The following is a 144,179-nucleotide window of genomic DNA, read 5'->3' as shown; positions in this document are numbered from 1 at the left end:
AAGCATCAGAAATATATAAATAGTGTATATAAATAGGATATACGATGATTTGCAGGTGTCCCTTTTTTAGTAAATGTATGTCAGAACCAAAAGATAGCAAGATGCAGAAAAAAGGATCGACAACAGTGAGGAATATTTGTAAGTGGAACAGTTATTTAATTTCCTCACGATTGCAGCAGTTATTTAATGGGTTAATGACTTTTTTTTTAATTATAAACAAAAATGTATTATTACTATTTTGTCCATAAATTTGATTTGTAAAATAAATTATTTGAGGATAAATGGTGTCTATAAAAATTGGACACCAAACTCTGGTATTGGCTTTATATATTGGTATAAAAAAAATAATATTATCCAATGTAAAATAGATTAAAAATATGAAAGAGATTAACAAAATCAATTAACAAAGTTCTTATCAAGTTGCCAAATTATTTAAAAAATCAACTAACAAAGTTCGTATCTTACTATATTTATTATATTTATTGTGTTATATGTCAATCTAATAATTAATAAAAAATAATATTTTTTAATATAGAACATATTAAAAATAAAGAAAAAATTAACAAAATATACTTAGAGATTTTTCATTCTACCATTGGTAAGTATAATTTTTTTTACATCTTTTATATGCCAATCGTATGACAGATGAATAATATTAAATTAATTAATCTTTTTGCAATAATTTAAACAATTAGTAAATGTCAATTTTAGTACTCTTTATAAATAAATGTCAAATTCAATACTTTACATAATTAATAGTTTAGATAGTTTAGGAAATTATAAACATAGACTTTAATAATGCGTATCAAACAATGCAAAAAAATATTGATAAATTTTAATAAATATAGAATATATTTATAGATAAATTTTAGTATTATAGGATATATTTGAGTAGTAGTGCTCGATCTATAATTATACAAAAAAATACAAACTTTAGATGTAAAAATGGAATAAAATAAAGAGTACTTGTCCTTTGAATCTTTTTTTAAAAATAAAAAATTAGTACTCAAAAATAAAATAAACCATAAATATAAAATATCAATCACTTGTATTATCATGACGTCTATTATTATTTGTTAAAAGGCACCTGTATTTGGCAACGATGATTTGCAAGTGTCCCTTTCTTAGTAAATGTATGTCAGAACCAAAAGATAGCAAAAAAAGGATCGACAACAGTGAAGAATATTTGTAAGTGGAACAGTTATTTAATTTCCTCACGATTGCAGCAGTTATTTAATGGGTTAATGACTTTTTTTTTAATTATAAACAAAAATGTATTATTACTATTTTGTTCATAAATTTGATTTGTAAAATAAATTATTTAAGGGTAAATGGTGTCTATAAAAATTGGACACCAAATTCTGGTATTGGCTTTATATATTGGTATAGATTTATTAAAAATATTTTAACCTTTTTTGTGTATTAAATAAAACGTTTAAAAAAATTGTAGAATATTAAAAAAGATATGAAACGTTAAAATTCTATTAGATATTAATTGGACCACTATTATTATGAGCATCTGAATAATAGCAATCATATTATTGGAACGACAATAATGTATTTTAAATGATTTTATTTTACGGTGTTTAATTTTTTTTAAAGATAAATAATTCGTGAATATAAAAATTATATTAAACTAGTAGCATAATAATTATCTTTAAAATAGTAAATTTATCAATTTAAATTTATGTAGTGAAGAAATTAATACTTCTCATATATCTATTTTTGATAAGGAAAAGTATAAAAAAATATCGAAAATTTAATTATTTTTGTTATATAGTAAAAAAATTTAAGTTACAATTATATTATTAAACACATATATCTTCTAATATAATTTTTTTATAATGATGCGGTGCGAGAACATTTTATTTATTTATTCTTATAATAATATTATATAGGTCAATAATGGAAGGTTTATTGAATCAAAATTTATGAAAAAAGAAATTACTATTAATTAAATAAATATACAGGAGTTCTATCCATATTTATTACCATTTAGTCTATTACTTGAATCAGTTTTGTTTTTATTATGAGTATCTAAATATTTAAAAAATTTATTATTAACATGAAAATAATGTATGTTGACAATTTAAGAGTACATTCGATAGATAAATTACAAATAAATAGTACTAAGAGTACATTAACATAGAGATATTGTAGAAATAATTTAAATTAAATGGCAAATTAAATTGTAGAAAAAAATTTAAAAAATACCAGAATTATCTACTAAATTTTAATAATAAATATATTATTAAACATTGAACATATATATTTTTTTATAATAATACAATTATAAAAATTGTTTGGGAGTATAATATTATATTAAAAAATTATTAAACTATTTAATAATTGAGATTATAATTATATAAAGTACATTAAGACAATATAATAATATCTATAATAATATTATTTAGGCCAATAATAAAAGATTTATGGAATCAAAATTTAAGAAAAAATAAATAATTATTAATTAAATAGATATAAATATAAATATATAGGATTTCTTCCCATATTTGGACTGTTTGGGAACGACAATAATATATTTTAAATAATTATATTTTACGGTGTATAATTTTTTTTTAGAGATAAATAATTCGGGAATATAAAAATTATATTAAACTGGTAGCATCTTATAACTTATAATATTGAAATAGTAAATTTATCAATTTAAATTTATGTAGTGAAAAAATAATCACTTCTGATATATTTATTTTTTAGAAGGGAAATTATAAAAAAAATATTGAAATTATCAACTAATTTTTTTTGTTATACAGTGAAAAAATTTAAGCTACAATTATAATATTAAACATATATCTAATTTAATTTTTTTATAATGATACGGCGCGAGAAAATTTTAGGACAATAATGGAAGATCTATTGAATCAAAATTTATGAAAAAATAAATTACTATTAATTAAATAAATATACAGGAGTCCTATCCATATTTATTACCATTCGATTTATTACTTGAATCAGTTTCGCTTTTATTATGAGTATCTAAATTTTTAAAAAATTTATTCTTAAGATGAAAATAATGTAAGCTGAGAATTTAAAAATACATTCGGTAGATTACGGTAACATAGAGATACTGTAGAAATAATTCAAATTAAATGACGAACTAAATTGTAGAAAAAAAGTTAAAAAAATATACCAGAATTATCTATTAAGTTTTTTTTACAGAATAAGAAAATTTAATAACAAATATATTATTAAACAGTGAATATATATATTTTTCTTATAATAATACAGTTATAAAAATTTTATATTTGTATGATATTATGTTAAAAAATTATTAAACTATTTAATAATTGAAATTATAATGATGTAAATTACATTAAGATAATATAATAATATTATTTAGGCCAATAATAAAAGAGTTATTGAATCAAAATTTAAGGAAAAATAAATTATTATTAATTAAATAAATATAAATATAAGATTCCTACCCATATTTGGATCGTTTGGTATATTACTTGAACCAGCTCCGGTGTTATTGTGAGTATCTTTATATGTAAAAAATTCATTATTAAGATGAAAATAATGTAATTTGATAATTTAAGGGTACACTCAAGAAATATATTATACATAATTGGTACGTACTAAGAGTCTAGTAACATAGATATATCGTAAAAAATAAATCATATTAAATAATAAACTAACAATATAAATTTATTACTGAGAAGTATAATTTAGAGTACCTGATATAGTCTATATTGTTGAGGAGGTATATTTGTGATATCTTGTAATGGTGTTGCCATGTTAGTTGGTCCACTTGATGTATCGATTTGTTTTCCTCGTCTAATACTCTCTCGGTAACTGGCACGCCTTCTGGCAAGGTGTTGCTGCCTCTGTTCTTCACTCATATTTTGTCTTCGTTGTCTCGCATAGTGCCAGTCTTGCCAAGTTCGTTGACCACTCCCACGTGAATCTTCCATTGGTATGTTGTCAACTATAATTAATCAAAGAAACATATAAAAATAATTATACACTTTTATTTAATGGCAAAAAATAAATTACAGAAGATTTTACATTATATTTAGGCGAAGTGAGAAGAATGCAGGAGAAAACAGAGGGAAAATGAAAGAAATTTTTTCTATTACGGAGAGATATGGAGTAACCAGTGAAGTGAGAGAGATTAAGAAAAAAAAATGGGAATAATACAATTGATGGAGTAATTGATGTGAGAGGAATTAACTGATGCAGTAGTGGAGAATTAAGTAGTAGAATTTTGTAACTGATGCAGTAAAGAAATTAATGTGGAGAAGTTATATTGAGGTGAACGTGGATGGAAATGAAATAGCAGAATATTGTAACTGGAGGTAAGTTACTAAAAAGGATAAAAATGGAAAGAAAAATTGGACACCAAAAATGGGTTTTTCCATTATATATTGTTATAGATAAACAATAAGACAATAAATTATATCATTTTTCAAAAAAAAAAAATATATCAATTAGTTCATCTATTTTCTTACCTTACTTATTATTTATGAAATAATTTGACTATCTCAAAAATTATTTTTCTATGACATTTTTATAGCATACATTTAAGTATTTAACAGACAAATTTCGGGAGATGACAAATATTTAACATCAACCAAAATAATATTCATTATCACACTAATTCGTAAATACAATTTTTCCTATTGCTCTCTTAATCACCAGACATCTATTTTTTTGTCCTTTCGGACTAGTTTACCCTTTTTATACCAAATTTTCCACATAATGAAATTGTTACAAGGGCCGTTCATCCATTAAATCCCCAACAGGCCAACACAAACAAAAACTCATTCAATTAACTTCACAGTCGTATTACGGTTTTAAACTTCATTTCAACTAACGTACGTACGTAAACACCTCCCTTTTTCTCCACTAGGAGAGTATTTTTTCTCTATATAAGAGAGTACCACTACAGGATCATTTCAGTTGGGAGAAGCTTCAGCAGGGAGCAATGCAACCATAAACGTAATTATATTAAAAATCATATAAAATTTTAACCTTTTGTCACCTTTACCTTACTATTAGTTAAAATAATTACTTTCAAAAATTAAGCCAATTTGAAACATTGATAAAATTTTAAAATGGAAGCAGAGATCAAAAGAGATACACGTACGAACATTAAGTAGAAATTATTTCGCACAGATTTGATGAAAACGATAAATTGAGCAGTTACTCAAATGAATAATCGAGCTGTTACTCGAATGAAGAAGATCGAAGGCCTTCTTTGAGCTAAGGATTTGTTAGTAATAACACTTTTGGGCAAAAGAACGGGAATGGTTACCAAAATTTCGCACACAAGGGGCATCATGTCATTGATGGTCGATTATGGAAATGGGTTATAAATATTAAAAAGTCTTAGAAAATCGGGGTTTGAAATTTTGTTTTAAAAATACACTCAAGTACACTCATATCCCAGCGAATTCTTGAGTCTGCATTCGAGTTCAATTTCTGTAGGGTTCCTTCCATATTTTTATGTTTTCAATTTACAATTTTAGTAAACTTTACGTTTCCTATTTAATTTATCTTTTCAAGCAGTTTTAAATTTTCATTGTCAAATTTACATTCCAACACTTTTAATCTTCATGTCAAAAGTCCTTTGATTCAATCGAAAGCATTTTTATCGCTTTATTAAAATTCATTGCAAACCTTTTTATTTTCGGTTTCGGCCAGTTTATCTTTCGAAAATCTTATTTTACACCTTTTGAACCTTTTATTTTTCTAAATGCTCGTCTAATTCGATGACCTTTGATGCACTTATAGAAAAACTGGTACCTGCAAAAGAGGAGTAGGTTTCGCTGCTCCCAGATTATTAGAATTGAACCACCATCGATTTGCTAAAAATCGACAAAACACTTACAACAACATCTTTAATCACGCTTTCACCTTTTTTTCCAAACTAGTTTTCTACGCTAGCCATAAATCAATAACCACACATCCACCAGGGTCACTGCACCAAAAGAAGTTACATAAGATATCACAAAGCATGCACAACTTTGAAAAGGAGCCGATAGAAGAAAAAATAATCACTATCAAATAAAAAAGAATATAAAAAATAGCATCAATTTAGTCGGACAAATCATATTAAACAAAGAAGTCCCATTTAAAAGCAGCAAAAATGCCATTCTGGGAATTTGGGAGAACCCAAAGGAAGTTTTCATCTCTGAAGTGGGACGCAACAGATCTTTGATAAATTTCAAGGAGTGTGGAAAGGTCTGCAAATTTTGAAAGGGGACCATGGAGCATAAAAGATCATCTTCTAAACCTTCAACTATAGTCATAGTATGAATCAATATCGAAGGTCAGCCATCGATACATAGAATTTTTGGTCCAGATACATGGGCTACCCTTGGAGAACATGAACAGCGAAACCGGCATAATCATTGGAGACATAATGGGGATTGTTATAGATGTGAAAAATCCGATGAGAAACCATGTGCTCATGAGAATTTTCCTAAAGGTAAGGGTAGCCGTGGATATTCTCAAGCTTTTACCTACAGATTTCTATATGGTAAAGGGAGAACCCCCCCAAAGTATGGGTTCATTTTAAATATGAGCGCCTTCAAGATAGTTACTGTATGAACTGTGTGGGGTCATAGGACACAGTAAAAAAAATGCAACAAAAAGATAGACATGGCTTCGTGGAATCTAGAGGTACCCAGATATACTCTGGGCTAAGTGTAGACCAAGCCAAATCTCTGAATATAGGAGAGGGATGAAGATAGAAGCAGAGCAAATCACAAGACGGGGATGAAGAGACGGAGACGCAGACATTTAGAACAAGTATGAGAGACTAGAAGAACTATAGGAATATATAGTCAGCGGAATAGGTAGAAATCTAGAAGAGCGAAAGAAGAAAAAAGGAAAGAAAACATCAGTAGAAAATAAGGAGCAGTTAGGGCAAAAGAAACTCAGAGCTGCATAGCAGGTAAAAGAAATCCTTTGTAATCAGTTAGGGATGGCAGAAAATCAAGAATACTATAATAAAAGAGCTAAGAGGATACTAGAAAAAATTATGACTGATTTAAATGAGATCAGGGTCAGAAGAGGAAGGAAAACTAATAGGCCAAGCCCAATAGAAGAGAGAATAGAAGGTGGGAATTGGGCAAAAAAATAACAAGGAGAAGAGAAAAGCATTATCAAGAAGTAGGAAGGCCAAACAATATGGACCATACAAGCCTCATAGAAGTGAACCAACAAGATGCAAAAAAGGGTAGGAAAAAAGAGGAATGTAGAAGGCAATACAACAAAACCGAAGATGAATTGGACCAAAAAATAATAGAAAAGATTCTTAAGGCCAGTTTTGGTGCAAAAAATACAGCAAATGCAGCAGGAGGAGTGGAACAACAAAATAAAGGCAAGTCTTTAAAACTTAATGAGGAGCATAGCAGGAAAATTTGGGCACTCAGAAGAATGAAAAAAGAGAAGGATGGCATGACAAAAGAGAAAAAATTAATTATACAGAGAGCAACGGGGGAGGCACATATTTTGTGGAGCTAACTAAAGAGGAGGATGGAGATAAAAATAGGAGAATAGAGATACAAATTGTGTATGTTGAATGGAAAAAGAGGCTAACAATGGAGGTCATAAGTAAATTGAATATCAAAAGGAAGAGGGTTGAACAGGACACTCTAATGATAAAAGCTACAGCCTACAGGGGTGGAAGAAGAAGAAGAATTGCTTCAAGACAACACCGAGACCAAGAGGACCAAGAAGGAAGAGGTAATAGAGAGAGACATAATTGTGGGAAAAATGCAAACTGTTTTCAGCAGTATAATGGCTGAGGAGGCCGGCCCATACATGTCCCAACCCCAGCCATGAGTATAGTAAGTTGGAACTGTCGGGGTGTGGCGGCAACCACGACAGATTTCAAATTAAAATATCTTTGCAAAAAGATCAAGCTAGCCATAGTTTTCCTCATGGAAACAAGAGCTAAGGAATGCAAAATTAGAAAGTTAAAGAGCGAGCTCCATTTTGATAAATCATGTTGTGTAGAACTCCGGGGCTTGTCTGGAGGTCTGAATCTTTTATGGAATAAAAATATGAATCTTGAGATTTACTCTTGGTGTGATAATTTTATTAAAACTTATATTATAGATAGAAAAGAAAATAAGTGGGATTGTTGTTTTGTGTATGGAGACCCTAAATTTAGGCAAAGAAGGAAGCATTAGAGAAATTTAGTAGCTCAAAATCAGAATCAAAATGAACCACAGTTGTTTATTGGAAATTTTAATGATGTTTTGAATTAAGAAGAAAAAGTGGGCCTACACTCAAAGCCAAGAGAGCAGGTGAAAGAATTTAGGAACTTTGTGAATGGCAATAGATTAATGGATATTGATCTTAAAGGGAAAAAATTTACGTGGTTTAGCAATCCTAAGAATGACTTTGTTACAAGAGAGAGGCTAAACAGGGATCTTGTCAACTGGGAGTGGATGAGATTATATCAAAACGCAACCCTCACAGCCCTCCTGGTGATAGAATTTGATCATTGCCCATTGATATTAAGGCTGGAACCGAGAGAGAAATTCGAACGACATTTCAAGTTTGAAGCATATTGGGAAGATCATGAAGATTGTGAGAAGATCATTAAGCAGGGATGGGAGAAGCATGGGAATAAAAGAAATAAATAGAAAAAACTACAAGAAAAAATCAAGAGTTGCACGAAGGAGTTGGAGCAATGATGCAAAAAAAAAAACTTTTTCTAGAGCATATAAGAAATTAACCAACTTAAGGAAGAAATTTCAAAACTGCAGAATCAAGAATTTTCAGAACAACAGCAGAAAAGGATCAAGGATCTAAAAGTAGAAATATCACAGCTATGGAAGAAACAAAAAAAGTACTAAGGCTAAAGAGCAAGATTAACATAGCTGAATTTTGGGGACAAAAATACATCCTTCTTCCATGCAACAATAATTCAAAGGAGATATTTGAACAATATTGAGAGATTGAAGGACATAGAGAGAAATTGGATCACAGGGAGCAAGGACATCATGAAACTAGTGGGGAGACATTTCACTAATCTGTTTGCTACAACCACAAAGAGTAATGTAGAGGAATGTACTCAAATTTTCCCAAAAAGGTTACAACAGAAATGAATAGGGAGCTTCTTAAGGAAGTGCCAGATAAGGAAATAAAGGATGCAACCTTCAATATGGGAAGACTGAAAACGCCTGGCCCAAATAATCTTAACGATTTATTCTTTTAAAAGCACTGGGATATCATAAGTATAGAGGTCTGTCATGTTATTAAGGAAGTTTTTGCTAGTAGGAGAACACCAGAGGACATGAGAGAGACTACGACGGTCCTGATTTGCAAAGTTAAACAGATGGAATGTCTCAACCAATTAAGACCTATTAGCTACTGTAATTACATTTACAAGATCGTGACGAAAATCATTGTCTTCAGATTAAATTTTTTTTTATAGATTAATCTCACTTACCCAAAGCGCTTTTGTGGGAGGAAGACTCATACAAGATAACATTGTTATCATTCAAAAGTCCTTCCACAATTTAAACAAAAAAGACAGGTTCAGTTCTCAAAACTTAGCTTTAAAATTGGACATGAACAAGGCTTATAATAGGTTAGAGTGGGACTTTTTGAAAAATGTTTTGTATGCTTTTGGTTGCGAGCAGAGCTGGATAAAATTAGTAATAGAGTGTGTCAAAAGTGCAAGTTATAAATTGAAAATAAATGGTAAACTCTCTAAAAGGATAAAGTCTCAAAGAGGTTTGAGACAAGGTGATCCGTTACCACTATATCTTTTCATAATGGCAGCAGAGATTTTCACAGCACTCGTAGAGGAAGCATAAAGGGATGGATATATTTCAAACGTCAAACTTGCCCCAACGACACCAGTTATCGCCCATCTTCTGTTTGTAGATGATTGCATTCTTTTTGCAGAAGCCAAAGAATAGGAATTATATCAAAGTATCTTAATTCTGAGTAGATATACAGATGCATCGAGACAAAAGATAAATTTAGAAAAATTGGGAATAGTATTTGGACAGCAGGTACCTATTCATACAAGGATAAATATAGAAGAGATAATGGGCATGCAAACTTGAAAAAATTCAGGAAAATATCTCGAATTACCGGCAAATTAGGAAAGATCATAGAACAAAGTGTTGGCATGGCTAGAAGAAAGGATAAACAATAAAATTGAAGGGTGGAAAGAACGACTGCTTAATTAGGCAGGGAAAGAAACCTTGACTAAAGCAGTAATTCAAGCCATACCCAGCTATGTTATGAGTATTGTCTTGCTGCCCAAAAGCTTTTGCCAAAGAATAGGATAAAAAATTGTAATATTTTGGTGCGCAAATTCTGAGAGAAAAAATGGGATACAATGGAAGAGCTGGAACAAAATTTGCAAAAGCAAAAGGATGGCGATTTAGGTTTCAGGGACTTATAGTGTTAGAATTTATTTTATCTGGCCAAGCAAGTATGGAGAGTGATTGAAAATCCAAATGCAATATGGGTAAAAATTCTAAAAGCTATATATTTTGATGATAATGATTTTTGGGAAGCAAGCGTCAGGAGTGGGGGATCATGGGCTTGGAGGAGTCTTATTCGGCGCAGGAATTTATTGAAAAGGAATGGGAGATGGAGTATTGGAAAGGGCTCAAAAGTAACAGTATGGGAAGACAACTGGGTTATGGGTATGGATAAAATCCTTATGAGCATAAATTGTTCAATGGACAGAGTAAACGAGCTAATCATCGAGGGAGAATGGTGGAAACAAGAAAAAATAACAGACTTATTTCCTACGAACATAAGCAACAAAATTCTGCAAATGCCCATAAGCTTACTGAGGAGCGAAGACAGATTAATATGGCCATTCAGATGGGATGGGGGCTACACTGTTAAGGTAGGATATCATGTGGCAAAGAAGCAAAAAAAGGACAGCGAGAAAGCAGGACCTTCAACAAGCACAGATATGGCTGATCTTTGGAAAGAGATATGGGGAATGTATATTCTGTCGAAGATAAGAATATTTTTATGGAAAGTTGCACATGATATAATACCAGTATATAATAACTTATTTAAAAAGAAAATAACTAATACTCCTATCTGTCGAATTTTCAGGGAAAAAATAGAGACCACGGAACATGCAATTCTTTTATGCCTGTGGACCAGAGCAATGTGGTTTGGTGCACAGTGTCAGTGTTTACCAACACCAGAGACAGTCAAGTCATTTGCAGAATGATTACTTGAAATGTGCAGGAAAATTAGAGGATAATGGAAGGAAGATGCAGAGAATCTAATTAGAAGAATTGAAGTGCTAAGTTGGGAGATTTGAAAAATGAGAAACCAAACAATATTTCAAAACACTATTCCCAATCCTAATGCTACCATAATCAGACCTAAAATTCTAGAATCAGAAATCAGGGAAGCAATGCAAAAAAGGAGCAGCTCGGACAAAACTAGAACAGGAGTATAAGCAGAAGGAGCATTACATGGAGACCTCCACTGGGGGACTAGCTGAAGGCCAACATAGATGCTGCGTAGAAGATCGACGGCGGAGGAAGCAATTGCAGTTGTGATTTGGGATAACTCTGGGCGACTGTTAAGAAGAGAATCAATGAGAATTAGATCTCACTCCAGCCTAGCTACAGAAGCAGAAGCAATGAGAAGGGCATTAATTTTAACTACAAATCTTAATTTGGATGAAATCATAATAGAGTTTGATAATTTACCTTTCGTGCAAACAGCGAAATAAAAGACTTATATAGCAGAGGTAGAACCGATTCTTCGAGATATTCTTCTCCTGGCTGAGAGTCTTTCCAATTGTGGCTTCACATGGGTTCTTAGAGAAGGAAATAAAGTTGCAGATGGAGTGGCGAAATATTTTCTGATATGCCAATTGGAGATGGAAGCCCCCACGAGAGATAGCAGAACAACTGGGCAAACTCAAAACACAGTACATTCCAAAAGCCAGAGGCAAGGGAATCTGAACTTCGCGGAATCACTGTGGCAGAGAGACCTGATACCAAATTTGGGAACTCTAAACCCCCTCTCAGTCGTCAACGGTGCTGATGCGACTTTGCCGGAGAGGAGAAACGTCTCTGTAAATAACACCAACACACCCAGGCAAGGCAACCAAGTAGGGAAGGAGAAATTCGGCGTAGCTAGGGAGCCAACGATAGATTTGATGGCAACGAATATTACCGACGAAAATGCAGTGGACAGCGTTTCACCTGCGGACATGGGCATCAGATGGTGGCGGTAGAAGTCGGTTATAGCAGCAACGGAGATGGAGTAGAACAGAGCAAAACCGATGTTCTAAGGCAGAGGAGTAGGATGAAAGGGTGTCATCGCAGCCTCTGGGATTAACGGCGGACAGACGGTGGTGATGGCTGCGCAGCTGACGAAAGCCATGAGACTGAGAGTGAGAGAGACGAAGAGAGGGAGCGACTCTTAGAGGTTTAGTTTAGGATTCTGTTTTCCCGACCTGACCTAGGTTTCATGGGTTGTTACCAAAAAAGAAAAGAAAAAAAGAACTTCACAGTCCAACCATATTTCGGCTCGACTCACTATTCTAACCACTCTTTATACCAACTTCTCAATCTAGCCGGCTTGTGTGAGCTTTGTCAACAAAAGTACAAAACACACATTTAAATTTTTCCAGTAGGCACTAGGGGTAGGGCTGGCAATGGGTAAGGTAGAGTAGGGTTTGGACTCTACCCTAATCCTACCCGCAAGTTGAAAATTTTCTTGAAATTCTACCCTACCCTACTTGCGGGTTGAGAATCTCTCAACCCTAACCCTACCCGCACCATAAAGTTCTAAACTCTATTATACCCGACCTTACATGTAGAAAAATAAAAAGTTTTTAAACAAATATAAAATTCAACCATTTTAAATTTCATACATATTAATAAAATACCAAGTTCAAATTAAAATTAAAAACAATAAAATCTTTAAAAAATACAATATAAAATTATAAATAATATGATTATCAACTAACTTAGTGGTTATTTTAAGTTTTTATAAGAGAAAGATTGCGAGTTTAATACTCACTTTCTTCACTACATACATAACTTTTACATATATACATACATATATATATATATATATATATATATATATATATATATATATATATATATATATATATATATATATATATATATATATATATATATATGATAGAATAGGATATACCCTAAATCCGTATCTTACTTTATCTGCAGACAAATTTGATATATATATATATATATAGGATAGAATAGGATATACCCTAAATCCGTATCTTACTTTATCTGCAGACAAATTTGTACCGTATTTTACTCTATCCACAACAAATTAGACAAACAATTATATTTGAACGAATTGGTCCGAATTGAATATCACAAATAGAATATGTATTACTAGCCTTAATGAAGAGCGGATCGGTTCCTTACCCACCGTGCAGCTATTTGTCTAGCTGCTCACAACCCATTCGTTCCACCCCATCAACTTTATTCACATTTTTTATATTAAATTTGCAGGGCTAATTTGACTAGAACAAAAAATTTCCACATCCGTAAAATGAAACCGGTGATAACCTTCCATTTTGTTAATGGCACTCCGATGGCCCCCTTGGTTGGTGTTTTGTCATTTTGATATATATAATTTTACCATTTTAAAAAAATAATAATTCTTCTACACATATATTTAATTATATATCGTTATGTTAGAAAAAGACAAATATTTAAAAAACAATAAAAATCAATTTAAAATATTTTATTTATATTTATTAATTATTTTAAACTAAATACATAATATTAAATATAATAAATATATAATTTTAGATATTATATATATAAATTATATATATTAAATTAAAAAAAATATTTTTAGATAATTATTTTTTAATATTATTGAAAAAAAATTGCTTTATCTAATTAAATAATTTTATAAAATATTTTATACTGAGTGCATTAAAATTGACTCATATATAGATGATTTTAAATGATAAGTACAAGCATGAGGTTAAACAAATAATTCAAGATAATTATTTTTCCATATACTGCAAGAAACAGGTGTTTTTTTAAAATAGTTAATTAATATCTAATTTTTTACTTTTAATTATTTTTCATGTATATAATTTGTATATTATCCTGGTTAGTATAAATGGTGTGCAGGTGAACAGATTTGATTTTGACAGTTGAACGATGCAATCATTAATTAGAAGTATAATTTTAAATGGGTATAGTGAAATATCAAAGTTGATATCTTTACTTATGAAAATTGCTTAACCATTAATTGTTAGACTATATTTAATTTTATTTATTTGTTTTTTTTTTATCATATTAACATACTGAACAACAATGTTAAGAGAACAATAACATATTTTGTTATATTTGCCTTGAAATGCGATTAAGTAGAAATCCATTTTCAAAGTGGTGAAAGGAAGCTTAAAAAATGTGGATTGTTAAGGGAGTTATGATCCATGTCAAGTGGTTTGTGCTTATCCATTTGGAAGGCTTCGAGAATGGTTCTGTCGGTTCAAAATAATCACGATTCACGCATGCTCATGAACTGCTTCTCAATTCTATCGTGATTTTACTTTTGCTTGGCCCCGGTTGGCCCCGCTGTTGGTTTAATTTTGTGGAGCGAATCTTCATATCGGTTATATGGATGGCCACGTGCAAATTGATATAGGGTTATAGATACCAAACAAAATTTAGCTGCCACCTCATGATATAAGTAGAAATCACTTTGCTTCCCAGAATGGTTTTATATTACCTTTGTTATTAGTTACACGCATTGTTAATTTGGATGAACTTTCAACAAAAATATGTTTTTTTTTTCTATAAACATACATTAAATTGTAGAATTATGTAAACAGAATTACAAATTACATGGAAAACCTCTGAAAAAAAAAAGCAGAAAAGGTTTAATTCATTAATTTATTAAAACAATTGATATGAAATATTGGTGCAACCACACCTCACGGTTATACAATCGGTTGTTTATGTTACAACTTTAAATAAGTAAGGCTGCGTTTGTTTTTGAAAAACAGGATAGGATAGGATAAAATACTGAAAATAGGATATGATAAGATATTGATGGACAGAGATACAAAATTTTGTGTTCTTGTATTTTATTTGGTGATAAATTAGAACAAATTATGAAAATCTAATTTATTCTCATTTTTTTCATTCAAAAAATTTGAGATGAAAAATATAATAATAAAAAAATATAATTATGAATAATTAACAAAAATAATGAAAAAAAGAATAAAAAATAAGTTGTGTCCTTTGTTAGTGTCCATGTGTCCTTCCTGTCAGGATGGACACAAAATACATTAATTCAGTGTTTTTAGACATATTGCCTCTGTCTATATCTCTTCTACCAAATATGATTTTGTATCTCTGTATCCATGTCTCAGTGTCCTGTCTCTATAAACAAACGCAGCCTAGAGAACATTGCATATTTGGAGGTTTGAGATTTGGGGGGAATTGGCCCTGTTAGGTTGGGCATTTCAAAGAGTGGAGAGTGTCCAGATTAACTGGGCCGGGGAGGCCCAGCCCACTTTGTTGTATTTCGTTTGACACGGTAAGGCTAGTCCTGACCCAAAAAAAAAAAAAAAGACACGGTAAGGCTAGTCGGTGGTGCCTAAGATGCCTTCCCAGTCGTCGGTGCAGCAGTCGGTGGATGCGTTCCAGGAGGAGAGCATGGATGGGTTGCCGAATTCTTGCTTCACTTGGAGGAGGATTTTTTTTTTCTCGTGTGGGCTGCACTTCTCTGAGAGTACTGCAGGAGACACGCACATCAATAGAACTATGGGAAGGAAGAACATGGAGGTTGTACTGGTGCATGCTATTATTGTGTTAGTTTGGAATTATTGGTGTTATTGTTGTAGAAATGTTTGGGGCCGGAAAGGTGTTTATAAAGCAATGAGCATGGTCTGTTGGGGGAACTGGGGAAGGTGGTACGTTATTGTTTCGATAGAGGTGTGACCTACATGCATTCCTCCAGCATTAGATCAGTAGATCTAGTTCAGTCAAACATCATGCCGCCGTAAGGGAATAGACAGATATTCTGAAGTCTTAACCATGCTATTTTTCTTGTTAATGGCTCCATGATGGTACGGTCCGTTGCCCCTCCCTTAGACTTTGTTTGGATATATAAAAAAAAAAAGTATATACCCATTTTAGTCCTCAACAAATTTTAAACTAAACATTTTAGTCGCTAACTAAAATTAATTACTCGATTGGTCCCTAATAATTAATTTCGTCAGTCACTTAGGTTCTTGGTTCCATCAATTCTAATAGAAGACAAAATAGTCCCTGAAAACTTTAACATGAGACAAAATGACCACTGACAACTCTAACAAAGAACAACAATGATCTCTGACCCCTTTATTCGAAAACAACACTGTTTTTTCCGAATTTTTATCATATCTCGCATAACCCTAACATTCATGCTCTCCTTTTTCACCTTCACAGATCTTCTTTTCCATCTTTTCCTTCCTCCTATTTAGCTTCAAGATTAAGCCATGGTGTAATTGTCACACGTGTCGCACCTACCTCAACATGTCATGGACCACACACTTCCTAAATCTTCGTGACTGGTACATTTACCTCTTCTGTACTTCACCCACCAAAAGCATCCACTTCCACGTCTATGATAACATCACCTCCAATCCCGACAACGTCCACAACATTCTCAAGACCAAGTTCCACAACTATTCCAAGGCCACGCCTTTTTCCACTCTCCGACAAGCAATATAGATTGTTGGACATTAGGACATCATGAGAAAACTTTGCATCCAAGCTATTACAATGAGCAATGTCGTTGTTGCCGCTCATATAGAAACTAAAGCGATTACTGAACATTGGTTCGGAGAAGAAGCTGAAAGAAACGATTGGAGTGGTGGACAATGTGGTCATGGAGATGTTAGGGCAGAGGAGGAGGGATATGACAACGATGACAACGAGTCTTAACAAATGAGACTTGCTGTCTAGATTCATGAGATCCATCAAAGACGACAACTAGTTGAGAGACATAGGCATTAGTTTCCTGAGTATGAATTTGTTGAGAACAAGTTGAGGATTTTTTTCTTGTGAACATTAAATTTATAGAGTGTGCATTGTGTAGTTTGAAGTTACAGTGTTAGACTGTTAGTGTTATATAAGATATGATGAAAATTGGGAGAGAACAGTGTCGTTTCTGAACAGAAGAGATCATAGACCATTTTGTCTCTTGTTAGAGTTGTCAAGGACTATTTTGTCCTCCGTTAGAATTAACGGAGTAAAGGACCTAAGTGACTGACGGAGTTAATTGTTAGGGACCAATCGAGTAATTAATTTTAGTTGGGGACTAAAATGTCCAGTCTAAAATTATTTGAGGACCAAAATGGGTATATACTAAAAAAAATTGAAAGGGACCAATCGAGTAATTAATTTTAGTTGGAGACTAAAATGTCCAGTCTAAAATTATTTGAGGACCAAAATGGGTATATACTAAAAAAAATGAAAAGAAAGAAAAAAATAAAAAAATAAAATTATTTAATTATGTGTTATTTGGATGAAGAAAAAATGAAAAAAAATAATTTTTTGTTTTAAAAAAATCATAATAGTATAAAATTAAATTAATATTCTTAAAATAAAATAAAATATAAATATTTTTATTTATTTATATTTTATCGTATCTTATAAATATTTAAAATATTATAATTTTATATATTTAATTTAAATTATTTATTTAATACATATATAATATTTAAATATGAATTTTTATTATAATAATATATTAAAATTAAATTTATATTGATAATTATCAATAATAATATAATTATAGATAATATTGTAAATACACAAAAAATAACTTTTTTTCTTATTTTTTTTGTTTGTTATGGATGAAAATTTTTTTTGATAGGATCTATAAATTTTTTTTTGGTATTTAAACAAAAAAAATATTTTTTATTTATTTATTTTTATATATTTTTTTATTTTCTTTTAAACCAAACATAATGTTAATATTTTGTCACACATATAGAAAGAGTACTAAAAGATTAACATATTTTGTGATTTATAACTATTAATTAGTCATTATTAATATTTTTAATAATATAATATTATATTTAATAGTATAAAATTATTTATTTTTTTGTTGATTAAATACTGACTAAATTTTAATAAAAATACTAGTATTCTAAACTTTCTCCATATATATATATATATTCTCAAATGATAAGCACAAGCTTAAGCATGAGGTTAAACAAACGAAAAATATTCAAAGACTATTGTTTTAAATTAATTAATAAAAAATATTTAAAAATATGTACTAAAAATATATTATTAAATTATTTAATTAAAAAAATTAAATTGATGAATAAAAATATTAGACAAAAATAAAAAATTTTATTTTTTAAACTTTTATCTAAACCAAGATAATTACAGACAAAAAATAAAACTTATTCTTCCATATCGTAAGAAACATGTATTTGTTAAATTATTTTAAAGAATTTAAATTTAGTTACATGTTGTATTTTATCTATTAATAGAATTTATTAGTGTCACAAAAAAAAGTCAATTGTTTGAGTTTTCTCAGTATTAACGTTTATTGTTTTACGGTAAAAATTTAGATAAAGTTGACTTCACGTGGAGTTAATACTTGAGAGTTGTTGGATAAAAATTTTGTCAAATTAATTAAATTATCTAACGACTATCAATTATCAACTTCACATGAAATTGACTTCACTTGAGTTTTCACCTTATTTTATACGTCTATACAAATATATAAAAAGAGAATTATCTTTCTTAATCGTCACTTTTCTTCGATTTTTCATATATACCTAATTTATATTGTCCTAGTCATTATAAACCTTATAAGATTGAATGCGAGTGAACTAATTTTATTTTGTCGGTTGAAAACATCCGTGTAAATTTTTAGAAGAAATTGTGAAATTGGAAATTAAAATCAAAATTGGTACCTCTTTATTAGGGTATACAAATTTCTTATATATAATCCTTAATTCTTAGAATTTTGTTTTATTTATTACATTATTAATATATAAAAAATATTTAGTGATTAGTATTTTTCTGTATATACAAGTTGGTAAAAATGATATATATATATATATATAATTAAAATAATATTTTTTTATTGTTAAAAATAATTTTTTTTAAAAGTATATGTTATTTAAAAAAAATGTCATCACAATATAAAAAAAATATAATTTTAGTTTTAATAATATTTGTATAATCACCATAAAGTAATTATCATAACATAGTAAGACTAATATATATATATATATATATATATATATATATATATATATATTATTCAATTATTTTTAATATGTAGTTTATATTATTATATTAAGTAGGTATCCATTTTCAAAGTCGTGAAAGGAAGCTTAAAAATGTTGTTTCTTAAGGGAGTTATGATCCATGTCAAGTGGGTTGACTATTGTGGTTGTCCATTGGAAAGCTTGGAGAATGGTTCATGCATGCTGAGCTGCTTCTCACTTCTATCGTGAATTCTCATATCGTTATATGGCCACGTGCAAATTGATATACAGAGTATACACACCCTCCCAGTACACCCCACCCCAGGGCCAAACCAAATTTAGCTGTCACCCTCACAAGTAGAAATCACTTTCATTTGCTTCCCAGGTTAACTTAAATAGTGAATACCACTTTTTTTGGCGGTTAAGAATGGTTTTACCTTTGTTATTAATCACATGTAAACCTCATTCCAGCATTATTGTTACTTTGGATGAGCTTTCAGCAAAAGTAGTATAATATTTTTTTTTTCTATAAACCATACATTATATTATAGAATTATGTAAACAGAATTATGAATGACATGAAAGACCTCCGAAAATTAAAAGCAGAAAATATTTATTGGGGTGCAAAATACATCAGTTATGTTCATGTCACAACTTTAATATAAATTTTAACAAAGTTAAATAACATAGGTGGTTGTTGTTGTTGTTTCAAGAAAAAATATTTTTAAAGTAAAAAATTAATAAAATAGAAAAAATATTTTTTAAAATAAAAAATTAATAAAATAGAAAAAAATAGAGTTTTATTACTATTGAAATTGTAATATTTATTATGTATGAGTTTTAATGACTTTAATAAAAAAAAATTATTAGATTCTCACTTTCTCAATTTACTAAAATTCTCGTCTTATATTAGAAAATTTTGATCCATTACACTCGGATATCATGACATGTTTGGTTTTGAATCTCAGTATACGAGATTTAATATTAGGGTATTATTGTTCTGAGAATTTCTTATATATCTCGGTGCTTAGTCCTACGAAAGGTTTGAGATAAAAGAAAAAATCTAAAATTCGTAAGATTGTGAGTATTTAATTTGAATAATTTTTTAGTTTTAAGAAAAATTAAAAAATAATATCTAATATTTTAAGTTGGTGAGCAATTAACTTAAATCACTATACTACTTAATCTTGAAAATATATACTTGAAAATATCTAAGATTTTCAAGTTGAATTGCAGTCTACTCTAGTTAAGTCAAGATTTAACTCAAAAAAAAATTTAAAAAAATGTAGTTGTATTCATATTTTATTAATAAAATTCTCAATTTTTTTGAGAAATGCAGATAGGTATTTAAAGCAGAACTAATATATATCTCATCTATACATCTTCTAAACTCTTGTCTCTTTATATTTTTTATTTTATTCCTTCTGCTTAATTTAAAAATTTATTTTCAAATTAGGTATTCAACGTAAATACCTCAAAAATAGTTTACAAAGTTATCCGAAGTATGTCAAAAAGTTCTTTAACTAAAGAGTTGGTATCACAAAAGTTATTTAAAAACTTTAAACAAAACTTTTCAACTGTAAAACGTTTATTCTGATATATTTCTTTTCGTACGCTTTTACCGATTTCATATAGTGCAATTATGGTACATGCTAAGAAAAAGTATTTCAATATTTTGGTACCCAGTTGATAGTATAGTGTCGTATGCTTGGTCCAAATGTTTGAATCTTTTCTCATTCAACTTATCCTTCATCTTTCTTACTTTTCACTTTTAACGCGGAAGATAGAAAGAAGGATTTTCTGGTACTTATAAAATTTTTGTTTAATTTGTCAAAAAATAGTGTGACATCAGAATAGGATGTGATTGGGAATAAATTTTTTCAATTATTTTTTAATTATTTAATAAAATATGATCTTTTATCTTATATTCTTTAAGTGAGAGAAAAAAAATATATAAAAAGATATTAAATAATAAAACAATCACATTTTAACAAAAAAAATTGAGAGAATATATGATCCACTCTTTTATTTTTGAATCCAACAAGTGGATTTTAGGCATCATAAAGGAAACAAGGTAAAATAATCTTGTTCACATACACGCTTGAAAAGATGAGAGGGCTAGTTTAATTCCATGGTTTTGCCATCCCATAATACTAAAAAGATATAATAAAATACTATTTTAGTATTATATATATTTGAGCCAAATTTTAATTTAGTCTTTAACATTTTATATATTCTATTTATGTTCCAAACAATTTTAAACATATTTAATATAGTCTTATTATTAAATTTGACACTAAAAATTAAAATAAATGACGTAAACGTTAATAATATTATTAATTAAGTCATATCTTCTTTTATGTGTTAGAAAATATAACAAAATTTTTTTTGTAACATTTTTTTTCAATTTAATTTTTTTTGTAAAAATTTCAAATCCAAACGATCAATAATCAATGCGCTTCAAAATTAAAGGAAAAAACTTTTATATTAGCATAGTTGGTAAATCGATTTCACTTACATATTGAAATTGTCGAATGATATTAACTTTTTAATATGCAAATTGTTTATACCAAATTTAATTGTGGAACAATATTAAACCCACTTAATTTTTTTAAATTAAAATAGGACGTTTAAAAATTTTTTGGAGTGAAATAGAACATTTAAAATATTATTAGAGATCAAATTATGATTCGACCCAAATATTGTAGACTAAAATAATACTTTACCAAAAAGATAATATCTAAAATTATCTTATATAATATATTTATAATTTTATATACAGTAATTATGTATTTATTATATTTAAAATTATACCATTATTCTAATAATAAATATTGAATAAGATAATTTTATATTATTTAAATTAACTTTTTATTTCTTCCAAGCATTATTGATTGTCATTGAATCTACTTTTGGGAATAAGTAGCATGACTACAATCCAATCAATCATGTGTCAAATAATTTGTTATTGTTATTATATTAAAATGTTAATATAATAAGGTCGTTGATTAAATTTAGAGATTTATCATTGTGATAGTGATCATAATATTGAGAGATAAATTTTTTTATAATTTAATCTAAATTGTTCTTGGTCATAGGATTATTAAAAAGGACATTAATAATCCAGAAAGATCAATATATATATATATATATATATATATATAATGGTCTTTATTGGATAAAGATTAATAGATCTCATTTATTAAATTATATATATAAATGGTGCATACAGGGATATGACCATTGAACTGGCTCACTCTGAGAATTACTAATGGTTATAATTACCGCATATTTGTCAATAGGATATTCTCAAGATGAACATAGTAATAGAGTTTCCTTTGACCTGCGACTATCATAGTAATTAACAACGTATTTATTATACTTTGATTCCGGACACCTAATACCCTAGGGTGCTAGTTGAGTGGATATTGGGTATGATTTAAATACTTGTAGAATTAATGATCAGTCAATAAGAAATCCGTCAACTCTCGGTAAAGAATTTGAGCTCTATGATTATAATGAATGAGATGAATAAAACCTTGGCCAAGGGAATTGAATGAATGAAGAAATGAGTTTCTTAGGTCATTCACAGTTCATTATAATAATTGTAACATGTTAGAGTTTGACAATTAAACCATACTCTAAGGGTTAACCAAGAGCTGAAAAGATGGAAGGAATTATACTTTGTTCTTCTAAGGTTCTTAGTAAAAATATGTTACTTCATACTATCGGGTTGTTGAGGAGTGTTGCTAGACGTCAACCTTGATTAGTAAATTTAATACGACTAATTTACTACCCGCTTAGTATTGAACCTATGGGGTCACACACTAACGAGTATTCTAATTTTTGTTATAGAATTATTTAATTATTATTTTGATTTGATCAAATAAATAATTATATTAATTCAAATGGAATATTATTATATTCTTTGCTAGCACCAAGAATATAATAATAGTATGATAATTGAGAATATTAAATGAGATTTGAGAATAATTAGTTATTCTATTTCTAAATTTGGATGAGATCCTAACTGATTTTGTTTTAAATTAAGTTATGATATGATTCATAAATTTAAAGGATTCAGATTTAGAATTTGAAGATATGATTTAAATTTGAATTGAGAATCAAATTGAAAATTAGTAACAAATCTCATACTATATATATATTTGTGTCAAGAGTAAAAGAAATAAGTGAGAGTAAAACACAAGGGTTTTATTCCTTTACCTCTACACACATAAACATATGTGAGCCTGATTCTTGGAGAAGAATTTTATGACGTGCAAAGAGTTGCAAGAGGTTTCTCAATTTAGATCAGATGTCCATTGGTCAAGGAGTTGACAGCAAATGTTGGCCTCGGTGTGGATACTCATAGCGCCTTCGTACTATCGAAGGAGAAAGTGATTTTTACTAGCATACACAGGTATTTAGATCTGATCTACTATATATTTATTATTGGAATAAAGTTTAAACACGAAATAAATCTTTAAAAATTACTTTCTTTTCTTTCGCTGCGTGTTATGAAAACATGGTAATCCTTCGTCTACTACCAGTGAGACTCAAAATCACAATAATTATTGAGCACTATTGAATGGTTGTGAGGTTGTCTCTAGTGAATTGTTGTTTTAACTGTTAAAATCTTATGTGGCTCAGCTTTGTGTCCCATCCACCAATATTCCAAAGAAGGAATACGGGACTCTTCTTTGTGTTTGCTTGCTTGCTTCCAATCATGCAGCACTCCCATTCTCCCCACTTTTCACCCCACTATCTATACTCAACTATTATATCCCTCACTTTGTTTTCCCGTAAATCACAATAACTCAATGTAGATTAATTCAAAGTGCCATATATCTCAAACCTCATGATCATATCTCACCCACACGACATCTAAGAGACTAAGATAAAAAATACAAAAATGAAATTTCGGCATAACAATAAAGACTTAGATTATTTCACATATTTTTAAGTTACAAACTTCTAAAACAAAGTTATATAGATTTTTTTTTACAATTTTTTAATTAAAATTTAAAAGTTATCTAAGATACACAAGCGTTGACAACTTTTAGTAGTGATTGGTTATGTAATATTATTTCCTAATACAGAAATTTAGTGGAAGAGTAATTACTAATTAAGGTAACTAATCCAGAGGAAGATGTTGTGGCTGATTTTAGGTTATGATCATATATATATATATATATATATATGGTGAAAACTCACGTGCAGTTGTCTTTATGTAAAGTTGTTAGTTAAGAACCATCAAATTATTTGACATGTTTGACAAAATTATTATCTAATGATTCTTAACTAACAATTTCGCATGAAAATAACTGTACGTGAGTTTTCACCTATATATAACCTCCTGCCAGAGGGTCCTATATATCTTGGTCTATCTTCAAATAATGAGGTGCTATCTGGTGGTGTAATCATTCTCGTAATAATGATGATGATCATCAGCATATATAATCACGCTCCACTTGTCCCAATTCTGCAAACAAGTCCTCAAGATTGTTATTATTATGAATGTCTTCCTTCTTCACTGCGAGTAACGCAGTGTTGCTGTCAGTGTTGCTGTGTTGTTGCTCTTCTGGCTTTGTTGTTGTGATTGTGTTCTTATTGGATCGTGATGAACCAGCCAAAGCGTTTCTTTGAGTTGGCCATGAATGGTTGTGTTCGGAAGTATAAGTAATGACCAACATGTTTGGATCTGTTCTGCTCCTCTCCACTTGTTTCCTTGCAGGGCAACCCTTTGTGCTGCTGCATCTATAGTAACCCCTACAACACATACACAACAATAAAATAAAAAATCTCTCTAAAAACCAATAAAGTATTTGTACAATGTATACAATGAGCCAAATATTTCTCAATACGAAAAGTAATTGCTTGCTTAAGGTGTGTGAATTTCGTTCATTATTCGATATAAATATAAAATAAAATATTTAAAATTTTTTATTATTAACAACCTTAACTTGTGGTTAACTAAATCTATATAATAATGAAGTATTGACTAAAGAGAGATCAGATTTTTAATTATAAGTTAATTACCTTGGATATGGAGAACCTTTAATGGGTTTTTGACCGTATTTCCTCCAAGCCCACAGATCAGAGGGAACTACCTCTCCACCTTGTCTACTGCTTGGTGCTGCTGCTGCTGGAATACAAATTGACTTCTTTGCCTGACTTTTCCTGAACAAGTTTCACAACAACTTACAATAACTACTTTTTACTTTTTGATTAGTTATCTCATAAATCTAAATCTATTTCAAATAGATACAAGAGAATATTTCTTTTGGTATAGCTAGTGATTGATAGAATAGGAGTCTTCACTTGTGTGAAAAGTAGTACTAATTGAAAAGATAAGCTTACTTATTAATTAGTGTTGAAAGCTCCGTTAGTAATTATTGTTATAGTGACAGCCACAATATCTTACTAACTTTCTACTTTTCATGTGGGTTAAATCTCCATGACAAGCCTCCATCATCAACTCTTCAACCTCATTAATCCATTTATTAATCAATTATATCTCACGAGGGAAAAAAAAAACCCTATCTAACCGGGCAGTGCGATCCTGATCATGCATGAAAAGAATCAAAGTAAAATTAATTATTTAAAACAAGCGTATCTGACCTTCGCTTATTAACAGGAGCTGAGATCTGCACTACCATTGGTCCTGTGTTATTATCCACCAAGCAATAAGCAGAAGAAGGCTTGGTACTATTATTATTAACTGTCATTATTGTGGAGGAAGAATCTTGACACGTTGAGATGGTGGGTAATAATAAATTGGGGTTGGGATGAGAGATTTGATGATGAGTCATGATACAATCATCATCATCATCATCACAAGTAGCAGGTTCCAGTCCCCAAGATAAAGTGTTAAAGTAGGGCATATCATGTAGCAAGGGATCTCCTGCCGAGTTTGAGAAAGGATCACCGAAGTTTGCCATCATAGGAGGGTCTTCCACCATGTAAGAAGCTTCAGATGATGCTGAGTTGTAGCTCCCATAATAACCATAACTAGCACGGATTATGTCACTCAAATCACCTTGATAGTACTTCTCCTTGTTATTATTATTATTCTCCATAACGAGTAGATGTCCAATTTTGGAACATCTATATATATACACTTTTGGAAGCTTTAATTTGCAGGCAGGGGTGCAGGGCTAGGCTTTATTAAATGACGACGTATAAGGCATGCGATTCTAGGAATTCTGTTGGTTATTACAGGGTTGATATGTGCTGAGGAAATGGCTTGTTTGGGGGTATTAAGAAGCCAGAAAAAGCAAAGGAACAGGATTATGGGGGTTCAAAACTGGTTGTTCCCTTCCTTTACTACTCTAATAAATAACACAATAATATGTTTAATTAAAGAGAAAGAGAAAGAGAAAAAGACAAAGACGCTGACTTTTAACACAATGGCTCCATCCAACACGCAATATCACACAAGTGAGAGAAACAATTTTAAATTAGGGTGTTCAAATCTAAATCCATCAAAATAATCGATTAAAATTGTATTAATTTAAATTTGATTGAATTTATCAGATCGAATTTTATATTTATTTTTTATAACTAATCCAATTCAACTCAAACCGTAAAATGTACTATAATATTATCATTTTATTATTATATATACAATAATTATACTTATAACATATTTAATTTATTATATATTTTTATATTATTCATATATTATTATTATTTAATAAATATTTTATATTTAAAATGTAAATTATTTATTTATTTTAACTAATTTATAATTTTATTTTTATTGTTACGTTATTATTGATTTTTTAAGATATTGTTGATCAGATTTATTATCTTATTGTTGATTTTTTAAAATTTGATGTTAAAACTTGTTATATATATTTAATTTTTTTATTTACAAAACCACAAATTTAAATTCAATCTAAACTATTTAAAATTTGATTGGATCGAATTCTTTAAAAAAATCAATCCAAACCACACCACAAATAAAATTAATATTCAAATTAAATAAATTTTTAACTCAAATTATGCCTCATTTTTTTACTTTAAAGTTAGACGCAAGATAAAATAAAGATGGTCAATTCTGCTGTCCTAATATTTTTCGTGATTATAGTAGTTATAAAATATTATTAAAATTAAAATAATTTTTTTATATATATTTTAATAATATATTTTAAATATTATAGTTACTTTAGCATAAACATACTAGAATGACTAAAAAAAACTGTTATAAGCCACAGAAAAAAATACCCTCTCAAATCATTGTTAAATTAAAAAAAATGATAGAAAATTATTAAAATTTATTATTTTTTATTATCACTTTAGTTATTAATCTAATTTTTTTAATTTAGTAATTCAATAATATAAAACTATACTTTTAAATATTAATAATAAAAATAATAAATTTTAATAATTTTCTAACAACATTCCTCAAAAAAAAAAATCTAAGAATATTACTCCCAAATCTGAAAAATATTTTTTTGTTTGCACGATCATTAACCCCCTTTTTTAACTTCTCGATAAATCTATGCCATTTCCAACTTATTGTACCTCATTTTTAATAACTCTTTTCTAACTAACATCTGTTTAAAATAATGCCAATAAGTATTTTAATTATACTTTTTAAACATACATAAGTAAATTTTTTAATAAAATAGATAGATTTTAAATTTTTTTAATGTATTGAATGAATTATTATTACATTAAAAATAGAGTCAAAATGCTTTCTTTTAAATTTTTTTTTACCAATGCTCTTAAGTTTTATGACACTTTTTAGTTAATAATTAATTAAAGCAATTGTTGAAAAATAGTTTAAAATTAAAGATACTTTAATATATGAAGATTATTATTAAGCTATATTTTCTTATATTTATGCGAGTCTTGTCAATTTTTTTCTATTTTAACACACTATTTAGACTTCACGAAATTGCATGCCATCTTTACCAATTAAGTACATAATCTATATAAGAATAATCGCCATTAAACAAATCTTGAACCAGATTATATGATATGTATCTATCCATTGGTGAGTAAATGACAATGCAATGATGAAACAAACATTCAAGCCAATTAAGACCAATCAATGAATATTTATGATAATCATATGGAAGAAAAAAAAGTACGTGGTTGAGAAAATGCAAGTCCACTTGCTCTCCATTCAGATTCAAAATGAATTGACGACATGACAGGGTATATAGTATAATGCATTTTCTCGTGGTTGTGAATATCCATCTTTGCAAATCAACTATTTTAGAAGCCACTTTTGGAAATCGGGCTCACTTTTTTAAAAAATATTATATATTTATATATATTAATTTATATTTTTAATTAAATATTTTACTTATTATAATAATTAAATTTATTTATAATAATATAATATTTTTTTATAAAATATTAAATATATTTTTTATATATAATAATTAATTAATAATTAATTTTTAATGTATACATAACATTATTTTTACTTTTTCCTCCTGATCTTTTAAGGTTACAAACTCACAACACAAAAGTATATCCTCCGGCTTAACTAGCTAGCTATATATATCTAGGCAGGTATATATTAGGGTCGTAATATAACTTAATTTGGAGCCAAATATTCTTAACGGAGCTTTTTAACTTTTTAAGGATGATTAATGCCTTAAAGTGCTTTTGATGATTGTAGGATTCTGTAGTGTAATGAAATTGACTATAAAATAAAATGTCGGAAGGATTATAAAAGAAATTTTTAAATAAATAAAATAAATATAATATTTACCAAATATATGTAATATAGAAGTATTTATACTTTTGCCTTACATTACATATTTTGTTTAATAAATTTTCTCAATTTATTTTAATTAATTTATTAAGTGTGGTCTTTTATCATTTAATTTTTTATATATTTTTTCTTAATTTTATTAAAAAGTATATGATAAAAAATTACACTTTGTACCAATAAATGAAAAAAAATTGAAAACATTTATTCCCTACTACAAAATAAATAATTAAATAACAAAATTACATTATTTATTTCTTTACAAACGAGATAAACTTTTATAAAAAATTATATATATTTCATTTGTAAATGAGATAAATAATAAAAGTTTATTATGTATCTTGTCAATGCATGTAAACTATATATGTAATAATATAATATACAATATAAATTTTTCATGTTTATATATTTCGGTAAATATTATGTTATTTTATTTATATTAAAAAAATCCTAAAAGACAATTATCATTAGAAAAATAATATGATACATGGCTTTATATTAGCATCATGAAAATGTTATATAAGCATAATCATCACTTATTACATGCACATGCATTATTATTTTATTATGTCTATAATAAGTCCAAAAAATAAGTATATATATATATATATATATATAATTTTTTAATATTTTAAAATTGTGAGGACAAGAGGTGGATATAGTTTAATCTTGTTTATAATTTGGAGAATGAAAAGGTTAATCTTCAATGGGCCATTGATCATGGAGAGAAAAGAACCGACAAGTTGTGTTTGATGAGACATTTTGAGAATCTGCTATGTATATAGTTAACACAACTAACACCACATACATATCTTTCTCCCTGTTCTTGAGAACCTTTGTCACACTGGATTTGGATTTTGATATCATACGCTCCAAAAGAGTCACTGTTACCCCAACTATACAAATGCCACTGTGTTCAATAATTCATGGACTCTAAGTTCGATATAATTGGGCGTCAAATCACTCAGTGTGTTGCTCGAGTCAGAATAATTAACCATATATATGAGATTATGTAATAACCTTTGTAATTTGGACCATAATGTTTAGGTTTTATTTGGTCTATACATAGAGACACCCAAGGAATAATGGAGAAGAGGGTTTACACGTTTTGAACATGTGACCGCAATAATATATACATATTTCAAAGACTACCTAAGGTATCATCATTCCACTAAGCCTTACAAATTACAATAGATTGGCTGGGTTGGTTAGAGTTGGTATAATTTAACCAACTTGGATTAGTCGAGTGGTTAGCTCACTCGTCCACTTAAGCAAGTGTCAGGGGTTCGAATCCCACCTTATGCATGCAGTAATTTATTGGCCAACGACAGACCCTTAAATAGAGTTTTGATTCGCGACAGATTAATTTTTGACCTGTCGAGTTGGGGGATACCGTGGACAACCAAAAAAGAGTTAGTCTAATTCATCTCGGTCTCATTCATCATATATATAATTCTTAAAACCTATATTTTTTTAAAATTAATTATGAATTATAAGATCTTTATTATACATCTCGACTCATGAATATATGCCACTAATTATAAAAACTGTTAGGAAATTATTTGATTTCCTAATTTATTTTTCGATAATACATATATTAATTATAATTACAAATTATGTTATTTCAAATTAAATAACTTATATAATGATGATCTCATTTATTATTTTAAATGCTAATTGAATAAGTCATTGTTACTTTTGATTTGGAATTAAATGAGAATAAAACTAGATATTATCTTTTGTTCCTTAGATAATTATCTTTTTGGATTTTAGATATATTATCTTTTGGGCTTTAGATACTATTTTATTTGTGTTTAAGGGTTTAATGGGTGTCATACTCAAATATAAATAGACCTACAGGGTTTCGGTCCCCAGTATACCAAAGCCGCCTTTGTTACTCTTTTTCCATCAAAAGAGTTACGGTTCAGCCTCCTAGGAATACAGAAGGCTTTGGTTGAGAAAGATCGAAAACCACAAAATCTAAATTCTTCCATTAATTTCTAACTCTTACAAGTAAAGGTACGCTTCCGCATTATATTATATTTTTTATGATTCAATATGGATGATCTAGGTTAATAAAATTAATTTATTCCAACAAGTAATATCAGAGTCATCCATAATTTAATCATTGAAAATATTCAATTTTATTTTTACTTACTGAGTTGATATATGGATCAATGTATATATGTTTCTTATTACGTTACGATGTTATATATATATATATATATATGTGCGACTGTGTGTGTTAGTGTATATGTATTTAGTATTGTTCCACATATACAACGTAACATATCGCCGTTTTGGTTGCTTTTGAATATATACGTGTATATATACTGTTCATCATTCATATATCATCATTTGGTTATACTTCGAGGATATATATGGTTACGTATATATATTTTATGAGACGGTCTGTTTTTTATTAGTTTGGCAGATTTTTTTTTTTAATTTTATTTATAATAAGTAATAAATTGATTTTTTTTAAAATATTAATAAAGTATTGCTAATCTTTGATAGTCTTTAGATTTGTTTTTTGTGTACCATTAATCGGAATAAAATTGATTAATAATTCTTTTTGGGATATAAGGATTATTATGTGTATGTCACTTATACGAATATTAATCTATCCAAAAAAAGATTTATATTATGTACATATTAATAATATTTGAATAATAATAAAAAAATAGTATTTAATTGTTACATAAGGAAATTAGTAACGATTTGGATTAGTATACCCACTTATTTTATAAAGATTTGGTTTTGAAATAAATTGATTGAACATTATGCTGTCAAAGTAGTCTTTTTTGTGAAAATTAATTTATTCAAAACATTAGGAATATAGTGATATGTAATTCATGCGAATATTGGTCAGCTCAAAGAAATGTTTATATTTGGCCGAATTATATACACATATTGATAGTAAATACATGTTTGGGTAACTAATTAAGAATAAAGTAATGCTTATTATTTATACGGATAATAATCGACCCAAAGGAAGTTTATTGTTTGGCCAAATAATAAGCATTGCACACTTTTGTTTATTTTCTATTAATTATGCGGTCAATAATCGGCTCAAAGGAAGGTTATTGATTGACCAATTAATAGAAAATATATGTGGTAATAAATAGGTTGCGAAGTTTAAGTCTCCATGTGCACATTAAGTCGGTCCAAAGAAAGGCTTAATGTGTGACAGGAATTTTGACAATATTTGATTACTGCAATGAGAGTATCACTTACAGTTAATTTTTCTATCCAAAGATTGAAAATTAATGTTGTTTTAGATATCTCAATATGGATTTTTTCCATTATTTAACTAATATTTACTGCATGTTTATTTGTTCTAATCCAGAAACTATGCCTTTAGCTACCAATGTTTCTACACAAATCAGCAGTGCTGAATGGTTCAAACTTTAAAGTTTGGAAGGATACCGTGGAGATTGTTCTCGGTTGTATGGATCTAGATATAGCTCTTCGAGAGGAGAAACCCACTTCCACTCCGGAAAACCTCAATGAGGTTAAAATAGAGAAGTGGGAGAAATCCAATCGAATGAGTATTATGATCATGAAACGCTCAATTCCTGAGGCATTTCGGGGCTCAATTACTAAGGATAAAGATGCAAACAATTCCTAAAGGATGTTGAAAAATTCTTTACTAAGAATGAAAAGGCGGAGGCAAGTAGTCTTTTGGGCAAACTTGTCTCCGTGAGGTATAAAGGTATAGGGAACATAAGGGAGTACATTATGAAAATGTCTCATCTTGCTTCAAAATTGAAAGCACTAAAGTTAGAGTTGTCTGAAGATTTACTCGTGCATTTCATTTTGATTTCTCTTCCTGCACACTTTGGGAAATTCAAAGTGAGTTATAACACTCTGAAGGACACTTGGTCCTTAAATGAGCTTATATCTCACTGTGTGCAAGAAGAAGAGAGGCTACAGCAAGATAAGACTGAAAGTGCTCACATGGCTTCATCTTCTCAGTATAAAAGAAAGCGTGATACTACTGCGGATGTGCCTTCTCAGCAGAAAAAGGCTAAGAAACAAGATCAAGTTTCAACTTGTTTCTTCTGTAAGAAGGTGGGACACATGAAGAAGGATTGTACCAAATATGCCACCTGACGTGTAAAGAACGGTATAATTCTTACTTTTGTTTGTTCTGAGACTAGTTTAAGTTATGCACCTGTTGATACTTGGTGGGTAGATTCTGCTGCTACTACTCATGTAAGTGTTACTATGCAAGGTTGCCTGTGGAGCCGACCGCCAAATGATGCTGAAAGATATATCTATGTGGCAGACGGCAATATAGTTGCAGTTGAAGTTATAGGAACCTTTAGATTATGTTCCACGAGTGGATTTTACTTGGATTTATTAGAGACATTTTATGTACCGTCATTTGACGAAATTTGGTTTCTGTTTCTCGTTTGGACAAATCAGGTTATTTTTGTTCGTTCAAAGACAATAAAGTCAGTCTCTTCTATAATTCGAATAATATTTGTTCTGGTCATTTGGTGGATAATCTATATAGGCTTGACTTAAATTCCTATAATAATGAAATATTGCAAACGGGTACAAAACGAAAACTAAACGAGAATTCGACATCATTATGGAACAAACGCCTAGGTCACATCTCTAAACAGAGAATTCAGAGGCTCGTGTCGGATAAAATTCTTGGACCCCTAAATTTGGCAGATTTTGAAGTTTGCATTGAGTGCATAAAAGGAAAAAGGACAAACAGAAGGAAATTAGGTTCCAAAAGAGCTAAATATGTCTTAGAACTGATACATACCGATATATGTGGCTCATTTCCTACTGTCTCTTGGAATGGACAACGATACTTTATTACGTTCATAGTTGATTACTCTCGTTACGAGTATATATATTTAATTCATGAAAAGTCCCAAACCTTGGATGTTTTCAAGTCTTTCAAAGCTGAAATTAAACTTTAACTTGAAAAAAAAATTAAAACTGTCAAATCTGATCGTGGTGATAAATATTACGAAAGATATGATGGTTCAAATAGGCGATCACTTGATCATATTTGCAGTCATGTCACGGAATAGAAGAAACATTTGATTTATGTATGTAATCTTCTACAGGACCGTATCCTGGTTTTATAATATGATATGATGATGAGTGGCACAAGCGAGCTTTAATATGTGATTTGTTATTGTGAAATTACATCTATTAGTTAAGTGCTGATCCAGACTTTCTCTTTTTGCACCACCTCTCTCGAATCTTGATCGCATCTCTCATCCTACGTCATCACGGTTAATGTTTAACAATTAAAAAAAAGAAAAATAATTAAATTTGGACTTAAATATAAGACAAAGGCAGCTACTCCCGTGAAGATGCCAAAAACATCTTTTCGTGATGATCCTTGTTTAAAAAGTGTAACTTATTTATTTTGTAACACTTTAAATAAAGGTAACACTTTTACTTCAAATAAAATCAAGTCCTACAATCTATCATCCAATGGTCAAAATGATATATCTTCACATGATGACAATCATTAAATCTTCATTGGAGTAACCACCTAAGACAAATATTGTTATTACACGTTGTTTCTCAATCAAATTATATCCTGATCTCTTGAGAGAATAGAATTTACTCTTTCTGTCCAAACTCCAAAGTGTAGTACATATACTTAGATTTTTTTTTTTTTGGAATACTCACAGGATATCTGTAAAAGACAATACGACACTTAGTATGTATTAAGAATATCTCTTTTTTGAAATCTCAGAAAGGAAGTTTAGGCTATACTTCAATCTTTTCTCTAAGTTTATTTTATAATAATATTATCATTTTAGAATTGTCGGTTATTGATGTAGACATTATTAATAACCGTCAGCTTACAGCTATAAAAAAAAATGTTACCTATTTATATTCGTTATCGAATTATATCAATAAATTGACCGTTTCAAGCGAGATATATATTAGATTTAGTTGAATTATAATGATATATATATATCACTTTGATAGTGGCACTATTATCGTCATGTCCACAAAACCCCATTTTGGTGGTATTTATTTTCATTATGGCTTAAAAGCAAAGCAAAAACTAGCATACTCCACATTTATGCATGACATGACAATAAGACAACAAAATTGAACTAAGTAACTGGGATTCTTCTAGTTTCTGAGCTAGCTATGGTGACTCTAATAACTGTAATTTATATTTCTCAATAAGAATAATCGAATCCTAGCTACCATGTGAAGCAGGCCCTCTAATTTATACCAACTATTTATTCTAATATAATTAAACCATCAACACTGACTTGTGAAATTGTCAACCTTCGTGTATACAGTTCTTAAATAGGAATTGCTTGAGCTACTTAGCAGCAAAATAATATTGTTGCACGCGGGTCACGGAGGACACTTGCCATGCTCATGTGACTGGTAGTGGAGATCGGAGACGTCATATCCCTACCTCTTACAATATATGCCACCTTCAAATTCAAACTCTATTCTATATATTGGCGGCTATAATTATTGAGCATATGATGATCTGATCTGTTTGTTTTTTAATTATTAAGTGACCAGCACAACCTAATGACCAAAGTAAACAAGCTATGGTCAACTTAAAATATGTGAGACTATATATCATTTTAAATAGAAAAATGATAGATACTTAGTAGAATTTATTATTTTTTATTAGTATTAGCCAGCAATATTTAAAATATTATTTAAAATATTAGTATCAGAAAAATATTTATTGAATTGCTAAATTAAAATAATTAGACTAATAATTAAAAATACAAATAAAAATAATAAATTCTACTGGTCTGTAATTTTTTTTTAAAATATTCTTCTACTATATACTAATATAACTAATACAAGAAAAGTTTTAAAATTTTAAGATAGTAACAACCTAAAAATACCTATGAATTGGTTTTGCTACATTTATTTAATAGAGTAAAATATTATTTTTGTCTTCAATGTTTAGAATAGGTCTTATTTTTATCCTATTCCTAACATTTGTGTCTCTAACGTTAAAAATGACTTCAATGTTATTCTGTCGTCAATTACATTAAGAACAATGACGGAATTGACTACATGGACATTAGTTTCCATCGTGGCAAACCATCCCCTTGTTACCGTTAGGGAAAAAATGGATAAAAAAATAAATATATCATAACAATCAATTTTTTGAAAGGATAAAAAACTCTAAATTGCAAAATGTTCCCCTGATTCGATCTCTTCTCTACATTCCATCTTCTCCTCCTCCTCTCTTATTTTTATCGTCGATTCCATGGCTTCACAGTAAGGCTCCCAAGGCACGAGCAGTAGTAGCTCAATAGGTTGAAGTTGCAATCAGGCCCATCGAACAAAAACAATATGTTATTGTGGTCAGAGGCCCGTGCTTGCTACTTCGTCGAATCTTAGATACAGATTTTGGGACTGTGTCAACTATAGGGTAAGTATAAAATATTGGATTTCTGCTGATAGTTATATCTTGAAGATAATTATTTATATGACTGGTTTGTGTTGTCTTTTTGTATTAGATTGGAAAAGAATGTGAGTACTTTTGTGGGCTAAGCCACAAGATAACCTAGAAATTACAAAATTGAGAAGAAAAGTCAATACTTTAAAGAATAAATTGGCAACAATTTAATTGATGCTTATTTTTGCAGTATGATCAGTTGCTCTAGTAGAATGGACAGTTGAACTATACTTACTACGTGAAAGGATGACTTTCTCTAGAAATGGGAGGTTTTTATTACAATGAAACTAGAGAATTTAGGATAGAAGAATGTGATTATAATTTTATTACAATGAAACTAGAGAATTTTATAATGTTTTTATTGGTAAAGATAATTTAGTAATAAAGTAAAAAATTTTAATAAAAATGACGATTTTAATATGAAAAAAACGTTAAGGATAATTTTAAATCTAAAATTACAATGGGACAGTTTTGATTTGATTTTGATCTTCAATGTTAGAGACCGAAACAATACTTATTTCTAAATAGAATTTATTTCAAACGTTGGGATAAAAATGATATTTTATTCTATTTAATATTTACAAATTATTTGAAACGTAATTTTGTAATTCTATACCTATAATTGTTATAACTTAATTATTATAGCTTTTTCCTGCTACACGCACGCTGTCTTATGAAAAATATTATTTTTTATAAAAATATTATTTATACACTAAAATTAATTATTAAAATTAATTATTATGTATTTATATATAAATATGTTATAGTTTAACTTATTTTTAATATGTATTTTATATTTTAATGTATATTTTATTTTAGTAGCTAATTTTAATAATTGATTTTAGTATAATTTAACATCGTTGTATTTTTAATCTTTCTTTTTCTGAAAAAAAAAATTGAAGTTGATTAACTAAATTAATGTGCGTAATTCTTCTTTATTATTATGAGATTAGAAATATATATATGATTTTGTCATTTTGTGATGGACCAATATTTTAACCACTTGCCCTTCACCAAATCCCAGTTGGTACCTAGCTAGATCAATACTTAAATATACGTGTGTGTGTGTTTTTGCTTCGTCCTAAATTGGACTCCAGATTCCATAATTGGTAAGCCGGACTTTTTTTAATGGGAAAAGAGGATAAATTGGCTTTATATGAGAATGATCTAGAGTGAAGTGGCTACTCAGTAGGCTTAGCTGTAGAATTATATGACCAACTTTACCATCATGCCCCTATGCATCAATGTTGGCATTTATTGATGAAGAGAAGACGCAATATATATGGCTTAACTCACTACCGCAGAGGCGGAGAGTAGCGGCAGGGGGTTGGCGGCCGTTACCATAATCGCTGCTAATCAAGAAGGATCCTGGCAGAGATGTGTGGCGGTCAGGTAAAAGCCACAAAACTCCCCTGAATAGCGGCTGGGGAGTGAACACCGCTGCTAAATTAGGAAGTATATCTTCGGGCTTACTCGTTTCACTTCCTGGTGCGAACAAAGCGGGAGAAGAGGCGCCAAACAAAACCACCCCACCCGGCGACTTCTTCAATAAACGCCACTAGGTGAGTTTCAAATCAGTGTTCCAATTCCACTTTTATTTTACAACTCGAAATTACTTCCCTCCAATTCTGCAGAAACCCGCGAGTTGAGTTTGGTAGCGCGCCAACCAAGAACGGGAGCACAGCCGAGAAATATCAAGGAAGAACCCACCCAGGTGAGGATTTTATCATGATTCAACTTGTCAATTCCCCCTTTTCATGTTACAACCGTTAATCGAGAACCCCAATTTTGCAGAAACCCCCAATTTTTCAAGCTTTCCCCTATCATCCACAATTCCTGAAGCTCATACCCTCCCCTGTCGAGTTGCGCAGCTGCCTTCACGACCAGTCCCCTGGCACTGGTTAGTCCTGACACTCTGATCTTTTCTTATTGATTTCTTTGTTGGTTAGAATTTTGTAAAAATATTTATCTATATCTGTCTTTAACTGGGGTTAATTGCCGCTGTTCATAGACTGGAATTTGAAGGTACCCCTTTTTTTGATTTAATGGGTGCTCTGTATTGAAAGTGATAGTTAGAGTATAAGGCTTTAACAAAGGCTCATTATCAATGTTAGAGGGTTGAGTTTCTTTGGTTTGCATCTCTCTTGCATCTACTTCCTGTTTTTTTAATTACCCAAGAATGTGTTTCTTTGGTTTGCATCTCCCTTGCACAGGAGAAATTGAGAAACTTTGCACGCACTAATCTGAAAAATTTGTTTGTTAATAAATTTATCATGTAAAGTACAAGACATTAGTAACTGCTGTTTCATAGCTGTTTGTGTTCTTTGCCACTTCCCATTGGTTCAGCTCTGTTATCATTTTCCCTTGTTTTTTATGACAAAAGCTTGATATTTATCATCTGTGTATTGTTTATAATAGTATTCTGAGTCAGGTTGGTTGTTGTGTGTTGGGGTGTGTGTTTGCACAGTTGGGCTTGTTGGTTTTGGCTTAGTTTCCTTTATCTTCATTATGATTCTTCTATTCTCGTCTCCCAAATCTGTCATTTTCATGCCTATTTGAGTGTTTTAAAAAAGTAACTTTTGTCTTTATTTTCATTCTATTTTTTACTTCTTTGTTTTACAACACTTGAGTTGTACATTGTATCCTCTTTCAATTTCATACTTTTTTATTTAAATGCTTTGCTTCCTTTTGATGTTTTGGTGATACATTGCATGTAGATCTGGGATTTTAGTTTTCATATTCAGACATGGAGTGCTTAAAGTTTGTGTCTTTCCCCTATTCTTCAAATGAGCTAGTTTTTCACTTTCCACATGTGTAGAGAGTAATGGCTAAAACTTGAAAGGGACCATTGCCACTTCATTGAGCTTCACTTAAGTTATACTATTCTCAGGGAAAAAAATAAAATAAAATGATAAAATAAAAGGAGCACACTTTAATCCTGAACATTAATGAGTTTGGAATTATGGTTGTTAGCAATTCTGTACAGCATAGCACACTCAATCATTTCTAGTTATAATATGCTTTCGTTGACCGCATCATGGGCTTAGAAGATTACATTAAGTGGGATGCTAATGTAGCTGTCATTGTAGTTTATTGATGGTCCACGGAGGGTTCAAGTGCTCCTTGGTGCTTTGGAGAAAAAGGGAGGACTTGTCATTAAAGAAAATTTTGAAAAAAGGTGGAAGATAGTTTTCCGTTAATGATAGTTTACTTATTATGTTGGTGCAAGGTTTTATTATGTTTAGTGTGTTCCATTTATTTCTATTTTGTTTGGTGGTAGTGGAGTTAGTTTACATGGAGTTTCTTTGAAGGGATTATATGTAGCTTTGTTTGTTTGTTGGGTTTTTTATTTTCTGTTGAATACCATTGTCATTTGCTGCAAAGTGCAATCAAATGCGTCTCTTTCATTCTTATAAATTAAAATCCTTATTGGCTTTATTTCTTTCTCAGATTACTATTGCCTCCCTATCGACTTTGATTCTTATAAACCAAATTGCATTGCATGTGTAAAAAACACTACTTTTTGTTCAGTTCTTCACATCACGTTCCCATTTTGGTTCATGCAATCTTGCTCTCTTAGCCTGCCTATATTCATTGATCACTCATTATTAATTCATATCAGCATTACTACGGCCTGAAGCAAATCTAATTATAACATGCTTATCTAATGAGAGAGATTACTTTTTACCATTTACGAACTGTTGAGGAACAAAAGATATACAAGAATCTCCAATATCTAATTTTGAATCACAATGCCGAGGTGTTAATGACGTGTTGCTTACTAATTCTTGTGCTGCTGTCATTGTGGTGTTATTCTTCTCCTCACCAATTTGGTTCATTTCAAGATAATAGCTGCTGTTATTATGCTACTATGCTTACCGTGACAATGGACTGATTGGTCATGATTCTCTTGATGTCATTCATGCTTATCTAATGCTGAATTGGTATTTGCATTTTTCAGTCCATTATTTTTTTTGACTTACTCTTCCTGAGCTATTTTTTTATTCTTATTTTATGTTCTTTTTCAGTCCCTAACTAATGCATTTTTAATTTTGACATTGCTAGCTTTTTGTATGCATCATCATCATCGTGTTCACTTTAATTTTGCAATTTATTTCAATATAATTAAGCCATATTATTGCGGGGCAAACACATTTTCTGCGAGGAGTGTGTGTTAGAATGGTTGGTTCATGCTTATATTCCTTATTTAGATATTCTGTTGTTTTTTAGCATTAATTTATAGCCTTTTTTTGTTAGTCTTGTTAATAGTTGCTTTAATAGTTGCTGATCTAGTTATTTGTGTTAGGGAAATTATCCTGGTCATTTTGACGCTGAATGCTCCCATTTTAGTATCTTTATGCTTATTATACTATTGCTTATTTGCTATTGCTATTAGACTACTTCTTATGGTGCTGATTTCTTATCTATGGTGTTCATATATTAAGTGCACAACTATGCTTCTGCTGCCATTATGGTTTTACACTTCTCTTAACCAATTTTTTGTGCAATTCATGCTAAGTCATGCTGTTTGGTTGCTACTATACTTACTATGACACTGGACTAATTGGTCATGATTCTCTTGATGTCATTCATGCTACTCTAGTTCTAAATTGCTATTTGATTTTTTCAGACCCTTTTCTTGTGTGTCACTCTTTTTGAGCTGCTCGTGTTGTTATTATTTTTTTATGTTCTTTTTCGCTGAACCAATTATTTGTACCTCTATGGTAGACGACAAGATAGAGAAACTATACTCAAATATTTTGCATAAACATACCTACGAAATTTATGTCTACAATTTCAAGATTTTATTCTCTATCCATTAGGACTGTTTAGTTATATTTATTTTTTATTATTTTTTACATCTAACTTTCAGTCCTATTTTCTTTTTCTTTTTTTAAGGAAGCTTTTATTTTCTTTTCACTTTTTGGACTTGGAACCAGCAATTCTTTCACCCAGTAATTATTTAGAAAGCACAGAATTTTGCAATGAGTAAGCCTCCTCCCCAATACCTATCGTGTGCTACATGTTACCTGGGAAGCAAGTAACCTTTATAAATTTATTTCCGTTTTGAGTTATTCCGTCGCTCTTTACATGGTTTTACTTGTAATATATTATCAAGTTTATTACGTATGGCACTCTCCCATCTCATAATTGTGATAAACTGTTGTTGGTTCTCTTGACACACTCCCCATTTTTTCATTTATTTTATTACAAGTGCTATGTATTTTGATACTATTTTTTTATTTATTTCTGCTATTTCATTCATTTAGACATTGATAAGAGTTGGATTACAAAGCCTAGAGGGAGTGTAGAATATAAGGATGGTCTAAATAGATTCCTTGATTTCGCATTTGCCAATGCATCATCCGATGGGATGATACATTGCCCATGCCCTTTGTGTGGGTTCCGGTGCTACCAAACTAGAGAGGACGCGTACGATCACCTTCTGATGAAACCCTTTCCCCCTAACTATACCTTTTGGTTACATCACGGTGAGAAGATCGTAGACGAGGGATCCAGCGCTAGGGAAGAACTAGAACCAAATGTAAATTTAGGAGATCAAATGCGGGACATGGTCCAGGACGCATTCAACTTCACGGGACTGCAAAGTGAAGATGAAGACTCGATGAATGGGCATGTCGGAGACGTTGCGGAGGGGTTGCCGTACTTATCTGATGAACCTAGCTGCGAGGCTCGTGCCTTTCACGACTTGCTTGAGGACGGCGAGCAGGCATTATATCCAGGATGCTCAAAATTCTCGAAGCTGTCTTTCTTGGTTAGGCTGTACCATATAAAGTGCATGTGCGGAGTGAGCGACAAGGCTTTCGGATTGATTCTAGAGCTACTGGGGGATGCCTTTGAGCATGCAAGGATTCCGAAGACCTTGCACGATGCCAAGAGGATCATAAGGAAGCTCGGCATTGGGTACAAGAAGATAGATGCATGTCCAAATGACTGCATGCTATACCAGGGTACAGACCAAGACTTGTCTAGATGCAAACGGTGTGGGGCATCTAGGTGGAAGCAAAAGACCAGGAAGAATTCTTTAGTCAGAATCAACACCGTTGTCAAGAAGAATGGGAAACCTCTACCGGCGAAGATTCTCCGTTACTTTCCTTTAATTCCACGGTTGCAGCGATTATTCATGTCCAGCAAGACATCCGTTGACATGTTGTGGCACAAGAGAGGAACCAACTCTGACGGTTTCTTGAGGCATCCCAGGGACGGCGAGGGTTGGAAAGCATTTGACAGGAGATATACTAACTTTTCTGGTGATCCGCGCAATGTTCGCTTAGCCCTGGCTAGTGATGGCTTCAATCCTTATGGAAACTTCAGTTCAAAATATTCAATATGGCCAGTGATTCTTATACCGTACAACCTACCCCCATGGATTTGCATGAAACAAACCAACTTTATTCTCTCTATGATTATTCCTGGTCCTAAAATGCCTGGCAATGACATAGATGTCTATCTACAGCCCCTGATCGATGAGCTGAAGGAGTTGTGGGCTGGTGTTGATACCTACGACGCGAGTGAGAAGAAAATGTTCAAGATGTGAGCTGCACTGATGTGGACTATCAGTGATTTTCCTGGCTTGGGCAATTTATCTGGTTGGAATACTTACGGCGGGAGAGCTTGCCCCACGTGTAATTTGGATGCCGAGGCTATGCGACTCACCTTCAGTCAGAAATGGTGTTATATGGGTCATCGTCGCTTCTTGAATCGCGATCACAAATATAGACAGGACCGGAGTAGATTTGATGGCAAGGTAGATGATAGATCCCCACCTACCAAATTGACTGGTAGGGATGTCTTGAGACAATTGGAGGGTGTTCCTGTCTCACAAGGCAAGGTGCAAGCAGTTGCTGGTAAAAGAAGGCGTGGACAGCAGACCGTGGTGCAAGACGAGTCTCCATGGAAAAAGAGGAGTGTATTCTTTGATTTGCCGTACTGGGAGAACAACGAGTTACGTCACAACCTTGATGTGATGCACATAGAGAAGAATGTATGCGACAACATTGTTTTCACCATGTTGAACGAAAGCGGTAAGTCCAAAGACCACCTAAAAGCTCGAAAAGATCTCCAATTGATGGGCATCCGGCAGGATATGTGGCCAATTGAAGGTGGAAAGTATCTTGCTGCAGTCTTTACTATGCGGAATCCAGAGAAGGATGTCTTTCTTAGGACAATCAAGAATGTGGTCTTTCCAGACGGGTACTCTAGCAACATCTCTCGCTGTGTTGATTTAAAACAGCGCAAGTTATTCGGCTTGAAGAGTCATGACTGCCATATCCTAATGGAACATCTACTTCCAATTGCGTCAAAACACGTGTTGCCCACCCCAGTGTCTGCCGTCGTGGCTGAGTTATCAGCCTTTTTCCGAGCAATATGCAGTAAATCCATTGATCCTCAACAACTTCCTCTCCTTCAGGATCGTGTGGTCCATACTTTGTGCCACATGGAGATGATATTTCCACCTTCCTTCTTCACAGTTATGGTTCATCTAACGGTGCATTTGGTCGAGGAGGTCCGTATTGGTGGCCCAGTGCATTACCGATGGATGTACCCAATTGAGAGGTAAAGATCTACTTAAGTTTTCTCGACCTCTATAACTAGGATTGTTATCACCTATTAATTTATGTTATTTACTCGAAGGTACCTAGGTCGTCTCAAGCAGTACGTGCGTAACAGGGCACAACCAGAAGGATCGATTGCAGAGGGCTACTTATCCGAGGAGATTCTCACGTTCTGTTCAAGATACTTAGATAATGTCGAGACTAGGATCAACCGACCGACGCGCGTTGACGACCGACCGAGCGATGCTCCAGAGAGCGAGATTGCCGACATGATCCCAGAGGTTGGAAAGTCGGTCGGGGCAGCTTCATATTTTACTCTAACAGCAACCGAACAGCTTCAAGCACATCGTCATGTACTGGTGAATTGCAGTGCTGTAGAGAAATTCTTGGAGTAAGTACAACAGCCTAAGTTCTAAAATTATACAGTTAGCCAATTTGGGTATTGATAGAAATGAACTTGAACAAACTTTGTCTATGCACAGTGAGTACAGAGCCTTCACAAAGAGAAAGCTGCGAGGTAAAACAAGGTCGCAGTCTCACATAGATACTGTTGTGCACAGAGAATTTTCGAACTGGTTCAGGCATAAGGTAATCTATAATATCTCAGGATCCTACAACCCTTTGATGCCTTCTTGTCTCTAATGGTTCAATGTCAGGTCCAATTTGGAAGCACGGATCATTCGAACGAGTTACAGTGGCTCGCCTGCGGTCCCCGTGCTCAGGCCAGTCGCTATCAGGCTTACAACGTCAATGGATTTAAATTCAGGACCATGTCGAGGGAGGAAGGGATGAAAACACAGAATAGTGGGGTCTATGTCACTTCGGATACTAGAAGTTATGCAAGTAAACGGGATGCCAATGTTGCTGTTGGCGGTGTCTCGTATTACGGGAGATTAGTAGACATCATCGAGCTAAATTACAGCGGTCAATTCACTGTAGTATTGTTCAAGTGCCTTTGGGCGGACACTACGTCGGGCAGAGGCATCCGGCAAGACGTTTTGGGCCACACCTGTGTCAATTTTGCCAATCCTATCCACACCGGTGATCGAGAAGACGATGAGCCGTATATCTTGGCATCTGAGGCGCGTCTTGTGTTCTACGTGGAGGATGAGGTGGAGAACGGATGGAGTGTAGTGGTTCATGTGAAGCCAAGAGATTTGTTTGACATGGGCGAAGATTATGAACATTGTGAGGTCGACCTTCATCCACAATCCTGTTTGAGTAGCCTCCCTGAATTTGATGTCGAAGGCCTGCGGTTGACGAGAGACGGCGATTTAGAAGAGTCCACCATCGAAAGGGTTGAAGATTGTGAAGAGGCCGCCGAATCCTAAAATGCTATTCTCCATCATGCATGTAGTTCATATTTCAGTAGATTGTATTTTAGTCATATTCTCCGACAATAGGTTGATTTGATTGAGTTATTTTAGATTTTTCAAAACGCATCGTCTCATATAAAGCTCTTTTGTTTATCCGGGTTTTGACAACGCTGTTTTCTATCCTTTAAGACTTCCTATAGTCACATTTTTATATTGTCTTTGTACATTCTTTCTATTTTTGGTGGATTATCAGGGAAATTGGAGACCAGAGACTTCTTTCTCATTACCAGAAGCCATTGGTTCGCAGAGAAGATGATAGAAGCGTCTCCGTTCTCTTCGTTGGACCACGCAACGTCCTTTGCAAGGCAATTGTGGTTCAAAGAGTCCCGCATACAATCATGGTTGGATGCGTTCTCTGGACAAAGTCACCTTTTTCGAGCCATTAGTTATGCACCTGGTTCAATGATGAAGGTTTGTTTGCCGCTGCACAGTTTAATTTTTTAAACCATTTTCTTATTTGTCAAAAGAAACCATATTCATCTGGTTATTCTAAAATTTTAGGAAATGCTTCATTGGGACCGAAAGTACCGGGCTAAATTTGGGTTTGAGTTTATAACAAGTACGGAAAAGTGGTGCTCACAGGAAATACTTGACGAGGTGAAGGTAAATATTCATGTTTTACCATCCTTTGCCTTGGCATGATGTGCGCTGGCTCAATTTGGGTTTCATATTCTACTTATTGCTCAATATTTTACTTTTGGAAAATGAAATTTACTTTTTTTTCATAGCTGCAGTACTTATACATTAATTATGCTTGTTTGTGCAGTCACGCTATTTGAGATTCGGTGCTTACATGTCATTTTCTGGTTGACATTATTGTTGAGATGCACAGAAACTTGCTACTTGTGTAGTTGAAGATAAACAATGTTAGTTAACTCAAATAAGTTTCAAGATATATAGGTGTTAAAACTTGAGAAGTGCATAGTGCAATATAAAGAGAGCATTGCCTCATGACACAAGTATAACTTTCTATTAATTGCTATCTTTTCTTTCTCCAATATCCTCTCTACTTACTTATTTCTATCGTAATATGCATATCAAGTTATTATCTGGCATGTCACTTCGTGTACTTGTGGATGGATAAAAAGGAAATTGGGTTTAATGTAATACTATTTGCATAAATCCACCTAACTGTATAATGTCTTAAGCAGAAAGCAAATCCTCAAACCTGCAATGATTGGGTATCAAAAACTTTAAACCCATTATGGTCCTAGTTTAGTATACTCTTATCGGATATTACTTATGTATTTCTATAGGTTCTAGTGCTGCAATTATAACTGGGCATGATTTGATTCACTAGAAAAACCATACCTACTCCACATACTGATTTTTAGGTTCAAAAAATCGAACCAAACCAGTTGAGAATAAATGTAGCCCGCAACAATTCAGGAGTCACTTATATCTTGTATCAATTTGAGACATTAATCTGTGTGCATGAGGCATATTCTTTGTTCTGATTTAAGCAGAAAGAGCACTCCAAAAGATTCATTCTGTTTCTGGTGTTACTGGTGTTCTCTTTATTTGATGCCATAGTCTTCTTGCTATCTAATCTAAAATTCTATCTCAAATAATAAAATGTAATGATTCTACTACTGAGTCACCTGATTTTTTATGTTTTAGGTTCCGAATCATTTGAATGTTTTTACATTGTCCCAGGTTTTTACAAACAGTATTTCTACATTATTTTTGTGATGTGTTGTGCAGGCACGATATGAAAATACTCTTGTTGTTGAACTGGATATTGCAGCACAAGAGGAATTCAAAAACATAGAACACGGACTTGAACGTCTATGGGAACGTAAGATAGACAACTTTACTTGTTGTTGATGTAATTTGATTATGTTCATACACTAATTCTTGAAATTCTGCGCCTATTTTGTGCTATGATGTACCTCTCAGGGTTAACATTTTCCCAGATTCAGGAAGCATCTGAAGCTGCTGGAGAGGTGGTTCCGGATTCAGAGGAGAAAGAGGACGTTGTCCCCTCCGGTGGCTCTGAAGAGGCTGATTCTGCTGCTCAAAATGTTTCGATGCTGTCGTATGACCTCAATAAAACGCCGGAAGAGAATGATTATCCTTATAGTGGAATGTCACCTGAGGAGAAAAAGGCCTGGCACCTAGCTATGTGGGCGACTAGATACTTGAACCCTTGAAGATTTTGCAGTAGTTTAATTGAAGAATTAGGATGTTGATTTATAGGATGTCCAAGACTTGTTTTTTGAAGTTGTCGTGAGTTTATAATTCAGTAGATTGTTATTAGGGATCGTTACTATGCGGCATTGAAGGTCCTTGGTCTACTGCTTTACGTATTTCTGCACTTTATTGAAAGACTATCGCAAGATTCTGATTGATAAAGAATTTTTGGCACAATGATGAGCGAAATGTTTTGCTATGATATTTTTCGAACAAACTAACAAATAACAATCTATCTTTTTTTTTTACTTTCTTTTGACGTCTGAAAAAAGTACCTAGAAATATGCTAGTAATTATTATTATTATTGTTATTAATAATATTATTAATATTATTATTATTATTATTATTATTGATAGTTATTATTATTTTAATAACTACTCACATTATTATTATATTCACGTCCTTCTTATTTTATTAATTATTAATATTATTTAATATTGGTATTTATTATTGTTATTATTATTATAATTATTATTACTATTATTATTATTATAATTTTTTTTTGTTCTCATATATTATTTATTTTTCAACTTAACATTCACAAATATCAACACAAATACATCTCTATCATATATTAGATATGACTTTCTATCTATTTATATTATTTTTCATAAGCTACTTTAAAAAAATAAAATTATACGAAATCAAACCTATTCTTATCACAGCTTAATATTATTACCCAGTTATTATTGTTTATTTTATCCTATTATTATTATTATTATTATTATTATTATTATTATTATTATTATTATTATTATTATTATTATTATTATTATTATTATTATTATTTTATGATTATTATTATTATGCTTACTGTTATAAAATGTTAAAATAAAAACATAGATTGCTAATCTTAAAGGAATCAATAGCTAGTGAGGGCTAAATTTAATAGTTAAATTTAAAGTTAATTGAAAAAAAAATGAAAAAAGCTGTTGATAAAGTGTAACATTTTATATTATAATTATTATTATGTTTAACCCACATACCGTATTATTATTATTACTATTATTATTATTATGTTAAAATTTAAAATATCAAAAGCAAATTTACGTTGTGCAATATTTATTGGTTTTAAAATTTTTCAAATTATATTCCTCCCAGTTAGTGTTCTGTTTTTTGGCGAAATATTTTCATGGTTCAAATTATTATTATTAGAATTAATATTATTAATTCCCTCTAACAATTAAAATTAGGGATTTTGTTTAATATCAAATATTTCAAACACCCGCCAAATTTGATTACTCCCCATATGAAATACCAATCGGCCGTGACCCACCCCTTATTCTTAATCCTAATACACCCCAGCTCTACTTCACACTTAGCCCTGAATACAGTGAACGAAGCCCCACCCCAAAGAGGAGCTCTCAACTCTCGCGCTCTGACACCTCATTGTCTTTGATTCCTTAGTTAGGTCGTCCTCTCCGCTGTTAGCTCGTCCATTCGGCCCAGCTGTTACATCGTTCCCTCACTACTGCGGTAATCACCAGTTATCTATTCTTTAATGATGGTCTAATATTTCTTTGAATGGTGTTCTTAGTGCATACGAAGGTTGTGCATGTTTAGATAATGGTACGATTCTGGCTTTCCTAATTACTGAGGTCTCATTTTTTGAGGAAATCCCATTTCATTATTTGAATCTAGGTAAGTGATTATATCCCAATAGGTGGTATTTACTTAGATGGTTAGAGATCAATTTGAGTGTATTGCTAGTTTAGATTTGAAAAAAAAGTTCATCTATGATTTGTGAAGTGTGAAACTATACGTTCGTGCTGTGGTTTGGTTTTCTGAGAATCAATCAATAATCATCTCACTAATTAATGTGGTATAAAAACTAGTAAATATGGTTAGTACAATTAGTGTGGTATAAAATTGGGTAATTAATTTTTTTTACTGTGCAGCTCTCAGGCTGTGGTAAAGTTCATGCGCAGGATTTAGGTAGTAATTGGATTGGTGTGAATGAATGTTATGTATAATTTGAATATCCAACTTTTAATCCAAATCACTGCTACTTGTAGTATATAAAGACCTTAAACATATATGTATATCCAGCTCACTCTTTATAAGTTATTGTATTAGTTTTGATGTTGTCTCCTAAGATTGGACACTAATCAAAATTAGTTCAACAACATTAATTTTAATATTATTAATGTGAGTATATATCTTGTTGGCTGGGACCATGATCCATATACACAACATTGTGTAAGAAAATTTTGAATACCTGGTCAGAATACACATATTACTTTTATTTGGTGCACCGCTGAAACCAAACATTATCTAATCACTTTGCTTCATTATTGAATAGATTTCACTTTGAGATGGTTAATCGAGCTTCAGATGTCATCGTCACTTTGTTCATTACTGTCATGAACCAAGTGTTCCACTTGATTACTTAGTAATGTTCTAAGTTATAATTTACTAACACCTTATGAGGCTTACCTTGAAGGTTACTATTCAATTAGTATGTAATTTTTTAATAGGAGCCTATTTGCTATGATTTCTTGCATGTGTGTTTACAAGGGGCATTCTTCCAAGCCCACTTGGTTATCCTGTTAACTAATTCATGTGTTATGGTCCATGACTATATTTATTAACTTTTGGGTGTTTGTTGGCGTCAGGAGTTTACGAATGGCTCGAAAAGGTCGATTCACGAAAAAATCGCAATTGGGACCAAGATCTCACCAACCTCAAACGGGAGCGAATGTGACTTTGGACTCCCACCACGATGGCTCTCAAATTCTTCCGACCAATGGCGAAAGTGTCCCCGCAAGTGGTGATAGTGTCCCAGCTACTTCACGTCCTTTCCGTCCCCCGCGAAGTGAACCAAGGTCTGTTCCACAGACGAGCACAAATAGTACCCAAAACTCGCTGACAGGCCAACTATACTTGGACGCTAATGCTAATGAGGAATCTCTTGTTGAAGAAGAAGTTGACGAGCTCCATGATGCTCCTGTGGTTCAGAGTCGCAGAGGACGCAAGACTACAGAGTTTTGGACTGTTAAGATCATAGGTCATTTTTCCTGCTTATTTTTCTTCCATCAACATCATTTACGCTCCACCTATTATTAATTTACACAATACTTTAATTCGTTCATCCTAAATGCTTTCAGTTGCAAAACACATTTGATCTTCTCCATTTGTTTGCAAAGTGGTTTTTTAATTTATTGTATCATAATCTTTAATTAAATAAAATGTATTCTGTGACCTGTCAAAATAATTATAAAAGATTTTGATTTATTATATTTATTTTATTTTTGCCTACATTTCATATAAAGTAGTAAATTTGTTCTTGTTATTAGTTTTTTAAGTTAAAAGTCGGTAATTTTTTTTAAAACTTTTTTTCAGGTGTTGCAAATCTACACCATTTTATGCATGTTATATGCTAAATTGATCCATCGTAATTCTTTTGTTAGGTGTATACTAAGGCAGTATTTTAATATTATTATGTTATATATAAATTTTATCGCATGCTGTGCACAACGCAAATGTTATATTTGGCTTATAGATTCTGAGGGCAATTTCAAGCCGGCAAAACTAAGCGTGAGAGATGCTATGGCACGACCTAACGGTAGGAAGATCATGCTCAGGTTCAACAACGCAAAACAAGCAATTGGAGACGAAGCTGGACTGTTGAGTGGCGTGCTTGGTCTGCTGGGATCTGATTATGGAAAATTTCCCATCTGTAGGAAAAGTTGGCATCAGATTACCACTAAAGACAAAGTTTATAACGAATGTGTCAAGGTAAAAGTTTATATCCCGAGTAAATTAAATTTGCTTATTTTTACAATTATTGACAACTCGTATTATCTGTGTAGCAAATTTTCCACTTCGACGAGGACAGCGAAGGAATTATTAAGAAAAATATTTTGAAAAGTATGGGGAAGGCTTGGAAGGAAACAAGGCTGAGGTTGTATGACCGTTTTTATGAGCCAACATTCACTACTGATCAAAATCTTGAGAATCGACCACCGGGAATTGATCGAGAGCATTGGAGATGGTTCCTTGACTATCGCGCCGAACCTGAGACGAAGGTAATATACTGTATCGTTGTTACACAGGAATACCAATTATGCTGCATTGAGAGGTTTTCTATTAGATTCTAATCGCCCTTTGTCTCTGATGGACCAATAGGAGAAGTGCAGAAAAAACGCGGAGAATCGATCAAAACAACAATATACCCACACTGGCGGTTCGAAAAGCTTCGCACGGCGGATGGAAGAGGAGGTATATTGCTATTTGATTTAGTTATGCTAGTATCTCTGTGACTAAATTTTCATTGATTTTGTGGAAAACATTAACGCAAAAACTTTGTTGTTACAGTCGGAAGAACAAGGAAGGATAGTCGGTAGAGGAGAGTTATGGATTAAGGTGCACAAAAAGAAGGATGGCTCATATATGAATGATGAAGCAAGAGCAATTGGTGTAAGTAGTACTTGTTAATTGATAGAGGTTAACACAAGTCAGTTTAGGAGAATTACCGTTTTTTTTTGGATTTTGGTTGATAGTGCATATCTTTCCATGTTACTTTGATATTGCATGCTCCAAGCTTAAAAAATGCTGCACCATGCGTTGCGTATATGGAGTTTATGTGTAATATTAACTTTTATGCTTCTATATTTGTGTGTTTCGTATCGTGATGTAAGTGATACAGTTAATTGAGGAGATTACTAATTTGTGTATGTAGGAAAGAATTGAGGAAATTGAGCAACAGGATGAGTCTGCCAGAATGTTGTCTCAAAATGACTCCATTGCTCAGATTTTCGGAAAAGAAAAACCGGGTAGAGTACGTGGTATGGGTTTTGGACCGACTCCTAGTCAACTATTCGGTCCGAATTCACATGCGCCTGTCAACGGAGTCCAACTAGAGGAGACCCAGAGGAGGCTGCTTGAACTGCAGGCAGAGCTGGAAGGTGAGAAGTTGAAGAGGAAGGCGATGGAGGACGAGGCAGCAGCAGGGAAGAAAAAGATGAAAGTAATGGAGGACGAGGCAGCAGCAGAGAAGAAAAAGATGAATGCGATGGAGAGTGCTCTGGTTTATCTGTTTCAAAGGCAGGGTGTGGAGCTACCACCAGACATCGCTGCAGGGATGAGTTTCATGGAATGATAGAGTTAAAATAGAATATTAGGATTGGAGTGATTTTACATTAAAGTAAACATTTTATTGAATTAGAGGGAGCAACTCTACGAAAGCGATTTATTTACTTCGTATTTTGATGGATATATTAATTTGTTTTGCTTATATTTCAATTTTGTTTTTGCTACAAGTTTAGATTCTATTTTTGTTGAAAATTTTCACTCTTATAATAATGGAAAATAAAAAAATAGTTAAAAAGAATAATTCAATAATATTTTAAATAAAATATGGGTGTTTTATTTAAAAAACGAAAATTTCTTTTTTTTATTTTTATTAAATTAGCGGCGGTTTAAAACCGCCGCTGTTTGGGTTCAAATATAACAAAAACCGTTACATATGGCGGCGGTTGCAAACCGCCGGTAACTTTTAACATAAACTGATGTCCCATTTGGCGGCGGTTTAAAACCGCCTCTAAACTTGTCGAAACTTGGACTCATCATGCCAACTTGTGGCGGTTTGAAAACCGCCTGTAAATATGAAGGAAACCGTGAAATACTCATTTGGCGGTGGTTTTTAATTTTGTGCCGCAAAATTTTGATTTAGCGGCGGCTATACCAGCGGTTTATGAAAAGCGCCGCCAAACCCAATCCCGACGCCCATATCCATGGCGTTTCTATCAACCGCCGGCATTTGATTTTGCGGCGGTTTAAAACCGCCGCTAAGCAAGAAAAAAACCGCCGCCAATTGGCGGCTACCTTGTAGTGACTTCATTTATTATTCCATGACATGCAAGATGACCAATAATTTTAATTCATTATTCAAGCAATAATATTGGGCGTCACAATATTGATACCATCATAATTATAATCGAAAATATTTAGTAACTAAAACAAATTAATTAAAAAAATTAAAATTTATTTTATTTAATATTTATTAATTATTAATATTAAATAAGATAAATTTTAACTATTATTTTTTATTTGGTTTTCTTAACATTAGCATATTATAATCGTATTTTACTTCACGAATCCCCTTGTTAAATAGCCTCCTCTATTGCTCCTTTTTAGATTGAGCCTCGACTTTTTCTTTTTTGTAATTTTATATACCTTTTAATTCTATCTAACAAATACTTGTATTTTTGGTAAAAAATTATTATTACAGGTGATTTTGACCAGAAAAAAATGGTTTGGGTTTTGAATTTTTTTTATCATTGGTTCAATAAGAAATAATATTGACCCCACACTAAATCATGACGAGTAAATTTTTATAATAATTTTTGAGATTTATGAGATTATTTAATTTAATTTTTGAAGTTCTAATTTCACTATAATGGTATTTCATATTGAATTTTGGGCATTATAATGATTCTTGAACTCATTTCTGGTGATAATTCAGCGATTCAGCACTAAAATGGCAATCATGTGCCATGCTGGATCTATTTTGGTCCCTCCTTAACCCCACACCTTACTCCTACGCTACCCTCCTCTCCTTCTCCTCTCTCTTCATCGCATTTTGCTCTTCTTGTCATCCCTCTCCCCTCTTCTCTCATCCTCAACTCTCTTCATCCTTCTCTCCCTCTCCTTCGCCCTACCTTACCCTATCTTTCGCTACCTCTCCTACACCCTCTTATCTCTCGTCTCACGGTCCACCCTGCACAGCTGCATAGGTTCGTCACCACTTTTTACCGATCCCATTCTGCTCGAATCGGAACAGTTCCGGCCGAATGAATACGATATATCTGAGACAGTGTTCTCATTTGGCACCACTTTTACATCAAATGAAGACAAAAAAAATCTGTTGTGCATAACAAAATTTAAATTGCAACTAGCAAAATTCAAATTTTTCTCTACAATTTTACAATGAGCTTGTTATGTTTGAGTACTTACGCTTTGGCTAATAGACTGTGATGCATAATTAAAGGAGGAAAGCTTTGATATACAAAACTCGATATCCAAGCAACTACATTTGGCATGGTGATTCATCATGGGACCAAATTTGGATTGAATTGGAATGACAATGTCGTTTTTGGCGCTGTTGTTTTGGAAGGAGTTGGAGTAATTGAAATCGAGGAAGGAATCAATTTCTGAGAAGAATATCTCCCTTGATTTCATGTCTAAGGCGTCCATGAACTTTAATTTGAGCCGTAGTTTGGGTTGGAGATGAGTCAGGCGGCGCCATTGTTGAAAAATCTGTCGGTGGGAAGGCCATTGTTGGCGGCGTTAGTTGGGATAATAAAGCTAAAAGAGGTGGCAGAGGCCTTGACAATGGAGAGGCGGGCGAGGGGAAGGAGAGGAGGATGGTGGAGGAGAAGAGTGCGGTGGAGAGGGAGGGAAAGACGAAAAGGAGGAGTGTGAGATCAAAGTGGGTCCAACCAAAGACATGATAGTCACATTAGTACTGAATTGACGAGTCATTACCGGAAATGAGATTGGGGACCACCATATGGTGAAGTTTAATCTAAAAGATCACTATAGTAAAATTGAAATTTTAAAAATTAAATTAAATAATTTTGTAAATTTCAAGAACTATTACATAGATTTACTCGAATCATGACTAATATACAGTGGTACACCAATACGAGTAAACTTGCGAAAGAAAAAGTAAACGAAACTAATCCATCGTCATGCATTTGGATCTTTTAAATTTTGAATTTTCACTTTAAAAAATAAGGTATAATTTTTCGTTTCTAAATAATTTTTTTTCATATTTTCTTTTGCTCTCGCGTATAAAATAAATAATAAAAAATCACATTTTATTTTCTAAAATAAAATTTAAAATTTAAAAAATTTAAATTCTTCTATCACACACCAAATGGATCAAGAAGTTTGTACTGGGAACACTTTTGATGGTAAAACGCATCGGGAGCTGCGACTTAAGATCAATATATGGATGTTGCATGCGTGGTGGGTAAACCGTCACGTACCATTGTAAACCAGTAATAATTTGGTTTTGGGACACGTGATCCTTTGCTTTTCCATGTGATCTAATTAAACTTCTTTATTTACTTCTAGCGCTAAGGGCTTAGTGAACTAGAATATATCCCATATCCTCCATGGCCTTTGGAGATACTGCATATCCGCTAAACTATCTTTAAGTACATTTCAAGTTCAAGAAGGCCGTGTGTAGATGTGTGTTCATAATATTGCCTTTTGCCCTTTTGTCGTTTTCAAACCACTCACAATAGTAGAATAAATTAAGAATCCAGACCTCATTATTTATGCTTTTAAATTGAATAGTATGCATATATGCGTACATTGCTTATACCAATTAAATAAATTATCCTTAAAGTGATTCCGTAAAACTCAAATGAATTAAAATCTTAGTATATTAGACAGAAGAATAAGCACGATAGCAACTACTAAAGAAACCTTGGCGTATTTTGAAAATAACCAATAAAGAAATGGGTACATATTAATTAGATGGTTTAGTGTTTAAATTTACCTGATAAGTGGCGGTGTTAAATATTTGCCATGTATGTTTGCTTAGTCTCATGCTACCAAAAGAAACATTCTTGGTCTGATATCATCAGAAACATTGAGAGTTTCGGTCGACAATTATATCTATGTGCGCAAATTTTATATATCATAACTATACTATTCGTTTTACTTCCTTTATATATTATTGTTTCCTCCATTTTCTCCTTTCAAAAAATCTGTGAGATATATTATTAAAGAAAAAGTTTAAGAACCAATTACAATATAAATTAACTACACCAACTCTTTTTTATTTCTGATTTTAAAATTTAAAAAAATTAGGATAGTAAATTTTTTTTTTGTAACAGGCCTATTTTTCAATTATTTAATTAGAGTTGACTTCATCTCTAGTTAATTTTTTTAAAATAGGTAAAAAGTTATATTTGAAAAGTTACATCTCTTTATAAAGTTGTAATTATTCAAAAGTTATAACTTGTTAAAAACTTGTAACTCATTGAATAATTATATCTTGTGAAATAAATTTTCTTATTTATGAGTACATAGTTGCATGTTGTATGTATTTAATGCCTATAAATTATATTCTTTATTTTATTATTTTAGTACAATATATCAAAATACTTTTTTTTAATAAGTAAAAGAAAGAATAGAGAATATTATTCTGTAAATTATCATTTAGGGTAAGATTTAACTGTATAAGTAAAAAAATAAGTAAGTAATTTTTATTATATTTTGCAGAAAATTCACTAATAATCTATTTTACATACTATAATAAATTAGTGAGGACGAATTAAATAAAAAAAAATATGTGTAACACCCCCTTTAAAGAGTTACACTATTCTATTCTCTAATCTTTTTTATTTTTAGTGCAGTTTGTGTTTTATTATTCTCATATCTCAACTTTCAAGCATTTTAAGTATTAGAGAGCTCACAAAATCGATGTCCTCTGTAGTTTCCAACTTCCCTTCATAATTCCTAAAGCACATTGGACGCGTAATATTGCTAACATTTTTTCCCCATTTAAAACACATTGTCAAGGGACCAAAGTCACCAAACTTAATGTTTTAAGTTCAAGGAGGAAGTTGGATTATTAGCCCAATCTCATTTAGGTTTGACCCATCCTGCCTGTCTAAAAAGGACAGTCATAGACTCATAGCATGATTAATTAATTAATAAAGACTCCGTCCAAATAAACCAACTTGGGTTGGTCGAGTGGTCAGCTCACTCATCCGCTTAAGCAAGTGTCGGGAGTTCGAACCCCGCCTTGTGCATGTAGCAACTCATTGGCCAACGACAGACTCTTAAATGAAGCTCAGATCCGCCACGGATTAGTCCTTAACCTGTCGGGTTGGGGGATACCGTTTGGATAAACAAAAAAAAAGACTTTTATAATTAATTTAATTAATTTTTAATAATTTTAAATTTTAAATTTTAAAAAATAAGAATTTGATTATGAAAAAATTACATAATCTTCTATTTTACACGTGCGAAAAACGTGCTGCAGTTTCTTCTTCTAGAGTAGTCTCTTCCACTCTTTCCGTACTGACGTCGCAAAAATCACCATCGTCCACTGTCCAGAACGCAACCCGACGCCGTTTAGCTGTCCGAGAACGTCCGACAAAGACGTCCCTTTGTGTATATTGCGTCCGTCTTGTAGCCCACTAACGCGACAGTCGTACAAACCCTGGCAGCCGCTGGGTTTTACCGTCCCAGTGTCTTTCATTTGGGACATACAGCAAGTGGGGATGGTGCCACGTGTACAGTGATTTAGAGTTCGATAGGTTGCCTCCGGTAGATGTGATGCATGGATTGAAGATATTAAAAAGGCGAGTGCTTTGTTTCATAGTGTTGCGGAGGTTTCTGACCAACTTGGCTTTTTTGGATTTCGCTCCCCTTACATCTTCAAGGTGTATACATTAACGGATGAATTTAGATGTTGGATGTTCAATTCATTAGGTATGTAGATGGTTATTTTAATTCTTAATTTGATGGTTATTTTGTTTGATTCAGTTTAAATTTATACAATTAAAAATGTTGGATGGTCATTTCACTAAGTAATCAGATGATTATTTTATTAACTACGTGGATGGTTGTTTGATGGCCGGTGAGGGAACTTCTAACGCTGGAGAGGTGAGATAATTGATGAGGGTAGGGTAGCAGACGGTTCGGAAGGGGGAAAGAGGGTGTTGATAAATTCTTTTGGTAAATTAGGGTTGGGATAGTTAATTTTTGAAATATCTATTTGGGTTTCTTTTTTTTTCTTGTATTTAGCCAAATTCAAAATTTATTATACACATTGTTAAAATTTCTCATTGTATCCTTAACGGAATTCATTAAAAAATCACAAATAAACAGAGTAATCGATTGGTTTTATCATCGAATTTGTGTAAATTATTTCTTAATCTATCGAACTGAAGATATGTAAAAAATAGAAAATGATATTATTTAAAAAAGAGTAAACTACTATTTCTATCAACGAAAGTTGAAAATGCTGACATATCTACCCATAAAAAAAGGAAATTACCATTTGTACCCATAAACCATGAGTTCTATATAACAAAATTATCTAAACACCAAAAAATCACATTAAAACCCCAAATTACCCTTATCATCATCTGCAACATCTTTTCCCCACCACCACTACCACTAACCCTAACCCCAACATCTCTCTCTCTTCTTCCATTTTCTGAGCTCGTCGCCGCCGCCAGAGTTCATCAACTCTGCCAACTCCTTTCTCTCTCTCTCTTCATCTCTCTTTCCTTCTATATTTTGCTTCTCTCTCTTCTACTTCTTTTAATGGTTGCGTGATGCAGGTTCAGTGGTCTCTGAGTTTGTAAATTGGAGAAGAACGGGTGGAACCGCAGACTGGATAGGGACTGGAGCTCTGTGTCAGCGAGAGATGGAGGGCTAGCTGGAACGGGTTGGAGGCAGCGGTAGTAATCAGGCAGCGGCAGTGGCTCTAGGGTTGTAAAAGGCGGCGAAAACAGAAGGTGATGGTGGTCCTGGGCTCGCGGAGGTGAGACAAGGGGAAGAAGAAGAAGAAAGAGAGAGGGAAAGGGTGGAGGAGGAAAGAAAGGAGGAAAGGACGCGGCGGCGGCGAGTGGAGGTTGGGTGGGACTTGACGGCGCCAGCGACTGTTGAGTGCCGCGGCGGTGGTTACGCAGAGGAGCTAAGAAGGGGCGAGAGCGAGGAAGAAGAGTGGAAATCGGGTGAGGGGGGACAACTTGGTGTTCGCCGGTGGTGGTGCAGTGGTCTCAGAGAATTTGTTTTTTCTATTATTGTTGTTGTTGTTGTTGCTTTATGTGAAGAATATGATAATGAAGGTATAGTGGTAGTGGTGGTGATAGTAGTGATGAAGGAAATGATGTGGTGGTGTCTTTGAATTGAGTGACGGTGGTAATTAGGATTTAGGATGGTGGTGAGGAAGAATTTTGGTGGTGGGTTTGGGATTGGAAAAGTGGTGGCGGTAGGGTAATTTGAAAATTTCAAATAATTTTTTTGGATTTGAATAGTTTTGTTAGCAAAAGTTTATATTTCATGGATACAAATAGTAATTTTTTTTCTATGGGTAGATATGTTAGCGTTTTCAACTTTTGTAAGTACAAATGGTAGTTTACTCTTTAAAAAATAAATTAAAATAAAATTAAATACTATCAGTCAAAAATAAATAAGTTCTAAGTTTCGAAATAGAAACTTGTTTTATGGGGCTTATTGAGGATGGCATATCAATAGGAGAGTGAATTTTGATTGATAAGGACTCATAAAAAAAGATTGAAGTAATTGAAGAGATGAAGAAGTTGATAAGTGAAGCTAATTGATGGCAGTTACCTACATAGTGTAAAAGAGCAGGAACGACTACTTAATGATTAATGTATGTGGAAGTTATATTTAAATTTGATTGGTCGAAAACTCTTATAAATAGGTGAAGGTTCGAAGAAAAAAGGATTGAAATCTCATGTTAGAAAATACTTTCGTACACTCATATCCCCAGCAAATTCTTGAGTCTGCTAAGAAATTTCTTTTCTGTAGAATTCCTTCCATATTTTTTACTTTCAATTTAAATTTTCTATCATTTTTATTTTTTATTTTTTTACAAATTTATCTTTCCAATAAATTTACTTTTCCATTTTCTTTTAAGATTTAGCATTTTGTTTTTTATTTTAAAAGTCTTTCAATCTTATCGAAAGTAGTTTACTGTTTTATTTAAATTTAATATTATTCATTTTAATTTTAGTTATTTTATTTTTAAATTTATTTGCTTTTCTTTTGTTCTTTTAATCGATTGAAATAATTTTTAATGCACTTTCAATAATTGATATTCATAAAAAGGAGTAAATTTTGCTCACAAAATTTAAATATTGAACCACTTCAATTTACTAAAAATTGGTAAAACAAATACTAAAACTAATTTTTTTGGGAGAAAATAAAAAAAATTGGGTAAGCAACATCCCATTGTGGTCAAAATAAGGGGAGGAATCTCACACGATTATGTTTTGTTTTAATTTTTTTGTTTGTGTGGTTTTTTTATTTTTGTTGTTTAAACAACAATAAAAAATATAAAATAAAATACCTATCCTAAATCAGATATAATAATTTTTTGGACAGCTTCACAAGATTCAAATCAAATAGCATAATTGAGATTAGTTCAATTTTATTTGCTTCTCTACATATTCAATTAAATTATACGTATCAGAGTCTTGTTAATGTTGGGAATAAGGAATATGACCACAATTTAATCAATTATGTGTCAAATAATTTGTTATTGTTGTTATATTAAAATGTCAATATAATAAGGTCCTTAATTAAATTTAGGAATTTATCATTATGATAGTGATCATAATATTGAGAGATAAATCTTTTATAATTTAATCTAAATTATTCTTTGTCATAGGATTATTAAAAAGGATATTAATAATCCGGAAAAATCAATATATATCAATATATATAATGGTTTTCATTGGATGAAAATTAATAGATCTCATTTATTAAATTATATATATAGATGGTGCCTAAGGATATGACCATTGAATTGACTTACTTTGAGAGTTCATAATGGTTATAATTACGGTATATTTGTCAATAGGATATTCTCAAGATGAATATGGTAATAGAGTTTCCTTTAACTTGCGACTGTCATGGTAATTAACAATGTATTTATTATACTTTGATTTCGGACATCTAATACCCTAGGGTGCTAGTTGAATGGATATTGGGTATGATTTAAATACTTATAGAATTAATTATTAGTCAATAAGGAATCCGTCAACTCTCATTAAAGAATTTGAGCTCTATAATTATAATGACTAAGACAAATAAAACCTTGGCCAAGGGGATTAAATGAATGAAGAAATGAGTTTCTTAAGTCATTCACAATTTATTATAATAATGGTAACAAGTTGAGTTTGACAATTAAACCATACTTTAAGAGTTAATCAAGAGTTGTAAAGATGGAAGGAATTATACTTTGTTCTTCTAATGTTCTTAGTAAAAATATATTACTTCATACTATCGGGTCATTGAGGAGTGTTACTAGACACCAACCTTAATTAGTAAATTTAGTATGACTAATTTACTACCCACTTAGTATTGAACCTATGGGGTCACACACTAACGAGTGTTCTAATCTTTGCTATATAATTATTTAATTATTTATTTGATTTGATCAAATAAATAATTATATTAATTCAAATGGAATATTATTATATTCTTTACTAGCACCAAGAATATAATAATAGTATGATAATTGAGAATATTAAATGAAATTTGAGAATAATTAGTTATTCTATTTCTAAATTTGGATGAGATCCTACCTGGATTCTTTTTCAAATTGAGTTATAATATGATTCATAAATTTGAAGAATTCAGATTTAGAATTTCAAGATATAATTTAACTTTGAATTGAGATTCAAATTTAAAATCAATAACAACTTGACAGGAAAGTGAGAAGAATTTTATGGCATGCAAAGAGTTGCAAGTAGATGTGGCAAAACGGGTCGAACCGCTAAACCCGCTAAAAAAAAGGCGGGTCGGGTTAGGATTTGAAATCCGCCAAATCCACACCGCCAAATTGGCGGGTTTTGGCAGGACGAGACGGGCTGGTCCGTCGGGTCGAAGATTTTTTTTATTAAATAAAAGAGTTATTACTATTATAAAATTAAAAATTATAGAATTTTTAATTTTTTTTTCATTTTTTGTTTTTATTCTTCTTATAGTTATTAACTTTATTTATTTTATTTTACAATTTCGTATATATGCTCAAATTATGTGACTTATTTTTTAAAATAAAGATGATTCTATTGACAAATATTATTTTGAATAATTTTATTGAAGTTAAAAATAAAAAAAATAATTAAAAAATTATATTATAATTTGACTTTTTTTATTGTATTTGATTTTTTAATTATTATTTTTGATTAATTTTAATGAATTTTATTTTTCAAAAAAAAAAGTCAAGCGGGTTAGTCCGCCAATCTGCCATAAAAGTGGGGCGGGCTAACATTTTGAACCCATTTTAGTTGGAAGGGCCGGCCGATCCGCCCCGTTTATGGAGCGGGCCTAGGCGGGACGGGCCGGCCCGCTTTGCCACCCCTAGTTGCAAGAGGTTTCTCAATTTAGATCATCAGATATCTATTGGTCAAGGATTTGACAACAAATGTTGGTCTCGATGTGGATACGCATAGCGCCTTCGTACCACCGAAGGAGAAAGTGATTTTTACTAAAGCGTCTAAAGGTATTTAGATATGATCTATGTATTATTTATAGAATAAAGTTTAAGCACAAAAATAAATCTTTAGGATTACCTTCTTTTCTTCTGTTGCGTATTATGAACATATGGTAATCCTCCGGTTAACAGCTTCTAAATTTTATTAACTAAATTAACAACTTCAGATTTACATCCATCAATAAAATCATGCAAAAAATATAAAATGTTCAAACAATTTGTTACACAAATTATGTCTCTCAATTCGCAATTCTAAACTAAAACAAGCCCTTCCAAATTGCAAAAAACTTATGTTAGATGATAGATTTAGGAGGAGAGCTACCAAAACAACCCGAAATTTAACTTCCATTAGAATTTTTAATAAAACAACTAAATCCAACCAAACTCAAATCAATAAACAAACTAACATCACGGTTAACTTTAAAATTAATTATTTGTATCTTTATTTGTAATATTTTATATTATTTTTAATAATAAATCATTTATAACAAGTAGTATGTATATACTAAAAAAATCCACCATGCAAAATATATATATATTATTATTTTACGTAATTTTAATATATATTTTATATATGCAAGCATGTGATTAATTCTTTTTATATATACTTATTATCATTATTTCATTTTTATGTTGACAAACTAAATTCAACACAAAATTAGTTTAATGTAGTTTGATTAATTATAAAGTTGGTAAATAATCTAATTTTTTATAATATAATTTACAAACTATAAAAGTTTAACATGTTATGTTTATATATAAAAAATTGACCATCTATATAATATATATATTAAAATACATAATATAAATTAGAAATATATAACACAACATATATATACAAAGACACGATGTTTAATTTTTTATGTAAATATAATATTTTTTTTTAAAATATACCGTTAAAAACTAAAATAAATACAAATGTAGAAAGAAAAAATAATCAGTTGGGATAGATTCACCCCTTTTTGACCATCATCAATGAGCTCCACTCGATTTTTCTAAAAAAATATTTTAATATTTATTTTTGTTTTAATTTATTATTATAAATAATAACTTTTATAGTTTATTTAAAAGAAATGTTCACATTTATTGAAATTATGAAATTTATTTTGACCACAAGAAAATTATAAAAATTATTGCCTATTTTGTTAATTTTTTTTGGTAAATTTTCCTTCTTAATTAAATATACCTAATATTAATACAATTTACATTAAATATCTATTATGCATAGACATAGACATAGATACAGAATATAACACGTACACATGAGATATATAAATATTAAATATTAAATTTTAAATTTTTATAAAATATATATAATATAAAATATTTTTAAAATAATTGTAATGATATTTTGATATATTATTAATATTAAAATATAAATTAATTTTTTAATTATTTTAATATTTTATTTTAATTATATAAAATATTTAAAATATTTTTTATTTTAATAAATAATAATATATATTATTATTAAATTTATTTTAAAAATATATGTTAAGTATAAATTTAAATGACATATATTATTGTTTAGATGTGTTCAAAATTTTTGTTTTTATTAAAACATAATGGACATGCAGACACCCCCTTAAATCGGGACGAGGGATATTTAGGCAAAAAAAAAAAAATGTTCCTGCAGGTTAGATTTTAAACGAATACTCAGGCGAGACAAAATATTTTACAAAAACAAAAAAAGAAAAGAAAAACAAAGAATTATATATTAATAAAAAGAATAATTGAAGAAAAAGGGATGACTAGGAACGAAGAGAGGAGAGAGCAGTTGTAGTCTCTCTCTGGCCAGAGAAGAGAGGGCTAAGACTGAAAAAGAGGCGCTGCCTGTAACCGTCGCGCCAAGCTTTCTCCACCGGTAACTAACTACCCTACACCGGATCTTCTTCTTTCTCTTCGATCCTCCTCCTTTACCTTCTTAAGCTCTCATTCTCTTCTTTCAGAACTTCGCCTTCAGCTTCCGCCTTCTTTCATGGAGCAGGTCAGTGTCGTAATGCCCTGCGTTTTGAGCTTCTCCATCATATATTAATTCCACTGATTCTCTTTATCTTATGATTTTTTTTTGTTAATTTTTTTTTGGCAGTACGAGAAGGTGGAGAAGATAGGTGAGGGAACATACGGTGTCGTTTACAAGGCTCGTGACCGCGTCACCAACGAGACCATCGCCTTGAAGAAGATTCGTCTCGAGCAGGAAGATGAGGGCGTTCCTAGCACCGCCATTCGAGAGATTTCCCTCTTGAAAGAAATGCAGCACAGAAACATAGTTAGGTATACATCTGCCAACTGTTTCTTAGTAATTGGTTATCTTATCATCAATGAAGTTGATTTCCTCAACGCTAATTCAAAGGCTATAGAACATAGAGAATTGTAAGGTTAACTGGTTATCTTATCATTATTTGGTGTATTTGATACGTTGATTTTTCTGTAACTTGGAATTGAGCTGGTAGTCTGGCACATGTATAATAACAGATCTGCACAGAATACCAGTGCGAAGCATTTCAGCTATACTAAATGTGTGAAGCTGGTTGATTGCTTTGACATGTCTTTGTAGGGATTAATAGCCGATTATTTCAGCATTCTAAGCTCGCACTGATGATGTTGCTGATAGTTTGTTCCTGTATTGATTAAGCAATTATGTGTATTTTCCTAGGTACATTCCGGTGCTACACTTAGACAATGGTAACATTGTTTTACTATCATCACTTTTCTAATTTTGTCTGCATGTTTTTATCTTTAATTCCAGCCAGTGTATGTTTAATTGGTGAAGCTGTCTGATGATATTGTTGGATAGACCCTGTCAATGAATTTATCTGCGTCTTTATTTAGTCTTTTTATTGAGTTATGCCTGCTGATTGTGTGGATGGCAGGTTGCAGGATGTAGTGCACAGTGAGAAGCGATTGTATTTGGTTTTTGAGTACCTTGACTTAGATCTAAAGAAGCATATGGATTCATCCCCAGAATTCGCAAAAGATCCACGACAAGTAAAAGTGAGTGTATCAGCTTTTCTAATGGCTGTTTAATAGTTTGTTGTAACTAAAATTATAATTGAAAGAGTGAGCATGGAGCATGGAATATAATCATATATCCTGTCTTTCCATGAATCAAATGAAGCATATATAAGAGTCAATGTCATATATAATTATAGTTAGTTGCATAAGTTTAGCTTATCAAAATGCAGGTCCATATATATTTTTCTTCTCTCATCAAGCCATCATGTTCATGTTAGCTTCCCTTCCCATTCTTTGTTTGCCTGAATGTGATAGCAACAGGTTTGGCTTAGTTTACAAGAGGAGAGGTAAGTAGTTGACTGGCTGATTTTAACTGTTTAGTCCCTATTTGCTTCTAGTTGGCTGTCTGTCTGTTCTTTTTGAGCAGTTGTTCTAGTCCTAGCTGCTGCCTATAAATACTAGTGGTTAGTTAGTTTTTCAGTTTTAGTCAAATTTCTGTAAAGTCTGTTAGTTCAGGAGAGGAAGAATTCTCTCCACATTTGGTAGTTCCAACCGTGTATTCCAATCAGGGATTGTGATTTGCAATCTCTAGTTCATCAATAAAGCCTACTGATTCTGCTAATTTCTGATCCTATCAGAATGTTTACTCAAGACCTAAATTTCCACCTTAGCATGTGTCAATATTCATTAAAAATATTATGCTTTATCATTGATTGACAAAGAGATGTGCTAAATTTGCAAAAGAGGACTGGATAATTTGGAATTTGAATTGTGTGACTGTGATGATCCTTTCTGCAGGTGTTTCTTTATCAAATTCTCTGTGGCATTGCTTACTGTCATTCGCACAGAGTTCTTCATCGTGACTTGAAACCTCAGAATTTGTTGATAGACCGAAGCAGTAATGCTCTAAAGCTTGCAGATTTTGGACTGGCCAGGGCATTTGGAATTCCTGTTAGGACTTTTACACATGAGGTTTGTGTGCCAACTTATGTTGGCTTCTTATCATTCATGGAGATAATAAAATTTTGGAATTTATGGGCCTTGGTACAGGAAAGAAATGTGTAAAGTTGAATCTTTTGGAAGTCCGGACATAATTGAAAAACTTACTTTTGTATAATGATAAAACAGCACCACAGATCTCTTAGACACCTTTTGTACTTTTTGTTATTTATACACTTCTGATCCAGAATTATGAGCTGGATGGCCTTCCGTAAAACTAAATAAACAATTACTGAGAAGATGATGGAAACTTGTGTGAGGATGTTTGGCGGTTGCTTGTAGGTGGTGACACTCTGGTATAGAGCTCCAGAAATTTTGCTTGGATCTCATCATTATTCTACTCCAGTGGATGTTTGGTCAGTGGGATGTATCTTTGCAGAGATGGTAAACCAGCGACCTTTGTTCCCTGGGGACTCTGAAATTGATGAATTATTTAAAATATTCAGGTTAGTGTTGAATGACTTTTTTGATGTATGAACTTAGATATTTGAATATCTGAGTATCCATGAAGGGAATATAATAATAGAATTTTCCCTTTTTAGATGAAATTGGCAGGATGTATGACATATTTATGTCATAACTCATAAGGCTACAGTTGTTATCCATATGTCTGTCCTACATTTTTCGACATCTGATTTTTAGTTTTCCTTATGCTTAGCATTATTGCATAGTTTGCTTTACTTCAAAGTTTGAACTGGACCATCAATTTACCGTCTGGAATGTAGTGTCAAAAATATGTTCATAGCTGTTCCTCCCCATGATTTATTGAAGTTCCTTTAAATTCCTTATTCATTTCTGTAAAAAGTCAAGTCAACCAAATATCCATGCGTGAAGCTTTATAATATAGAGATCTTTGTAGGTATTGCAATCAGTATGATGCAACGGATGTATGCTTGTTTGCAATAAATAAAAATAAACAATGCTACATATTATATATGCTTATGTTTTTACATCTTGTTTCGTACATGAAGAATCTTGGGCACACCAAATGAAGATACGTGGCCTGGAGTAACTTCGCTGCCTGATTTTAAATCAGCCTTTCCCAAGTGGGCACCTAAGGTAATTAAGTGGGACTTTGTCTTTGGCTTGAATCAACTATGTTGGGTTGCCACTGCTTAAGAATTATCTTATAATTTGCAGGACCTTGCAACTGTGGTTCCAACTCTTGAGCCAGCTGGGCTTGATCTTCTTTCTGTAAGCGCAACATCGCATATTCGCATTTAATATATAATTATAGAAATGTAATAATCATCAGTTTACTGTGGTGATAAAATGAAATCAAAGGTTATATGCTATCCATCATTAATGAGAAGAAATTCCTTTCTGTTGAGAAATAAGCATAAAAGAAAAATACATCTCAATGCAGTAAATAGAAAGCTAAATATTAGATCTCACAAGGTTATAGATCAGAAATATTTGGTGCAATACTGATTGAACACAAATTTGGTGTGCTTAAATCATCATACACAAATATTCCTTGTCTCAGCTGTTTATAAGGAATTTTGATAGTCATAATTGATAATTCTTTGAATTTATAATATTCACTGTTTCAGAAAATAGGGGAACAGGGAGATACATTGCTAACCTTTTTCTATTATCGAACTGGTGAATGACCCTTGAATGCCAGCTTGCTTTTCCTAAAGATAGTTGTTCCCTTGTCAGTTTTTCACCTGTTTGGTGGTGGGATTATTTGGTGATGATTTCCAGAATTTGACATATCATATAATGAAGGATCCCATTATATTTTTGAAGTTACTTCATCCAATGACATTTGAATTTCGTTCATTCATATTATTGTTTAAATACTCATACAAATTCTTATTGGCTTTATGAGTTTTCTTTATTGTAGATATTATAGACGGAAGATTTATGTGCTTCCTCAATTAGTATTGTTGATTTTCTCTGATTCTTGCATTAACGTGTACTCCAGAGTATGCTTCGCTTGGATCCCAGCAAAAGAATTACTGCCAGGAGCGCTCTTGAGCATGAATACTTCAAAGACATTAAATTAGTGCCCTGATCTCTTATCTTAACCGCACAAAAGTGTCTATAGTAATGTGTGTAGCTTTTATGGGTTTTGACTGTCAGAAAATTGTGTACTATCCTTGTTTTCTTTAATGCTTTCGACCAAGCAATATTTCATTTATTTGTTTTTACAGATATACTTGTAGATTAGGATTGGGTGTGATTATGTTACTATCTATTACCCGTTTCATGTTTTATTTCTCAGTGCAATGCACCAGGCAAATTCGGTTTGCTTGGAGTGTTATATACAGTACTGAATGCTTCTTGTAGAGCAAATGGATATTCCTACTGGCGTGGAGCATGTAAATTTGACATGTATACTCCTGTTAGATGCTCTTCTCTGCACTCTCAATTTGCCGATGAACCATATAGTGAACGGATGCATGAGTTTTTTTAATCATATTATTACTAGGAAAATAATATTATCCTCCTATTTTGATAGTCATTTTTTTATAAATTCATGCAAACATACAATAAAAAAAAATGATGTGTAGAGTGGTTTTATAAAAAATAAGTGACTAACAGTTTGATCTATTAATAGTTTTCAAATTGAAACTAAGTTTTACATTCTGAACTATTCCACAAAGAATTCCTTTGGATATTATTTAGTAGAGACTTCCTTAAAACACCCCCCCCCCTTTTCTCTCCGCGGTTTCTCCTCTGTAAGTGAGAGATAAAGAGAGAAATGATGGTACGGTAAACTATCAGTCGGGTTTGTTAAATGGAAGAATTTCTATTTATTATAGAGAGGGTTTAAATTGTTGAAGCATTTAACAAGAAATTGAAATTAACTTGTCTTCTTAAGTTGTGGTGTTACAGTTGCAAATGTTAAACTTTATCACTTTCAGAAACACTGGTTGCAGTAGTTAACAATGATAAGTATAAAGGTTGAAAAGTGCTTTAATTCGTCTACTGTTAATAGATTCATTATTCATTAACATAGGCTTGGCAACAACCAATATTCGCTTCTCAACAAGAGCGTATCCTACAAAAAGGATATCAAATATTTGTAGTATGCTTACTTTATCCTCTAATCATGCACTTTATATTTTATCAAGTGGATGTTTTACTGGCTAACGTTGAGCAATGGGTCAAGTCACTCTTGATCGGATCAAGATCCGCTAGTTACAAAACTGAAGATGATCTATTTTGTATATTAGATAATATTTAAGGAGGGAGTAGCTTTTCTTAAACTAAATAGTCATTAGAAGTGGCTTTAAATAGGCTCTTGCGTAATCTTACGAGAGAGTTGCAGTTAATATATATCACTTCATACAACAGTAACACATGTTGCCCTAGGAACTTCACACCAGCTTTTCCATGATGCAGCGGAATCTTTTTAAGTTGTTAGTGGGGGTCATTCAATTCAAGTTTTGATTAGATTCTGCTGCGCATAAATAGCATAAACTAAAGGGACAGACACAGGAGTAGTCTATTAATCAGATATATCTCTCTCTCTCCCACCAATTTCAACACATATGGGAATGGGACCGATTCTCTAACACCACACATACTACAAATTAAACTTGCCTCTTGTTCTTCTTGATTGCTAAATGCTATCCATCCATGAACATAACAAAATGGGGGAATTTTAAGACTTTCCCATCGATCTTTATATGTCGCATTTTAACTGGCTACAAAACCATCACGTGTGTATTCATCATTTCAAGATACTAATAAGCCCATTAATATTTTTAGAAAAGTGCTCCTCTTTTTTATATAAAAAAAATATAGATATACAATAAAAATATTAAATAATATAAACAATAAATATGTCAGATGTTCAATTTAATAGGTATGCAGATGATTATGTTTATTATTTTTAATTAGATGGTTATTTATTTTGATTCGATTTACTTATACACAATTAACATTTACTGGATGTTCAATTCACTAGGTTTGCAGTAATATTAAAGTTTATAAGATAATTTGGAGGTAGAGTAATTTTTTACTTTATTTGGTCAATTCTATAATCTATTATTCATATTGTTTACAAAAGTCATTGTCTATCTAACAAAATCTATATATAATTTTTTTAAAATATTATTTGTATATCAAAATCACCTACTAAAATAATCTATTATATATATATATATATATATATATATATATATATATATATATATATATATATATATATTTCAATTCATTTTTTGATATATACTTTGTATTTTAATATTTATTTTATATTAGTGGCTAATTTTTGTATACACCTAACATAATAAATTTTTTGTGTGCACCTATCATTTTTATTTAACTAATTTGAAGATAAGTGTAAATTTTAAACAAGTTGAAAACTATAGTAAAATAACTGGATCCACATTTAATTAAAATTTTCTATTAAGAAAAAGGAGAATGGGAATAAGCAAAACAAAATACTATTAGATTCACATTTATTCAATGATAATAATTATTTTAAAAGATACTTATGAGTAGAAAAGTCTAGGACCATCAATTTTTGTGTTTTTTGGCCTGCACTTAATTATTAAAAGAAAAGTGAGTAATTTATCATCATTGGATATAATCTCATACCATTAAAAACATTATTAATGGTCAATTAATAATTACAATATACCAAAATTGTTACCCCCTAACATTCCTCAATTTTAAAATTGCATTTAACCACATCCAATAAAATGTTTCACGTATATTTGTTTATAAATCCTATCCATTTTATATGAATGCATCTAAACATGGGATATTAGATATGTGTCGCTGGAATAAATCCTTACCGTATAGATCAAGTCTAAAGAACGAAGAATTCACTGTTAATTTGACAATTGACTGATAATAATGACCACATTTAGTGCACCTATGACTTTTGATGAGCCCTACGCATTACTTTCGCAATAGCATAACCTGATGAATAATGCAACCGAAATCATTCATCACTTTAATTTGCCTCCTTCCTCATGAAGATATACTTGAAATGTGTTAAAAATGATAAAGAAAATACTTAATTTAGAAAACTACTACTTTCCTACTATTAATTTATAAATGAAAATTAAAGTTGCATATTCATGTAACATAGTATCTCATCATCCAACACAAGCTCACTCGATGAACACATGCACAATAGTTATATTTGATAAATTCTTGACAAATGATACATATCAGTTATCACCATGGATTATTACAATATGTTTTTGTTGAGTCATGAATCTCTCCATTAATAATCAAACATTCAAAGTTCAAACTCACACACTAAAACTAATGAACTAGGATAAGAAATATGAAAGAGGAGGAGCTGTCCCATCCGAACTTGACAAGTGATGAAAAACTCCACCACCACCATTAATATGATACCCTGATGAACGATGCACCCCACTAGAACTCACATCATCATGAACATAATGACCATGGTTATTATTAGTATTGTTGTTGTTATCATCCATCATCATCATCATCGACCCATTCTGATTCTGATTCTGATTCTGGCTATGATTACTATTCTTTCTGCGTTTCTTCTTCTCATAAGCAATACCTCTAGCCTTGGCTTGCACATCCCGAACTTCACGGAGGTAAAGCCTGACGGCGCGTGCACCGAAAGGGTTCATCTCAGGGTTTCCTCCGTTTTCTTCAAACGCCGCACGCAGCCGCCCAATCAGTGCATCAAGGCTTCCCCATGCTTGCTTCAACGGACACGGGCATGGCCCCGGAGGCTGAGAGTTCCCAAAGTACGCACACGTGTCGCTGTGCACCTTCGTCTTCCCAAACTGGTCCAAGTACCGCAGGAATTCCAGCACGTGCGCGCCGCTGCACCGGGACAGTGTTAACGGTGGACGGTGGTTCTTCAGGTACTGCCCGAACGTGTTCCAGTCACGCCTCTTTTGAGACTCGTACCTGCTAAGAGGGACGGAGACTTGTTGCCCGTGTTCTGGTTGCGTAAACGGGTGGTGGTTCCTGGTGTCGGCGCCAGAGGAGTTGTGGTAGCCGGAGATTGCGGCGGAAGCGGCTGCTGCGGCCACTGCGGCAGACATGTTATTAATAAGTACTCAGTATTCAATACTAATTGTGTTTGTTATAATAAATTGGGTTGGGACTTTGGAACATAAATATGTACAAGATAGTTTGCTGTTGAGTACTGTTTTTCAGGTGGGTTTGGTTGGGATTTGTCTAAAGCTATAAGTAGCTGGATTGGAAGTCGGTGATTTTGAAGTAGAGTTAGGAGTTTGGTGTGATTTGGATCATGACATGGGGGGATGGATCCATCAAATTAAAGATGAAGTTGGTTGAAATTTCTTGGTCTTGTTAACCAGGGCTTCACTCAATCTAGCTATATAGTAGTGCAAGACAGAACAGAATTGATGACAAGTAATAATGTATAGCCGTATTTAGAGAAAGAGAAGGGCATGGAGAGTGATAAAATTGTGAAAAAATAAGAAAAGAAAAGAAAAAATGAAAAAGATTTGATGAATTGAATTGAATTATATTATGAAGATAAAATTAAATATATATAGAATATTGTTTACGAAAAATAAAAGTAAAAATAAAATAAGATAAAATAATAAAGACTAAAATTATAATTGAATTTATGTATTTTGTTAGGTTAAATTTTTAAATTATAAAATTTTTTTTATTATTTTTATAGATTAAAATGGAAGAGTAGTTTAATAAAGAATTTAGAGAAGAAATTTGGCAAAGATTTACAAGATTGGAATTTGAGGCTGAGGATTATGAGGGTAGTAGTAGGGTAGGCAAGTTTTGTAGGTATAGGTGTAGGGAGACAAAAGAGGGGTCCATGCATTAGGGGGAGCAAGTGATAGCTGTTTGAATATCACTTCAACAGACGTCATCTCAATATCATTCATCACCATCACCCTTCTTTTTTTTTATTCATCCTTCTTCCTCAATGATTTTAAACAATAATAATAATAATAAGTGGAGGAAAGAAACAAAAGTAGGGGAACTTTCTCTGCCCTACTACATACCTCTTTTAGTAAAGAAAATTGAGTATCATTTAGAAATTTGGACAAAATCAAGTAATGCTGAATTAGGAGTAGTTTTAAGGCTAACGAAATTGTAATAGAAATGCTCCTTGTTTTAAGAAATAATCTAGATTAGTTTAGAGTATAGAAGAGGGTGACATGCTGGTTATGGTTGGAAACAATGAGGAATGAGGAGTGAGGAAGGAACAAGGAAGATGGGCTTGGACTTGTACCGGGGATTCGGCGCCGCAATAGTCTCCAAGTTTCAAACTCTATGGTCTTCTCTCTCACCGTATGAAAAGGGTGGGTTTTCCATGCAGTCCAAAAAAGGTCTTCATCATTTGGGGTCTAATCGTGACAAGAACGATGATACTTAATTATTGAGATGAAATAGATTCAATTATTCAAATCTCCTATCCCTTCCCTTGCATGAAGAAAAATATGACCACTCAATTTAACTACGACTCAAATTTACATTTTATAAAAAAGTTAGTAAAAATTTATAATTAAACCCTTACTAGTGATTAGTTTAAAAAGAATATAATAATTCTATAATATTTATTTTTAGAAAAATGCTACACACAAATTTTTTGTGAATCAACTCTAGCTAAATTTATTAATAAAGTTTAGATAAGTGGATGAGTAAAAATGATGAAAATAATTTTTATTATTGTTAGATCAATTTAATTAGATTTGGTTTATAAAAAGACGTGTATGTATATTATTATTTTTATTTTAAAAATATTTTAAAAAATAATATTTTAAAAAAAATAATTAAAATATATTTAATTAAAAAAATTTTAATATAAAATTTAAATTATAAATCTATATACTATAAGAATTTAATTAAAAATTTGATAAAATTATAAAAAAAAAAACAAGTAGCCTATATTATATTTGTGTGCTTTGGACTGGTGTACACTTGGGATAGGTTAAAGCTAGTGACATTATAGTATTATACCGCAATCCAAAACAAGCTTTTTCATAATTTTTGTTTAACCCATTTTAGAAAGGCCAAAACGGACCTATTCTTTATATACATTTGGAAATAGTATTTTTTTATAGATAGACTCAAACTCACACACGCTACACAACTCACACAGGCTAAACCTCTTAACAGAAAAAAAAAATGGAGATTAGGTTGATCCAGTTGTGGTAACAAGACTTTGTTCAAATCTAGTTACCTAATTCTTATTGGGCTTCAAGAAAGACATGCCTATCTACAATTGTTTCTGTACCATATGATTAAACGTCCAATCATATAATTATTGGTAAAGGCTCCTTTTTAAATGGGCTTATATAAAAAGTATCCTTTTTAAAATACTAAAAAAATTTAAAAACTTCTGACAAAAAACCAAAATAATTAATAAAAAAGAGAGATCCTAGGGCATCAACTTTTATTGTTTTTATTATTGTTTGACAAATACAAACACTAAATTATTTTTAATAAATAAATTTTATTTATTTGAGTATAAATTCTAAAAAACATAAATATAAATTATATATTTTTTATATACAAAATAGCACTAAATATTTATTAGTTATGTAGTATTATTCAATAAAAAAAAAAAAAAAAATTAAAGAGATTAAATGTCTTTGACATAATACGACGAAATAGACACACAAAAATAGTACGAAGAAAAAACCAATGGCTGCACAATTTCTTTATGACCAGTTTAAAATGAGGTAATCAGATTCAGAGGTTTTTTTTAGTACAATTTTATAATGGTTCCTGAAATTTATACAATTATCTGAATTAGTCTTTGAGATCGAAATTTTTTTATAATAGTCTCTAGATAGAGCTCCGAGAACTAGAATAATTCTTGTGTTATTTCTGGTGTTGAGTTAGTTACCGAAGTGTCGATGTAGTCATCTTTTATCACGTTGAACAGTTCCAATAATTACGTGTGACGTAAATTCATTCCAATTTAGATTCAATTTCTGATCCTCTCTCAATTTATAACCCTAATCTCATTGTGCAGTGCACTTCTCCTGTGTTTTTCTTCATCATCTTCTCCATCTTTTTTTTTTCTTTGATTTTGATAGTTTTGATGATTCTCTAAAGCCAACCAATTGTACTTTCTTTAATTGCTCTTCAAGTGTGCCAGCAAATTTTTTCGAACACTACTACGAGAAACTAGATCAGTTATCTTGTCCGACTCATATTACTTTAGATGATGACTATATCATTGAGTCCGACATTATATTCTGCACAAAATTAATTCGTCATGTCTTGCCATTTTCAATATGTATTAAAATATGGCAGAAACCTATATATTTGATATGGTCGACAAAAACTTTTAAGAATGGATTATTTCTTGGTTGCAACATCTCCAACAAGGGGACTGAACTCTATAAATTCATTTTTTTATCCGTTACAGGTCACAAACTTGAACTAAACACCATTATTTTGCCTTCTTTTAAATTGGCTTTTAAATAAATCTTTATCTTTTTTTTATAGTTACAAAAAATGTTATTCTATTTTTATTTGGATAGACAAATTTAAGCAAGTTGGATATTTCTAAAAAATACTTATCTTATGTATAGGTATGTATAAATATTTCTATTTTGATAGTTTTATAAATTTATGGGACAAGTTGATATGATGAAGGGAAAAAAAGAGATGATGAAGATGAACACAGGAGAAGCACTCTCCACAATAAGATAAGGGTTATAAATTGGGTGAGAGATCAAATTAAGTCTAAATTGGAATGAATCCACGTTACCTAGCCATTAAAACCATTCAACGTGGTAATAGATGGCTACATTAGTACTCTGAATGCTGACTCAACACCGAAAATGACACAGGAACTATTATGGTGTCTAGTGTTTTATGACTACTGCAGAAAAATTTGGATATTAAAGACTATTTTAGGTAATTACGTGAATTTCATGAATCATTATAGGAATTTACTCAAGATTCCTCTATTGCGTCTAAATTTCCTCCGTCATGACACCAATGGTGGTATTAGTGGAGAGATGAAAGAATGTTATGACTCTGGTCATTTGATGAAAATAGCGATAAAATTGAAAAAAAAATTTCCTAACTTAAAATTAGGTAAGGATGTAATTGAAATTTAATTATTTTAAATGTTTAAAAAAAGGTTCAAATTAAAATATTAGAAATATTTTAAAATTAAAAAAATGTTATCAACAAAAATTAATAAATTGGAGGTCGGACTTAAATTGATCCCTAAAATTACAATGGACTCAATTTGATTCTCAAAATTTACAATAGTAATTCATGTTAGTTCCTTAGCTAATTTTTGTGACCGACATGTTGATTTTCCACGTTAACTTGCTAAGACATAGACTTCTCACCTAGATTTATACGATTGAGACGTATTAGGCCTCCTAAAACTTAATTGGCTCTTCAATATCCTCATGAAAACGACAGTGACAAGTTCAATTTGAAAATTTTGAGTTCTTGGCTTGATACATGGAAATTGGGCGAGAAATCTAAATCATAAGTTAATGTATAAAATAAGCACGTCATTAACATAGATTAACTCAAGGGCTAATGTGAGTTACAATAATAAATTTTAGGATTTAATTTGAGTCCATTAAAATTTTAAGAATCAAAATAAATTCGACTTCAAATTTCAGAGATCAAATTGAGTATTAAGTATTAACTAATAAAAAAATGAACTTTACCAAAAATATAGTTAAAACTTAAAAGAAACATGTATGAAGATTTTAGAAAAATATTATTATAGGTAAGGTTCAAATTAAAATATTAGAAATATTTTAAAATTAAAAAAATGTTATCAACAAAAATAAACAAATTGGAGGTCGGACTTAAATTGATCCCTAAAATTACAATGGACTCAATTTGATTCCCAAAATTTACAATAGTAATTCATGTTAGTTTCTTAGCTGATTTCTGTGACCGACATGTTGATTTTCCACGTTAACTTGCTAAAACTTAGACTTCTCACCTAGATTTATACGACTGAGACGTATTAGACCTCCTAAAACTTAATTGGCTCTTCAATATCCTCATGAAGACGACAGTGACAAGTTCAATTTGAAAATTTTGGGTTCTTGGCTTGATACATGAAAATTGGGCGAGAAATCTAAATCATAAGTTAATGTATAAAATAAGCACGTCATTAACATAGATTAACTCAAGGGCTAATGTGAGTTACAATAATAAATTTTAGGATTTAATTTGAGTCCATTAAAATTTTAAAAATCAAATTAAATTTGACTTCAAATTTCAGAGATCAAATTGAGTATTAAGTATTAACTAATAAAAAAATAAACTTTACCAAAAATATAGTTAAAACTTAAAAGAAACAAGTATGAAGATTTTAGAAAAATATTATAAATATATTTTTTTACATCTTTTTTATATATTTTTATGAGAAATGTTAAAGAGCCAGCAGAATTTATTGAATTACTGGAAAAAAAATTGAGTTAGTGGCTAAAAATGATAACAAAAAATAATAAATTCTGATAAAATAATTGTAAACAAAAAAATATACATATTATAATTATATATATTATTAACTATATATATATATATTATATTTTTTATAATTAAGATTAAATACGAGTGTATCATACACTTAAAAATTTTTCAACAATTATAATACATTTACGACCTCTTGTGCTTTATAAAAAGAAATGTGTTTTTAAAATGGCTGAAATAAGTCTGTATAGATTTCCAAGCAAAAAGGAGGCGATAGCACGCAGCCAACGCTAACTTCGGAGATTTGTCAATCATGTCTATTTCTAAGACACGGCCATTGCATGCAGAGTTAGTATTCTTCTGACATGTTTTTGATAAAACCAGACATAATAATTGATTTCCTTGCTGGGAGCGATTCAGAATTCCTATGTTCTATAGATAGTAGTTCAAGTGATGAGTTAGCACCTGTTCAAACATGTATAGGATCCTTCACATGACAATCAACTCGTCAAAAGATTTTATAAAATCGAATGATTACACAAGTGAAATTGAGAATGTGCAAAAGCGATAGGAGGAAGGTAGGAATGTACATGTGAAAGGAATTACAACGAAAAAGCAAAATAATAATGCCCATCTTCTGATTTTCTTGTTTCAGGGAAAGAAACCCTTCAAATGTTATTAACTCACCACTTCCATGGTGCTAATTGCTAAATTTCTGCTCTAAATATATACCTACCAAACTCTCCTTTTCCAACCTCCCTGCTACTAGGACAATCTTTCAACTATCCCCAATCCTTGCTTGTGCATCTCTCCGTCTTCGCCTTCTACCTGAGCGACTCAATAGAACTCTTCCACCACCATGGCGTTGGAGCCGGCTAACCAGAGATACACCATCATCGTTGTCTTCATTGTATGCACCATTATCATTCTCTTCATCTGATAAATCTAGCTCAATGGCCCTATCCTGACCTGCTACATGATTGGGGGAAAGCTCAGACCTCAATCGTCTACTAAGGTTGTTAAGGTCATTCCCTTGCCGAACAGCATGCAACAGGAGGAAGAAATTCATTGCCTCTATACCCATTTGGAATCTTCCATTTCTTTCCGGATTAAAACCACCCTCCTCCTCATCTGAATCAAGTCCATTCTGCCGTCCTTCTATAACATAATCTCCAAAAACCACTGCCCCAGGCATGGTTGATGTCACTGTGCTGATAACATCTTCCCGTTCACGCTCCCACTCAAGCCATCTCCATTTCCGTTCATGAGCAGGATCCACTGCACGTGGTCGTGCCAAGGGATGTTCTGCCCGCACATGCTTCCGCAACTCTTTATAGGTCCCAAGAAACGAGCAGTCATCCTGCATGCAGTTTCTTTTCTTTCCATTAAAGTAGTCACGCACAGGTTCCACAACAGTCCAACCTTTAACCTGACCCCTGCATAGTGGGCAAGCAAGTTCTGTGACTTCACTTGTTTCGAGAGGAGAGTTAGAATCCTGTATCACAACGGGAGTATTAATGGAGCCTTGCCCCAGCTGCTGTCCATTCTCTGATGAGAGAACTTTTGTGTAAGCTTTCTTGTATTGATCAAGGCAGTTGGAATGACGAAAGCTAGTTCCACACATGTAGGCACGGCAACCCTTGTCATGAGAGGAACAAAGGAGAAGAACAGCATTATGTGGATACTCCATGCACACAGAACAAGTCACATCTTCAAGCTCTTTCTTATCCAAGACTTTTGAGCATTTCTTCTGGCACATCTCCTCACAAATATCCCTTTTGCAAGAGGCCAATGGGTATGGAGTAAGTCTGTACTGACGAGAAGCAATCCTTTGGCGTCCCTTGCTTCCTTTTGCCATATCCAAAATAACAACAGAACCTGAAATTCGAACTGAAAAAGTTAAAAGGATATCAATTATTTTAGGGATACAAAATAAAAAAATATATATATTTTTTAATTATCAGAAGACTTTTGTAAAAAAATATTATTTTAATTATGAAAAAACAAAACGTCACTGACGTTTTGTAAAAGCACACAACAACGTATAACACATAGTTTAGGTCATCTTTGAAGAATTCACCACTCATAATCCAATATATAAAAAAAAGTTCGCTAACATACATACTATCATATGTTATTCACCCAAACTGTGAAAGGAATCAGTTACTAGAGTGTTATGGATTATTAAAGAATGAAAATTATCTAGATTACACAAGCATTCCAACATGTCGACCAAATATTAAAAGTTCCACAATTGTTGAATGTGGCAAGATAATACAGGTTTTTACAACAGCTTATGTAAAATATCTCCTCAACAAAACCCAGATTAAGAGACAGAAATCAAGATTCCACCATAAAAGCAAAACAAGAATGAACCAGACACATCACTTATCGACACATTCTACAAATATGTACTTATCACTTATCGACACATCCTACAAATATGGGGAGGGTTTGGACAGAAGAATAAATTATATTCAAATGTGGCACGAGAGTACAAGATATGTTCATTGCAGAAGATAACTGTCAGCTTCAATTGTAGATCCAATTCCATAATATAAAAAGTATTAATTTCATTGCAGATCCAATTCCTTAATATAAAAATTGAGCTGGACTTCACTGATCCATGATCTAAAAGATTTATACCAAGAATACTGCAAAAGAAAATAGTACACCGGAGCAACATTTTTTAGTTAACACATCATTACAAACACAAGAGGAGGAGGAGGAGGGGGGGGGGGGACATTCTGTCCTGGGATCACAAAACATAAGCATCGTTGCCTGCCAACATCAGAACCATTAAGTAGCATATCAGCCCTCAACAAATGGTGGTAGATATATGCAAGGAAGATACGGATTGAACACAAGTTGTCTGATCTATAAGAGGTTTTATGCTCTAACAAATTCTAAGGATAAAACCACACCAAGCACCTTCCCTCAATTGTGCCTAAAAGGGAGACAATACATGAACCTCCAATGAGTACAGTTCAATTTACTAAAAAATAAAGAAGAAAGGGCTTAACTCAAATGTGAAACTACATCAGAAGAGTTTTTTTAGCCATGGCAAAATACAACATGAACCTATAAATTAACAATATTTGTTTCTATAGAAGTAGAACAATCTATCAATTACTTTGGATAAAAGGACCCACTCGACAGGGAAGAGAATATAGATATAGCAGATGAGGTATCCTCTAAGAAGAAGCATGGAAGAATGCATTTTTCTAATCCCACTAACATAGACCCTACGTTAGTTCCCTACTTTGGCAGTATTCTTAGCCTAACTTTAGGTAGCACAGGTCAGCTGAGAGAGATTCATCCATGTGCCATGTGGGTGCATGGTGCCACATTATATGACTGCCAGGATAACTAAAAGAACTATCTTTATCATTGTGATGGCTGTCTAAAACATGACTTGTGTAGCACATAGTTAACACAATTGGATAGTACGCTCTTGAATAATAATCAAGTGACATTATCAAATCACAAAATCCATGTTGACAAAACTTCCCTTACTACAAAAATAAAGAACATTTGACAAGCTCATGTAATGGAATAGACCATGATACATAAACTGAAAGAGAAACAAACCAACGCAACAAGGTAAAAAAAACTTTCACGAAAAGATCACATTTATAGCATTTGTAAGAGCACTTAAGGAAACAAGATTACTATCTTAATTTCCAAAATCAAGCTAAATGCAAGATAAATACTAAAAATAAAGAATAGATTGTAGCAACAGTGAAGTAAGCATTCAATTCCAACACTTGAAGAAGCAAACCAAAGACAACTGCTGGAAATAGCCACATTTTGCCAACTCAGACCATAAAGAGGAGAGTAAACTTACCAGCTCGCAATTGAGGTAAATGAATCCCACCGATTAGTTTGAGAGACCAAAGTGCATCTGTTTATATACAAATGGAACAGCAACAACGAGAACAAACAAAGTGAGATGTTCGTATAATTGAGTAAAGGAAACAAGGTGGCAAGATGCAAAGGCAAGGAGAGCAAGCAAAGACAACTAAGAAAGATTAATTAATATAATATTAAACAGAACATGGCGGTTAAATAACAAGCACACGGTTATCAATTCATCCATCCGTCTTAGATCCAATCTTAAACGCTGATAACAATAGTTTTTAAATAAAAAAAAAAACAATTTAATCTAAAAAAAATAAAAAAGGGGAATGCCCATTTGTATGGAGGAGGAGGAAACCAAAGGAAATTGGAGAAAAATCGAAAATTTAAGTTGGGGCAACGAAATAAAGGCCAACTGGGTAATTTGCTTCGTTGGTTACCAGCGAAGGAAATAGATTCGCAAAAATTAAGAATGTTAGATATACGAATGAAAAATTGAAAAAAAAAATCTTAAAAACCAGAGAGAAGATTGAGATGCAAAAGTGAAAAGAAGAGAGGGAGGTTCGTACCAGGCGGCTAAGAAAAAATTGGGGTAAGTAGAAATGGATGAAAAGGAAGCGAATTTGAAGGGAGTTTAAGAGAGAGAAATAATGAGAGAGAAGGGAATAGGGTTCTCCAAGAAAGCAAGGATCGAAAGCAAAGGCGAAGAAACCGATAGAAAGAGGGGAATTGGGGAACGGAGAGAGAAGTGGGGGAAGTTTTTTAATTTTCTCTCTCTCCTAAATCCTAATCGGTTAATCCACTGAGAAAGAAACTGAAAATGGAGTTATTTCTACGCTACTCTTGAGTATGTTAATCACAGTGTGGCAGCACACGCTCTTTCATGGAGAATATGCAACACGCGCTGGCCGATGTAAGTGGCTGAGGCGCTGAGCAGGAAGTGCGGGTTCACGTGCTCTGTTTCCCTCAACCCACGTACCCACCCAGTATAATTCGCAGCACAGTCGAGCATATTCCGTCCCTACGGTTTGGTTTACTCACCACAAATGATTTAATCTGTTTCCTTATTATTTATGACAAAACTGTAAAGTATTGATTTTGGGTTAAAACTTGTCAAAAAAAATTTAATTACTTAATTAAATTATTTAAATAAAAAATATAATTTTTTCACGTGACATGACCATGGGACGGCTCCTACCCGGTTTACGGTGATTATGGGTGTTCAGGATCCGTTCTAGTCTGAAATTTGGTCTAGATCCGAGATAAATTTTATTGGATTCGGATTTTTATTTTTAACCGATATTATTTTGGATTGGATTTAAGTTTTGTTTTGGATCGTCCAGCTCGAAGTTATTTTTTTACAATAAAAAATATATATTTTAATTAATTAGTCATGTTATATTATATTTTTATAATTTAATTAATATTTTTTATATTATACGGTATTATTTTTGTTGATATAACACTTTTTAAGTTTATTTTTAAAAGTAAAATTTTATTATTTTAATATATAAAATTTATTAATTTGCATATACTAATGTTTTGTCGGATTGACTCGATTTAATCCGAATTATTTTTTAGGTCACTTTAGGTCAAGTCAAAGCAGACTCGTTATTCTTTTAAGATCAGGTTTGTGTCTACTTAAACCTGGTCCGATCCATTCCATAAACACCCCTAATAGCGACCCTTTAGAATATTTGTTCCACATCCTTCATAATTATAAAATTGCAAAGAATGTAAAAGAATATTGATATCATGTTAGCACCAGGATTCTTTGACGGATCCTGTTCTAAATAGATTAGAGATCAAATTGACACAAATGTCCTCAATAGAAATTAGTTGCATCTTTATTATAAATAGTTCTATATAAATCGAATTAGGCTAACTCGATTTTACAAGCATCTAAGTAAATTGAATTAGACCAATTTAATTTACTAGAGCAGTAAAGAGAAAAAGTTTGTTCCATAGTAAATCAAACTACGTAATTTCGATTTATAAAAGCAGAAAATTGAATGATAAATCGAATCACCTAAATTTAATTTACTTAGAAGGTTTCTCAACATAATTCGCCTCTTATTCTATTTATTTTTTATTTTTTTATATAAGAATTCAGAGGGCACAAAATGACAAAGTTTAAAACTGCGGTTATAGAGGACAACTCGGACCGTATCTACTGACAAGATAAAGTTACCTATACTGCTAGCAACATTAATGGGGAGGTGAGTACACAAAATTTATTTTCATGTTAGATTAGAAATGTTAGCGATCATTAGTAAATTAGAATTATTATATTATTATATTATAAATGTTAGTTAGAGTAGTCGTACACAATTGTTGACTAGAATTTTTAAATTATAAATGTTGGTGATAATACTGATTTAGAATAGTTGATCATAACTAAATTTAGATAGATAGTAATTATAGTTGAATGTAAAATTGTAGGAATTTTAGTTCTATATATGGTGGGACACCACGATTGAATTTTGCATATATGATATAATTGGACTTTAACTTTGTAGGATAAGAATGTGATCACCTTTTAGCATATATGATAAGATTGTTTCAAACTCATCACGGATGCTATAAGTTTGGATACTTAGCACGACTGTTGATCAACTTAAAACTCAATTAGAGTTAATGTATCTTGTGAATGTCTATTGTCAAATTCGGATTCTAAGTCTAGAAAGTCCTATTGTGCCATGACCTCCAAATTTAATGTTTGAAAAGTACAATGGATATTATTGAATTCCAAAAGTCAAAGAGCCACCACGACTAACTGAAATACTTTTTTCTAAATTGTCATCACTATCTTTAGCTATTATAGGAGACTCCACGTTATCATCATTCCGTAGTACATCTTTTATGGAATCTGGTTTTCTAACCCCGCTGAAGATCATATGATCCCAGGAGAAGTAGCCATCACAATTGCAATCTCACCAAAAGAATGATTATTACCAATTTCTCCATTATGAACGTAGTTTAGATCAATTATAAAGGACAAAGATGCTACCGACACTGTTTTAGGTGCAACTATAGCCATAGACGTAGAGGCAATAACAGGAGCTCCTGACAGTGTTACAGATTGAGGATTCCGATTAGATTCTCCTGAACTGGTGACCACATCTCTAAACTTAGTCAATAATTCATGGGTTCTTATTTTGGAAAACTGATGACGACATAAAACAAAACTTGCAAATCTTCATTACTCTCTATTAGTCGTACTTCACAAAAACACTCATAACAAAAATTGGAATCCTATAAAATAATTTTTTCACATATTTAATACCACAGACTCTTAGTTTCTATATTATAGTACTTTGCAACTCAACAAAACTCATCGATTATCTAATAAAACCACTTATTGAATTCGTATTAATAAATTTTATTTTTTTCACATTTTTTTCTTAATCGTTACTCTCCAGTATACAATAACTAAAAAATTATTATTAATATCCATTATGAATACAACTCTAAGAGGAGCAAATGTTTTGGTTGTATTTATAAGATATAACAAACTACAATAAACCGATTTATTGTAATTTTTTTGTATAAGCAAATCAAATTAAGCTGAACAGATTTACTAAAAGATTAAAAAATGACGTAATTTCTATCCTGTTATAGCAAATCAAATTGGTCTAATTCAATTTACTTGAATGCTTACTAAATCAAATTTATATGTAAATACTTGAAGCAAGTTAGCCATATTTAATTTATATATGATTGTTTAGGAGGTCACGTGTAACTAATTTTTATTTAGGACATGTGTATAAATTTAATTTTCAATTAATTTATTGATGTAAATTACCTTAAGATATATATTTAAAATATATAAACCAACACATATATATCCTGATATACATAAAACATATTTCGTAATTAAGTGCGGCGTCCCGCTACACTTTCCTCCTACCTCACGATTTTTTTAAATATAATCTATTTATTATATAAAAGAAGAGTTGCAAAACAGTGACACCCGTTCACATATTTCAACACCTGTCCATTTTTCAACTGTTTTTGGCATTTCTCCAATTGACACGTATCTTTATTTCTATTGAAATTACAATCCTATTCTATATATACATTAGTAATTACGTATCCTGCCCTTTTTCCACTGTTGCAAGGTTCTTTTGCTTTTGGCTTTTTGCTGGAACAAAGACAAGAGTGGCATCAGCAATCCCATCCTCAGCAAGAACTTCTTACCTGGTGTAAGGTTCTCAGGGGAATCGTTTGTCCAGTGGATTGAAGGGAGTGAATCGAGCAGCAATCCCAAAACCACCATTTAGCTGGAGAAAGTGAAAATACTAGCTTTTTGATTGGATGATTGCGCGCCTTCAGATTGATTTCAAAAATTTTCAATTTTCCATTCAAATTCTAAAACTGTTCTACACTCAAACCCTCTCTTTCACTTGAAAGAAGATATTGCAGCAATCCCAATTAAAATTTCCGCCCAAATTTGATTTTAAAGGAAGTGGTTGTACAGCTGATTGAGCGGGAATTTTTCCGCTCAAATTTGGCCCAATAAAACAAATTTCCTAATTCATCTATCTCCTCATGCTCCCATTCACTCTCATAACTACCCTCTTTTTTTCGAACCCCCCTGACATTCTAAAACTCTCATTCTCATCCTCTGAAATCTTTTTCCATTGAAAATCTTGAGCGGGAAAACAGGAGATTGCGTTCCCAATAAGAAGAAGGTGTGTCACCGGCGATTCTCTCTCATCCGTTGCTGCCGGAATGTCTCAGACGGTGTCGATCCCCCGTGACAACACCTCCACAGATGACATCACCAAAAACGCCCAAGCATCGTCGAATGGGGTGGCTGCCGCTGCTACGAGGCTGAGGATCTTCATTAAGTTTTACTCAATGTATGGGCACGTGGAAGGCCTAGCAAGGAGGCTGAAGAAGGGCGTGGACGGCGTTGAGGGAGTGGAAGTGGTTCTCTACAGGGTGCTGGAGTTGCTCCCGGCAGAGATTCAGAATATGGATACCATTTTTATAGTTTATTTTTTTAATTAAAAGTTGAAATCAAGATGATGAAATTGTTTAATTTTTTAATTTAATGATTCCGTACAAAAGAAGATTTGCCATTAGTCCAGCTTAGTTCATGACTTCATTCTCCATATGCCAATGAAATGGAGTAATTTGTCAGTGTTGAATTGTTTAACGAGTATATGATAATCCATGCTTCAGTAAAAACATTAAAGAAGATGAAGTTCGTGTTGCTGCTGAAACCTGAGGTTATTTTGTTGGAGAAATATTTTTTTTTTGTGGTGGTGTTGTGTATTCATTGTGTCATCTTTGCTTAGCATTTGCCTGCAATTTAATGATACCTGCTTGCTTTATGATCAGTTGGCGGGAATGAAGGGGAGTTTGATGGATGGAAGTGGTCGAGGCCTAATGGAGGGCATGGAAGACTAACATCAGCACTGAAGACATAAAAGATTTAAACAAAAGGTATTTCCTAAATAAAACTATATTTTATTTTTTTTAAAATATTTTATACAAAACACTTTCCTTATGGGTGTTAATCATAGTCCAAAATGGATTGAGTTGAATTTGTCATTTTCCTGTGAATGTTATGGATTGAGTTCTACTAATATTTGGAGCAAAATTTACATAAAATTTTGTAGGTTACAGATTATGATTGGTTAAAAAAATATATACATGTGCTTTTATTAAAACTTGGCCCAAATTTGGTTTTGTTTATGGGTGTTAATTTTATTTTCAAAGTGTTTTATACACCTTCATGTACTGATTGATTATCCATATTATATCCAATATATACTCATAATTTGTGGACATTCCTGAATTATTTAATACTGTATAATTTTCACTTGGATTTTTAGATGTTCCTATTAAGACATTAAAGATATATGGGGCCGAGCCGCCGAGCAACCCTACCTATGCATTAGAAGAACCAATTGTTTCAGTTGGTGACAATGAGATTCATGCCTGTATTTATATGTGATCTTATATTAACGACTATTACTCTAAAGGGCCTCGACGGTTTTTATGTTGATGAAGATTGGTAATGGGTTGTTTAATTAAACTTAAATGATGATCAGTTATTTTTTTTTGTTTTATTGACTAATTATATTTTTCTTTCCTTTTTTAACTGTAATAAATGTTTGATATCTACATTTTAAAGCAAATGTTGCTGCCTCTCATACTTTACCACGTGTTTTGCAGATTTTTCATGTTTAGTGGACAGAGTGATGGAAAAGAATGACGTTTCTTTGGTTTCATCCGGTGATAAATTAAGTTACTATATTGAGTGATTAGAGGTAAGTGTAATGGCGTCTGTTGCATAGATTTTTTGAGTTTTTATATATTTGCATGTGTTATGCTCCCTTTTTTCTTTTAAAGAAAATCTAACTTTTTACTGATTACTTTTCTACTGCTTATTGAAGGAGCTCGAGTCTTTTGCAGGTAGACAAGATAGAATCATTTACAACGAAAAGCACATTGACAATTTTGGTATTGTTCACCCAAAGGTATAGGTGATTTCCTGAAATTTCGTTATCTTGATTGTAATACCTCTCCTGTTTTTTATGCAATTTTATATCATTGCCAACGTGATTGATTTCTTTCACACTTTACCACTATGCTCACGTTAGAGGATTACCAAATCCATGTTATAGTATTAATTACCCAAGTGTGTGTTTGTCTGAGTAACATTTACTTACTACATATGATTTTTTGTGGCCAAGTTTAGCCATTTCCCTCTATCAATTTTTTATGTTTTTTTTATTTTTAATTTAAAATCATTTTATTGTGTTGTGATGACTCTAATTCTTTTATTACTTATTAGTTCTTCTCACGCTTAGTATTTTTTCTTCTTTCTTTTGCTTAGTGTTTTATTTTTATTTTTTTAATATATAAATTGGATGCGCATGAAAAGCTATGTTGGTATATAATTGTTTTACGTATACAAGAAATTTTATTTTACTCTGTGTTACACAAGATAAATGAGGTGAAACCGAATTTAAAAGAGCAGAATCATGTTATTCGCAAAAAGTTCAGTTACCATCTCATCTAAATTATGTTATTATATAAGACTATAAGTAAAGAATCGTCTTTAGTTCAAGAAATGGTCCCTCAATTTGGATATAGTAAGCTACTTAGAATATGCAAACTTTTATAAACACGAGATTGGACAAATTTAAAATATTAGTCTAAAGATCAATTTTGTCATGTTGATTTTGCACTTTGCTAAAGTGTATGCATTCTTTCTTTTTCCTCCTAATGTTTTCATTCATTTGCAACAAAAGAACCTTTCTACTTTCTTATGCTATATTAGTCTTTCTTTGTTATCTTTAACATTATTGGGCTTTGTGTTTCAACATTAGTGTTGTCTTCTTTTTCTTTTTCCCTCAAGTTTTTAATTTTTTTGTTGTTGATTTTGTTTTGCTGTTTTTTATTTCAGGCATATATGAATGAGTTGTCATAGATGTCACCCCTATTTTTTAGAGCAAGAATTAGTTCATAGAATACAAAGTGTGTCATACCTTTAAGGTATATATTTGTTTTTATTTTTTTTTGAAGTGTTTTTTTTGTTGGTTCTGTGAATATGATGTTTCATGAACATAAATAAGTAATCCTGATTCATATCTCTGATCTGAGTCTTATTGCCCTGTATAATGGAGAGTCGCAAAGAAAAATTACACAATTTGGTTTTGCAGAGCAAGATTAATGAAACAAAGGATGTTATGAAGCGTAAAGCTTATGAGATTGATAATAATAATGTGGTAGGGTGGAGGTTTTTCGTTTTCATTTTGTTCTGTTAAGTAAATAAATAAATTATTTATTTAAATTTTGGAGGTGCATGTCATTTAACTAAATACTCTCCATGTACTCTAACTAAGTAGCCTTACTTCTTTTTTATGTTCTAAAATAATTAACATCAGTCACACTCATGGATCATCATTCTAATAGATATAACAACTTGGAATTTCACTGGTGAAATCCTGAAAGAGCAGCAAGAAACTGCTGCATAGATAGTGTTTGTTGATAGTCCATATAATTTAGGAAACCATCTTAATTCAATGAATTTAGTTCATCTAGGTTTGGTAGTAAACTAGCAAGTGATTCACTCCTAACTTCCAGCAAACTAATGAGAGGTGCACCAACATAGCTTGATAGCAAAAATGATTTTGAAAGTGGTTGTAATATGATGTCATATATTTCTTGGCTTCTGTTATACATGTATTCACTTTTTATTTGAAAAAGTTAGGTTTGCTCCATGTCCATAATAGATGTTATTGTTACTTTTGAATCATGGACAGGGAGGAAACAACTTTTGTTATCCAAATACAGACGGATAAAAACATAAATTAGGACCTAAGAGGAGCCTTTTAACATTATTTTAATTATTACTCCGATGCATGTTGGCATGTGTGGTTTAGATTGGAAAAATGGAGATATTGTAATGGGGAAAATGGTAAACCCATAAGTCCATAACCATTTATAAGTTTGTCAACTGAAGGTTAGTTCTTTATTTTGGAAAATAGTGTATAGAGTTGTCAAAGATGTCACCCTCTGCTCCAATTTGTTTTGTTTTTTTGATCCACATGTTAATGAATTTGAATTCTGAAACAATTTAAAGCATACAAAATGCTATCTTTTATGAGCAGCAAGAGGAACATTTACTGTGCAACTTGAACTATTTGTAGTTGCCAAGTCAAATAGAGATAGAACTTCTTTGATTACTTGCTTTTGGTGTTACTTTTAGTGCTAATGTTTCACATGTATTAAGGACTACATTAGCTGTTTCCTTACTCATTTACTCTCTAAAATGTTGTGCAATTATAGTGGTTCATTATTTTTCATTTTTGATTGAGGAGTTGTTTTTGTGATGTAGATGGAGCATGAAAAATGTGATTTTGATGTCAATGATTTTGGTGAGGAGGATGAGGAGGAACAAGAAGAGGAAGAAAATGGAGAGGAGAGAACACTTGAGGAAGACCAAAGTGGATGAAATAATGATGAGATGGAATAACTTGAGAAAGTGTATAAAGATCTTTATCACCAGGAGCTATAGCAATTATTAACCTTTTATTCTTAACATTGATTCATGTACTTTAGTTTTAATAATATTTGATTCCATCATATTTTCAGTTGTTTTAATAGGTACATGTGTAAGGACATTAAGAAGAGTATTTATAATTTGTGATCAAGACATGGCTGGTAGCCTCATTGATGAACTAAATGAATACCAGATTTTTGATCTGAGTCCTCCCTTCCTCCTTTTATTCCTTGCTTTTTTAATTGCATACCATGAATATACCTGTCTTTAGTTTTGGAATTCACAGATCCACAAGTTAGATGCTTCAGTGCATTGTTGCAGCCATCAAGAGGCTTATATAGCAAGATTCAAGAGACTTGGATTCTTCATTTTTTACTATCTTGAAGTTCCAATTTTTCTTCTATGTGGTATTTTCATTTAATTGTTTTTTGATTCATACAATTTCATAAGAAAAAATGTGTCTAATTACTAAAATAGAATAGTAAATGTTAGACATACTAGCAAAATTAGCTGTAATCTCTATTAATTTGAGCTACAGACATATGTAGCAGAGTTTTGTTGGTAATGCACCATGAGTTTTGACAAAATGGTAATCTTGCTTTCCATAAAATACTTGCTTCAATTTAAACTTTTTTGAGTCAAAGTACATAATTTATTTTGGTAGTATTAAAAATTTAAAAGGGATTATTTTCATTGCAAATAAAATATTTTTGTGATAACATTTGTTAGGTGTATAATTAACTTAAAAAGCGAACCTTACTTTATTAAAAATTTAGCAGTTTTTGGCACGAAATTTAATTTTGGCTAGGTATTGTTTTCCTCAAGATTTTTAGTTCATATGAAAGATTGATGCATTAGCACATAGATTTATTTTTATAATTTTATACATCAAGTGATAAGTTTGAGGCTATATAGTTTTATTCATTCATTCACTATTGATAGAGGGGATGAGATCCCTTTGATCGAGTCCATTTTAACTAATTAAGCATAAATTGAATGCTCTATAAAATTAATAAATAATTTGATTTAAGTTTTTAAATGATATAATTTTTAACTCTAGGATATCCTTTGCCGTTGATTTTAAATTAAAAAGATGATATTGACTTGAAATAATATGATATCTTTTTACAGCTGAACAAAAAAGGTTTAGAATTTAAGGTTTAGAAAAAATTTATACACGATTTTATGAGAAATTTTTAAAATAATAATTAGCATTATTAAATTTTGAGTAACTCCATACTTTATAGATGCTGTTTGTATTTGTTTGTTTAGAAAGATGTTGGATAAGAAATTTTAAATTTAGAACTAATTAGGATTTACAATATTTATTGTGAAATTTAGTAAAAAGTAGTATTAGTCCTTGCTTTTAGCAAAGATTAAAAAAGGTTTTTGGCTGATTTTTTTTTGTTACTAAACATTTCCGTTAAAAAAATTGAACATATTCTTAATCTTTGGTGTGCTTTGTTATATTTATTGTACTTAAAGCATCATTGTAAAGTTAAAAGATGAATGTGAGCAAAAATGCAACATATCTTAAAAACCATTTACACCTTCCTATTAAAAGCAAATTTTGTAATTACTAAGCTTCTTTTTGCAATGCCATTCCATTTTAGAAATCTATATTTATGTCACTTTGGGTGGTACAATTATTAAAAAGTTAAAAAATAAAAAAAATTTAAAAATATTATCTTAAAGTTTGCATAAGTTTTATTTTATGACTAACATTTGAAATTGGATGCATAAAGTTTGATAAGATGAACTTAAATTTAAATTGCATGATTGACAAGGCCGTATTAGGTAAGTATTCTTTAACTCATGATTGACAGTAATATTTTCATGTTCTTTTTGAATATCTTTTTTCAAGTTTTTTAATATTAATTTTTTGGATAATTTTTTTTTCTCTTCCTTCTTTAAGTTTATGTTTTTTTGAAGCATTAAAAGATAGAGACTAATAGTGCAAATGAAGATTGAGAATGTATAACTTTAGAACTAAAATTTAAATGAAGATTTATCAATATTTTTACTTGAGGTAGAAATATTAGGTATAGAATGCAATATGTTGTATTAAGGACCAAAAATCTTCGGCAACAGTAGTGTAGTGTGGCCATGCCAATTCTAGAGCTAAGATGCCATTTTTTTTATTAATATTTTTAACTAAAGCCGATATTTTTAAGATCTTTTAAAAGGGATGCACATAATTGAAAAGTTTTTAGATCCTTTGTGCATACAATTTTATTGATGACATAATGAGGGTCATGAACAATTTGTTAAAGCAATTTCGAATTTTTTTTTATTTTACTATAAAATGCAAATTATTTGTTAAAGTATAAAAGAAATTTAAGTAATTACAATAATTTATTATAAATTATAATTAAAAATACATATACAAAATTCTATCTTTAATTAGCTAAATCTACAAAAAAAAAGAAAGAAACAATTAGCATTTTATTTTTGACTTCTAGCATTTATTTTAAATTATAATTCTTTAAACATATTAGTAGGGTGGGTTTAGGTTGCAAGTCATACTATCTTCACATCACTTATGATAGTATTTGTCAATTTTAAAAATTTTAAAAAATATTACAATAGATTTAGATTTAAACTTGATAGGAGAGATTAATTCGATAGTTTACTTAGAATCACGTAAAATCTTGATTGATTTTTTTTTTTTAATGTTTGACCAAAAAAAAGTTTGATTTAAGTACATGATTGTTTACAAATTGCAACTATGAACTATAGATTATTTCCATGACTAAATTTATTGATAGAAAGTTATTGATGAACTAAATCCTTTTAAAGTTAGGACTTAAGTGATAGTTACGAATTCTTTTTTTATGTGAATTATGTACATGAACCAATTCTTTAATATACTTTAATTAATGAAATCATTATTTTACTGTCTTTTTTATTTTTGAAGTTTGTGATACTATTATTCGAATTAACATTCACATCATGAAAAGACATATCGCTAAACCCATCTCAATTCACTTTAACCATGGTTGGTTTTTCTAATTTTGATTATTTTATACAGGAGAGATTGGTGAAGGAGAATGCTTGGCTTCATTTAGCAATTTTATTAAAAGATTTAGGATAAATATCTACTTCTAATTGTTTCTCACTAAATTTTAAAGATTTTACTATTTGTTTTAACAATGTTTGCCATAGATATATTCTTATTAAACTGTGAATTTGTATTCTTATTAAACTCCATTCTTTGCTGTTTGTGATAATAAATGAGACATATAGCACAGTTGGAAGAAATTGTATTTTTGAACATCTAAATTTACCTATATTTCTTAAAAAGCTAAATAATTTTTTTTTCTGATTTATCACATTACATGCATAGGTTTGATGTACTGATTTTAAGTTATCGTATACTTTCTATTTTAAAACAAAATTTTTTAATAACAATATAACATATTATTTTTAAATTGGTCACTTTTATTATTAATGATACTTTTTTAATGTATTACTCTTTTCCTATCTACATTGGCAATTTATTCGTGCGTTTGTACGAGTAAAACAAATAATACCATTACGAGATCAATGTCAACTATATTTAAATTATTAATTGGTGTGAAAAATAAATGAACACTATTAGTATTTGAAAAAGTAATGTACTCTAATTTAAATATTTAATACATAATAAAGTACTATTTTAATTTTTAATTCGCAGAGAATTTAGAACATTATTTATATTTTGACAGAATCACTTATGAATAGTAACATAACATAATATTTCGTAGCTTTTCTTTTTTTTAAAAAAAATAAATAAGTCCTTGACCTTTTGAACCACGGACATTTAATTCTGTGAGAATTTAAAAATGCATTTAAATTCTTAACATTTTTAAAATTTGGACATATCGATCTCTCATGTTTACTTACGAAAAAATTAAACGTGACTCCCGTTATACTGACCTGATTGATATGGATACACACGTGAAAGAATTTTTAAAATGAGATAAATTAGACCCAAAGATGGATGTGTTCAGATTTTAAAGAAGTTAGAAATTTAAATATATTTTTAAATCTTCAAAACTTAAATGTCAGCGAACTAAAAAATTAGGGATTAATTTGTCATTTTCTTTTTTTTAATAACAATTTTTTTCTATTTGCTTAAAATTTTTTATATATTTTTCAAACAATATCAATATTCCTTTATTTTTAACACCAAATAATATCTCAAATATGTTTTACATTCACGTTATTATAGTCTTTATTTATCTTGCCCGCGCATTGCGCGGGGATCTTGCTAGTATAATATAATATAACAGTATTTTTTTAGGGTGTATTAAAGCTAATATTGCATGATTAAATGAAAACTTTGGAGTGCATTTGTATCCGTTTAGTAGACGTATAAGAAGCTGTAGTATCTGAAAATCGAGAAGATCACATAAAATTTCAATATTAATGAACTACTCATGAACATATACATACAGCTTACAGGTATAATAAGCTTACTCTGCAGCTTCACCAAAATTGTTAGCAAATGACCATTGCAGTTTCCTAAAACAAAGTACTGCAGAACTCGCAAGTCAATGTTAGTATGTTACAACCTTTGTTGGCAACTACCTTACCTATTTACATGTTAGGAAGTCATACTTCATTAATCATTACCCAACAATTTCCATGCAATTAGCGAGCAAAGGGCAGAGGCAACACCTTAAGCAACAAGCAACCCCCACCACTCACCACAACACAAGTTGCCAACAAAGATGCAACAAAGAACCAACTCCATTGCCATTGCAACATCAGTACTTTGTTATACCCTCATTCCGCATAAAAGGCGCTTCGGCGCATGGAGTCTGGATGTATTTGTAAGCTGAATGATGGCTATTTCCATTGCCTCTCAGCTTCTTTGAATTCAGCATAAGGTCGAACATTTATATCTGAAACTCTGGATAATAAATGCAAGCTCCCAGATGGTGAAATGACCTCCCTTCAGTCCTTTATAAGTTTATAACCAAACCAACTGAGGACTGTGAGGTCCAACTCCAACAGCCATCTCCAATGCTATTAACCAGTCAAGACCCGACGTACGTATCACGGCAGGGATCAACTGTACAGAAAAGGAAGGATGAATTTGACCTCCTTACTGTCAACTATAAGCTCTTAAAGGTTTTAATATGTGGCGACGCAGCGGAAAAGGAAGAAAGAAATGGTCTCCTTAGAAATGGATGTTCCAATAACTGAGCTGCAGTTGGCCGTTTACTTGGGTTAACTTGTAAGCACTCAAGGATAAAATCCCTGGCATCCTTGGACAATGTTTCAGGAATAGGCGGAGGTTCTCCTCTCCCAATCCGAAATAATGCTTGCATCTATCATTATAAAACAAATAAAGAAAATAAAATATTGATATAGGAAAAAATATAAACTTAAAAACAAAAGAAAATACTGAGAAATGTTACATACTCCTTCCAAATCAGAGTAAGGAGGTTTCCCTATCAACATCTCCAAGACTGTACAACCTAAGCTCCATATATCAGCTGCTAGTCCATACCCATCATTCTTCAAGTTAACAACCTATAATGGAACAACTCAAGGTCAAACTCACTAACTCACAAAAAGCTCATATAGTACAATATAACTCATTCATCAGTTTATCCAAACATCTTCATTCTCCAATAAATTACAAATGAGCAGCAAACTACTTTTCTAAGATTTTTAATTTGAAACAAGAAAATCCATCCAAGAAGATGGTTTGTCCAGTCACCAGGAGAATGGCTTATCGAAACATCAACTTAATGTTTGTAGAGAAATGCTGAACACACAGGATATATACTATACAATATAAACTAGACAGCCATATCTCATTCTAGTTTATCCCTTTGAAGGAAATTATTCCAGCAAATGACACAAGAACAAAGACAAACCTCTGGGGCCATCCAGTATGGGGATCCTTTGCTTGATTTAACATCATTAAATTTAGTTGCCTGCAAAGAAAAAAGACCAAATCATTATAATTTAAGCAGCAGCATTTGGAATTCGCATCAGGGCGACAGCAAACAGGGAAACTCAGTATTATATTGTTGAAGAAGGTTACCTTTGCCAACCCAAAATCCGCAAGCTTGACTGACCCGCTTACATCAACCAGGATATTGGCACACTTGATATCCCTATAAAATTTAATATTAAAAGAAAAGAGATGCAATTAGTTGCAGACTGATGAAAAAGAGGCTTCTATCGTAGTTGTCGCATCAAATAGTACAACACAACATACTTCACATACATTTATACTCTGAAAAGTTGATCATGATAGACGATACACTTAAGAAGCTAAAAAGAGGAAGTATAGTCATACGACTTAAAATGCCTTAGTCATACAGCTAGAAAGATATCCTCATATCCATTATCATCCAGCTTCTACCATGTAGAAAAATCTAGTTCAATACATAAATGCACAATCACTCATAACCCGTACATTCTAACGTCACTAAACCATGAAGTCTTGTAACATAACTATGCCAGAAAATTCCATCACCCAAATAAATGACTGCTGTTATCATAGGCATAGTCAATAAACCGAATCACAAAAGGACAATCACTCATGATACCTGTGAACCACATTTTGATTGTGAAGATATTTCAAGCCATGCAAAATCTGCCTTGTGTATGCAGAAACGTGAGAATCATTTAAGCTATACTTCTGATAGAGACTTAACAATGACCCTTTAGGCACAAGTTCAAGGAAGATATAAAGTGAACTTTGGTCCTGGAGAAGACAAAATATAAGGCAATTAATTACTGCAGTCAATTAGTATTAAAATAGAAATGAAGGGAATAAATTAAGGCTTCCATTAAGAGCATACTTGTGATTCTACCAAAAAGAAAGAATTCAAATTTGCAATGCACTTATTTTGGTTGCGTATTCAATTCCTAAAAGTGAAGTTGGTCTCCCTATAATATCATATTCTGGGAGCACATAAGAAACTTGTCTATTGCCACCTAGATGTTGCATACCTCTTGAGTGCCAAAATATCGAACTATATTCTCGTGTTGAAACCGACTCAAAAGAGATATTTCCTGAGACAAAGAGCACAAATAATTAATGGTGTCATTATCATATAAGATGGAATTGACAAATGAACATTGAACAATAAGTAATAAGCTCTAACAAGAAGGCTAATGAGTTCCTACCTGCCGAAGTTGGAATACGCTCTGTTTACCCTGGTTACTACCTTCATCCAGCAAAGATGCCTCCTTCACCGCAAAAAAGAATCCATCACTGCAAGGAAAGAAAATGTGCATGTGACTTAAGAAACAAGGAAAACATTTTGCAAATCAAAGCTCACTAATACTTTAGAGAGTTTAACGTTAGCAAATTTTCCCTCTTGTCATCATTAATACCTCTTAACTGTCCTTAATGCTAATTTCCCCTTTATTTATCAAAGTAAAACTCACATAAACATGGAAACACCACCAACTTAAATAATGTCCTCAAGTGTAACGACAAACAGATAACCAGGGTTTTCCCCAAACTACAAGTTAGCTCGAACAACAAACACAATCTCTTAATAGGTCAGGTTAGAGAGCATGTGTAATGAATACGCATGTTTGCAACTCTACTCATTAAAGTAACTAACCAACCAACTAACCAAATGAATAAATAAAAGTAATTAAATGAGGAAAAAGGAAACACTCACTCTGTAAAACCTTCATAGACGGTTCCAAACGACCCCTTTCCCAAAACGTCACCTTTTTGCCACGACGAGAAAGTTCGGTTAAACCACTCAATTAAGGAACCATCAACCGCGCCAGAACCAGAACAGGCTCTTTCCCCGCCAATATCACTATCATCATCATGGGACGTAGTAAAGGAACCTGAATCCGTAAAAAGCATGCTTCTTTCCCCATTTCTCACCCTACCAACAACGCCGATTTCACCAGAAGACGAAGGCGAATCACCAACAAAATTATCTTGGAGACCAAAGGACCTCTTTAAATCCCAATTCGAACCAACCGCATCAACAACAATTGGCCTCAAGAGCGGAGGCCTGGCACCCTTGATCCCTCCCCCGCCAGCCCCATCTCCATTTTTACCACCCAAAACCTTCACATCTGAAGAAACACCAAACTTGGAGCCTCCCACTTCAACGGGTCTCGAAAAGTTGTCATTTTTAAGCTGGGAATCCGAATCAAGCAAAACCCCAGATTTCACTTCAGCTGAATTTCGATCCTCCTTGGGCTCAGCGGCAGCATTAGAAGTATGAGAAGCAAAGCGAACCTTCCTGGCTTCCCAATCTGCAGTTGGAATGGAAAAATCTTCGGGGCCAGAAAGGCCCAGGCTTTGGAAGATTAGGTCGAAATCGCCGTCGGTGACCCTAAAGCTAGTTTGGTGGTGGAGAGAAGAGGAAGAGGAGGAGGAAGAAGGTGGCGAATGAGGAGTTGCGGGTGGATTGTAATTGATGTTCTTTCTGGCGTTGAGGCGCTCTAGCCTGGGCTTCCTGTTGCTGCTGGTCTTGGTTCTGATCTTCCAGATGGACTCCATTGATGATGGCGATTGCTGCCAATAATTCGAGGCTTTCTGTGCTTCTCTGAAGCTCCCTTCTCTCTCTCTCTCTCTCTCTCTCTCTAGTGTGTTTCCCTCTGCACAGTTGGCTTCTGCGAAAGTGCAGAGGAATGTGCTTGGCTGTTTCTCTTTGTTTTCATTCTAATATTATTCTTTCATTAATTACTTCATTTAATTTCCTACTAATTTCTTAGCCAATGAGATTTTTTTTTGTTTTAACTATATTTCATTTGTATTGTTTAAGTATAAATTTTATCTATTTTATTAACTATTATATAATATTTATATATTTAAATATTTTTTAATTAATAAATTTAAAAATTAATGATTTAATTAATTATTTATACAATTGCATTCTTCTTTTTATTTAAACTAATGGATTGACAAGGAGGCCATTTTTATTTATCAATTCCACATTTTTTTAAAAAAAAGTTATAAGCAAAGAAAATAAGAAATTATTAAATATAAAAAAATAAAAGCTTTTTCATTTTCCAAAAATATTTTGATAAATTTACTGAGGTTTTTATGGTTTTATTACTTCTTATCTTAGTTGTCTTCTGTAATCTTTATTCATCGCATTGATTGGTTGGTTTCGTCAGTATATTTATTAAAAAAGATTCCCTAAATAAGTGCAAGTCTTTACCATTAGAATGAGATCATTTTATTGTAGCGAACACTTTTTCATTATTAATTTTGGAAAGTTATTTAATTTATCAAGTAATTAATTTATTCGTCGAAACAAATATCATGATTTTAAATTTGGCTTTATTAATATAATAATTAATAATAATTTTTTTAAATAAAATTTAAATTTAAATGATAAATTAATTATAAAAAATATCATTAAAAAATATAAAATATTAAATTAGTTCTTTACGTTTAGACATAATCCTGTTTTGATACATAAGGTTTAAAGTGTTTTATTTAAATAAAAAAATATTTATTTAACTTTAATGTAGTATTACCATAATATTAAAATTAAATAAATAATAAAATATCTTACATAACAGTGTGGTATAAAAACAAGGTCAATATTATAGAGAATAAGTACAAGTTTCATAGGCGTAAAATTAATCGTGGATGTATTAATATATTTATTTAGAGTAAATGCCTAAAATGGTTCTTGAATTTTAAATTGCTATTCAATTTAGTCCTCAACTTTTAAAAATGACCAATTAAATCCATGAAATTCGAAAAAGTGCATCTCCGTCAGTTCCTCACAGAAGTATTATCTAAACGTTGATGACGTGGTGTTCCAACTGTATGCTGATGTGTACCAAACTTGAATTTGATTCAAATTGATACTTGAAATTGCTTAATAATACCCAAATTAATCTATTTTCAATTATAAAACACTAATCTCCAAATTATTGTCTTCTCTTCTTCGACCTCTCTGCTGTCTTCTTCTCTTCTTGACCTCCCCGCTATCTTTCAATTCATCTTGTTTTCTTGTCTGAATGAGTGATGATGGGTGGTGGGGGAGAAGCCAAAGTAGCTCAAGTAGGAACAACTCTGGAGGGAAACCTTATGGCAGCAAAGGAATGTGCAATAGGGGAGGTAAGAACATCATTCTTTGTAATTGCGGACTTCGGACGGTGATGAAGTACTCAACGACGACAGAGAATCCTGATAGACTATTTTATAGTTGTCCAAACTATGAGGTAAGGTTGTGACTCTAAAAAAAATGTTAAGATGGTTTTACTTTGAGTTTGAATTCACCTGCGCATTTTTTACTTTGCAATATGGAATCCATTGTAATTTTATCTGTTGGACTGATGAAGGTGAAGAATCAGTTTGTGCAACACCCATTTTACAATAAATTTTGCTTGAGTTCAATTGGAGAATGACAAACTTGAAAAGTGATGTTAAGACTTTGAAGATGATGACAATGATTACCTTCTTAAAAGTAAAAGATATATTTTAGCTTAATGGACGAACCCGTAAGGATACATATAATTTAAATATATGTTGAAGTTAAAATTAATAATCCAACCACATTAACTTGCAATTAAAATAGTTTTTAGATAAGTGTACTTGTAGTTTAGGATGAATATGAACCGGAAGATAGCTGAGAGGTCGAAGAATAGAAGAAGACAACAGAGATATCAAAGAAGATAAGACAATAATTTAGAAATTAGGGTTTTATAATTGAAAATGGACTAATTTGGGTATTATTAAGCAATTTAAGATACTAATTTGAATCAAATTCAAGTTTGGTACATATCAGTATACAGCTAGAATGCCACATCATCAACGTTTAGACGACACTTCTATGAGGGACTAATGGAGATGCACTTTTTTGAATTTCAGATATTTAATTGGTTACTTTTAAAAGTAGAGGACTAAATTGAATAGCGATTTGAAATTCAAGAACTATTTTAGACGTTTACTCTATTTATTTATCATTCTTCTTACAATTTAAATGAAATATTTTTTATATAACTAAAAAAATGATAAAAAAATATATTGATACATTCATGGTTAATTTTATGTTTCTAAAACTTATATTTATTCTCCAGATTATTGATCTTATTCTTATAATACTGTTATATAAGACATTCAATTAATTATTTAATTTCGATCTCATACTAGACTATATTAAAATTAAATAAATTTTTAAAAAAATTTTAAATAGAACATTTTAAAATTTAAAAATTAAAATAAAGCATCTAAATGTAAGACTAATTTAATACTTTACTTATAAAAAAAAATAATAATTAGGGTAATGCGGTTCACTCGTTTTGTAATTTACCTGTTGGATGTATTAGGAAGTGGAAAGATAAGGAGAAAGGAGATACCGCCACCCGGCATCAGGTTGGTAGGGCACAGCCACCAGGTAGCCATGATCCATGATTTTCATACTTCTCCATCCAATCGATCTCTCTTTTCTTTTCTTTTTTTTAATTATGATTATTATTTATTTACTAATCCTTTGCTTTTGGACATCAACCATTCACTTTACTACCTTATTCAGTGTAATTGTGTTTATATTTTCTACTACTTTTCCAAAGCAATAAAGCTTTTTTTTTTCGTGTAAAAGTGTAACGAAATTATTTTAGTATACTATTAAAGTATTAATAGAATTGTTAGTAATACCTAATTATCACATATATTATCTAGTATTCAAATTCTTTTAGATAAAAATAATAATGTCAGAAAATTTTCACTCTATAGTTGAGCTCACTCGGCCCCGCTAACAAAAGAAAATTAGTACGAGTGATTTGTTTTGAATAATATCTTATAATCGGTCAATTAATGTTAAGAATCTAAATCACTAAGGTCCAACAAAAGAATCACAATTGTCAACCCACAGTTGAAAACATGCTGATGGTTCTTCTTTTCTCTGCATATTTTACGTATTCTTAATTAATTTGTTATGTACTGAAAGTGCCTTTTATCAACATTTTTAGCTGATTTTTTTTCCTTTCGGAAAATTTCATTCACATATATTCGTTGTTGGTTTCTGCGTATATGTATTACACTTTCTTACAATATTTGAGTTGTAGCATTATATTAATAGTTTTAGTAAAAAAGTTTGTTAATATTGACTTAAACATATGACGATGCAAACAGGGGTGGCAATACTATTTAAATTCGTAGGTATTCAATTATCCACTTTTGTATCGAAACGGATTTTAACGGAACGATTTTTTAGACGGGACAGGACAGAGTCAGATTTAGGTTAAATCCGTCTCTATCGGCCTAAATATAATATATATATATATATAAAATAATTAGTAAAATAATTAATAATATTATATCATATTTAAATTTGTACTTTAATTTATATTATGTATATAAATGATAATTATATAATTTTTAAAATTTAATTTTATTTGTTGGATTTAATAATTATAGGAGTGGGTAGGGGCGAGGCAGATACTCGTAGGGGCGGGTTAGGGTTTAACATTTTACTACCTACGGATAGAAGTATGACGGATTCGATGTTGGTTTTTGTAGGACAAGGCGGGTCGGGTAGAGCAAAAATCCTCCCCTACCCGCCCCGTTGCCATCTCTAGATGCAAAGTAAAACTATTAGTCACTTAACGCTGTATTTATTTATTGGAAATAAAATTTATTTAACAGATAAGACATAAATAAAAATATTATATCTAAAAGTAATGTATTTTATATTTATTTTAACAAAAAATATAAAAATATTAATAAAAATATAATTTAATTTATTTTTTTATTATTTTTATTAATTTTTAAATTATTTTTTATTTTTTTCAAATTTAAAAAAAATATTAAACTTTCATAATTTATTTTAATTTATCACCAAATTAAATATAAAAAAATTAATCTTTATATTTCTGTTGTTTATATAACTTTTATTATTTTGTCTTATTCTAGTTTCAGATCAAATGCAGTCTAAGAATATTTTTTTTGTACTCTTATTTTTAAATAAAAATAAAAACGTAAGCCAAAGCTTTTTTGTTCTTGGATTGGGCCGGATAAACCGACCCGCTTCAGAAGGATCCAACAGGAGCCGACAGAACCCAACACATTTTTTTTTGGTCATGGAACCCAACACATTTGAATCGATAATGGCTCCCACGTAAAACAATTCAACCTGTAATTACCCCCCTTTTCCAGAGATGAAGAACGACATCGCTGATGGATGAGCTATTAACCAAGGTCGCCGGCGTTGATGGCTACTGATGCTGCCGTTTAGTTTCCGCCGCCTCTGATGCTCGTTCCTCTTCCCGCGGCGTTGCCGGCTGCAATGAGGTACTGTGGTTGAGGCTGGGCCCATTTTAGCCATTCCTTTTTTTTGAGGCTGGGCCCAAACTTCATTTTTATTTGTGCTAGACCCAACTAACAAATTAGGCTGTGCCCTGTGTTGATTTATCTATCTATATTTTATTTTGAATAAACTAATCCATAAATTTTGTGAATACTGACAAAAGTATCTATCAAACAGAAAATTAACATTATACTCATGAAAGATAAATTTCGTGTAACAATAGTATTCAAATCCTGATTTTTTATTGATTTTTTAATAAAATTTTCAAATTATCCCTTTTATCTTCTTTCTCAAATTTCAAACATTCACCACTCTCGCCCTTCGTCTTTCTCTACTGCTGCCAACCACCAAAAAATTAAAAAACTTAAAACTGTAAATTATTAATTATCTGAAGTTATTATTTAAATATTATGAATTTGTAGATCTAGCATAGAAAAAAAAGAAGTTTGAAATTAACAAAAAAAACTTAAATTTTGGCTTCTTGGTATCACTGTGAGAATAAGAGGGGCAGAACCAAGAGCCTTTGAGAATGGAAGGAAGGATAGGTCGGAAACAAAAGATGTGATAGCCTTGGTCGCAGCAGAGGAGAAGCTTCGCTGGGAACATACCGGAAGAGCAGCATTTGCTGATGATGTCGTCGTCGAAGACGGGCTTGGGAGTCCTGTTCCCCTGGTCATGTCTTCGATCATATTCGGCATGTTCAGAAGGTCATCCTCATCAATATACTCCGCCACCATCATCCCTCCTTATTCACCAATACTCAAAGTGAAACAAGATCCTTCAACAATAACATTACTACCACCACAACCTTCTAGAGGGTTTTGCGGTGGTCTCGGAAGCCTAGCCTGAGCGGTAGTAGCCGCTGCAGTGCGAATATCAATCCACCAAATGGCATGAAGATACTCTAACAGCAGCCCTTTTTTCTCAGCCTCGGAAGCCTAGCCTAAGCTGTGTTTGGAGCCACCGTTGGAAAGAGACCATGGGCACCGGCCTCTTGTTGGCTCTGGTTGCTAAATTTTGCTACTTATTGCTTTGGAATAAGAAGAACAACAATATTCAGGTTGAAGAGGTTGAAAAGGGTGTGCTTTCTGAGTGTTGTTGTTGCATTCGAAAAAGAAAGAAACAACAAGGGTAATGATATTAAAGTTAATTTAGATTTAGATTTGAAGAACAAATTAGGATTGGAATAAAGAGAGATAGAGGTTGAGGATAAAGGTTGGAAGAAGACATTAGGTGCCAGGGTTTCAAGGGAATAGTAATGACTACCGGTGGCAAAGGAAGACGAAGGGTGAGAGTTGTGAAATTTGCAATTTAGAGAAAAAGATAGAAGAGGTAATTTAAAAATTTTATTAAAAAATCAACAAAAAATCAGAGTTTTGATACTGTTGTCACACGTAACCCATTTTTCATAGGTACAAGGTTAGTTTTCTTATTTAATTGATACTTTTGTCAGCGTTCGTAAAATTCATGGGTACAAATGCTAATTTATTCTTTTATTTTTTGGTTTTAATAGCATAAATCGATGAACTAAAAGTCTAAAACTGAATTCACTCGAACACTTGAGTCACAAATAATGCATCTGAATGATTTTTAAATTTAAAATAAAAAATACTTTTATTAATATTAGTTAATATTTTAAATTAATATTTAATTTTTATTATTATTAAAATTTTAAATTTTAAATTTAGTTAATATTATATTTTTTAAATATTTCGTATTAAAATATTTTTATTAACTCAATGTTAATTTAAAATAATAAAATTATATTTTTTTTACTTAAATTAATCTATTCATATTCAGAAATCAGAATAGACTTCCTTCCTCCCCATCAAAACACTTAATTTAATTGATAACATAACAACCTCACGCTAATACAGCAATACACCGTACCCGATTATTAGCTAGGCTTCCGGTTCCCCAAAAGCGACAAGTGAATTTCGAAATTCTTACATTGGGATCGGAGAGTATTAAATACTACTCTTTTTTAAGGCTTCGTCCATGTGATCTTTGATGTGGATGTGGTGGTTTTCCATCAATAATTAAAATGCCATCAGAATCTTCCAAGGGGATTAATTAGGGACGGAACAATATATTAATACCACCTATACATTTTTTATAGCTAGCTAGAAGCTGATTGACACACATCAGAAACCCCCATAATAATGATATATCATCACAACTATTTTTTAGGGTAGAAATTATGTTAAATCTTTAGAACTTTTAGATACCGCCAGTAATAAAAGAATAATAGTTTTTTTTTTGTTTTAAACAAAAACAAAGTCTTCAAGAGAGTAAAGAATAATACCTAACTAATTATAGCAGAATTATAAAGTAAAACTCTATTCAACTCATGTTTAGACTGAAGCCAAAGGAAATATTGGCCAACCAATCAATAGCTTGGTTTACTTCTCTACAGACCAAGGTAAAGTGAATTTTCCAATCTCGGATTTAGCAAATTCTTAATCTTGGACAGAATATCTTGATCACCCAACATGTAAGAAACAAAAATATTTGATAAAACAGTAAAAACATCAAGAGAATCTGTCTCACAAATAACTTTTTTGCAACCAGCTTCCTAACATTAAACCATCCCAAACCACATAAAACTCATAACGATAAACCATGAGGTAAAAAATTAGAACAGCCAAGCAGCCATTCACCAACATCATTTCTAAGAATATATCCAAAATCAGCCCACTAACTATCATGATAGATGCTAGTATCGCAATTTAATTTGATTATACCAGCAGGAGGAGGTTCTCAAGTAAATTTAAGGACAGAGGCAAATTAGCTCATTGGCCAAATTCTTTGATAAAACAACAATCTTTTTCTTATGGTGCTTTTGTTATGGTGTCTAAATTGTTTAACTTATTTTTAAAGTAAAAAATAAAATATTTAAAATAAAAAATAAATTATATAAATTTTATTAAATATTATTTATTTATCTTTTTTAATAATTTAGGTATAATGTAATACGCACTATAGTATTTAAAAAAAAAAAACAGTTCCAGAGTTCAAAAAACGGAAGAGAGATAGGTCAAAAAGATTCCAAACAACCTTAGTTTTGTCGCACTCTCTTCTCAGAGAAATTGAGAATAGACTTTTCCTTAAATTGAACTCCTAACTAAATATTTTATCAATAAAGTACTAATTGTGTCAAGAATTATATTAAGGACATGAAGATGAAGCCTCAATGGCTTTCCGTTTTTATTATTCTTATACTTTTTCCCGTTTTTTATTATAAAAATTTCGAGATTTATTTATTTTTTAATTAATATCAGTTAACTTTGTCATTTTCTTATTAATTGATTGTTTACCGAAAAATTAATTCCTAAGTTGAACCCGTAGCTTTTAAGTTTTCACTCATATAAGAAGTTTCTATAAATTTTTTAAATTTAGATTGAAGAACCTCTCAACATCTCTTAACATATATGATATTGTCTTATATGTTCAATTTTAATAATTTAGTATCTTTTAAACGAAACGAAGGCAGTAAAAAATACATATAATTATTTTTTTAGCTTAAATATAGTAGTGAATAATTATATTATTATATTTGCGGCTTGACATGTGAAAAAGTAAACGAGCTATACAATTTATTTAAGTTATTGTTGTATTATTTAATTTATAGATTTTTACCAAAAGAAAAAGTGTCTAAAAATGACATGTTAAACTTGTATGAGTATTACTGTTTATATACCATACATATATAGCTTATGGTACCACGAGCATTTCCTTACACTATATATATTACATGTTTTACCATAAATAGACGAGTTAATTAGCTACACTGGTCAACTTGTTATAAATCTACGTTATGATCGAAGTTTATAAGAAAAAATGCAAATTTAGATCTCTATGTACACTCTATATATGGTTGGTTCTGCATATAGTTGGAAATATGACATAAAAATATAATTAAACGGAAGGCCGGGATGAGCAGGAAGCTAAAGCTGCGTTCAAATATATTAAAAAAAGTGCACAATTAATGTGAACTCCACACTTGCATTAATGTAGCAGTGCAATTAGATCATCATGTGTCAATGCATGCTTAACTTTATTTTCTGCGGTGAACCCAGTTTCACCCTTAAGTTAATTTTTTGAAAAAAATAATGCAAAGAAATCGATAAAACTGACTTATATTCCTTAAATTTCAATTTGATTCCACGAATTGATGTGTGAATTGTCTGATAAAAAATTATCAGAAATAAAGAAATTATATTTGCACCATATTTTATAAATATTTCTGTTATACATTTTTTTATAAGTTAAATGATATTTTTTTTGTCTTTTCTTAATTACTTCATATTAATTATTTTTAATACAAAAATAAAAATATGGTAAAAATTCAGGTGCAGTGGACTTAAGGTGAAATTGATAGTCGAGAGTCGTTAAATAAAAATTTAGTTAAATCAGTCAAATCATCTAACAGCTATCAGTTATAAACTTCATGTAAAGTTGACTGAAAAATGAGTTTTGACCTAAAAATATATATTAGTTGTAGAAATTAAGTGCTTCAGTTGTAGCGGTATTACAGTCCACACACCAACATTTGCTCGCACCAGTCAACAAAATAATCAAGGAAAACTTAGAAGAAAAACAAAGACTGTAGTATTTATTCCGAATGCATACTTAATGTATGCTTTAAAATATACATAATACAAATAGTCATTTATCTAACTTCTAGATATGTAAAACTAACCATGATTAAAGTAGATAGATATTACAAAACTGAACGATGAGTATATAAATACCTTTACCAAACCGAATAACTCTCATTTTTATTGATTGAATACATGCATGTATATATAAAATACTAATAATACTTGAGCCTTAAGAAGTTACTACATATATAGAATATATATAGTTCAGTTTTTGTCTCCAAAGAAAGAAAGAGTGGAAAATGAATCAAGTAAGCTTATGGATTAGCATCTTTAGAAAGAGAATGATTATTATTATTATTATTATCTAAGATCCAGTTGTTGTTGGTGTTGTTGGCAGTAGTCCTGCTGTTGCTGCTGCTATTAGCGGCAAAAGAAGTGGCTCCAATAGCATGATCTTTATTATTGTTATTGATGAATGATGTTATGGCCGCCGCAACAGCAACCCTAAACTTAGGATCTGACGCAATGGCCGACACCTTCACCATGTCATCTACTACTGCCTTGCTTTCTTCGCCATGCTCCATTATTATCCCTCTACTAGCAGGCGCCTTCTGATGATGATTATTGTTTTGCATCCAAGACAAACCGGGATAACGTAGTGATGATGATGCCTCATTGGCGATCAGGTCCAGAACAACTCCTTTATTATTAGGGTTTGGGTTTAGTAGTAATGGCTGCTGGTGGTTAACGTTGAAAGTGCTTGAGTCCAGCAACATGAAGGAAGCTGCGGCCGAAGAAGCCATGGCAGTTGCACCCACCGGAAGTGGATGGTTGTGCGTTCCTTCGTATGTTGTGATTAGTATCGACATGTCATCTATGCATCTCTGTACCTATATATACATCAAATCAAATAAGGTACAGACTCACGTACAGTTATCTTCATATAAAGTAACAGTACCTGTTTTCTAACGGGGCAGCCAGGGGCTACAGTGCAACGATAGTAAGCTCGTGGACATGGATTTCCTTTAGCAATCTTCTGTCCATATTTTCTCCATTGGCACCCATCATTCATCTAAATCCATCAATAATTCAAGATAATTAAGCATATAATATGAAATTAAATGATGCATAGTTTCGGATATACTCACGGTGGCTGCCTCGCATCTTGCTCTAACCGAAACCCTAGCTTTTCTGTTAGGAGGCGATGCAGCGTGGAACGCATGATGATGTGTCCGCTGCAATTTCGTAGCCGCTGACGACGATGCAAAATTTGCAGGTTGCGTCTTTTTCTCCTCCTCTTCTTCCTCTTCTTCTTCCTCTTCTTCTTCTTGCTTTTGATCTTCTTCGTCATCAATTTCCTTTTCCTTTTTTCTTGTGCTTGTCTCCAACCTTAGCGATAAGCCCAATTCACTCTCGCTTATTAAACTCTCACCGCAATCGGTGTTTGCAAGGGATGAGGCTTTTTCAATTTTGTTGTTAAACTTAAACATCTCATCTTGATAATGATGAATTCTCCGCGGCCCTTCTTCATCATGGAGCTTCCTTATCGTTGCATTCTCTTCTCGATGAAGTGAGAGAGAAATTTCATGATCCTAACCACATGATGTGCATTAATTAGACATATTATACAAATTGAATGAATTAGGGATCGTCAATTATTACCTTGCTTTTATTTTTATTATTGTTGTTTTCTTGGATGATTGAAAATTTGAGTTGCAGATCATAGTAGTCTTTCATAGTTTGTTCCACCACTTTCCTCAGCACTTTGTTTTCCTCTTTCATGCTCTCCATCTCCATTTGTAACACACTCAACTGATACATGATGCAAATTAAATTTTTCAAGCAACAATAATATATCAGATTTGCGATTCACGAACTTACACTAATTAAATACTATGAAACCCCAGCAAATAACAAGAGCATAGAAATAATTATAAGTAACTATTAGTAATCGGCATTAATGAAAAAGCTAGTGTGTATATATGTTAATAATTAGTTAATTACCTCTCTTGCTTTTGTGTTATCCTGCGAAGGTAATTCATCTTCAATTTCGCCAGCTGCGGCTTCAAGAAAATCTTCTTTGTTAATATTAAGTGCCTTTGTTTCTTCCTTCTTCTTGTTCTTCAGATCCTCTTTGACTGATGCTACTACTTTTGGTGGTGTTGCTTCTCCGTCTTTATTATTTTCAATATGATCTATCTTCAAAGAGAGATCAATATCCATCATGTTTTGGGGTTCTTTTCCTTTAGAAGACATGGTTGAGCATAATACTGATGATTTGATTGCAAGAATCTCTCTCTTTAATTTCCTTTGTCTGCTCTTAGCTTCTCATAATATAAATGCTTCTTTTGAGGCACCAAAGTCAATTCCCTCCTCCCCAAGACTTTTCTTATCTTAGACACACAAGGACGCATCTAAGTTTTGACTTTATTTGGCTTCTTAATTAAGTCCCTCATTAAATTAATTAATTAATCACTATTTAAAATTATACTATACTACTACTACTGCTGGATTTGTAATTAGAGCTTTAGTCTTCTTTCTCCAGCACCCCAAGTCAAATATTCATTCTATTTGATAATTCATTACCCTTCCTGTAATTAAGAGACACATCAAGGTTTTAATATATATATGTAAAAGATAAGTGAGCCACAATGCATCAGATATTTTAACATTATTATTATTAGCAGAAATTAACATAGAGTAACTCTTTTTTATTATCCTTTTGGGTACGTAATTAAGCTATCTAATAACAAGTTGTTTAATTATAGATGTAATCATATAATTTGCCCCCACACAGTAATAGCAATAATAATAAGAAGAAGAATAATGCAGAGTCTTTATGATAGGGGAGCACATGTGCCTAGGGTTGATTAATTTCCATATAATACATACAAATGCAATATCTGCATGCTTCTCATTTGCTCTCTCTCTCTATCTATGACTCACATGAGCAATATGTTAGGAAATTAATTTAATTTTTTAATTTATTTATGAGTAATATATATATTAATTATAATTATAAATTATGTTATTTTAAATCAAGTGATTTACATAATAGCCATTTTATTTATTATTATAAATAGTTAAATTGAATAAGTCATAATTATTTTTTATTTAAAATTAAATAAAAATAAAATTAGATATTATCTTTATGTACTTTAGATACTATTTTTATTTAGATTTTAGGGGATTTAACTGGTATCATACTCAAATATAAATAGTGATTTTAGGTTTCGCTCTTTAAGGTGGCGTTTGTTTTGAGGTATTGGGACAGAGATTGAGAGACTGAGACTCAATATCATATTTGTTGGCCTAAAAATTGATACTAAAATTTCTGTCTCTATTTTCAAAATTTCAGTATTTCAGTACCTCCAAAAATTGGAGACACAAGAAACTGAAAATTTTAAGGATGGAGACTAAAAATTTAATAATATTTTATACTTAAAATATCCTATTTCAATTAATTAATTTCAATTTTACCTTTTGTGCAAATTAAATTAGAGTTTTATTCTTGTTTCAATTTCTCCTACTTTGCACCAAACAGAATACTGAAATTTATTTCAGTCTCTGTCTCTTTAATCTCAGTCTTTCAGTCCCTGTCTCTCCACCAAATGCTACCTAATATACCAAAATTGTCTCAACAACTCTTTTTCCACCAAAAAAAATATAATTCAGCCGTCGTATTAAGAATATAAAAAATTTTAGTTGAAAAAAATTAACACAATTTTTTATTAATTTTTAATTTTTAATTTCTCTGAATAAAAGTATATTTTTGCATAATTTTTTATGATTTATTATGAATGATTTGAATTATAAAACAATTTATTTCAACACAATATTATCATTTTACCGTGGAAAATAAGAAAGGAGGGAGCACCCTTACTATATATATATATCCGTGCCTGATGCTAATGGAGAAAAATTAGTGAATGAAGATTCATCTTAGTATTTTTGTAATGAGAGGAAATTAATTAATGTATGGGATGGAGAAAATTTTCCAATGCTTATTAACATTGCGGTTGATTATAAATATTATGGGGTAATATATATTAATGTGACATCATGTATTACAAAGGAATATGAAGCCCATACGAAATCCCATATATATGAAAAGAAAACCATATATACCTCTCCTTGCATTGGGATCAGATCTTGAATTTTTCAACTGGAAGACCACAATGGCCCATACATTTTTCAACTCCTACATTTTATATATAATTTAGTTAACACTAGCAATTTTATATATTATACTCTCTTGTTTGTTTGTTAAAACAACCCCCTCCCCCCCAAACGTGCGTTTTAGTTCAAGAGCAACGCTTATATGCTCAACAAATATATTATTTTTTTGTCAGTTTTCTATCAACAATAATTTACACATATATAGGGATGGTAATACTACCTGAATTTACACATATACAGGTATCCACTCCACTCCTATCCGCTCGAGGCGAGTAACGGGGCGGGTTTCTAGCGAGGCGGGTTCTTGGGAAGGGTGGGGCGGGGTCGGGTTTAGGTAATACCCGCCCCGCTATATATATAATATATATAAAATAATTAGTAAATAATTAATAATATTATATCATATTTAAATTACTTTAATTTATGTTATGTATGTGATGATAGTTATATAAATTTTAAAATTTAATTTTATATATTAAATTTTAATAGTTATAGGGGCGGATAGGGCGGAACGGGTACCCACAAGGACGGGTTAGGGTTCAACGTTTTACTACCCGCAGATAGAAGCGGAGCAGGTTCTATGCGGGTCGTTGTACGGCGGGGTGGGATCAGGTAGAACAAAAACCCGTCCCTACCCGCCCCATTACTACCCCTACACATATATTGATAAAAATTTTACATATAAAAAATATATAATTTATATTTATATTTATTAAAATTTACACATATAAATTAATATAATTTGTATTTATATTTTTTAAAATTTATGCATATAAATTTATAAAATTTATTTATTATAGATAATTTAATATTTATGTTAATCAAATCATGATAAAAAAATACTAAAAATTAATAACTTTCAAGAATTTTTCTTAATTTAATAATATATAAAATGAACTTTAAGGAGGAAAGCATATAGTTTTGGAATAATCCAACAAACATGACTACTGCTTTTATTTTTTGTTTCACAAATTTTCTGAGTTTAGAGAATTATATTCCAATAAATTAAGTACTCTCAAGCTCTATTGGCTCCAAGTAATTATTGTGGACCTTCTTTCTAAAGAAAATGTTACTTTGAAGTACGAATACATGATTAAAGTTAAATGAGCCGAGCTAGGTAGAGGAGTAGTGATTGTAATTCTAAAATCTAAACCATAGCTCAGTAACAGTATAGAGCTATATATATGAATACATAGTATAATTATTTTAATATACTGTTAGAGTTGAATAGATTTGATCCAGTTTAAAAAGTTTACTCCATGTGTGAGATCAAAGATATAATTAGTTTTCAATATATGAAAATACAATAGTAGTGTTGGGTAAGTCCATATGCATATTCTAATGACCTTGTATTGGGACCATAATGGGCTATAGTGGCCTCATCTCAAACTTTAACATTAGAAAAAGAAAAAAGAAAACCACCATTATGGGGACCGCAATTATAGGTGGATCACCAATGTATCAGCAATTATGGTATATATTTTGATTTAATTCTCTTGTTTATTTTTTTCGGTTTTTCAATAAATTATGGCAAGTACAAGTAAAATTTAAATTTTCGATATTTATTTAAATAAATTAACTCCGCCTATGTTATACTTGCGGTACATAGCCGGTCCCAAGCCCGGATAAAGGAGGAGGATTGTGTTAGGTCTTCGGCAACCAACGTAAAAATATAGCCGAACCCCCCATGACATGAATCAAAGACATTATTGCGCTAAAGCTAGGTCGTTGCCCGGAAGTAACGCGCCGTATGGCTCGAGTACGGTGTCAAAGCAAGAGCCGCTGCATCGGTGCCCGGATGTAGTGTTAAATGAGCAAGGGTTCTCGCGTTTTCGTGAACGGACGAGGGTAAATAAGCTAGTTCACAAAGGAAAAGGTAAAGGTCGAAGCGACAAAAGGTTGAGATTTGGGACATGGAACATAGGCACTCTAACAGGAAAGTCCATGGAGGTGGTGGACACCATGACAAGGAGGAAGATTATTAACATTATGTGCCTACAAGAAACGAAATGGGTTGGTGCAAAGGCTAGGGAGTTGGATTCTTCTGGTTTCAAACTTTGGTATACAGGAAAGGTGAAGAATAGGAATGGAGTTGGAATAATTGTGGATAAGCAGTGGAAGAAGGACGTAGTTGATGTCAAGAGGGTGGGAGATCGGATCATCTCTATCAAACTTGTGGTGGAGGGAGGTGCTTTCCATGTGATTAGCGCCTATGCACTGCAAGTGGGTTCGGACGAACAACACAAGATAAGGTTTTGGGAGAATTTAGAGAGTTTGGTTCAAGGCATACCTTTGGGAGATAAGATTTTCTTAGGAGGAGATTTAAATGGCCATGTTGGGAGAAAAGTAACTGGATATGAGAGTATTCACGGAGGCCATGGTTTCGGGGTGATCAATGCCGAGGGTAAAACTATTTTGGACTTTTCCTCAACTTTTGATCTTCTCATCGCAAATACATGTTTTAAAAAGAGAGACGAACATCTTATAACCTATAAGAGTGGCATGACAAGCTCTCAAATCGACTTCTTCTTGTTGAGGAGAGTCGACCGGAAATTTTGCATTAACTGTAAAATTATCCCGGGAGAGAGTTTGACAACACAACATAGGGTGCTCGTCATGGATTTTCGCGTTGAGCAAAAGTTGAGGAAAAGACATCATACGAAGAACCCAAGGACGAGGTGGTGGCGGATGAAAGGTGAGGAACAAAGAAGCTTCCTAAGACGGGTAGGAGAAGAGGCAAAGTGGGATGGGAATGGAAGCGCGGAAGAGATGTGGAGGGAGATGGCAGAAGTTATTAGAAGAACAGCAAAAGAAAGTTTTGGTGAATCTAAAGGAATAGGACCAAGAGACAAGGAGTCCTGGTGGTGGAATGCGAGTATACAAGAAAAGATAAAGATAAAAAGAGAATGCTTTAAAGAGTGGTCTTTATGCCGCAATGCAGGTAACTGGGAAAAATATAAGGCGGCTAAGAAAGAGACAAAAGTGGCTGTAAGTGAAGCAAGAACAAGAGCATATGAGGGTCTCTACCAGTCTTTGGGCACAAAAGAAGGAGAAAAATGTATATATAGAATTGCAAAGAGCCGGGAAAGAAGAATGAGAGATTTGGATCAGGTTAAGTGCATAAAGGATAAGGATGGAGAGGTGTTGGCTCAAAAGGAGAAGATTAATGAAAGGTGGAAGAGCTACTTCTACGAGTTATTTAATGAGGGACAGAAGACTCTTCCGAGCCTTGGTCGATTATGCACAAGGGAAGAAGATCAAAACTTTGACTACTATCGAAGGATTCGAGACTTCGAGGTAAAAGAGGCTCTAAAGCAGATGAAAAATGGCAGGGCAGTAGGACCTGATAATATCCCGATTGAGGTTTGGAAGGGTCTTGGAGGAAAAGGCATCAACTGGTTAACCAAGCTTTTTAATGAGATTTTAAGGTCAAAGAAGATGCCTGATGAGTGGAGAAAGAGCACCTTGGTACCTATCTACAAGAATAAGGGGGATATACAAAGTTGCGAAAATTATAGAGGGATTAAGCTTATGAGTCATACTATGAAGTTATGGGAAAGGGTGATAGAACGGAGGTTGAGAAAAGAGACACAAGTAACAGAGAACCAATTTGGATTTATGCCAGACAGATCTACCACTGAAGCGATATACCTATTAAGAAGGATGATGGAGAGGTATCGTAGTAATAAAAGGGATCTACACATGGTGTTTATTGATTTGGAAAAAGCGTATGATAGGGTACCAAGGGAGGTCTTATGGAAGGTTTTAGAAAAGAGGAGAGTAAGGATCGCATATATTCGGGCAATTAAAGACATGTATGATGGGGCCACAACTAGTGTGAAGACTCAAGGTGGTGTGACAGAGGAATTCCCTATTGGTATAGGATTACACCAGGGATCATCCTTAAGTCCATACCTTTTCACATTAGTCTTAGAAGTACTCACAGAGCACATCCAAGAGCCTGTGCCATGGTGCATGCTTTTTGCCGACGATATCGTTCTTATGGGAGAGTCAAGGGAAGACCTAAATAAGAAGTTGGAGTTATGGAGAGAAGCTCTAGAAGTGTATGGTCTGCGCATAAGCCGTAGCAAGACGGAATATATGGAATGTAAGTTCAGTCTGAGAAGGGAAAACTCCAATATAGAGGTGAAAATTGGAGAGAACACCCTACGAAAAGTTAAAAGTTTTAAGTATCTTGGGTGCATCATACAGGATAATGGAGAGATTGAACATGATGTAAATCATAGGATCCAAGCAGGTTGGTCAAAATGGCGGAGTGCATCTGGTTTTATATGCGACAAAAAAGTGCCTTTAAAACTTAAAGGTAAATTCTATCGCACCGCTATAAGACCGGCTATGCTGTATGGTACGGAGTGTTGGGCGGCTAAAGGGGAGCACGAACATAAGCTGAGTGTGGCAGAGATGAAGATGTTGAGATGGATGAGTGGTCATACGCGATTGGATAAAATAAGGAATGAAGATATAAGGGAGAGAGTTGGAGTAGCACCTATTATGGAAAAGATGGTTGAATCGCGTCTCAGGTGGTTTGGACATGTAAGAAGAAGACCGATAGAACATCCAGTCAGGAGGGTGGATGAGATGGAAGATGGACAAAGGGCGAAAGGCAGAGGAAGACCTAAGAAGACCATCCATGAGGTGGTCAAACGAGATCTACATATAAACGGTCTCTCTGTAGACATGATACATGACAGAGCACAATGGCGTCGTTTGAGTCATGTAGCCGACCCCACTTAGTGGAACAAGGCTTTGTTGTTGTTGTTGTATTTATTTAAATAAATTAATAAATTAATGAACTATTAGATCAATTAAAGTTGGTTATTATCCTGTTATTTTGATTCAGCATTTCAATGAAAATTTTAGCTTTTTCCTTTTGGTTCAAAAACGTTGGCCAATGCGTAATCCATTTCAGATTTAACATTGACATGATTATACTATTATATATTACTAATTAAAAATATTATTTATAAATTAAAATCGGTCACTTATATTTATATATAAATTTATGTAGAGTTTAATTTATTTTTAATATATATTTATATTTTAATATATATTTTATATTGGTAACTAATTTTAGTATATACATAATACAATTAATTATTAATTTTACAATTAAAATACAGTACATGTCACTTTTTTTATTATAATTAAAATTAAAATTTTTCTTTTAAAATTTAAAATTTTTATCCTCCCCACTCCTACTTTCTCTTTCTCTCATTTCTTTATCCATTCTACTTTTTTATATATCTTTATTAATAATTAATTATAAATTTAGCAATTAAAATATGGAACATGACATTTTCAATTATAATGTAAATTAAATTAAAATATTAAAATTAAAATTTAAAATAACTATGTTATATTATTAATTTAACAACCAAAATATATCACATGACACTCTTTTATTAAAATTAAGATAAAATATTTTTTTCCAAAATTAATAAACTTTCTTTCTCTATTCTCTTATCTACACCCTATATATAATTTACAATATATATATTTTATATTACTAATTTGACAAACTAAAATGGCTAATAAAATATTTTTTCATTATAATTAAAATAAAATCTATTCTTTTTTAAAATTGACAAATTTTTTCTCTCCTTTATTTTTCTCTCATTATGTGTCTGCCTCTTTACATTTTTATTCTACTAAAAATAAAACTAATAAAATTTTTTTGATGACTAAAACTAATAAAATAATATAATTTAAATAAATTTATTAAATTATAAATAATATATCAAATTTTTAATTAAATATAATTAACAATATCACATAATATTATTAACATAAAAATAATATATTATTATTATATACATACTTTTTAGTTTTTTTATTTAGTTTTAAATTTTTACTACTTATCTTTTTAATTTATATTTATATTTTTTTCTTTTAAATATTTATTACATATAATTAAAAAAATACTAATGTTGTAATTAATAATCAGAATCAAGATTTAATTGTTTTAAAAAAATAATTTTAAGTTAATTTTATAACTATCAATATAATTTCTTTTAGAATAATGACTCAAATCAGTCCCTAAAGATTTTAAAAGTGAACATTTTAATCCCTAAGAAAAATCAATACACATATCAATTCCTAAGATTTACTTCGACAGATAAATCAGTTCCCAGTCTATTTTTCAGCATAGTAATTATCCAAATCAGTCCCAAAGAATTTTAAAAGCAGATATTTTAGTCCTCAAGAAAAATTAATATACAGATCAATCTCCAATGTTTTTCTCTGTCAGATATAATAGGCCCCATTCATTTTACTTTTACTATATGTCAATCTTTATTATTAGAGAAAATTACACTCCCTTTCCTTGAGAGATGCTAAAATAACACTTTCTTCCCTTCTATTTGTAAAATAATGTACATTCCACTCCCTTCTAACTTTTAAAAAAATTAATCTTTAATCCATTTTTAATTTCTTGTATTAATTAATGTTAACTTTATCTATTTTTTAAGAAAAAATAAATTATATTTTACAAAAATACCCTTTAGTAAAAATTTTATTTTTTTATCATTAAATTTTACTTACCAAAATACCTTTTAATAAATTATTTTTTATTAATTAATTTTACCAAAATATTTTTTAAAAAATTAACAATTAATTTTTTTTCTAAGATATACCCTTCAATAATTCTTTAATTATTAATTTATATGTTAAAGTAATATATATTGATATAGAAAAATTAATAGTAAAATATAAAAATAATTGTTAACAAAAATTTTGGTAAAATTATACTTTAATAATTAAAAAATTATTGAAGGGTATTTTAGAAAAAAATAATTTAATTATTAATTTGTTTAAAAATTATTTTAATAAAAATACAATTTAATCAATAAAAAATTATTAAAGAATATTTTGGTAAGCAAAATTTAATAGCAAAAAAATAAAATTTTTACTAAAAGGCATTTTCGTAAAAAATAATTTATTTTCTTAAAAAATAATGAAGTTAACATTAGTTAATACAAAAAAATTAAAATAGATTAAAGATTAGAAGAGGTTTTTAAAAGTTATAAAAGAAGAAAATGTACATTTTACAAATAAAGAGGAGAAGAGTTTCATTTTAGCATCTTTTAAAAAAAGAAAATGTAATTGTCTCTAATTTATAATATCATAAAAAGTCAACATAATTTCAATCAATTTATGTTTCCGTAATATTATTATAGATAAAAACACTAATTATTCACTTATTTTAATTATTTGCCACAGATTCTTGACCAAGCCTCATACGTTGAACTTTTTCCCTAAATTATCAGAAGATTGGATTGATTCCGTCGAGAGATAGAATACGGCAATATGCATGCTATATATATTGATCGTGTTCAAACATCACTTCATGTGTATCACGAGTTGCAAAGAGACAACAAAGACAACTATTTATACTAGTTTTTAGTGTATGTAATTTTGTAAATAAAGAGTTGAGATCACGATTTAGACCCTAAAAGCTCTATCCTCGCTCCTACGATATGCCACATTAGATTTGCGAGTGATCCCCCCCTCCCTCCTTCCTTTTTCCTCCAACAAAGAAGAAAAGGTGTTTAGATCCTCAATACTCGGGAGTCAAATTAAATAAATTTTAAAAAAAGAGTCTACACTATAAACTATAAAGTAAATATACTATTGAATTTGGATTCCTTCGTTATTTTAAACCATGTCATTTTTTTAAATAAGAAAAAGAAAAGGATGAAATAGATAATACTTTGTCTTTTAAATTGTAGACTATGTTGCGTACAATACTTAATAATTTAAAGATATATGTTTTTTGAGGTTTAATTGATATTATATCTCACTTAGTTGCTTATATTTGGTAAATATGCAACTAAATATTTGAACACAGACTAACTAGTTAGGTATTTCCTTTTTTCTTTTATTGTGAATCATTAATAAGTGTCTATGTAAGAGGTTTCGATATAGCTAAAATAAATTATATAATGATATCCTATGCAATATACCATTGCCTAGTTAAGTTAATCTTGCAATATAATTAATCTTGATGCCAAAAGAATATGAGAAATGGCTGCATGCCGCGCTGGTTGCTGCCCTAATTAATTAAAATTAATAATTAATAAATTATAATATTGGAAGGATGTCTTATAAGTCCACGCATGCACAAGCTTTCTGAGTTGTGCTGAAGGATTTTAAATGCCTTATATGTTTTTATATACACAAAGAAAAATTGAAAATAATCGCTTTACGCTCTCGATGGACACTCTTCATTAAATTCGTGGCAGTAGCTAGCTCATGAATTGTTTAGGGTTAGCTTCTTCATTACTTCTTTTAAAAGATTAATTATTGAATCTACACTTTCGTTGTTGACATGTAGATCGGATTGATTTCTCCACTCCCAAACTCCATCTGGTTTCATTATACTCATGCATGAATATAAATCATATTAGTATAATTTAATATTCGTATTTCCAACTTAGTGTAGTATAATATATTTAAATATTTAAATTTATTGTAATTTAATTTTATATTTAGGATATTTTAAATTTTATTTTAATTAGTATATTTTCAGTTTTGATATTATTATGAATACAATTTTTTTAAGTCAAAACAAGTATTTTTAGTATATTCATATGCAGTGGCGGAGCTTAAGTTAGACAAGGGGACATGACCCCAAACTTTTTATAAAAAAATTAGTAGTAGTTTTTCAAAAAATAAAAAATAGCTCAACTGGCTTAGATGTTGTATTATAACTTAAAGTATTTAGGTTTAATTTTCATCTCATGTTTTTGTTGTATAACAATTTTTGGTGAGTGGACTTTTGTTGACTTCACAACGTATCAAAATTTTCAATTTTGATTTTGTTACACGCTAGAACACTTCAATTTCAATTTTTCTCTTTTTTTAGGCAACACCAATATCGTCAATTCAATTTGATTTGTTAGAAAAAAATTTTATTTGATTTGATTTTAACAAAAAAAAAAGATAAAAATAAAAAAATCATCTAATAATCATATTATAAAAATACTATAAAAACACATTGCTTGCTACTTGCTTTTCATTATGTAAAACACGTTGCTATTTTGTTTCTCATTATAAAAACACGCTTTGCTTTGCTTCTATATTCAACAAACAACACTCTCTTTGTCTTTGAATTCAAATATAAAAAATTATATATTTTTTATTTATTTAATTTAATATTATTTTATATTTTACTATTATTTAATTTAATTTTTATATAATAAAAAATATTAGAATATTCAATAAATATTGATATTATTGTATTTGTATAAATTGATAAAAAAAAATTCAATAAATATTATAAATTTTAATATTTATCATTCTAACTTTTTTTTACATATTTTATAAGATATATTTTATCTGTAGAATTATTTATTTATTATCTTATTAGTAACAAACTTAAAGAATATAATAATTATATTTATAAATCTTATTTTGATATAAATATTATCATTAAATTTTTATATTAAATTTACGGTCCCCTAAAATTTTGTTTCAAGCTCCGCCACTGTTAATATATAGTCATGTCTAAGTTTGGAAGTTTTTATTTGGATCTGATACCACATAGAGTAATTTAGAGGTTCAAAAAAATCTTTTTATTTTTATTATCAAGAAATTAAATACAAAGTAGAATAATTTTTTTATATTTAAAATTAATCTATATTTTGTTTTTTATTTTTTTTTAATTTTTTTTTGTTTATCATTAGTTTTTTTTTTATGGATTTGATTGATTTTTACATAATTGTTTTTTATTTGTTTTTTTTAATTTTAAGATTCACTAATGAAATGATCGAACTCTAAATCCTTAAGATATAGAATTTTAATACCGTATCATAAAATTATGTAATCCAAAAATTTAAACTAATAAAAAAATATAACATTAATATTAATGATTATATTTTTAATATGGTTTATATTATTTCACTCAACCATATCATAAAAAGATCATTTATACTATTAAAAAAAATCTATAGGTAATATACTACATATGTTTTATTATAGGTGAAAATTTAAGTACAGTCAACTTCACGTGAAGTTGATAATTAAGAGCCGTTAGATAAAATTTTAGTCAAATCAATTAAATGATCTAACCATTATCAGTTATCAACTTCACGTGAAGTCGACTGTAAAAAAAATTGTGAAGTGAATCTCATGTAGGTAATTTTACCTAGCTAATATTTGACTCTTTTTTTTTTCCTATATCTTATTTGTCGAACAAGAGGGATTCCTATACTTTATATATATATTTGAAAGGAGAGAGTAGACCTTCAATGCTGTGTTTTGGGGAATGATTCTTGATTCTTTGAGGAGCGGTAAACTATTTTTTGATCCGAAGGATTTTGTCATTTGCATGGGGTCTGAGTTTTTAATATATAGCGTGCTTTGTTAGTATCTTTATCATAGGAGGTGTTTGAAGAGAGTAAACGAGTCTGCCCAAAACTAAAAAATTCTTCAAGTTAATAAATGTTTAGATAGCGTAGAATTATATTTTTCGAATTTAGGGTATTTAGACATTTTGTAACACAGTGAGAGTACCCAATTTAATTTTTAAATTTATAAAACTATTCATCCTTAAAATTTAAGTTAATCAAGAGAAAATAACATTAATGGTTATATTTCTAACATTTTTTTTAAACAAGAGTCTCTCCTCTTTTTGGTTTATTTAATTTTTAGCATAAATTTTTTTTCTTTTATCTATCTTATACTATTTTTATTTTTGAAAGTTATCAAATATTAAACTTTTAACCTTTCTATACTATGTCATAAAATTACTCCTTTCAAAAATTTAAATTTATAAAAAAAAATATTAATAGTTATATACGTTTAATTGACTTCCCCTGCCGGGGTGAGGGAAACCTTGTTTATTGGCATTATTCGAATTCCGCCTTGGTTATTTTTATATCGGATCACTCTCTGATCTGTCAGATTTAAAATGGTGAATTCTACCCAACCTCCTCTAAAATAACATGTAAGTTACCCTTCATCATGTGTTACATTTTAATTGGTCAGTATCTTAACCATAGTTAGATTATTTTATAATTTTCATTGCCTGTTTTTCCCGTCATCGCTATCTCCAGTCGTCTTCACTCTATCCTTCTTTTTGCCGTGGATCACTTCTTACCAACATAATTAATGGTTAGTTTAGTTATTAAATTTTTTCATTAAAAAATATATTTTTATTTAATTACATGATGAAATATATATTGATAGGTAAAATATAATATAATAAAATAAATCTATTTAGAATACTTAAAAGTATAATTAAAATCATGAACATATAAATATAATAATAAATTTGTATTCTAAACAAGTCACTACCGCAGAGGCGGAGAGTAGCGGCAGGGGGTTGGCGGCCGTTACCATAATCGCCGCTAATCAAGAAGGATCCTGGCAGAGATGTGTGGCGGTCAGGTAAAAGCCACAAAACTCCCCTGGATAGCGGCTGGGGAGTGAACACCGCTGCTAAATTAGGAAGTATATCTTCGGGCTTACTCGTTTCACTTCCTGGTGCGAACAAAGCGGGAGAAGAGGCGCCAAACAAAACCACCCCACCCGGCGACTTCTTCAATAAACGCCACTAGGTGAGTTTCAAATCAGTGTTCCAATTCCACTTTTATTTTACAACTCGAAATTACTTCCCTCCAATTCTGCAGAAACCCGCGAGTTGAGTTTGGTAGCGCGCCAACCAAGAACGGGAGCACAGCCGAGAAATATCAAGGAAGAACCCACCCAGGTGAGGATTTTATCATGATTCAACTTGTCAATTCCCCCTTTTCATGTTACAACCGTTAATCGAGAACCCCAATTTTGCAGAAACCCCCAATTTTTCAAGCTTTCCCCTATCATCCACAATTCCTGAAGCTCATACCCTCCCCTGTCGAGTTGCGCAGCTGCCTTCACGACCAGTCCCCTGGCACTGGTTAGTCCTGACACTCTGATCTTTTCTTATTGATTTCTTTGTTGGTTAGAATTTTGTAAAAATATTTATCTATATCTGTCTTTAACTGGGGTTAATTGCCGCTGTTCATAGACTGGAATTTGAAGGTACCCCTTTTTTTGATTTAATGGGTGCTCTGTATTGAAAGTGATAGTTAGAGTATAAGGCTTTAACAAAGGCTCATTATCAATGTTAGAGGGTTGAGTTTCTTTGGTTTGCATCTCTCTTGCATCTACTTCCTGTTTTTTTAATTACCCAAGAATGTGTTTCTTTGGTTTGCATCTCCCTTGCACAGGAGAAATTGAGAAACTTTGCACGCACTAATCTGAAAAATTTGTTTGTTAATAAATTTATCATGTAAAGTACAAGACATTAGTAACTGCTGTTTCATAGCTGTTTGTGTTCTTTGCCACTTCCCATTGGTTCAGCTCTGTTATCATTTTCCCTTGTTTTTTATGACAAAAGCTTGATATTTATCATCTGTGTATTGTTTATAATAGTATTCTGAGTCAGGTTGGTTGTTGTGTGTTGGGGTGTGTGTTTGCACAGTTGGGCTTGTTGGTTTTGGCTTAGTTTCCTTTATCTTCATTATGATTCTTCTATTCTCGTCTCCCAAATCTGTCATTTTCATGCCTATTTGAGTGTTTTAAAAAAGTAACTTTTGTCTTTATTTTCATTCTATTTTTTACTTCTTTGTTTTACAACACTTGAGTTGTACATTGTATCCTCTTTCAATTTCATACTTTTTTATTTAAATGCTTTGCTTCCTTTTGATGTTTTGGTGATACATTGCATGTAGATCTGGGATTTTAGTTTTCATATTCAGACATGGAGTGCTTAAAGTTTGTGTCTTTCCCCTATTCTTCAAATGAGCTAGTTTTTCACTTTCCACATGTGTAGAGAGTAATGGCTAAAACTTGAAAGGGACCATTGCCACTTCATTGAGCTTCACTTAAGTTATACTATTCTCAGGGAAAAAAATAAAATAAAATGATAAAATAAAAGGAGCACACTTTAATCCTGAACATTAATGAGTTTGGAATTATGGTTGTTAGCAATTCTGTACAGCATAGCACACTCAATCATTTCTAGTTATAATATGCTTTCGTTGACCGCATCATGGGCTTAGAAGATTACATTAAGTGGGATGCTAATGTAGCTGTCATTGTAGTTTATTGATGGTCCACGGAGGGTTCAAGTGCTCCTTGGTGCTTTGGAGAAAAAGGGAGGACTTGTCATTAAAGAAAATTTTGAAAAAAGGTGGAAGATAGTTTTCCGTTAATGATAGTTTACTTATTATGTTGGTGCAAGGTTTTATTATGTTTAGTGTGTTCCATTTATTTCTATTTTGTTTGGTGGTAGTGGAGTTAGTTTACATGGAGTTTCTTTGAAGGGATTATATGTAGCTTTGTTTGTTTGTTGGGTTTTTTATTTTCTGTTGAATACCATTGTCATTTGCTGCAAAGTGCAATCAAATGCGTCTCTTTCATTCTTATAAATTAAAATCCTTATTGGCTTTATTTCTTTCTCAGATTACTATTGCCTCCCTATCGACTTTGATTCTTATAAACCAAATTGCATTGCATGTGTAAAAAACACTACTTTTTGTTCAGTTCTTCACATCACGTTCCCATTTTGGTTCATGCAATCTTGCTCTCTTAGCCTGCCTATATTCATTGATCACTCATTATTAATTCATATCAGCATTACTACGGCCTGAAGAAAATCTAATTATAACATGCTTATCTAATGAGAGAGATTACTTTTTACCATTTACGAACTGTTGAGGAACAAAAGATATACAAGAATCTCCAATATCTAATTTTGAATCACAATGCCGAGGTGTTAATGACGTGTTGCTTACTAATTCTTGTGCTGCTGTCATTGTGGTGTTATTCTTCTCCTCACCAATTTGGTTCATTTCAAGATAATAGCTGCTGTTATTATGCTACTATGCTTACCGTGACAATGGACTGATTGGTCATGATTCTCTTGATGTCATTCATGCTTATCTAATGCTGAATTGGTATTTGCATTTTTCAGTCCATTATTTTTTTTGACTTACTCTTCCTGAGCTATTTTTTTATTCTTATTTTATGTTCTTTTTCAGTCCCTAACTAATGCATTTTTAATTTTGACATTGCTAGCTTTTTGTATGCATCATCATCATCGTGTTCACTTTAATTTTGCAATTTATTTCAATATAATTAAGCCATATTATTGCGGGGCAAACACATTTTCTGCGAGGAGTGTGTGTTAGAATGGTTGGTTCATGCTTATATTCCTTATTTAGATATTCTGTTGTTTTTTAGCATTAATTTATAGCCTTTTTTTGTTAGTCTTGTTAATAGTTGCTTTAATAGTTGCTGATCTAGTTATTTGTGTTAGGGAAATTATCCTGGTCATTTTGACGCTGAATGCTCCCATTTTAGTATCTTTATGCTTATTATACTATTGCTTATTTGCTATTGCTATTAGACTACTTCTTATGGTGCTGATTTCTTATCTATGGTGTTCATATATTAAGTGCACAACTATGCTTCTGCTGCCATTATGGTTTTACACTTCTCTTAACCAATTTTTTGTGCAATTCATGCTAAGTCATGCTGTTTGGTTGCTACTATACTTACTATGACACTGGACTAATTGGTCATGATTCTCTTGATGTCATTCATGCTACTCTAGTTCTAAATTGCTATTTGATTTTTTCAGACCCTTTTCTTGTGTGTCACTCTTTTTGAGCTGCTCGTGTTGTTATTATTTTTTTATGTTCTTTTTCGCTGAACCAATTATTTGTACCTCTATGGTAGACGACAAGATAGAGAAACTATACTCAAATATTTTGCATAAACATACCTACGAAATTTATGTCTACAATTTCAAGATTTTATTCTCTATCCATTAGGACTGTTTAGTTATATTTATTTTTTATTATTTTTTACATCTAACTTTCAGTCCTATTTTCTTTTTCTTTTTTTAAGGAAGCTTTTATTTTCTTTTCACTTTTTGGACTTGGAACCAGCAATTCTTTCACCCAGTAATTATTTAGAAAGCACAGAATTTTGCAATGAGTAAGCCTCCTCCCCAATACCTATCGTGTGCTACATGTTACCTGGGAAGCAAGTAACCTTTATAAATTTATTTCCGTTTTGAGTTATTCCGTCGCTCTTTACATGGTTTTACTTGTAATATATTATCAAGTTTATTACGTATGGCACTCTCCCATCTCATAATTGTGATAAACTGTTGTTGGTTCTCTTGACACACTCCCCATTTTTTCATTTATTTTATTACAAGTGCTATGTATTTTGATACTATTTTTTTATTTATTTCTGCTATTTCATTCATTTAGACATTGATAAGAGTTGGATTACAAAGCCTAGAGGGAGTGTAGAATATAAGGATGGTCTAAATAGATTCCTTGATTTCGCATTTGCCAATGCATCATCCGATGGGATGATACATTGCCCATGCCCTTTGTGTGGGTTCCGGTGCTACCAAACTAGAGAGGACGCGTACGATCACCTTCTGATGAAACCCTTTCCCCCTAACTATACCTTTTGGTTACATCACGGTGAGAAGATCGTAGACGAGGGATCCAGCGCTAGGGAAGAACTAGAACCAAATGTAAATTTAGGAGATCAAATGCGGGACATGGTCCAGGACGCATTCAACTTCACGGGACTGCAAAGTGAAGATGAAGACTCGATGAATGGGCATGTCGGAGACGTTGCGGAGGGGTTGCCGTACTTATCTGATGAACCTAGCTGCGAGGCTCGTGCCTTTCACGACTTGCTTGAGGACGGCGAGCAGGCATTATATCCGGGATGCTCAAAATTCTCGAAGCTGTCTTTCTTGGTTAGGCTGTACCATATAAAGTGCATGTGCGGAGTGAGCGACAAGGCTTTCGGATTGATTCTAGAGCTACTGGGGGATGCCTTTGAGCATGCAAGGATTCCGAAGACCTTGCACGATGCCAAGAGGATCATAAGGAAGCTCGGCATTGGGTACAAGAAGATAGATGCATGTCCAAATGACTGCATGCTATACCAGGGTACAGACCAAGACTTGTCTAGATGCAAACGGTGTGGGGCATCTAGGTGGAAGCAAAAGACCAGGAAGAATTCTTTAGTCAGAATCAACACCGTTGTCAAGAAGAATGGGAAACCTCTACCGGCGAAGATTCTCCGTTACTTTCCTTTAATTCCACGGTTGCAGCGATTATTCATGTCCAGCAAGACATCCGTTGACATGTTGTGGCACAAGAGAGGAACCAACTCTGACGGTTTCTTGAGGCATCCCAGGGACGGCGAGGGTTGGAAAGCATTTGACAGGAGATATACTAACTTTTCTGGTGATCCGCGCAATGTTCGCTTAGCCCTGGCTAGTGATGGCTTCAATCCTTATGGAAACCTCAGTTCAAAATATTCAATATGGCCAGTGATTCTTATACCGTACAACCTACCCCCATGGATTTGCATGAAACAAACCAACTTTATTCTCTCTATGATTATTCCTGGTCCTAAAATGCCTGGCAATGACATAGATGTCTATCTACAGCCCCTGATCGATGAGCTGAAGGAGTTGTGGGCTGGTGTTGATACCTACGACGCGAGTGAGAAGAAAATGTTCAAGATGCGAGCTGCACTGATGTGGACTATCAGTGATTTTCCTGGCTTGGGCAATTTATCTGGTTGGAATACTTACGGCGGGAGAGCTTGCCCCACGTGTAATTTGGATGCCGAGGCTATGCGACTCACCTTCAGTCAGAAATGGTGTTATATGGGTCATCGTCGCTTCTTGAATCGCGATCACAAATATAGACAGGACCGGAGTAGATTTGATGGCAAGGTAGATGATAGATCCCCACCTACCAAATTGACTGGTAGGGATGTCTTGAGACAATTGGAGGGTGTTCCTGTCTCACAAGGCAAGGTGCAAGCAGTTGCTGGTAAAAGAAGGCGTGGACAGCAGACCGTGGTGCAAGACGAGTCTCCATGGAAAAAGAGGAGTGTATTCTTTGATTTGCCGTACTGGGAGAACAACGAGTTACGTCACAACCTTGATGTGATGCACATAGAGAAGAATGTATGCGACAACATTGTTTTCACCATGTTGAACGAAAGCGGTAAGTCCAAAGACCACCTAAAAGCTCGAAAAGATCTCCAATTGATGGGCATCCGGCAGGATATGTGGCCAATTGAAGGTGGAAAGTATCTTGCTGCAGTCTTTACTATGCGGAATCCAGAGAAGGATGTCTTTCTTAGGACAATCAAGAATGTGGTCTTTCCAGACGGGTACTCTAGCAACATCTCTCGCTGTGTTGATTTAAAACAGCGCAAGTTATTCGGCTTGAAGAGTCATGACTGCCATATCCTAATGGAACATCTACTTCCAATTGCGTCAAAACACGTGTTGCCCACCCCAGTGTCTGCCGTCGTGGCTGAGTTATCAGCCTTTTTCCGAGCAATATGCAGTAAATCCATTGATCCTCAACAACTTCCTCTCCTTCAGGATCGTGTGGTCCATACTTTGTGCCACATGGAGATGATATTTCCACCTTCCTTCTTCACAGTTATGGTTCATCTAACGGTGCATTTGGTCGAGGAGGTCCGTATTGGTGGCCCAGTGCATTACCGATGGATGTACCCAATTGAGAGGTAAAGATCTACTTAAGTTTTCTCGACCTCTATAACTAGGATTGTTATCACCTATTAATTTATGTTATTTACTCGAAGGTACCTAGGTCGTCTCAAGCAGTACGTGCGTAACAGGGCACAACCAGAAGGATCGATTGCAGAGGGCTACTTATCCGAGGAGATTCTCACGTTCTGTTCAAGATACTTAGATAATGTCGAGACTAGGATCAACCGACCGACGCGCGTTGACGACCGACCGAGCGATGCTCCAGAGAGCGAGATTGCCGACATGATCCCAGAGGTTGGAAAGTCGGTCGGGGCAGCTTCATATTTTACTCTAACAGCAACCGAACAGCTTCAAGCACATCGTCATGTACTGGTGAATTGCAGTGCTGTAGAGAAATTCTTGGAGTAAGTACAACAGCCTAAGTTCTAAAATTATACAGTTAGCCAATTTGGGTATTGATAGAAATGAACTTGAACAAACTTTGTCTATGCACAGTGAGTACAGAGCCTTCACAAAGAGAAAGCTGCGAGGTAAAACAAGGTCGCAGTCTCACATAGATACTGTTGTGCACAGAGAATTTTCGAACTGGTTCAGGCATAAGGTAATCTATAATATCTCAGGATCCTACAACCCTTTGATGCCTTCTTGTCTCTAATGGTTCAATGTCAGGTCCAATTTGGAAGCACGGATCATTCGAACGAGTTACAGTGGCTCGCCTGCGGTCCCCGTGCTCAGGCCAGTCGCTATCAGGCTTACAACGTCAATGGATTTAAATTCAGGACCATGTCGAGGGAGGAAGGGATGAAAACACAGAATAGTGGGGTCTATGTCACTTCGGATACTAGAAGTTATGCAAGTAAACGGGATGCCAATGTTGCTGTTGGCGGTGTCTCGTATTACGGGAGATTAGTAGACATCATCGAGCTAAATTACAGCGGTCAATTCACTGTAGTATTGTTCAAGTGCCTTTGGGCGGACACTACGTCGGGCAGAGGCATCCGGCAAGACGTTTTGGGCCACACCTGTGTCAATTTTGCCAATCCTATCCACACCGGTGATCGAGAAGACGATGAGCCGTATATCTTGGCATCTGAGGCGCGTCTTGTGTTCTACGTGGAGGATGAGGTGGAGAACGGATGGAGTGTAGTGGTTCATGTGAAGCCAAGAGATTTGTTTGACATGGGCGAAGATTATGAACATTGTGAGGTCGACCTTCATCCACAATCCTGTTTGAGTAGCCTCCCTGAATTTGATGTCGAAGGCCTGCGGTTGACGAGAGACGGCGATTTAGAAGAGTCCACCATCGAAAGGGTTGAAGATTGTGAAGAGGCCGCCGAATCCTAAAATGCTATTCTCCATCATGCATGTAGTTCATATTTCAGTAGATTGTATTTTAGTCATATTCTCCGACAATAGGTTGATTTGATTGAGTTATTTTAGATTTTTCAAAACGCATCGTCTCATATAAAGCTCTTTTGTTTATCCGGGTTTTGACAACGCTGTTTTCTATCCTTTAAGACTTCCTATAGTCACATTTTTATATTGTCTTTGTACATTCTTTCTATTTTTGGTGGATTATCAGGGAAATTGGAGACCAGAGACTTCTTTCTCATTACCAGAAGCCATTGGTTCGCAGAGAAGATGATAGAAGCGTCTCCGTTCTCTTCGTTGGACCACGCAACGTCCTTTGCAAGGCAATTGTGGTTCAAAGAGTCCCGCATACAATCATGGTTGGATGCGTTCTCTGGACAAAGTCACCTTTTTCGAGCCATTAGTTATGCACCTGGTTCAATGATGAAGGTTTGTTTGCCGCTGCACAGTTTAATTTTTTAAACCATTTTCTTATTTGTCAAAAGAAACCATATTCATCTGGTTATTCTAAAATTTTAGGAAATGCTTCATTGGGACCGAAAGTACCGGGCTAAATTTGGGTTTGAGTTTATAACAAGTACGGAAAAGTGGTGCTCACAGGAAATACTTGACGAGGTGAAGGTAAATATTCATGTTTTACCATCCTTTGCCTTGGCATGATGTGCGCTGGCTCAATTTGGGTTTCATATTCTACTTATTGCTCAATATTTTACTTTTGGAAAATGAAATTTACTTTTTTTTCATAGCTGCAGTACTTATACATTAATTATGCTTGTTTGTGCAGTCACGCTATTTGAGATTCGGTGCTTACATGTCATTTTCTGGTTGACATTATTGTTGAGATGCACAGAAACTTGCTACTTGTGTAGTTGAAGATAAACAATGTTAGTTAACTCAAATAAGTTTCAAGATATATAGGTGTTAAAACTTGAGAAGTGCATAGTGCAATATAAAGAGAGCATTGCCTCATGACACAAGTATAACTTTCTATTAATTGCTATCTTTTCTTTCTCCAATATCCTCTCTACTTACTTATTTCTATCGTAATATGCATATCAAGTTATTATCTGGCATGTCACTTCGTGTACTTGTGGATGGATAAAAAGGAAATTGGGTTTAATGTAATACTATTTGCATAAATCCACCTAACTGTATAATGTCTTAAGCAGAAAGCAAATCCTCAAACCTGCAATGATTGGGTATCAAAAACTTTAAACCCATTATGGTCCTAGTTTAGTATACTCTTATCGGATATTACTTATGTATTTCTATAGGTTCTAGTGCTGCAATTATAACTGGGCATGATTTGATTCACTAGAAAAACCATACCTACTCCACATACTGATTTTTAGGTTCAAAAAATCGAACCAAACCAGTTGAGAATAAATGTAGCCCGCAACAATTCAGGAGTCACTTATATCTTGTATCAATTTGAGACATTAATCTGTGTGCATGAGGCATATTCTTTGTTCTGATTTAAGCAGAAAGAGCACTCCAAAAGATTCATTCTGTTTCTGGTGTTACTGGTGTTCTCTTTATTTGATGCCATAGTCTTCTTGCTATCTAATCTAAAATTCTATCTCAAATAATAAAATGTAATGATTCTACTACTGAGTCACCTGATTTTTTATGTTTTAGGTTCCGAATCATTTGAATGTTTTTACATTGTCCCAGGTTTTTACAAACAGTATTTCTACATTATTTTTGTGATGTGTTGTGCAGGCACGATATGAAAATACTCTTGTTGTTGAACTGGATATTGCAGCACAAGAGGAATTCAAAAACATAGAACACGGACTTGAACGTCTATGGGAACGTAAGATAGACAACTTTACTTGTTGTTGATGTAATTTGATTATGTTCATACACTAATTCTTGAAATTCTGCGCCTATTTTGTGCTATGATGTACCTCTCAGGGTTAACATTTTCCCAGATTCAGGAAGCATCTGAAGCTGCTGGAGAGGTGGTTCCGGATTCAGAGGAGAAAGAGGACGTTGTCCCCTCCGGTGGCTCTGAAGAGGCTGATTCTGCTGCTCAAAATGTTTCGATGCTGTCGTATGACCTCAATAAAACGCCGGAAGAGAATGATTATCCTTATAGTGGAATGTCACCTGAGGAGAAAAAGGCCTGGCACCTAGCTATGTGGGCGACTAGATACTTGAACCCTTGAAGATTTTGCAGTAGTTTAATTGAAGAATTAGGATGTTGATTTATAGGATGTCCAAGACTTGTTTTTTGAAGTTGTCGTGAGTTTATAATTCAGTAGATTGTTATTAGGGATCGTTACTATGCGGCATTGAAGGTCCTTGGTCTACTGCTTTACGTATTTCTGCACTTTATTGAAAGACTATCGCAAGATTCTGATTGATAAAGAATTTTTGGCACAATGATGAGCGAAATGTTTTGCTATGATATTTTTCGAACAAACTAACAAATAACAATCTATCTTTTTTTTTTACTTTCTTTTGACGTCTGAAAAAAGTACCTAGAAATATGCTAGTAATTATTATTATTATTGTTATTAATAATATTATTAATATTATTATTATTATTATTATTATTGATAGTTATTATTATTTTAATAACTACTCACATTATTATTATATTCACGTCCTTCTTATTTTATTAATTATTAATATTATTTAATATTGGTATTTATTATTGTTATTATTATTATAATTATTATTACTATTATTATTATTATAATTTTTTTTTGTTCTCATATATTATTTATTTTTCAACTTAACATTCACAAATATCAACACAAATACATCTCTATCATATATTAGATATGACTTTCTATCTATTTATATTATTTTTCATAAGCTACTTTAAAAAAATAAAATTATACGAAACCAAACCTATTCTTATCACAGCTTAATATTATTACCCAGTTATTATTGTTTATTTTATCCTATTATTATTATTATTATTATTATTATTATTATTATTATTATTATTACTATTATTTTATGATTATTATTATTATCCTTACTGTTATAAAATGTTAAAATAAAAACATAGATTGCTAATCTTAAAGGAATCAATAGCTAGTGAGGGCTAAATTTAATAGTTAAATTTAAAGTTAATTGAAAAAAAAATGAAAAAAGCTGTTGATAAAGTGTAACATTTTATATTATAATTATTATTATGTTTAACCCACATACCGTATTATTATTATTACTATTATTATTATTATGTTAAAATTTAAAATATCAAAAGCAAATTTACGTTGTGCAATATTTATTGGTTTTAAAATTTTTCAAATTATATTCCTCCCAGTTAGTGTTCTGTTTTTTGGCGAAATATTTTCATGGTTCAAATTATTATTATTAGAATTAATATTATTAATTCCCTCTAACAATTAAAATTAGGGATTTTGTTTAATATCAAATATTTCAAACACCCGCCAAATTTGATTACTCCCCATATGAAATACCAATCGGCCGTGACCCACCCCTTATTCTTAATCCTAATACACCCCAGCTCTACTTCACACTTAGCCCTGAATACAGTGAACGAAGCCCCACCCCAAAGAGGAGCTCTCAACTCTCGCGCTCTGACACCTCATTGTCTTTGATTCCTTAGTTAGGTCGTCCTCTCCGCTGTTAGCTCGTCCATTCGGCCCAGCTGTTACATCGTTCCCTCACTACTGCGGTAATCACCAGTTATCTATTCTTTAATGATGGTCTAATATTTCTTTGAATGGTGTTCTTAGTGCATACGAAGGTTGTGCATGTTTAGATAATGGTACGATTCTGGCTTTCCTAATTACTGAGGTCTCATTTTTTGAGGAAATCCCATTTCATTATTTGAATCTAGGTAAGTGATTATATCCCAATAGGTGGTATTTACTTAGATGGTTAGAGATCAATTTGAGTGTATTGCTAGTTTAGATTTGAAAAAAAAGTTCATCTATGATTTGTGAAGTGTGAAACTATACGTTCGTGCTGTGGTTTGGTTTTCTGAGAATCAATCAATAATCATCTCACTAATTAATGTGGTATAAAAACTAGTAAATATGGTTAGTACAATTAGTGTGGTATAAAATTGGGTAATTAATTTTTTTTACTGTGCAGCTCTCAGGCTGTGGTAAAGTTCATGCGCAGGATTTAGGTAGTAATTGGATTGGTGTGAATGAATGTTATGTATAATTTGAATATCCAACTTTTAATCCAAATCACTGCTACTTGTAGTATATAAAGACCTTAAACATATATGTATATCCAGCTCACTCTTTATAAGTTATTGTATTAGTTTTGATGTTGTCTCCTAAGATTGGACACTAATCAAAATTAGTTCAACAACATTAATTTTAATATTATTAATGTGAGTATATATCTTGTTGGCTGGGACCATGATCCATATACACAACATTGTGTAAGAAAATTTTGAATACCTGGTCAGAATACACATATTACTTTTATTTGGTGCACCGCTGAAACCAAACATTATCTAATCACTTTGCTTCATTATTGAATAGATTTCACTTTGAGATGGTTAATCGAGCTTCAGATGTCATCGTCACTTTGTTCATTACTGTCATGAACCAAGTGTTCCACTTGATTACTTAGTAATGTTCTAAGTTATAATTTACTAACACCTTATGAGGCTTACCTTGAAGGTTACTATTCAATTAGTATGTAATTTTTTAATAGGAGCCTATTTGCTATGATTTCTTGCATGTGTGTTTACAAGGGGCATTCTTCCAAGCCCACTTGGTTATCCTGTTAACTAATTCATGTGTTATGGTCCATGACTATATTTATTAACTTTTGGGTGTTTGTTGGCGTCAGGAGTTTACGAATGGCTCGAAAAGGTCGATTCACGAAAAAATCGCAATTGGGACCAAGATCTCACCAACCTCAAACGGGAGCGAATGTGACTTTGGACTCCCACCACGATGGCTCTCAAATTCTTCCGACCAATGGCGAAAGTGTCCCCGCAAGTGGTGATAGTGTCCCAGCTACTTCACGTCCTTTCCGTCCCCCGCGAAGTGAACCAAGGTCTGTTCCACAGACGAGCACAAATAGTACCCAAAACTCGCTGACAGGCCAACTATACTTGGACGCTAATGCTAATGAGGAATCTCTTGTTGAAGAAGAAGTTGACGAGCTCCATGATGCTCCTGTGGTTCAGAGTCGCAGAGGACGCAAGACTACAGAGTTTTGGACTGTTAAGATCATAGGTCATTTTTCCTGCTTATTTTTCTTCCATCAACATCATTTACGCTCCACCTATTATTAATTTACACAATACTTTAATTCGTTCATCCTAAATGCTTTCAGTTGCAAAACACATTTGATCTTCTCCATTTGTTTGCAAAGTGGTTTTTTAATTTATTGTATCATAATCTTTAATTAAATAAAATGTATTCTGTGACCTGTCAAAATAATTATAAAAGATTTTGATTTATTATATTTATTTTATTTTTGCCTACATTTCATATAAAGTAGTAAATTTGTTCTTGTTATTAGTTTTTTAAGTTAAAAGTCGGTAATTTTTTTTAAAACTTTTTTTCAAGTGTTGCAAATCTACACCATTTTATGCATGTTATATGCTAAATTGATCCATCGTAATTCTTTTGTTAGGTGTATACTAAGGCAGTATTTTAATATTATTATGTTATATATAAATTTTATCGCATGCTGTGCACAACGCAAATGTTATATTTGGCTTATAGATTCTGAGGGCAATTTCAAGCCGGCAAAACTAAGCGTGAGAGATGCTATGGCACGACCTAACGGTAGGAAGATCATGCTCAGGTTCAACAACGCAAAACAAGCAATTGGAGACGAAGCTGGACTGTTGAGTGGCGTGCTTGGTCTGCTGGGATCTGATTATGGAAAATTTCCCATCTGTAGGAAAAGTTGGCATCAGATTACCACTAAAGACAAAGTTTATAACGAATGTGTCAAGGTAAAAGTTTATATCCCGAGTAAATTAAATTTGCTTATTTTTACAATTATTGACAACTCGTATTATCTGTGTAGCAAATTTTCCACTTCGACGAGGACAGCGAAGGAATTATTAAGAAAAATATTTTGAAAAGTATGGGGAAGGCTTGGAAGGAAACAAGGCTGAGGTTGTATGACCGTTTTTATGAGCCAACATTCACTACTGATCAAAATCTTGAGAATCGACCACCGGGAATTGATCGAGAGCATTGGAGATGGTTCCTTGACTATCGCGCCGAACCTGAGACGAAGGTAATATACTGTATCGTTGTTACACAGGAATACCAATTATGCTGCATTGAGAGGTTTTCTATTAGATTCTAATCGCCCTTTGTCTCTGATGGACCAATAGGAGAAGTGCAGAAAAAACGCGGAGAATCGATCAAAACAACAATATACCCACACTGGCGGTTCGAAAAGCTTCGCACGGCGGATGGAAGAGGAGGTATATTGCTATTTGATTTAGTTATGCTAGTATCTCTGTGACTAAATTTTCATTGATTTTGTGGAAAACATTAACGCAAAAACTTTGTTGTTACAGTCGGAAGAACAAGGAAGGATAGTCGGTAGAGGAGAGTTATGGATTAAGGTGCACAAAAAGAAGGATGGCTCATATATGAATGATGAAGCAAGAGCAATTGGTGTAAGTAGTACTTGTTAATTGATAGAGGTTAACACAAGTCAGTTTAGGAGAATTACCGTTTTTTTTTTGGATTTTGGTTGATAGTGCATATCTTTCCATGTTACTTTGATATTGCATGCTCCAAGCTTAAAAAATGCTGCACCATGCGTTGCGTATATGGAGTTTATGTGTAATATTAACTTTTATGCTTCTATATTTGTGTGTTTCGTATCGTGATGTAAGTGATACAGTTAATTGAGGAGATTACTAATTTGTGTATGTAGGAAAGAATTGAGGAAATTGAGCAACAGGATGAGTCTGCCAGAATGTTGTCTCAAAATGACTCCATTGCTCAGATTTTCGGAAAAGAAAATCCGGGTAGAGTACGTGGTATGGGTTTTGGACCGACTCCTAGTCAACTATTCGGTCCGAATTCACATGCGCCTGTCAACGGAGTCCAACTAGAGGAGACCCAGAGGAGGCTGCTTGAACTGCAGGCAGAGCTGGAAGGTGAGAAGTTGAAGAGGAAGGCGATGGAGGACGAGGCAGCAGCAGGGAAGAAAAAGATGAAAGTAATGGAGGACGAGGCAGCAGCAGAGAAGAAAAAGATGAATGCGATGGAGAGTGCTCTGGTTTATCTGTTTCAAAGGCAGGGTGTGGAGCTACCACCAGACATCGCTGCAGGGATGAGTTTCATGGAATGATAGAGTTAAAATAGAATATTAGGATTGGAGTGATTTTACATTAAAGTAAACATTTTATTGAATTAGAGGGAGCAACTCTACGAAAGCGATTTATTTACTTCGTATTTTGATGGATATATTAATTTGTTTTGCTTATATTTCAATTTTGTTTTTGCTACAAGTTTAGATTCTATTTTTGTTGAAAATTTTCACTCTTATAATAATGGAAAATAAAAAAATAGTTAAAAAGAATAATTCAATAATATTTTAAATAAAATATGGGTGTTTTATTTAAAAAACGAAAATTTCTTTTTTTTTATTTTTATTAAATTAGCGGCGGTTTAAAACCGCCGCTGTTTGGGTTCAAATATAACAAAAACCGTTACATATGGCGGCGGTTGCAAACCGCCGGTAACTTTTAACATAAACTGATGTCCCATTTGGCGGCGGTTTAAAACCGCCTCTAAACTTGTCGAAACTTGGACTCATCATGCCAACTTGTGGCGGTTTGAAAACCGCCTGTAAATATGAAGGAAACCGTGAAATACTCATTTGGCGGTGGTTTTTAATTTTGTGCCGCAAAATTTTGATTTAGCGGCGGCTATACCAGCGGTTTATGAAAAGCGCCGCCAAACCCAATCCCGGCGCCCATATCCATGGCGTTTCTATCAACCGCCGGCATTTGATTTTGCGGCGGTTTAAAACCGCCGCTAAGCAAGAAAAAAACCGCCGCCAATTGGCGGCTACCTTGTAGTGAGTAAACATATTTGTTTATCATACATAAATTATTTAAAAATAAATTATTATTAAAATTAATAATACAAATTTAAAATGATAAAATCCAATTTTTTACCGTATTCTTTTTATAGTATTTTTATTCTTTTAATTTTTAATTTATTAGTATTTTATTATTTAATTAATAATTAAAAAAATATTTTTATGAGAAATTATTTTTTGTATTATCTTAAAGAAGAGACCAATACAACAGTTAAAAAAACCTAAAAATGATATTTTAAATAAAAAGTATTTAATATTAAAATTTTTAAATACAAAAATAAAATATATAAATATTTAAGAGATAGAGAAAAAATACATGCCTAAAATAAATAAAACAGATAAAATGGGAGTACTCATGAGAAATAATGAATTATTTTTGTCGTTTTATTTATTTTAGACATACTCACGAGAAATAAAGAATTATTTTTATCTGTTTTATTTATTTTAGACATGTATTTCATATTTATATCTTAAATATCTATACAATTTGCTTTTGTAGTTAAAATTTTTAATATTAACTATTTTTTATTTAAAATGTCATTTTTACATTATTTTTTAAACTGTTATATTGGTCTCTTCTTTAAGATAATACAAAGAGTAAAGTATCGTTTTTGTCCCCAACGTTTGGGGTAAATCCTATTTGTGTCCCTAACGTTTAAATCGTCCTATTTATATCCCTAACGTTTATAAAAGTGATTCAATGTTATCCTGCCCTCAATTACACATCATGAACGTTTTAGTTTGAATTTTAAAAATCTCTTATTGAAGTTAGAATACAAATGTCTGGGATAGAATCGATAATCCACTCCGAAAAATTGCTCATCAAAAGTTGAAACTAATTCTTACAACATTTACATAATTCACTTTTCTAGGGACATAATTGAATCTAAACACAAATAGTGGGTATAATATTAAAATCGAACACATCCAAGTGAGACCTATTTGAGAATGAATACATCCAAGTGAGAATAATTGAGAAATATAATCTGATTTGTTAGTATAATTTATAGTAGGATAACATTGAATCACTTTTATAAACGTTAAGGATACAAATAGGACGATTTAAACGTTAGGGACACAAATAGGACTTATCCCAAACGTTGGGGACAAAAACGATACTTTACTCTAATACAAAAAATGATTTCTCATGAAAATAATTTGTTTAATTATTAATTAAATAATAAAGTACTAATAAATTAAAAATTAAAAGAATAAAATACTATAAAAAAATATTTGTGAGAAAGTCAAATTTTATCATTTTAAACTTGTGTTATTAATTTTAACAGTTTATTTATTTTTTTAAATAATTCATGTATGATAAAAGAAATGTTTACTTGTTTAGAGTATAAATTTTATTATTATATTTGTATATTTCTGATTTTAATTATATTTTTAAATACTCTAAATAGATTTATTTTATTATATTATATTTTACATATGAATATATGTTCCATCATGTAATTAAATAAAGATATATTTTTTAATGACAAAATTTAATAACCAAACTAATCATTCTAGGACAAAAAGAGGGATTGAGTGAGAGGACCAGGAGATGACGTTCGCACTGGCCATGTTGGGAAGGACGACAAAGTTACGGAAGAAGGAAATTCAACGACGTCGTTAAAGATGATACACTGAAGAAAGAGAAGAATTTGCGTAATAGAGCACTGAAGAAAGAGAAGAAATTGCGTAATAAAACAGTAGATGACGACTGTCGTTTTTTGTCACAAACGTCGACGACATGCTTGGAAGGATTTGAAGCTACATGATGAAAAAAGAATGGAGGAGTTGGAAGGGTGCTTCAACGGGAATGGAGTTTTTGATAATTATACTATTACCCATGTCAAGTAGTAATTATAAAATAATTTAACCATGGTTAAGATAATGACCAATTAGAGTGTAACACATCATGAAGGGTAACTTACATGTTATTTTAGAGGGGTCGGATAGAATTCACCATTTAAAATATAATAAAAAATTTTAAATAAATTAGCCTATTATTATATTCATGCATAATAATAGTGGTATCGTATTACAAAATTAAATCATGTGCATAAGTTTGCATGTGTATACATGCAAGTTTGTTTACCCCTTATATAGTGCCATAGCATAAACCCCACTCCCTCTTCTCTCTCTTCATCGCAGACAAGATTCAACTTCCAACAATTAATGAAAAATGTCGTTGAATTTGATATGGAATTTGGTTTTGCGAGTAGATATATTCTTGTGCTTGATTCCTGAACTTTCTTAATTTGTGTGTCTATGATGAGGCAATCCCAACGAAAAATAATAATGAATAATAGAGTATACGCCGGTAATATTAAAAAGCTATATTGTTTTCACTTTTACAATGCTTTTCAAATATCACCAAAATTATATATTCACTATATGTGCTACATACTATATAATAATAGCCAAACATGGACCTTATAAATATTTATTGCCATCTTACATAATTTTTCTTATTCTATGTACCGGTGAACGAACATATTATTAATGAGTGCCGTGTTAGAGTTTTAATTATGGGCATTATCTCAAAGTCTCATATCTAAAAATGAAAGAAAAGACTGAGTGTGAAAAATAATGTTAATCTTAGTATAGAAAACAGCATATATCTTCAAATATGTCACTTCCGGGTAAAAAGTTTTGTTTCGTTCAATTCATGTTATCATCCATATTATTAATGTGTCATGATTAAATGAAATACAGTAAAAATTATTATTATTTTAAAATACTAAAAAAAAACTCCACCCTTCCTCGTCTTATTTTCTTGAGAAAAATTAACATTTCAATTTTTCCAGTAATTTTAAATTTGGCAAAATAATGAAATATCGTGTAATACATATGTACGAGGCAAACATTATTCAAGTAAATTCAAATAAAATGATACGACATTCAAACAGAGTCATACATTGAAACAAAGAGATCAGGAAATATAGTTTATGAATGGTTGAAGAGATAAAAAGTTGACTAGATATTTTCCTCGTTTAAGTTGACATGTAATTGTTATTTCATTTGGCTGTGGATATACACTTGACACGTTTTGATCTTCAATAGTCAATAGTCAATGCATGATATACATTGTATCGGGCACCATCAATTACTTTCATATCATGGTTGATTTAAATATATAATCAATTAATAAATATATTCTTTATTTTACTAATAAAATATAATTAAATCAAGTTTAACACACAAAGGTATGCTTAGTTTTGTTATAAGATCCGATCTTAAGTAAAAACCTAGCAAATCCTATAATAAATAATTATTATATAATATTTATTTTAAAAATATTAATATTATAATTAGGAGTAAATGTACAATTTGATATTTGAAATTTAAATCGTGCATCAATTAAATTCTCGAATTTTATAAATGACCAACTACTTCTAAGGGTGTCAAAAATTTTTAGAAAGCGGGCATTCTTGCGGGGACCGCCCCAAATGGGATTCTAATGGTAAAATTTTTTTTCGTAGAGATGAGATGAGGAACGAAATTCTTCCAAAACAGGCGCGGGAATCCAAGCGGAAATCCCCATCCCATCCCCAATAATTCTATGAATTTTTGAACTTATTTAATAATCCCTTATTTTATTTTTAATACAGGATTTTTTTAATAATTTCACTTATTAAAAAATTCTAACTTTATTGTTCAATATTTTATTTTATAAACTATGATTTGCTATGTTATATTTCTGGACTTATAATCTTGGATAATATATGTTTGTATGTTTATAATAATATTTTATAGTTTATTTTTTTATATTTTTATTATAATTTCCACATGAATATTAAACATAGAAAAATGGAAAATAGGACCTCGTGGGAAACGCAAAAAATGCGGAGAACGGATATGGGAACAATTATTCTTTTATAGCGGAAAATGGGGTGAAAACGGGGATTAATTCTGGGAGTGGAAACGGGAGCAGGGAGACATCTCTCGCCCCATCATCACTTCTCTTTTATTCTCTGTCTTCTTTTCTCTTGTTTGTCTTTTGAATGTCAATTACTACCATTAATTTTTCCAACAAAAAAAAAAACACAAAGAAATCTTCTCACAAATGGTTTGTTTTTCTATGCATTTGGATCTGGTGAATAATTTGGGAATAATTGCTAAGTATGGGACGGAGAAATTCATGAAGATGCTGGAGGCTAGTATTAATGTCAGTATGATTAAACAGTTTGGTG

General features: G+C 31.7%; 8 protein-coding genes and 1 pseudogene across 11 annotated transcripts; 3 read left to right on the top strand and 6 right to left on the bottom strand.

Annotated features, from left to right (window-relative positions):
• Positions 1-24,235: 24,235 nt before the first annotated feature.
• LOC112792321 (probable WRKY transcription factor 14) lies at positions 24,236-26,553 on the bottom strand. The gene is made up of 3 exons (XM_025835513.2): positions 25,838-26,553; positions 25,256-25,396; positions 24,236-24,985 (listed from the first exon to the last, which is right to left on the bottom strand). The coding sequence occupies exons 1-3, from the start codon at positions 26,293-26,295 to the stop codon at positions 24,664-24,666; spliced, it is 921 nt and encodes a 306-aa protein (XP_025691298.1). The 5' UTR covers positions 26,296-26,553; the 3' UTR covers positions 24,236-24,663.
• A 16,402-nt stretch (positions 26,554-42,955) lies between these two features.
• LOC112783716 (uncharacterized) lies at positions 42,956-45,295 on the top strand. The gene is made up of 4 exons (XM_025826761.1): positions 42,956-43,965; positions 44,044-44,355; positions 44,447-44,552; positions 44,621-45,295. Exons 1-4 carry the CDS (start codon positions 42,956-42,958, stop codon positions 45,293-45,295), a joined length of 2,103 nt encoding a protein of 700 aa, XP_025682546.1.
• An 8,926-nt stretch (positions 45,296-54,221) lies between these two features.
• On the bottom strand, positions 54,222-54,889 carry LOC112783706 (uncharacterized; annotated as a pseudogene).
• A 9,500-nt stretch (positions 54,890-64,389) lies between these two features.
• LOC112792320 (cell division control protein 2 homolog) lies at positions 64,390-69,054 on the top strand. 2 transcript variants are annotated; one of them, XM_025835510.3, is made up of 9 exons: positions 64,390-64,621; positions 64,707-64,744; positions 64,847-65,031; positions 65,631-65,751; positions 66,511-66,684; positions 66,994-67,157; positions 67,683-67,770; positions 67,852-67,905; positions 68,642-69,054. In XM_025835510.3, exons 2-9 carry the CDS (start codon positions 64,736-64,738, stop codon positions 68,729-68,731), a joined length of 885 nt encoding a protein of 294 aa, XP_025691295.1. In that variant the 5' UTR covers positions 64,390-64,621; positions 64,707-64,735; the 3' UTR covers positions 68,732-69,054. The 2 variants fall into 2 exon arrangements, with proteins under 2 accessions (XP_025691295.1, XP_072069376.1); XM_072213275.1 differs by having other exon boundaries at positions 64,501-64,744.
• Positions 69,055-71,793: 2,739 nt separating this feature from the next.
• Positions 71,794-73,411, bottom strand: LOC112792319 (protein G1-like1). The gene has a single exon (XM_025835509.3). The coding sequence runs from the start codon at positions 72,714-72,716 to the stop codon at positions 71,955-71,957; it is 762 nt and encodes a 253-aa protein (XP_025691294.1). The 5' UTR covers positions 72,717-73,411; the 3' UTR covers positions 71,794-71,954.
• A 5,161-nt stretch (positions 73,412-78,572) lies between these two features.
• On the bottom strand, positions 78,573-82,983 carry LOC112792317 (uncharacterized). 2 transcript variants are annotated; one of them, XM_025835507.3, is made up of 3 exons: positions 82,506-82,983; positions 81,926-81,982; positions 78,573-79,956 (listed from the first exon to the last, which is right to left on the bottom strand). In XM_025835507.3, the coding sequence occupies exon 3, from the start codon at positions 79,934-79,936 to the stop codon at positions 78,857-78,859; it is 1,080 nt and encodes a 359-aa protein (XP_025691292.1). In that variant the 5' UTR covers positions 79,937-79,956; positions 81,926-81,982; positions 82,506-82,983; the 3' UTR covers positions 78,573-78,856. The 2 variants fall into 2 exon arrangements, with proteins under 2 accessions (XP_025691292.1, XP_025691293.1); XM_025835508.3 differs by having other exon boundaries at positions 78,573-79,968; positions 82,506-82,978.
• Positions 82,984-95,333: 12,350 nt separating this feature from the next.
• LOC112792315 (mitogen-activated protein kinase kinase kinase 1) lies at positions 95,334-99,669 on the bottom strand. Of its 2 annotated transcripts, XM_025835506.2 has the most exons (8): positions 98,605-99,669; positions 98,099-98,186; positions 97,922-97,984; positions 97,516-97,673; positions 97,005-97,077; positions 96,835-96,894; positions 96,374-96,484; positions 95,334-96,279 (listed from the first exon to the last, which is right to left on the bottom strand). In XM_025835506.2, exons 1-8 carry the CDS (start codon positions 99,447-99,449, stop codon positions 96,064-96,066), a joined length of 1,614 nt encoding a protein of 537 aa, XP_025691291.1. In that variant the 5' UTR covers positions 99,450-99,669; the 3' UTR covers positions 95,334-96,063. The 2 variants fall into 2 exon arrangements, 1 of the variants encoding a protein (XP_025691291.1); XR_011870275.1 differs by lacking the exon at positions 96,835-96,894 and having other exon boundaries at positions 96,374-96,514; positions 96,977-97,077.
• Positions 99,670-108,808: 9,139 nt separating this feature from the next.
• LOC112792314 (uncharacterized) lies at positions 108,809-111,202 on the bottom strand. Its single transcript, XM_025835504.3, has 5 exons — positions 110,826-111,202; positions 110,484-110,633; positions 109,970-110,413; positions 109,780-109,893; positions 108,809-109,711 (listed from the first exon to the last, which is right to left on the bottom strand). The coding sequence occupies exons 1-5, from the start codon at positions 111,075-111,077 to the stop codon at positions 109,136-109,138; spliced, it is 1,536 nt and encodes a 511-aa protein (XP_025691289.1). The 5' UTR covers positions 111,078-111,202; the 3' UTR covers positions 108,809-109,135.
• Positions 111,203-128,589: 17,387 nt separating this feature from the next.
• LOC112783698 (uncharacterized) lies at positions 128,590-131,925 on the top strand. The gene is made up of 4 exons (XM_025826746.1): positions 128,590-130,595; positions 130,674-130,985; positions 131,077-131,182; positions 131,251-131,925. Exons 1-4 carry the CDS (start codon positions 128,590-128,592, stop codon positions 131,923-131,925), a joined length of 3,099 nt encoding a protein of 1,032 aa, XP_025682531.1.
• Positions 131,926-144,179: the final 12,254 nt, after the last annotated feature.

Source organism: Arachis hypogaea, chromosome 13 (genome assembly GCF_003086295.3).
Source record: "Arachis hypogaea cultivar Tifrunner chromosome 13, arahy.Tifrunner.gnm2.J5K5, whole genome shotgun sequence".
In the NCBI taxonomy this organism is placed as follows: Eukaryota; Viridiplantae; Streptophyta; class Magnoliopsida; order Fabales; family Fabaceae; genus Arachis; species Arachis hypogaea.
Note: the sequence above shows the minus strand (reverse complement) of the source record. Positions and strands in the feature narration are given on the sequence as shown.

Bases quoted from the DNA above. Each gene is read 5' to 3' on its own strand.
- LOC112792321 (XM_025835513.2), bottom strand. From the start codon at position 26,295: ATGGAGAATAATAATAATAACAAGGAGAAGTACTATCAAGGTGATTTG. The intron at 25,397-25,837 runs GTCAGATACGCT...AAACTTGTTCAG, and splicing joins GCTCCTGTTAATAAGCGAAG to GAAAAGTCAGGCAAAGAAGT. The intron at 24,986-25,255 runs GTAATTAACTTA...TATGTGTTGTAG, and splicing joins AAAGGTTCTCCATATCCAAG to GGGTTACTATAGATGCAGCA.
- LOC112783716 (XM_025826761.1), top strand. From the start codon at position 42,956: ATGTGGACTATCAGTGATTTTCCTGGCTTGGGCAATTTATCTGGTTGG. The intron at 43,966-44,043 runs GTAAAGATCTAC...ATTTACTCGAAG, and splicing joins TGGATGTACCCAATTGAGAG to GTACCTAGGTCGTCTCAAGC. The intron at 44,356-44,446 runs GTAAGTACAACA...GTCTATGCACAG, and splicing joins GCTGTAGAGAAATTCTTGGA to TGAGTACAGAGCCTTCACAA.
- LOC112792320 (XM_025835510.3), top strand. The intron at 65,032-65,630 runs GTATACATCTGC...TGTGGATGGCAG, and splicing joins CAGCACAGAAACATAGTTAG to GTTGCAGGATGTAGTGCACA. The intron at 67,158-67,682 runs GTTAGTGTTGAA...TCGTACATGAAG, and splicing joins GAATTATTTAAAATATTCAG to AATCTTGGGCACACCAAATG.
- LOC112792319 (XM_025835509.3), bottom strand. From the start codon at position 72,716: ATGTCTGCCGCAGTGGCCGCAGCAGCCGCTTCCGCCGCAATCTCCGGC.
- LOC112792317 (XM_025835507.3), bottom strand. From the start codon at position 79,936: ATGGCAAAAGGAAGCAAGGGACGCCAAAGGATTGCTTCTCGTCAGTAC.
- LOC112792315 (XM_025835506.2), bottom strand. From the start codon at position 99,449: ATGGAGTCCATCTGGAAGATCAGAACCAAGACCAGCAGCAACAGGAAG. The intron at 97,674-97,921 runs GTATGCAACATC...TGTCTTCTCCAG, and splicing joins GATATTTTGGCACTCAAGAG to GACCAAAGTTCACTTTATAT. The intron at 96,280-96,373 runs GTATGTAACATT...TTATAATGATAG, and splicing joins CTTACTCTGATTTGGAAGGA to ATGCAAGCATTATTTCGGAT.
- LOC112792314 (XM_025835504.3), bottom strand. From the start codon at position 111,077: ATGTCTTCTAAAGGAAAAGAACCCCAAAACATGATGGATATTGATCTC. The intron at 110,634-110,825 runs GTAATTAACTAA...ATCATGTATCAG, and splicing joins ATAACACAAAAGCAAGAGAG to TTGAGTGTGTTACAAATGGA. The intron at 109,712-109,779 runs GTACTGTTACTT...ATGTATATATAG, and splicing joins GCTGCCCCGTTAGAAAACAG to GTACAGAGATGCATAGATGA.
- LOC112783698 (XM_025826746.1), top strand. From the start codon at position 128,590: ATGGTCCAGGACGCATTCAACTTCACGGGACTGCAAAGTGAAGATGAA. The intron at 130,596-130,673 runs GTAAAGATCTAC...ATTTACTCGAAG, and splicing joins TGGATGTACCCAATTGAGAG to GTACCTAGGTCGTCTCAAGC. The intron at 131,183-131,250 runs GTAATCTATAAT...GTTCAATGTCAG, and splicing joins CGAACTGGTTCAGGCATAAG to GTCCAATTTGGAAGCACGGA.